General features: G+C 41.3%; 3 protein-coding genes across 4 annotated transcripts; 2 read left to right on the top strand and 1 right to left on the bottom strand.

The window, feature by feature from the left end:
* The first annotated feature begins 64,529 nt into the window (after positions 1-64,529).
* FAM180A (family with sequence similarity 180 member A) lies at positions 64,530-89,777 on the top strand. The gene is made up of 3 exons (XM_077177992.1): positions 64,530-64,699; positions 88,406-88,506; positions 88,807-89,777. Exons 1-3 carry the CDS (start codon positions 64,624-64,626, stop codon positions 89,146-89,148), a joined length of 519 nt encoding a protein of 172 aa, XP_077034107.1. The 5' UTR covers positions 64,530-64,623; the 3' UTR covers positions 89,149-89,777.
* A 3,467-nt stretch (positions 89,778-93,244) lies between these two features.
* On the top strand, positions 93,245-120,393 carry SLC13A4 (solute carrier family 13 member 4). 2 transcript variants are annotated; one of them, XM_077178319.1, is made up of 16 exons: positions 93,245-94,070; positions 99,924-100,052; positions 103,003-103,139; positions 103,340-103,521; positions 104,235-104,289; positions 105,751-105,790; positions 106,500-106,577; positions 108,219-108,397; positions 109,547-109,666; positions 112,462-112,563; positions 113,655-113,756; positions 114,807-114,934; positions 116,002-116,132; positions 116,478-116,639; positions 118,108-118,245; positions 118,909-120,393. In XM_077178319.1, the coding sequence occupies exons 1-16, from the start codon at positions 93,906-93,908 to the stop codon at positions 119,044-119,046; spliced, it is 1,986 nt and encodes a 661-aa protein (XP_077034434.1). In that variant the 5' UTR covers positions 93,245-93,905; the 3' UTR covers positions 119,047-120,393. The 2 variants fall into 2 exon arrangements, with proteins under 2 accessions (XP_077034434.1, XP_054487336.2); XM_054631361.2 differs by having other exon boundaries at positions 93,246-94,070; positions 114,807-114,904.
* Positions 120,394-124,357: 3,964 nt separating this feature from the next.
* STMP1 (short transmembrane mitochondrial protein 1) lies at positions 124,358-130,509 on the bottom strand. Its single transcript, XM_054631306.2, has 3 exons — positions 130,360-130,509; positions 127,303-127,356; positions 124,358-124,819 (listed from the first exon to the last, which is right to left on the bottom strand). The coding sequence occupies exons 1-3, from the start codon at positions 130,372-130,374 to the stop codon at positions 124,739-124,741; spliced, it is 150 nt and encodes a 49-aa protein (XP_054487281.1). The 5' UTR covers positions 130,375-130,509; the 3' UTR covers positions 124,358-124,738.
* Between the last annotated feature and the right edge of the window lie 13,670 nt (positions 130,510-144,179).

The raw sequence follows: 144,179 nt of genomic DNA, 5'->3' as shown, positions 1-144,179 counted from the left end.
TCTGTCCCTCTCTCCAGCCAGGTCACAGGTGAATTCTGTCATCAGCCAGCCCTCACTTCCCTCACACAAGTGCCTGCAGGTAGCTGGTGCCAATTCCTCTTTTCTCCAGTAGTAATGGATTCCCTGGGACACTCTCTGCCCCAGCTGTAATTTTGGCCTTGAACAGAATAACTTGACTGTGCCAGTAGCTGGAAACAACAGCTCTGTGCTCAGGTCTTTCTGCCTCCTCCCTCTGCCTGTTTACAATTCCACCTGCCTTGCCTTGCAGTAATCTGATCATTCCCTCAGCTTCCCAGCCCTGGCTCCCAGGGGCTGCACAATTCTGGAGAGAGAAACAGCCCCAGACTAGGGAGATACTGTAAGAGCCGGAATGAGGGATGTGGGACTCCAGGCAGCTCTCCAAAATGCAGATTATTCCATCCAAGAGGTTACAGCAGTCCAGGGTTGTAGATGACAGAGCTGTGCCTACAGCTGTCAGCTCCAGCTGCAGGCAGGCCTGGAGACCCTTTGGTTTTGGTTACAGTGCATTATATACTTTGCTGAGCAACTTAATACAGTAGAACCAATCTATACAATAACTATTATCTATAGCCTATCATAACTACTGTAATTACCATATTCATGCCACTATTCTCCAATCACTAAAAGTTAGTACATAACAGTTTAAGCCAGAAGTTGTTTTTCAGTTTTCTTGCAGTGGAAAATTCTGAGATTTTTTTTCTACTTGCAACTTTGCTGCCTTGTTTGCCTGTGCTATCTTTCTGCTTGGTAAAAACATCTTCTTGTTTGGGGTGGGTTTATCCTTTGCTATAAGTCATAAAACCCCTTCTAATTAACACACCCTTTGCCTCCTTGGTTAGCCAGTGAGACTGGCTCAGCAATTCTTTTCTTCTATATCAAAACTCGCTTCCATCTCTATTCCTTCTTCAGATTCTGCATTTAAAAATCTTTCTGCTAAGCACACATATCTGTGAGACTTTCTTGTCAAACTTTCATCCTTCCTAACAAGATACAGCACAGGGCTTTGGACAGTGCTATTGAGTGATTCATCAGCAGTGGCATCCCTGTGGAAAACAAGTCATCAGCAAAATGAGAGGTGTGTGACCTTCCCCTCTGAACTCCGGGGCAGCTCTGACTGCTAATGGCTTCCTGTGGGGCTCCTTGTCCTCCCTCTGTGCTCTGAAGAACAAGAAGAAATCTGCTCCCACAGGAAAACCCTTCCAGCAGGGTGCCCAGGGGTGTTTGCCCAGCCCCACCGAGTGCCTGTGCAGCTCCTGCAGCCGCTCAGAGCTAAGGAAGGTTTCCACCAAAGGGCTCCACCCTGCAGAGCTGCTGTGTGCACTGGGCTCGTGGTGCTGTGCAGTGTCCCTGCCTGCTCTTGCTGTGGCCACAGGCTCTGTGCTGCTGCAGCTCTGGGGACCACAGCACCCCTGGCTGTGAACCACGGCTCCGAGCCAGCCTCCGACCCGCAGCTCTCCAGGTTTCCATTTCAGTCACAAAAGAAAAAGAGGATTTTGTTAAAACTTTGCTCCTGCAAAGGGTGTGGGGGAGAGAGCTTGGTCCTGTTTTTTCTAGAAGTGCATTTCTGCAGGATGCTGCTGCTGGTAAAGTCCCAGCACTGTTCTCTTACCCATGCATCTCCTCTCCTATAAATCCCTTACTTTTGTGTCAGTTCCCCAGTGCAGTGCAGCATAAACCATGTGTGACACGGATGTCCAGTGACCTTTCTGGAACATCTGTGTGAAAAATGCATGTATTTTATGATTGGCTTTTGGCAAATATTAAAATGAATATTATATGTGTTATGTTAGAAAGTTATGCTGTATTAATTCTCTTAAGTACTGTGTTAAATATAGCTTTAGGTTATAAAAAATGTTAAAATAGAAACTATGCTATGTAGGATACATTTTTTAAAGAAAGGACTCGCAGCAAAATAGCAGCCACAGGACACCTAAATCTTTCAGAGAAAAAGAATTTATTGCCCTCTTATCAGAAGAAATGAACTTCTTCCCATCTCGAAGGCACTGTCAGGATTCAGAGGAAGAAGTTGAGGATGACCAGACAGAATCCTGTGTTTGAATGGAATTTATGCATCATGTATGAGGTGTATGAATATGCAACAGGCTGTTGTTTTTAAGGGTTAATCCTTTGTTAACGGGTGTCCTTTTTCGGGCTCGTGCTGCCCAGAAAAAGGTACCTGGGTATCTGTAACTCTTTGTTTTTATTGTCTCATATTGTCCTAATGCAAATTGTCCAAATTATTATTAGTCTACTTGTATTACTATTTTTATAACCATTTTATTACTATTAAACTTTTAAAATTTTTTAAAAACCAAGTGATTGGCATTTTTCACAATCTGAGTCCTGTGCTTTAAAGAATACATTGGCTTTCCATTCCATACTGCTCCATATTAAAAGTTGATTCCCCAAACCTTACCTCAACTAGATTTTTACTCTTATATATTTGCCCTGCTTGAATGATCCAAAACAGCCTTGTTAGCTAGAAGAAAGAACTTTTTTCCCCTTCAATTTTCAAAGAGAGAGTTGTGTGGGCCTGCAAGTCTTCAAAGCCTATGGTCTGTGGTCCAAGAGCTAAAAACAGTCATAAACTTCACCACCAGATGGATGAAAACTTAAGGCTCATCTTGCTCTTCTTTCTCCTTCAGCAGTAATAAAAAAAGAGCTGCTTTTAAAAGAGCTAATCAGTTGGAATTTTTCTCTGCCTGTAACTGGGAAGAAGCTAAGAAACCATGGCAAGATCCCAGATTTAGCCTAGCTACAGGATTCACAGTCCTGAGAAGCGTTCACATAACCCAGTGAGGTATCACTCAAATATGTAAATAAGTTTCCCATGGGGAGCTCTCAGACTCTGCCTCCGAGGAAGAGTTTTGCTTAAATAAGCACAGAACAGCTTTGCTGTCGCAGCTTTGTGGAGCCTGTCCCTCCAGGCTCTAGTCCCAAAAGCTGTGCAAGTCCTGGCCCGGCTCACTGAAGAGCAAGCAAATGTGTTCAGCTACCAGGCACTGCCTTCTCCAGCCCCACCAGTGCTCCCCTCCCAGCTCTGCTGCTGCCCTTTGCTAATAATAGAGCACTTGTATTTTTTTCAGGGAAGGAACATAGTACATGTGGGTTGTGCACAGTGAGGGTGACTCTTAAATGCATTTTTTTGTGAGATTAAATTATAATGATTCAGCTTTTGCCTTGTGCAGTCATGCTATGACAATTGTGGATCCTTTTCTTACCAAAAATACAATGTGAGCTGTCCCTTAAACTGATGGCAAGTCCTGCTTCTCTGGAGCAGCCTCCTTCCTGACACAGAACACTGGAATTGCTTTGCCCTTATTTTTGACAACTCTTCCATTTATCCCCATGTCATTGAACCAGGGATTTGGAAATCTTCCGTGCCAGCATGGCCAGCATAATTTAAAGGATAGAACACAAAATTTCCGATAAATTATTCTCAGAATAAATTATTTTCAGAATATTTTAGAAGAAGATATAGTTCAAGAGCTCCAGAGAAAATAGTCACGAAATGGAATGAAAAGGAGGAGGAGGAGGTGTAGGCATAAGAACAGCAGCAAAGGCACAACTAGGAGAGAGGGAACAGAAACTGGATGAAATCAGGATATAAAAGCTTGTAAATCTCTTTATTTTAAGGTACAAAAAATACCAAGTCCTAAAATATGATCTTTTCCTGGCAATGACCACACTGCTAAGAAATGTGCCTTTTGGAGCAAAAAGGGTGGGTGTGCTCAGGGGCATTTTTCCAGCCTTGTGCTTGAGACCTTTTTTCTTCTGTGCCTGTTTCAAGCAAGTGCTATTGCAAGCCACACATGGGCACACAAACAAAATTCACTAAAGAAAATAGAAGTAGGCTTTACTTGAGACAGCAAAAACAGAGCAAGCTTTGCATGCAGATGGCCTTCTCTGGAATCTCACTGGCTTTCAACACGTCAGCATGGCTGTGGATCTCTGAGTTACTGTGACAAGAGCTGAGAATGGATGGCTGCCTGCTTTACTGCAGTTTTTGAAACCAGTTTTCAGAGATTGGGACTATTTCGGAAGGCCAGGTTTTAGAATCCACTTTCAGAAGGTGCTTGACATTAGCAAGTGACTTTTGCTACTCTGGTATTTCCTTCAAAGATGACAGAGGTTAAAGGAAAATCAGTCACAAAAGGAGAACTGAGGTTGGTTTCTTGTCACATTCTGCTTGTCTAGGGAAGTGTTTTTCAGAGGTTTGTCAGACCCAGCTTCATGAATTCCAGCAGTGAGAAAGGGCTGTGATCAAGGGAATAAACACACTCCTGAGCACAGTACATTTACACTGGCTTGGCATGTGGCCTCCTGCATTGGTTGGGAAGAAGTGGGAGCAGCACGTAATAAAACAGGCAAATTGATTTTGATTGTGTTTTTACTAACTATTTACTTTATAACTTTTCATTTTCCTTCAGATGTTTTGCTCCCCTTGTTGGCTTTCCAGTGTCCTGGGTTTACTTTCTGCTCTCAGTCGCTCGGCTCCCTGCCCCAGTGGAAATCATTCAGCCAGCATGGCAAATTTTGTGTGGCTGCTGTCAGAGGAGAATTTAAATGACTGCTGCTAGTGTTAATCATTGTATTCCTGAATCAGTTTTGTAAGGCAGTGTCTGGAGAAATGAGAAGAATCATATTTGTCTGACAAACTGCCATAACTCCACTGACACCCAAAATGAGCAGTTACTTGGCTTAGCACTGACTGGGGCCTCTCATTTCATTCAAGAATGCATTTCCCTCTGAAATTCATGGCTGCTTTATACTAAGAATAACTATTCTTTCTGTCTCATTTGGGTGACATCCACTGAACCCAGTAATAGATGAGGGACCAAAACTCTAAAAGATGTGTCCCTTCAACATTGTTAAGAAGCAAAAAGTTGATGTGTCCATCAGCAGTTATTCTCTTTCTCTTGTTCTATTCAGTCTTGATACAAGAATTTCCCCAGACCTCATTTTTTTGCACAATTTAATTGTGTTGTAACTTGTTATAGTAGAAAAGTATAGAACAATATTTTCAGAAAAGCAAGATCTCTAGGGAGAGACAACATTTTTTACTAGCCTTGCTGATATATTTGGAAAAATCAGGTATGCTGCCAGGTTCTGAGACTCTGCAGGTGACTGTGCTTTGAAAATGTTTTATATCTGCTCTGATGAATGATCTTAGCTCTGCTCCAAGCTTCACTTTCTCTGGCCACCAAAGCTACAACAATGCCAATGTCAAAAACCACGCAGGGGATCATTCCTTCACCCCAGCCTTCCATAGGCCATTCAAAAAAGTTATTATTGTATGTCCCTTAAGAGCTTGGGAGTGAAGAAGAAATGTGTTTTATATCAATGGGCAACAATTTCTTTCCAGCTCTTGTCTGGTGTTGGCCTTTGATCACTCCTGCCTCACATCAGTTGCGATTATCTCAGAGCTGAAGCCAGGCTGAATCCTCCCACTCACTTCTGGATATTCTCCCTGCTCCCCACACAACCTACCATCAGACCAACAGCTTCTGCTCTGTTTAGAAACACTTTTCATAACTGTCAGCTTCTGGTACCAGCTTTTATAGACATGCAAAATAGTTTTCCTTCCCCCAGCACCCATATGCTGAACTGCCAGATTACGAAGATGCCCTTTTTAAAGTTCGAATTTGTGAAGTCTCATTAAATTGAGAATTAAAGTGAGATTTCAAACAGTTGCCTCTCTTAAGCAGTGCTGCATGACTAGGAAAACTGTTTTGTTTGACAAGACTTTTTAAAGCTGGGTTTACCCTAGGTGGTGTCTGGTTGTGAATCTCAGACGTAACATTTACTTTTTAGTTACATTTAGTTCAATTCCCAAATGGTCTTTCAGAGGAATCTTTCAGCCAAACTTCTGCACCTTGGATCATATGCCTGACATACTGAAGGAAAAAAGAAATCAGGAGAGAAAACAGAAGCTGGAGAGAGGCAGCATTTCATCCAAAGTCAAAGGGGAGGTGGGAGCCAGAGCAGAGCTGCACCATCTCAGCTCTAGGATGTGCACCAGGTGCTGCTCCTGGGCTCCTGAGCTGCCTCCCTCTCTTCCTCATGTTTTGTAGCAGCAATTTGTCATGGCTTCACAGCTGCCTGCCTGGGCTCCTGCAGGCTGAGGATATTTGAAAAGCAGAATACAGGATCATGTGTTTTTCTCACTATAAACTAGATGAATAAAATTTGTGCTTAGGTTTGTATTTAGTCAGTTTGTATTTATTCATGACCATTTTCCCAGGATGAGGTAATATCTTAAATGCAAATGTTTATATTAATGCACTCCCAGAGTTCACTTTGGCCAGGAAGGTGAAGCATGTTTAACCAATCTGTTAGCTGCCTATGGCTATTTTCCTCAGGGTTACCACAGTGGATTGTAATGCTCATTTAAATTCCAGCATCTTCCCATCTAGGACAGGCTGGTGTCCTGGCTTTGCTGGCCTCCTGTTCACACAAAAATCAAGCAGTGCATATAGGCCTGGCTATATTTGCACTTAACCTGGATACAGATCTGCTGCTGGAAGAGAGGTGTGGCACAGCTTGAAATGGTTTGGACCAGTTCTGTGCCAGGCTGTACCAGAAAGGATGCACACAAAGCTTCTAGGTGTTTTGATCAGTATGGTCATAGGGATTCCAGAGCAAAAAAAAAAGGGAAAAAAAAAATCCCACACAAGCACAAACATACCAAAGCCCATATTGGTATTGTGGGCCAAACTTGATTGTCTTTAAAATGTGCTGATAGCAGCTGATGAGCTAGTACACCTGCTAAATGTTTCATTTTTATTTAGAGCACAGGTAGTCAGAAGTCTCGGTGTTGGATATGTTCCCATTTCTTGTGCTTCTTTAGCCTTGTGCATGGACACCCTGAGTTTCACTATGTCTATCATAGTGCAAGATGCCTTAGTCTCAGAAAAATGAACAGAGACTCTTTATGTCTTGGGATTTCCTCAATTTAAACATTCAAGTTCATGCAGTTTTTTGCTCCATTTGTATGTCCTGACAAAGAGCAGGTAATGTCTGTGAATGACATTTTCTTTTGCTGACCTTGTCTTCATCCCAAATTGAGGATGTTTTTGACTGATTGGCCCCCAGGTTTCCAAATTTGGATTTGATACGTCAGGGCAGAGGCATAAAGGTTGTCTCCAGGTAGAGTCATCTCAGGCTGTAAGATTTCAAAACTTAAAATAGTTTCTCTGAGTGCTCCTTGGATGCCATTTTGTGGTAGCTTTAGAAAAGTATGACTCAGAGCCTGTAATTAATCCCTAAAGCATTTCATTCTTTGACGAGTTTTGCAACACATGGGACTTCACAATAATGGTGAAATCATTTCCAAAATGTCTGTATGAGTTCAGCTATAACATTTCTGCTGGGAATATAGCAACATGTTTATTTCTGTGCTCAGAAAGAGGAACATGCAATAAAGATGGATGTATTCCACCTTCAAATAAGGAACAAATTGTGAGAGTCAAAAATACCTGTGCATATATATAAAATTTATAATAGCCTTCTGTAGTTAAATTTCCTCATGATTTGTTAAACAGGGAGAAGTGCTGGGAGAACTTAATGATGACTTAATGTGAGAAGGCTATTGAATTTCTGGGACATTGTTCACAGAATTATCTACACTGTTTGAAGGTAACTATCCATATTGCATTCCAAGACTGATTCATTGAGTGTAATTATTTCAGTGCAGGATTAGAATAAAGATTAATTTAGGTAATTTGCTGTCCAGGGCCAGGAGCAGATGCTTAGAAATGAGCACCAGCTTATGATTTCATAATACAGCTTAAGCCAAGATAAAAGCTCGCTGCTGCCAAGAGGGAAAGGTCCTGCCCCTCTTTTCAGCTTCTGCACCCCCAGCTCCTGGCTTCACAAACCCCAGATGGCCTGTGCATTGCTGGTGCTCCTCCAGACACACAGTAAGCCAATTTACTGCAGTGGCAGAAAGGTCACTTAAATAATAACCAAAAGAAATGCTTTTGTCTGTGGTGAGTCGGGCTGGCTCGCCTCCTGCTCCGCCAGGTCGCAGCGCCAGACGGAGGGGTCAGGCACTGGGGATCAGTGGGTGTGGGAGGAAAGAGCAGGCAAGGCTGGACAGCAATGAAGGAAAGAACTAAGAAGGAGGGACTAGGAGAGGAAAGCTTCCAAGTTGTGTCAGCAATGAGACGTTTATTTGGCTAAACCTTCTATTTTTGCCTATTTGACACCTACTGGAAAATCCAGCTGGCCTTCCCAGAGCAGCATGTACAGAGTGTGGAATAGCCCTGTCCTGAATGAAAGTATCTCATTTACAATCTATGGAAAAGTCTCTGTGGGGATTGTGGGGGGTTGTTTCAGTTTTTGCACATCTGCATTACTTTACAGTCATTGTGTGACTGTGTTCACAGGGGTCTGAGGATGAGGGAAGAGATGAGGATCGAGGATCTGACTCCATGTTTTGGCAGGCTGATGTATTATTTTATGATATATATTATATTAGAACTATACTAAAAGAATAGAAGAAAAAGTTTCATCAGAAGGCCAGCTAAGAATAGAAAAGAAGGAATGATAACAAAGGCTTGAGACTCAGAGCCAGCTGGGCTGTGATTGGCCATTAATTAGAAACAACCACATGAGACCAATCCCAGATCCACCTGTTGCATTCCACAGCAGCAGATAACCATTGTTTACATTTTGTTCCTGAGGCCTCTCAGCTTCTCAGGAGAAAAATCCTAAGGAAAGGATTTTTCATAAAAGATGTCTGTGACATCGTTGTTCTTGAGTTTTATTGTCCATTGCATTGCTTGGTCAGTCAGCATCGTGTAATCCTTCTGCAGCAGTTCACAGTAGCCAGAGCTGGAGGCCACATATCCAGAAATTCTTGTCTCATCTGAAAACTCCTTAACTCCATTTTAGCCCATTTAATGTAATTTATTGATATGTTAAAGAATAAATATCCCAGCACTGAACCTGGGAGCATCATGATAGCTGCCTTTCCACTGTGTTTAGTTCAGTGTTCTCTTTCCTAATTCTTAAACCATTATCAGTCCTTGAGGGAATCCTTCCTCCAGAACTGAGAGGGTTGAAGAGCTTTCACTAAGGAGCACTGTTGGCACCTTTTTTGGAAGATGGCAAACTCAGCACTTGAGCACAGATTGTGTCCATGTGATGGGTGACATGGATGTCTTCCCTGGACAAAATGAATGGGGATACATAGATCACATAGATAATATTTACTATTTGTTCTCTTCTTTGGGGGATTTTTTTCTGTGATTTCCAGCAGTGACAGGGAGCCCTTGTTTAAGGTTGGTGCCACACTGCCACCTTTCATTCCTCCAGCACTTTGTCAGTGCTGAACTATAGATCACATCTCATGGCAGCTCCACAGCTGAAGTGCTTTAAGCTCCTGAAAAAATATCATCTGGTCTGGGCAGTTTTTCACTGGTTCAGTTTCTCAATTTGCTCCAAGTCATCCAATATTGATTTATCAAGCTGAGGCAGTTCTTCCTGGTGAAGAATGTCTCCATTGTAGGAAATTCATGGATACTTTTAGGGCCATTAGATGCTTCTGAAAATCTCTGAGGTTCTTTTGTAGCTTAGCAATATGTCCTGTCACAAACATTAAATACATAGTCACTCTGGGGTTTTGTTTCCTCTGTCCCACCCCTGATAGGCATGAATCAGGGCACTGTGTCTTTCTATTTTTTTTTTTTTTTCACCTTTTCTATAATAAGTTGAGGCTTTATTTTATCCTCTAATGTTCTGAGTCTTGATAGACACTTTGGTTGTGTTTTCAATTGTTGTTTTTCGTAGAATCATCCTAGAATCACAGAATGGGGTAGGTTGGAAGGCATCTTAAAAGATCATCTACTGCCAGCCTCTCACCATGAGGGTGGTTTTTTTTCCCCTGAACTGCAAAATCTAACACAATATAGACAGAAGTGTTTTTTGTTTTTTTTTTAAATTAAGATTTTTCCTTTATGGAATGGTGATGAGACAGTTCATGATATGACCATTAGATTACCTACTTAGTATTTATTTTTTTAAGTTCTTCTGAAATTTGGACCCTAAATGCTTATGTAGATTTACAACAAGGCTACATGACATGAAAAGTGATGAACATACACCAACTTCTGTTGCCTTTCAGCCTTTTCACTGTAACTCAAAGCCCTTTTCTTGTACTTTAACAGACAGGTGCTCTTTTGTTTCAGCCCTTTCTGAAAGCAGAACAGGAACTATTTCATTACTCCCTCTAGCCTAGGTCAGGGTGCTGTGAGTGGTCAGCTATCCAGATATTCAGCATGCCGAGGAAGGGAGGGCATATTCCCTGGACACCCAAGTTCAGGGCAAGGAGACTTGTCCCCTTTGGCTTTTGTAGCCACATTTCTCTTCACAGAGAAAAGCAAGGCCCAACCTCCCAAGGCTGTTTCTGAGATTCACATTCTCTGAACCTCAGAGAAAGCAAAAACAATTCTTATCTCATTTACTGCTCCTGTGTTTTGGAACAAGTGGAATGCATTGAGGAAGATTATTTACCTGAAGGAATTTGCTTGATTGGATTCTGGTGTGAGTGTTTTGATTCATTGGCCAGTTGGATCCACGTGTATGAGTCAGGACTGTCAGCTGGCAGTCACGAGATTCTGAGTGCAGTGAGTGCTTTTGCAGATTCAGTTGTAATATAATATAGAATAATATAGTATAATAAAGTAATTAATTAGTTTTCTGATAATATGGAGTCCTCCTCATCTTTCTCCCCTCGTTGGGGGTCGCTTGCTTTCCCTATGGGCTTTGAGCTGCTGTTCCTGAGGCTGGCAGGCACCTTTCTTCTTAGATTGATGGTGGGTACCCAGAGTCATGGGCAGCCTCTCAGCATCACTTATTTTGTTTTGATAAAGCTAAAAGCCTTCACTTTTTTTTTTTTTTCCTGGAACTTCTTTGAGCTTTGGCCCATACTGACTTATAGAAACTGCTTACTCACTTGTTTCTTTCTGAGATTTCTTCCAGTCAGGAGCATAATGAACAGCAGCCAATGTCATTGTGACAGTGTTGCAAATATCTCCGAGTATTGCCAAACTGCCACACCACAGATTAGGATTTCATTGTGGGAACCAGAATTCAATGAGAATAGCACTCCAACCATAGGAATGATTGGTCATTGGAATGATTTATTTGTTGATTGGAGTAGATACCCTGTAAACCAGAAATATTAAAATCAAGGGCACAGAGATTTTTGTAAGGATGTGCTTGTTTCAGCCTCAGCAAAAACTGTTACAGAAGAGAGAGATGATAGGAATCAGATTATGACAGTTTTCTCTTTTTTTTTCGCCTAAAATGATATAAATTGTATCTCTCAGACTAGAAGTGTTTTTCTGAATTATTTACCAGTTTACGTTTTTATCATCTTTCTTCACATCTTCACTAGAATAGTAATACAATAAACAAGCAAAAGTTTTTGGCTTTTATTTCTGAAGGGCAGAAATAATCCACACTTCAAGTCACAGTCAGAATCCCCCCCCTTTTTCATCTCCTTTTGATCACCACTGAGGACAGACATATTCCTCTGCCTCTCACTAGGCACGTGCTGAGCTCAGAAATTCCACATCTCATGGCTGTCTCTAGAGGGAATTGTCATATGCCAAAGCCCACAGTGGAAAGGAGTGGATTTTTACTGTGTTGGATATTTTTAATATCTAGCAGGAGTAGTAGAAAGGGTAGCAAAGCAAACAAAATTAGTATGAACCTCAAGGTGGAAATAACTCATCTTTGCTGTTAGTTTCTTCCTCTTCAAGTCTGTTTCAGCTGAAGCCAAAGATGCTCAAATTCAAATGCTCAGACAATTTTGCAAATGAATTTATGGCTCATTCTGTGATGCACTGAAGGAAATGCTAGTTTCAGTTCAGTTCCTAGGAAAAAGTACACAGTGCCTTACATTGCCTGCTGCCACAATTGCTTGTCACCCTTACCTCTGATCTCTCCCAACCCACTCAATTCTTGGTGTTCTGTGGAAAGCTTTGCTTTCATACTGAAAAGTGATCTTTAGAAGTGTTTACTTAAATGAACAAGATGCTGCTTTTGTACTTGTTCTGTGTTTCTCATACCATTAAAAAAGTCCTTTTCTGTTAATTCTCGTCTTCCAGAGATCAGTTCTTTGCCTTCCAGAGTAAGGCAGTACACAGGTAGCAAACACCACCTTGGTGTATTGGCTTGATTGTAGCTCAAGCAAAGTTCTCACCAGGCTTCTGTAAAGAATTGTGGTTTTCACTGGTTGCCATCACTTGATTGCTCTAATCAAGATTATATCCCTCAAACTACTGTTTCAACCAAGTGGTCCTGCTCAGAATACGAGATTCAATCACCATGTTCAGTGTAATAGAACAAGTTGACTCCCTTACCCTTTTAGCCCAGGACACTGATCTCAGGATGTATCAGCTTAAAGTTCCAGTGGCAATGAATGGTTTTTTTTGACATGAATAAAAAAATGAGGAAGTGTATGCATGCACATTTTCAGCAGGTGGTTTCCAACAGCCTCAGTCTCTAACCAGCTGTTTTCTCTGTTCCCTTCTCGTGGCTTCTGCAGCAAACATGCTGCATTATTATTCAGAAGATTAGGATTTTGGGGAGGGAAAATGGAGAGTCCCCAAACCATTCTTTTCCTGCAGCCTGCATGGCTGGCTGGGAAGCACAAGATGTGCCTTCTCAACAGCTTCGTGGAAAGGGGTAGAGCCAGCCAATTTATTTTCCTCTGACAGCTGAAAACCTCCCATTTCTCTACTCTCCTGACTTCCTTGTCTCTACTTCTCATTGCAGGGGTCACTGCAAACTCGTTCCAACTGGCTGCAAACAGCTGTACTGTTAATTACTTTAATGGCCACAGAAGATCCCAACAGGTAACATTTTTGCTTGATTTCCCATCTCTTCTTTATGTTCCTCCTAATCTCTGCAGTGGGAATCAGCAACTTTCCCAGTGCAAGAGGTGGAGGCTTAAAATAATAATGTATTTAATTGCAAAGGAATGTTTGAAGGGAAACCAAGTGCTCAACATGTTCTCAGACATGCTTTGGTACTTCTTTTGGAATTACAGCCTGTAGGAAGGCATTGCTTCATCTACTGCCTCTGCAAAGCACCACAGTCACAGGTGGGATCACTCTGCCCCCTAGAATTGTCTGGTTTGTGTTCATTACTGTCTTCTGTCACCTTTTATAAAACCACATTTTATAGGGTTTTACAGTTATAAAGCCAAATATTATAGGTTTTTTTATAGGGAGAAAATAATGAATTATAGAAGATATATATGATATCAAAGCAGATATAAACCAAGATTATTACTCTAAGGCATTCATTCATCTGAATGGTTCTCATAAAGTACAGTAATGTCAGAGATTGCACTAAACACACCTTCATTGCATGGTTAACCCAAACATCACCTTAATTTTCTCCCCATTTCTACTATTTAGGTGAAAAATCTTGTACTATTGAACAAATGCATCCTCCCCAGTAAGGGTGACAACCCTTTGGACTAAGGTGGAAGATATCCAGAAAACAGGAAGCAACAAGGACTTAATTCTCCAGTATTGTTCCTATGAATCCCCTACATTTATCATTAAATAACTGAGACCATTAACTTACAGTGGCAGCCTAATTCTTCTGGTACTTTTTAAAGAAAATATCTTTCCAAACAAGGAGAAAAAAGGACCACTGAGGAACCTTCAGGTATCTCCACCCTCTGCTGAAATAGAGTTAAAATTTTCCAGAAGTGATAAAAGGGAAATTAAAATATGTTTCCAGCCAATGAGTGGGATTTCTTAACAAGACTTTGATTACATTGAGAAAGATGGTGGTAAAGCTTCTGGCAAAATGCATTGGTAATAATTGCAGCTGAAAGTAGAGCAAAACACAGGAATAAATTGTCTGGTTGTTGTGGTGTGCCTGTTGCTGATAGATTTTAATAATACATTAGAGCTAAATAAGCATCTCTCATTTTTGGGGCAGTCCAGTAGATCTTGCCTTAGGGCAGATGAATAAACTGGTTATTAGACTGAGGTCCCTCACAGCCCTAATTTTCTGTGATTCACCACCCCAAGGAAAAAACCTGCTCTTGTCACCCAGGCTATGAATGACCAAGGTCCTGGGTGCTGTCCTGGCTGTCTGGAGCCTTCTTATGTGCCCAGATAAGGAATGGGACAGAAGGGAGGTGAATATTCCTGCTGCCCTGCTGCTTGTACTGGCTGACACTGTTTTACCCTTTTTTATCCTGACAAAACCTTTGCAATCCTGCCCACAGCAGTGCCTGAGCCTGGGCTGTGGTGTGGAGTATTTTCCACAGGCAGAGGAGCTGGGACAACAGAATTCTGTGGGACACCTGTAGAAGCAATGTCACGATGTTTGTTCTGTGGAAGGCAGCCACAAACTTGGGAGAATACATCTGCAGGTGTTGCATTCTGCTGCAATGCTCATTCCTCTGGCTGGCAACACTGAAGTGTTCAGAGATTTAAATTGTTTTGAATTCACTTTCAAGGAGTTGCCAGAAAGTCCAAGAAAATCTGTTCCTTTCCTGTTTAAAGAACTCCATAGGCTGTGGAATGTAAAACCACTGGAGAGGAAAACAAAATCCTTTAAGCAAGTTACATTTTCATAGGATGTTATTTTTCTTCTATTTTAAATTTAATGATTTTTTTCATTCCTTATACATGCTGGATAGGCCTACTAAAAGATTCTTAAGCACATGACATGTTTTACCTACATAATTTCTGAGATGAAAAATGAATAAATGCTGTTAGCAGCTGGAAAATAACACCTCACTTCAGGTTCATTTACATTATCCCAATAAATTGCTTGGCATGTGCTTTAGAGCTTGTACTGGAAGTCAAACTAGGTATAAGTGTAGCAGTAATGGAGAATTATGTTGTACTGTTACCTAAAATTTGCATGACAAGGAGTCTACAGCTGGATGGGTTCAAACTAGAAACTTCTTCATGAGATTCTTTTAAATGGAGCTTATTGGGAAAGAAAATTCATCTTAAAAGTGGTGGCTCTCTTTAGTCTTTAAAATAAAATTGTAGGATCCAAGATGATTCACCACATAAATAAACTAGATTAGCAAATATTGATTGATTCCTTACATTTACGTAGGGCTATTCATCTGGGGAGAACAGCATCCTGTGCTGATTTACAATCTATTCTCCTTGCATATGTACCAAACTTCTAAAATAAGTAGCAGATCAAATGCTTTTTACCACTGCAGAAAAGGATTAGAAAAGGAAAGAACTGCCAGGAAAAAAAAAAAATCATAGGTACATGGAATTATCAATGGAAATGTTTCCTTAGGGCTAACTGAGACCAGACCATGTAGGTTTTGGAGAGGTGAAGGTTACTAAAAATGACCTCTGACCTGACCAGCTCCCAGGTAAATAAAACTTGTCTATTTCTATACCTCTATTCAGAACTGGGCAGGCTTTGTCACAGTGGGGTAAATCATGAGTGTGAGGAATTTGTGGAAGTATCTCCTAGCAGCAAATTCCAGGAGTGATCACCTAAGGGCTGTGAAAACCACAGGTTCAGCTTCCAGTCCCACTGGGTCTATTTTAAAGAACATGAAGACTCCAGAGACAAAACATTTCTCAGCATTGGTTCTGGGTTTGCTGTAAAAGAATGCTATCTGTCAGAGAAAGGACATTCAGGTATGGTGGCTGATGTTTATTTCCTGCTGCTGTGGGTGAACCAACCACAACCACAACCTTCTGTGCCAGCTTCTTTTTCTGCCTTACAGAAACGGTCTCTGAAAACAGACATTTCTAGACTAGAAAAACAAGGAAATGGTTGATGTTTGAAGTCTCTCTCTGCTCTGCTTCCCTTTCACTTTGCCATGCTGATAACTGCACACATTGGAGAGACCATATGATCTGCCAAAGAAAGCAGGGAATTATCTTGATAGCAGTGCTGAGATAGCATCTCTAGGGACAAGTAGAGGAGTATAATCAACAAAAAATCATGATGGAGTGGATAGTCTTTCTCTCTTATATGTAATTTTACTAGCTGCTTTAGCAAGCACTGAACTTAAATATGAAATATCTCCTTGAAACCAATGTGGAATCCCCAAATGAGACCTTTGGCAGCAGAGCTTACCAGAGGGTGCATGTGAGATTCCACAGTACAGCACAGGAGCTGGCAGCCTCTGGCCCTCAGAGGGGAATAACTTAAAATCAGTGCCTGAGTCATGGAGACAGATACAAACACTCTTGTTAGCTCTCTGAGAGATCAGCATTCCCACCAGGCCACCACCCTGCCAAGTCTTGTACACATTCTCAGCTCAAAGCAGATAAATAAGGGGAAATTTGGGAAAAATGGACTCGAAGAATTACAGAATTTCAGTTCAGGAAACATAGTCTTACACTATTAATTTGCTGATTACTTTCAAAGGTACTGCTCCAAAGGCTGGGTTTAGCTTTAAATATGCTGTGTCTATTTCAAAGCAGGAATTCCAAGGTAACGTAATTGCAATCTTGTGAAGGGTTGCACATCCTTTCACAGACAGCTGGGTGTAGAGAGCCATTCAGGACAAGAATTGCTTCTTCTTTCTCTGATGTTCTCTGTAAGGAAGTCTTTGACCTCTCAGAGTGAAGCCCAAAGTTCCTGCCAAGGTAGAGAGCAGAGAGAAGGAATGGGGGAAGACTGATGGGAGCATTCTTCTGTGAATCTGTCTCATAGTTTCTGCAATCTGCATGTACCTTTGACTTTGTGAGCTTCCAAATGTAGAGATTTCTACAATGCAGTAAGAAGCTCTTCTTTTTTTGTGTCACCAAGAGAAAGAGATTCCTTAAAGGCCTTATGGTAGTACTGATGCAGCTTTCCTGTTCACAGCTGTTGCTTCATGACAGATGGAATCTGGCATTGGGACATGGCCAGTGGTGAATAGTGACTCATTCTACCTGGTTACCTGAGTTATGTGTCTGTGAACAACTGAGTTATTAAACACACAGGGGAGACAAACTGATGTAAAGTGCAGCAGTACAGTCCCAGGCAGGGGAAAAAAGTAAAGAAATTGCTCAAACAAAAAGAATTATTTCTCCAGAGTTTTGGCTCCCAGAACCTTTTGTCTGAGTCTGGTTTCCAAACTTCCCAGAGGCTGTTTTGTTATTCCTGCTCAGGTCACATCACTTGTGCCCAGAGCTGGTCAAACAGGCTTTGGCTGTCAGTAGCCAGATGCTCCCACCTCTGCTCTGTCTGCAGGTTCCCAGGAGCACAGGGAAACGCTCCAGGCTAAAATCATGGCAACAGCAGTCCTAGTACATACCTTCCAGATGATTTATGGGAACCAGCACTTCATGAACAGGAGCAGCACTCAAAATCTTCCCTTCCTTCACCACTGCTGCTCCTGCCCTAGGACACATGACTGCTTTTTCCTGTCCAAGGGAAGGGAATCACATCAGCAGCTCCTCTAAGATGAGAGATCTGGGTGTCTGTACCAGAGCTGTAGACTTGCTTGCAAGAAGTGACTGTCTCAGGGCACTGAAATACCTTATTTCCCATTTAACATTTTATTCATAGAATTCACTCTCACATGTACGGCTTGTGAGATATTGCAGCCCTTCTAAGTCAGGTTAAGAATTCCTTAAGGAATACTTTGGAGCTTATCTTCTGGGATTTGTTCTCAGCACTTTACAATTGCTGTAAGTAAAACTGTACAAATAACTAACAAATTACACATGGAACTTTAACTAAGATGTTGTCTTGCCCTTTTCAATCTTCTCTTTTTTCTTTTGTTTTTCACATTTCTAGAACCTACAGACAGAAAATGAGATCTCTTTCAAGAAAAGCAGAATGCTGCCTCTCTTTTCCAATTTCTCTGTTCTTCAGGGGCAATGAGCTGGCCCTGCAATCAGTCAATACCTAACAAAAGTAAGGTACAATAACATGACAGTAACAGTCTCTCATGCTGTGCAATTTGCTAATAAATCCCTTGAGTATCAGGCAGGTTATCTTAGGCTGGCTTCCATGCCCACTCCTCCTGTGTATCATATTTGCCCTAAAAATATTGTGCCAAAATTTACTCTTATACAACTGACCATCAGAAATGAGCTTGACTTTTGCAGGCTTAATATTGCTGATATTTGCCCCTCCTCCTCTTGTATAACCTTTATTTCTTTAAGGGATCTAGTGAACTTTTCACACTCCTCAAAAAATGTGTGGCTATTTCCTGAATAATATAACCAGGGCTTACCTCCCTGCTGATGGCAAAAATCAATTTAAATAAAAAGAAGCCTGGACTTCTAGCTATAGTTAAAGAAAGCTTTCCCTGCACCACTTTCATATGCTATTCATGGAAGGTAGGAGAGAAGTGGCAGTCAAAATCCACAGCATCCTTCAGAATCCTTGGCTGCAGTTAAACTTCAGGAAAAGTTTCTCTGAACCAATAATCTTCCAGTCTCATCAATGTTCATTTGTCTTTGCTGAACTCTCTGTAAAGAAAGGTGAATTTTCCAGACTTACCTCAGCCTGAGCCATGTAGAAGTTACTGTCTCTTTGAAATATGTTCTGACAGACATGAATTCTAATCAGGCACAGATGATTTTTCATTCACTGAAGACTTGAACCAAAAAGCAAGAGGTGACAAAGCTCAATCCTGCTAATCTTCTTTCCTCACTTTGCTAAACTTAATCAGCAATTGCTGGCACTGACCTTTCTTTCCTTGACATCAAGAAAAGGATGCTCCTACTGAATTAATCACTTGCAGCCTGATGAGGAGGCCTGCACTTCTAGTCAAGTGTGGGATGCAGATAAGGACATGCATTCCCTCTAATGATCAAACACAGGTGACCCCATTGACACCATTTGTGGGGTGGACAAAACCCAGCAATGGAAATTCTGCTGAAGCAGAAATAAAGTGATTGTTACACCTGTGCAGATCTTTGCCTTCACTTCAGAGAAAGGGAAAACTTTGCAGATGGAAACAGAATGAAATTACATTCTGAAAATTATGGGACTTCATTTTTTCAGGCACTTTTTCAATATAATATAATTCATATATAATCTTATAATAGGAATTAGTCTTACTTTCAGAAAAAGATATTTAGAACAGCATATAAAACCTGGAATTCTGACATCCTCCTTTATTCATAAGAGATTCATTCTGAAGTAAGCATGATGATATCTCATTACTCCTGCCCTGTATGTCTGGCAGCTGCCTAAAAGACCACAAGACTTTGTGATTAGAGAAGTGACAAGGGCAGAAAAGAGTTGAAACATCTCTGAAATGCATTTGCAATCAAAAGGGAACAAAGTATCCCTTGAAATATGGAAATGAAGACACTGGAATAGTATCTTTTTGAGGTGGTAACCCGGAGAAATAATATTTTTTGCATGAAGATGTACATGAGTCCTGCACAGATGCTCTCTCCATATTCACCCTCCACAAAAGATATAAAACCAAGCTGAATCAGATTTAACTATATTCTGAGTGTTAGTGGGTTTGTTTTTCTCCTTTAGATGTGTCTCCAGTTCTGTAAACAAAATGTTGACATTCTCAGTTCATAGTGACAGAAGAGCTAAATAAAGACTTGTTGCAGGAAAAAAAAAAAACAAACAAACTGAGAAGATAGCAAGCCAAGGCACATTATCATTAATATTAATATTAGTATTATTAGCATTATTCTAGTAATTAGAAAGTATTGCCTATTAAATTCCCTCTTCTTTTTTTTTGGTAGGTATTATTGCCATGATCCAGGAAAAGTCTTTTTGCAAAGTTCTTCTTGTAAGCATTTCACCTGGGGAGACAAGGCTGCCACTAACTGCAGGAGTGATGCTTATGGATGCATCATGGTTCTGCCAGGTCCAGACATCTTCTGTGGGATCTCATTTAAGTTGTTTACAGCACAGACATTTATGTCTGGAATCTTTATCTAACCACCCTGAAAGGTCGAGGGGAGAGGAAAAGACACTGAATAATTCACTTAAACTCAAGGGGACACTTAAGGAGACCAAGACTATCGGCTCACTAAAAATGTCAAATTCTGTCCAGCAAGCATGAAAAGAGTCCAGGGGAAATACCTGGCAGGCATTTAGACTTAAGCAAAATTAATCTCACCCTTCACTTCAGCAGGTGTTGCATAAATTAAGAGATCACAGACACAGGAGTAACCAGATCACATCCCCCATATGCCTCCAAATATGCTTGTGTGACAAAACAGTGAAAATACCATTCCATCATTCCAGTAGCTCTCTACATTTACACCAAAAAGCCTCCATCTGCTGAAGCAGCCATAAAACAGCTGCAGAGGGGAGGTCAGCATGGCTGGGTGTTTGCTGGCTGCTTTATTCTCTGTTTGTGGCAACAAACCAAATGGAGCACAGAGACCCAACAGGCTTTTTTGGCTTGCAGTCAAGCTGTGAAATGGTCCCATCAGCTGGGCTGTAGCCAACACTGCTTCTCATGTCAGGTATCCAGGGAAGAAATCAGTCAAGCCAGCAATTTCCATCTTACCTATTCCTACCCTCTCAGACTAAGCCAGGTATTTTATATGCATCACTCTCCTTAGCCACCTTTCCTGCCCTGCCTGTGTTTTTCCCCCCATATATACATATATATATACACACATATATATACATATATATATGTTCTTTGTCAAACATAGCAATCTGAGTGTTATTACCATAGATATTGTATCAAGAACTATATAAAAAAGTTATTTCCTTTCCTTTACCCTCTCCTTGAAATTATTGTCCAGCTGCTTCAATAGACAAAAAAATATCCTTCCTTGCACACATGATTATTATTATTGAAAAGATTAAAACAGTCTGGCTATCCTAAAGAAAGAAAAATAGCAACCCACACACAGAGGAGCAACTTCTGCACATAAGCATCCAACCCAAATTCCAGGACATGGCCCCTACTTGGTAAGAAATGTCTTAGGACGCTGCTTCTTTTCCTCTGCCCAAGCAGCCCTGCAGGTGGTGAATAAAAAGGAAGGAAAAGTAAAAATATGTTATTAAAAACCAGCCAAACAAACAGTAGGGAAAGCTGTCTGCCTGCAACCTGCTTGTAGCCCAGGAAAATCAATCCGTCTCTAAACTGATTTCCAAAACAAGAGAAGAGACTGGGAAGGGCCAATATTTCAGTGTCTGATCCATTCTTCACTTCAGCTGTGCCTGTGCTATTGCACATAAGAATTTATTATGATTTGCACTGAGGAGTGCTAATTTATTAACTCAAAAAAATGTGTTGGACAGCTTCATTACACAGACAACAGATTCATTTCACTGGTGCTTACTTTTTGTGAGGCAAGTTTTAAGAGAACCCTATTGCTTCCTGTACTTTTGATGAAAATACATTTAGGCTGTTTTCTCCTAACTTGGGTCTCATTTGATAGATTCTATGTCCTGATTTTGCTGCCCATAAAATTGTACTTGGGGAAGAGCTGTTACAAACATTGCCTCGTAACAATCCCTCGATTGTTCCGTGCTTGGTGCTTTCCTGATTGAGGCTTCAGTGTTCTATTACCATACAAATTATGTTAGAATGAGAATAGGAAATGGGAAAAAGTGTTTCTCATTGATTATGAAGTCGAAGCTGTTTTAGGAGCAATGTGGGATAGTTTACCTTGTGACTCATGCAGCTATACAATTCAACACCACCTATCTTATCCATAACGCTGTAATCGAGTCACCCTGTTTTCCTTCAGGCTGCTGCATCTTTGTGAGCATCCACATTGCAGTGGAAACACTCATTTGCTAAAATAACCCTAGGTGTGTCATCCAGAGCTATGTCCTTGGCAGTCTCATGTTACTGTTGAAAGCTTTGAGTCCCTTCTGGCCGGCTTTGATTTCGGTCTGAGTGTCCCTCACCTCCCAGGGAGGCTTTTGGCAAACTGCACACAGAGGGCTCTTGGACCTTTGCTGGCCCAAGTGGAAGCCACACAAGCCCCTCTTGCTGGGAATTCTGTGGCTGTCCCTTTTCCTCTTCTTCACTTCTTAAAAGCAGCAAGATAGTGTAGAGATGGAAATTTTCTTCTGACCTCATTTGGATATCAAGGCCAGCCCTGGTATCCTCAGGGAACAGACAAGTATGTGGGCTGAGCATGCTGCTTGACACAATTTGTCTTAACAAAAAACACTTGGCTTGTAAAAGTAAACACTTGCTAGGAACTGTGCCAGCTATAATTCCATCACTCCACTGGTCCTATTAAACACTTTTATTTTTAAAAAAAATTGTCTCCCATTGCTGCACACAGCTTTGTTTTTATAACTCATGCTACTGTCCCAGTGTGGTCCCAAACCCTGCAGTATTAGGAGACCCAAATCTCACTATCTTGGGACGGGCCAGGACAAGTTGGACTAGGCTGGAAGGGAAGTCACAAGGCCACTTGGTTGAGTTTGTAGTTTCCTTTGACTTGGAGCTTTGAGGGCTTCTATTTTCAGCATGTTGGTAACTTGACACCTTTTTCTGTATTTAGAATGGTTTTGGGAAATGAAGATGAGACACAAAGCTGGAGTTGGAGGCTTGGTTCCTCTGACTAACCATCAGATTTGTTTATTCACTTGTGATTGCAGAGTCTCCTATTGTGGGTGAGGAGGTATATGTCAAAAAGGATGTGATTTAAATTTTATATCCCAGGGTAAATAGCAATTACTTCAGAGACAATAAGCTCACAAAGCTGTGTTTTCATCACTCTGCAAGTGTAATTATGCCAGACTGATATGAGAAATGGGCACAAGAATTGGATCATTCAGAATTTAAAGTGATTGTTTCTCAACAAAATGGTGGGAAAAAAATGCTGATTATGATAAAAGATGTTCAATATTCATGCCTCCAGAGTGGGGGAAAATATTTTCCAAGGAGCTGTTTCTGGGGCAATGATAATTTTTTTCCGTCAATAATGCTTTGAATAATACTTCTATACAGTTCTTTGTGTTAAAGTTGTCTAAACATCTTACCTTATATTTCCATATGAAAATTTGTTAACTTTTAAAATACAGCTTACACACTAAATCTCCTGGGTCTAAGGAGAACCACAACAATAATACAATGATTTATTTCTCAGCTCGGGTACCAGCCCACACATTCAGTTCTAAATGAAATGTTCTTCCATCATTTTTTTAAATATAAAATGTTCATATTTGAGCACCCAGAAAACTCCATTAGGTAAGACTACACTGTGTAAAGGAAGTCAAAAGAGCCAATATACCAGAGGACTCTGTGCTTTAAAAACTTCACTGCTCCTACTGTAGTCCTACCTTATGCAACCAAATACCAGTTACATGAAAAATTGTGATAACGTTGCAAAAGCTGCCAGAGCTCTGAGATGAGCTTTTGTACCAGTAACAATGAACAACACTGACAATGAGCAACACTTTTTTCCTGTTAGAGAAAAAAGAGCAACTCAGCACAGCTAACTTTGGAAAGAACAAGCTGCCACTGTGCTCATCTTGGAGCAATTTAAAGGTGCCTATGAGTTCACTCTGCCCTGGTCTAGGACAAGCACGCAGGAAAGAAGTTTGTGATCCTTGTTTCTTAGGGTCTCTCTGATTTTGTTCCAGACAGAGGGGAGACATGGTCTGAAAGGCCACCAATAACAGAGGAATGACCTGTGGAGGGATGGTGAAGTTCAGTTAGGGAGAGATGTCAGCAGATCAGCAACTGGGTCACCACTAAATTGATGTAGTCTTACCTTCTGCCTGCAGGAGCTGAGAGCAGGGCAGGATGCATCTGGAGATGATAAGTCACCAGCATGCCTAACACCTGGAGTGGTTGCCTGTCACCTGGAAATTTTTCTGTTTAAATCTATGGCCTTGGAGCGAAAACTTTCAATTTACTCCCAAGACTCTCCCTGTGGATTTCCCTTCATCAATGTCCACAGGAAAGGTTTTCCCTTTTCCCTGCCTTTCTGCTGTCCCACTGCTCTGACATGTTGGATTTTGTTGGACCCTGAGTCCTACTACAAACTTGAGGTGATAACTAAAAAAAAATCAATATAAGAAGCATTACAATAACAGAGCTTTGAACTCCTTTTTAAACCCTTTTGACATGCAGAGGCCTCCCATTGTATATCTAACTCACAGGTTAAATTCTGCAGAAATCCAGAGGCTTCATCCCTGGAGAACCAGCCAGGGCATTCCAGCACAGACTAGCACAGAGCCTTGCTGCATGCACACAGCTGGCTGGATTTTTCTGCAGACTCTGGGTTTCTCTGCTGCAGAGCAGGATGGACAAATTGCTGGAGTGAAATGTGTGACTGAGATATGAATTAGCATCTCCTGACTATTGGTCTGCAAGGAGCAGTTATTGTGGCTAACAATAAAATATCACTTTAGTCTTCACCCTTTGTCTTCAAAGGGCCTTGCACTTTGTACTAGAGGGCGTTTACTTAACCAGGCTTGGAAATGGCAATTGTAATAAGGCAGGGCTCTTACACCTCCCAAAAGTAAGAAAGAGAGAAAGAAAAGGTTGTGGGTTTGTATCCTTCCCTTCTCATTTAAGCCCATTTTGTGAAAATACCATAATGCCTTGGATATGCTGGGCTGCATCTCCTAATTGTCCTCAATTCTAGTGCCTTTAAGTGACTGTGCCTTGGTCTGTGGCTCATCTGTTGTACCTTTGTTAGGAGCCTTACTGGAATCTGTGGCACAATTTATACCTACATCAGCCTATTCACAATTGCCTCTGTGTTTCGCAGTGCTGCTAGTTTCATCTTTTGTTGTATCGATACAGTAATGATTGCTGCAGTTCAAAGTCCTGCAGTTTGACTCTTTCTTTTCTTTTCTGTCAGTTAGTCTATTTTTTAGGTAGGACAGTACAGAGATTAAAATCAAATTATTTTAAAAGCTCAGTGACAGAGCCAGGCTGCATCCTATCTCCTTTTGGAAGCAGAAGCACAAAGGTTATACAATTAAATTCTCCAGAAACACATAGAAAAAGTTTTCCTTTTCTTTTTAGTCCTTTTGTGTGATTTCTTCTCTCTTTCCAACAGATTAATAGCCCAAATTGACACCCACAAAATCTCAGCTCCATGACATGGGAAGCTCTTCATCTACACCAAGACCTCAGTGAAGCTATTCATTCTCACCTGTGGCTTTGCAGAGACATCACTCTCAGAGTCAGAAACCCTTGTCTCTGTGAGTAGCACCAGGTTGGGTGACTCACATTTGATCTTGGCACTGTTACTTTGCTGCAGGCTCTTAGCCCAGCTTGCTCCTCTGCTGGTCCTTCCTTGGCAGCTCCCAGATTTGGCTCCACCAGCACAGAGCTGTGCCTTACTGTCAGGCCAAGATGGGCAGCTCTGGGCAACCATCTCACAGCACTCTTCAACAATTTCACGATGAAAAATCATTTCAAACCGTGACAGACTTTTTTTGGTTTTCCAAAAGTAGACTATCTAGCATGTTTTGCTGTAGGAGTGGTTCTAGTCTCAGCAGAGCACTCTCCTGTTCTCAGTGCCTGGATTTGCAAAAAGCTTTCTGGGAAGCAGGTCAGAAACTGCCAAAATAATCCATGCTTTTCAAAATCATACAGCAAGTTGTATATGCTAGAGAGGAATCAGGTCACTGCCTGGTGGCAGATGGGCTCCCAAATTCCTGAACCCACAGTGACTGCTGCTTTTTATGGTGCTCCCAGGCACTGTTCTTGCCTCCTGCTCTCTTCCCCTTGCTTTTCCTGCCCTGGAGGCTGCGGCTGCCTCCAAAAGAGCAAATGTGTGCAGGAACAACAGGCTTGTTTCATGGAAACTGTGTCCATGCCGAAAATAAGACTCCTCTTAATGCTTTTGGCAGATCAAGACCAAAATAGTGATCATCTTCAAGATTGTTATTGCCCTTGTATAATCCATATGATTGCTAATTAAATCAAAGATACGTTGCAATTGGAATAGAGATTAAGATCTCTGATTTGGCACAAGGAAAAATGGGAGCTGAACGAGCATATCATAGGCAATGAGGAGTCAGGAACTTCCCTTGGGACTAAGAGCTCAGTTCTAAGAATATCCTTGAAAATCCTGACTTTCAGTTCCAGGTTATACACCTCCAAGAAGTGCAAGTGCTGCCTGTCAACACTACAGAGCCAGGAGAAATCCTGTTTTCCCTCCTATCCTATTACTCAGCACAGGGTTAGTCATAACTGCCCAAAATAAATGTAACTTTATAACATGAGGCCTTCACTATGCCTTGCTATCCATCTCTCTGGATTATTTAATTATTTCCTTTTCTACCTTACTTGTCCTTTTTTCAGTCTATTGGTTTTAAAGGAGTGTCTAGGGCTACACATTCATGTAAATTAAAAGAAAATAAATCACTTCAGGCTCTTCTATTATGTTTTCAAGTGAATCAGGAAATGCACAATTATCAAATTTAAAACAATTATCGGAAGCAAAAATCCTTACCAAGACAAGAAAACCCCACCCAAACTCAAACACTGCATGTTATCTCTTGCTAACATCACCATTAATAATCTTGAACCCTACTGGCAGAGGAAAGTAAATGATAAAAACCCTCATCAAAGGACCAGAAGACAAAAAATAAAATCCTGGAGGTTAAACCTTGACTTTTTGAGAAGGATGTCAAAGGCAAACTGCAGTAGCTGGTCTCTTTGCTCTACTGAGGGCACAATGCCTGACTTTAACTCCATTTCAAAACACACACAAAAAAAATACTGTTATTTCTCTGGAATTTAAATGACATTTCCTTTACTATAGGAAATACAAGAATGTATTTCTTTTTATATGCAGTTTTGTATGCTCACAATTACCATGAAAGAGAAATATGGGTTTTTTTTGTCATTGTTAGTAATGAAACTTAAAGGTGTTCATTGGATACAGAAGTGACATGAGGTTCAGAAATGAGAAATTTGCAGGCAGGGCATTGATAGATTTTCATATTCCACCTTACAGCAGCAGAAAGAAATAAATTGCTGCATTGTCCTGGATATTTCTGATATTAAAAAGCAGAAAGAGCAATCATTTCAAAGCCTGGAGCAACTTTGCCTCTTTCAGCACATGAGATATTCTCCCTTTCATAAGATTTTCACCATGGTTTCTGTAATATTGCTAAAGTTTCCCCACTGGGACAGTACAAGCCTGGATTGGCATTTGGGCTGAGGTCTAGATTATTACATTAGGGATGTTTCAATGCAAAGGATTTGCTGCTACACCGACCCCTTTTTTATTTTCCTTCTTTTTGACTGACTTGGTTCTAGAAAGTTAACTTGAATTAAAACTCGACCAAACAAAAACAAACAGCTGGAATATATTCTGAAATATGTAAATTTAATTTAGTTCCACTACAATCCTGGTTGGAGCAGCTCTGAGAGTGAGCATCTGATGGGAACATGTCCTAGGGTGATGTTATGATGCTTGTATCCCCATTCATGTGTTCTGTTAATGTTGGATATTATGTTCTGTACCTTTAACACTGGCTCTGAAGAGAGAAAGTTTTGTTTTGGTTTTCTTATCAGCCTGGAGGGACACAGACACTGCAGCTTTTGCTTTTTCTGCTTTTGCTCTTTGCTTTGCTCTCTCTCGCTCTCGCTTGCTTTGCTTCTGCTTGCTTCTGCTCATTAGCTAGTTCAGCTAAACTGTCCAATTTCTTCCTGGACTGTTTCTCCTTTCCTTTTTCTGATCATTTCGAACCTGCTCCGGGAACACCACGAGTCTGCACCTTGTGGCCTGCAGCAGCTGCCCCAGTGCCGGAGGGACTGAGAACAGAGTGACCACCCCCAAGAGAGACTTTCTGAATTTGTCATCTTTTTCAGAGCGGTGTCATCTGGTATTGTTCATTCTGTGTGCTGTGCCTGTTAAATAAACAGGTTCTTTCCATTTCTCTCCGAGGAATCCTTCCCGAACCAGTTGGGGGGAGGGGCTGTGTGGGTTTGCTTACTGGAGGGGCCCTCCTTTGGAAATTCTCTTCCAAATTTGCCCTAAACCAGGACAAGAAGCTATATGTTAATGCATATTCCTCAGTCTATAGAGAAATTGGAAATGTGTACTCTTTAAAGGTAAAATCCACAGAGAGAAGCATTACCATTTACATTACTGAGGTGCCCTTTAGTTGAGATCCAAATTTATCTTCCAGCATTACCATCTTTAGGCAATCTATTCTCTCTGCAGGTTGGAAAGTGCTGTTCTGTATGCCCAATACAATGTTGTTTAGTTATTAATATTCACAACAATGTCAAAAAGGGATGGCACTGTTATTATTATACACAGTTTTAGTCTTCTTCCTGTCAAAGTTGGGAGTCACACTGGAAAAATTGAGATGGCACCTGGATGTGGTTTGTTTTACTCAGTATCCAAAGGCCAAATAGTAAACTTTGTGTGATATCAACTTTAGGCAGCTCAACTGAGAACAACTGGATTTTGCAAAAGGTTATTTATTGTGTTTGCAGGGACTCCCATGACAGGGAGGAAATGATGCATTTGACTCCATGTTCTCAAAAGGCTAATTTATTACTTTATGATACTATATTATATTAAAGAATAATATACTATACTAAAGCATACAGAAAGGATACTTACTGAATGCTAAATAGATAATAATGAAAAGTCATGACTATTTCCAGAGTCCCGACACAGCTTGGCCCTGATTGGCCAAAGAGTGAAAACACTCCCACCAGAATCCAATGAAACAATCTCCTGTGGGTAAACAATCTCCAAACACATTCCAGAGGAGCAAAACACAGGAGAAGCAAATGAGATAAGAATTGTTTCTCTTTTCTCTGAGGCTTCTCAGCTTCTGAGGAGAAAACTCCTGGGCAAAGGGATTTTTTCAGAGAATGTCAATGCCACAGTTATTGAAGCTTCATATCAACACATCTTCCTTCTGGATAAACATAATATTAATAATAACTAGTAACTATCAGTGACACAACACAGTGCTCTAAACGTGGGTCAATATTTCAGTGCTGCAGAGACTTTGGGTTTGCCTCTGAGGTGGAATCAGAGCCCTTCCCAGGGTTTCTGTGCTGTCACATGGCCACCCATCCACTCCATCCATTCATCTTCTGCTACAGCCCTGCCCAAGTGTGCCTACACATAATTTGTCAGAGTGACTGGTGCCTGCTCTTGAAAAATCAGATAAAATGAGGTTATCCAGTGAGGTCTTCCCAGTTGTAAAATGAAGTCATTAATTTAGTCACCACATTAGATGATGTTTTTTACTCCCTGAATTCAAGTTTCTTACCATTTTCTGTCTCAAATGTATTTAATTTAGTATGCTGCATGCTCTACCAAGTTGACAATGCCAATGCATCATTCATGCTCCACGAGCTTCACTTGGGACTGCTTTGTTTCCCCAGCTTGGCAAAGTCTAGTTGTTTCCCTAAGTGCCTTTCTATTTGCTTCATTAAGTGACTTTCAGATCTCAGCATGGACCTAATTCTCCACCCTGCAAACTGGCCTGAGGTCAAGGAGCTGATCACTCTTCCTTGTGTTTAAGCACTTTGTCTCTAAAGTTCTAGCTACAAAGAGATTTCCTCGTTCTGTTATTAAAAGAAGCAAGGAGATCTGGAGGTTGGCTCCCACCAGCTGCAGGGAAATTACCAGGTCACACATCTAAGTGATGGCTGCAAGAATTTTCATCCCTTTCATCCAACTACACTGTTGGATGAAACCCTGTAATTCTGTGCTTGGGATCCCTGAGTTGATATTGTATGAAGTTCCTTATTTGGCATTTGGATACTGAGTAAAACGAAACAAAACAGAATCTCCTTATCCTTCCCCACCCTGAAAAGAATAACCTTGCTCAGGAGGAATCTCGCTTGTGCTTGAGACACAAGAGACAAAATCTTGCAGTCACATTCACTCTTCTATCTCTCCATGACTTGAATACATTTAAATCCCAAGTGATGAGAATGAAGAAAAGCAGGAAGGAAAGATTGTTTAAGGTGACTGAAAAATTATCAACCTCCAATGACATCTCTTAAAGTCTGTCTTAGAAATGGCATCTTATCTCTCTACAGCCACTGTTCTTCTGCAGAGCTTGCTGGGAAAGATCATGTAGTAGCAGAAAGGTAACTAAAGCCTTGGAACAGAAGATTGGAATGAAGAGAGATGGGAAATTACTCAATTTTAGTTATCCAAATACTTCAGACTAAAATACTAACAACAAAAGTCTATAAACCCCTGAGAACATACAAGTAGTGAGATAGAAGTTGACAAATTAGCAAGAGCAAGGGTTAGAGTGTTCTGTGGAGCAATCAAGGACAAAACTTCTCTGTTCCATTGACTCCTGCCTGACTGGCAGACTTGGGAAGGTGAGGAAGGGATGTTGCATCACTCTTAGGCTGCTCAATCATTATCATTCACCTCAAATAAGTACTTAGGGGGCTATAAAGTGGTGGCATTATAAGTGCCAGACACTATGAAAATCTGAACTGCCCCCATCATCCTATGATGTGGCATTGTGCAAAATCACTTGGTTCTTTGGATGCTGTCTTCCAGATGTGTCATTCAGAAGCAAAGTCCTTGAGCAGCAAAGCCTTTTTACATTCCTTCCCTTGGTTTGGCTCAAAAGGTCCTTTTCTGTATCACTCACACACTGGTTCTCTTTGCCTATGGACAGGCTAAGTGTGAATCACAATCTCCATCCCAGAGGAACTGTACTGGTATTTTACCATTTTTTTAAAATAATGTGTTGGAAAGCTGACATATTTTGTTTTAACATTTTTGACTGAAATGAACAATGTTGATGTTCCCAAATTAGAATGTTTGTCTTGCTAAACTCAGTTGGAGTTTCAGTTGAAGTCAATTCAAAACAAGCATATCTCTGCCAGTGCTGCTGCAGGCTCCTGGCTTGCCACTTGCTTTGGGATGAAGCTGCAGTGACCTAGGGGAAGTTCAGGGTGGGATAAAGGAGTCTGGCCTGTAATGGAGCATGAGAAATAAAGTCATGTGAATTCTGACATAATAGGATTTGAAGGGTTCAAGTAGAACATATTTCTGAAGAGATGATTATGCCCTGCAGTCATTCTGTCTGGGAGAAGGGATGTACTGGCATGGAAGAGGCACAGGAACAGGACATTCCTACCCAGAGAGGAGCAATTCTGAGTCTCTAACACTGAAACTTGTTGCAGCAGGTCAGCATGTGTTTTATTCCAAAAACAATCCACAGCAAACTTTAAGGAAGAGGAGACAAGTTCATGGTGTGCAAGAAAAAAAGAAAAGCACCAATTCTGAGCCTACTTTTCAGTGCCTGTTAGTAGGTCTGAGGGGAAAAAAACAAGAGGAGAGCAGCTGATCAGCTGTCTGCTTCTCCCAGGTCCTTCTCCTCCAGAGCTCCGCACAAATTGACTCCACATACTCAGGCACTGGGTAGGGTATGGAAAAATGAACTCCCTCTTTCTCTCTCTCTCCTTCTCCCTAAAATGATTCCTTCTCACTTGATGTAATTGACTCTTTTTCCAGGGAAAATTGACTCTTTTTTCCAGGGGAAAAGGGGAATAAACTGTTAATGTGAGTAGAGGGGTAGGGGGATGTAACAGCTCACTCTCGAATACTGCTGCAACTGTGGGGTTCTCTATTTTTTGTGACAGGGCTACTCAGTGTGTGTGACTTTGATATCAACTTCTCCAAAACAGTGTTGAAGACCTAGTAGTCTATGAAATATTCTATTTTTCTCCCATTCCAAATGGTAAAACAGTATCTGAGATTTCTTGTAGACGTTTTCATGCCACTAACACAGTGCTGTGGGAAGCCCACCTTGTCATGGCATGGACACAGGTCCTCTTAGGACTTGGAGAAGAACGAATGAGAGGAGAACAAGAAGCTGAGGAAGAAAGCAAAATCTCCAAGACAACTAATCAGGATAAATCAACTAATTCTGAGCAAAATAAAGCACCTGACTTGTGCAGAGTATGTCAGTTCCTTGAATTACTGTCAGAGCAGAAAGCATTCCATGCCTTAGCATGCACTGTTCATAAGAAAACTGTGCCATCTTGTGGGAAAATGTAGAAAATATCGAACCATACCTTCAATACATTCTGCAAAATGAAAGGCAGGTGCTTCCATGATCAGATATTTGAGGGAATATTCAGTAAAGGGAAGTCCCCAGCCTGAGCACTGAGGGACCAAAACCTTCAAAAGACAAGTTTACCTTCCTGACCTTAACACTTATGTGGGCTTTGTAGTTCTGAGACTGAGAAGACAAACTCAGCCAGGTGATTTATTACTGAAAAGTGCCAGTCTGGCAGGTTTCTCCCAGCCAGCTGTGAACTTCCACAGTGGGCTAATTCTTACCCAAAATAAAGCAGCGTAGGCCAGCTAACACATACCATCCTATTCTGGAACCTTTTTAAGAAAAGACTATGCATATCAGAAGAGATATGTTGATCAGAAGAGACATAAATGAAAATTAAGGGAAAAGAAGACTATTGGAACTGGAAGAAGAAAACTTGTATCATCAGAGCATCAGTCTCTGTGATTCTTGGCAAAGAGCAAGCCCAAAAAACTTTGTGTCCACGAGAATCCTGTTGAATTAGCAGTAAAAAATAAAACCTAGATAATAGCAACAAATGTCTTCAAATGTCTTGGTCAGAGTTCAAACGCTCTACAGCAAAGCCTTGGATTATTTATATAGCTTGGAACAGTGGTGCTTTTCAAACAGACATTTGGACATGAATATTACTGGGCTGCTGTTGCTCAGGAATCCTGCTGCAAGAGGCACCATGAGGCAGGAAAGATGAGAGAAAAGGGACTTTAATCTCTGGGGCCAGTACAGAGTGGCAGAGAAAAAACAGTGGGGAAAGCAGCCCAGTGTCCTAGAAAAGAACAGGTAGTACCAGTCTGTGGCAGAGGAGGGCTGTGCTGTATCCTTCCTTCTCCAGTGCCTGGAGTGCTTTCCCACTGTTCCAGCCTGGCCCTGGTGTTGTGGAGGGAGCCCAGAGCCACCTCTGGCCCCTCTACTCACAGTGCCTCAGTAATTGCAGCACACTGCTGCTAAAGGGTGAGGTTAAGGAGCTCTGGACAGCCCAAGCTGCTCAAGCTTCACAGCTGGGCTTACCCTTTGACAGGAAAAAGCATCAGATGTGTCTGATTAGCTGCACTACTTTCCCACAGCCACTTAAATAAGGCAAAGTATGGAAGGAAATTCTTGAATGCAAAAGAAGAAAACAAACAAGAACACAGGTCAGGACAAGATGCATTGCCACAAAATCATATTTGGGACACATATGCTTTAAATATAAAAAACAACTGACAGATGCTAAACAGTGGAAGGAAAAAGGATATTAAAAAAAATAAAAATAAGAGACTGTCGGAAGTCTTAATAAGCAACAAAAAAGGAAGTCTGAAAACTTATGTTTTTTGCTACTTGGAAAGCTTCCCTTTTTTATTAACAGTCCCTTGAGATATAAGGGAGGGTTCAATGGCAGGGAGAAAATTTTTAGTCTGGTTTGTTATTTTTACATCAAGAATAAGGACAGCACAAACTAAGAAGGTCAAGCATCAAAACAAAAAGAAAGTTCATGTGATATGTCCAAAATGTTGACAGAACCTACTTGAAGTGAGAGTAGGTCCATGGAGTAGGGCAAGAATCAAGGCACTGAAGTTTCAGCTAAGATGGAGATTCAGGGCATTCTGTTCCCAGAAGTCAATACAGAGAGAGGGGCTCCAGAGAGCAAAGGAAAGGATTTCTCTGCAGTGTTTGAGGATTGAATCAGGACTTTGCTGTGGCCACATTGACACTGGGGATGTTTGGTTCAGGACCCCAGACTTACATGTGCTGGTTTGGGCTGGGATAAGAGTTAATGTTCTTCACTGGTATGGGGCCATGCTTTGGATTTGTGCTGGAAACGGTGTTGATAACTCAGGGATGTTTTGGTAATTGCTGAGCAGAATTTACACAGAGCCAAGACCTTGCCACTCTCATCACACCACCAGCAACTGGGCGGGGGCTGTGCAAAGAATTGGGAGGAGATACAGCTGGGACAGCTGATCCCAATTGGCCAAAAGGATGCCTCAGACCAAATGTTGCCATGCTGAGCACATAAACTAGGGGAAGCAGAAGGAAGAGGAGGGACATTAATTTCTACTCTTCCAGTGTTCTCTCCCAGCCCACCCAGGGGGAATGAGCAATTGTGTGGTTAAACCTTGGCATTATGTCTAGTCCAAAGTAAAACAAAGTATTTGCAGGCACCCCAAGGAAGGCAGCAATGATGCATCTGCCTCTATGGTCTCAGAAGGCTAATTTATTACTTTATTATACTATATTATCCTAAAGAACACTATACTATACTATACTATACTAAAGAATACAGAAAGGATACTTATTATACTATATTATACTAAAGAACACTATACTATACTATACTAAAGAATACAGAAAGGATATTTATTGAATGCTAAAAAGCTAATAATGAAAACTCGTGACTCTTTCCAGAGTCCCGACACAGCTTGGCCCCGATTGGCCAATGAGTGAAAACAACTCACACCAGAATCCAATGAAACAATCACCTGTGGGTAAACAATCTCCAAACACATTCCAGACAAGCACAACACAGGAGAAGCAAATGAGATAAGAATTGTTTTCCTTTTCTCTGAGGCTTCTCAGCTTCCCAATGGCAAAGGGATTTCTTCGGAGAATGTGAATGCCACAGCACCTGGCGTATTTGTGCCCTCAGCAATGCATTCTTCACCCTATTGATGTGTCCTGGCTGTTCCAAACTGTTGCTCATGTGTTTGCTGAGGCAGCACTCCCTGAAGTGATCTTGGGCAGAGTGCTGAGCAGCCACAATAATGCTGTCCCCAGGCTGACTCGGGCAGAGAGAGCTCTGAAGGTTTGGGGGTTTTGGCAGAGCATCTCCTTTGCCTGGGGTTGCCAGGAAGGGCAGAGAATGACAAACATCAGTCACACCATCCTCTCAACCAAAGCTGCCTTGTGGCACACAGGATTACCCAGTGGCATGCAGGCGAAGCAGAGCCGGCCCTGGCAACAAGGCTCGTGGCCATGAAGGTGCTGGTGTTGCTGGTGCAGGAGGATGTCAGCCTGTACCAGCAGCAAGTCCTTTGCAGCAAAGTGCAGCAAGGGTTTGTTAGAGCAGACAGAACAGAAAATGAGCCACAAAGTTGGGATCTGGCCCTGATACTGAGACAAAAGAGAGCAAGACAGAGAATTAGCAAGGAGTCAGCTTCAGCACCATGCTGCAATGGGCTTTTTGCATGGGAAGATGGGTTATGTAAACCTATCCTGAACACATCATGCATTGGTGAGCTTCACTTAGGAAGGCTCAGGCTTTTAGCTCTATTAATTGGGGCTTCCTCTGATGACAGCATCAACTCTGCTGAAGGAAATGGGAATGTATTTGAATAAAGACCTAATCAGGCCAGTAGCAACTGCATATTCCCACTGCTGAATGGCCTCTTTGTCAATTCAGCACAGATGTTTGATTGTATCCTGCTTGCTTGGCTTCCTTTTCATGCACAGCCTAACTAGTGTGATTAAAAAAAATTGCAATAACATTCCTCCATATTCGCTTTAAATTCCCCCCTGTTGGTTTTGACCTTTCTGAAAATATAACTACAAGTGAGTTTTGACTAAGAAACATTTTTAATTTGTATAGTCACTGACTAAAACAGGACCTTGAGATTACTCTCTGAGCTTGGGGAGCCCATGACAAGTGCTGGGGAACAGACAGAAAGGTCTTTGGAGGAAAGAGAATATTTACAGGTTCAGAGCTCCCAGTTCATCATAAGCTGTCATGGGCCACCAGTTGATATTCACTGGCTTTATCCTGTACCTCTCATTCTTTGTTTCTCCTGGCAATAGACATTCTACTGGCCCCTTTCCCAGTCCAAGCTATTCAACTTAAGACAGTGCCAAACCACCAAATTTGATCCAATTTTAATCTCCCAAAGCTTGGGATAGGGTTTTACTCTCTTGTTATAAGATTTCTTCTCATAACAAAATTGCTCCTTTCAAATATTCAGAGTATACAAATTGTTGCTGTCAAATCCACATATTACATTATTTCAATTGTTTTCCTTTAGTTTTTCAGTCTAGTCCATGAAGAAATGACATATAAGTCCACTGATACTTGCCTCTTCTGACTTTCAGCTGGATTTATTGCTTCATTTCCTTGAAGCAACCTCCCAGCCACAGGAGTTTTAACAGGCTCATTTCTAAGGCAGACCATCACTTCTCCCTGCCCCAGCTCTCTAGGAAAACTGCCCCCTACTCTTCCTAGACAAGTTCTGCTTGAATACCAGGTTGTTTAAAAAACCCAACCAAACAAAAGAAAACAAACAAACAAAAAAACCAGCTGCAGCAATTTTATATGGGATGGGCTGTTTTCCCCCTTGCACAGCCATGCACTGAGGTGGAGGAGGGAGGGCACAGCCTCACAGCCCATGGTCACATCATGGGGGAGCCAATGAAGGTCCCAAAAAGTGGGTAAAGGTTTGGGACTGATCGCCTTATCCAGTAGCCACCAGCAGATGAAGGAAAGAAGTTATCATATGGTTTAAAACCAGTTCATTGAGGTTTTAAGTCCAAACTCCAACTACCCTGACTGGCAATTTTTCATAATTTATACTATCTTCCAGAAAGGAAAAGTAGGTGACCTTGTTTCAGCTCATAGTAGTTTCCACCAGCCCCAGCACATTGTGTAAGAGAGTTTCTCCCTTTTCTGCACTGGTGTTGGCATCTGCTTTGTGAGGCTGAATCCAGTTGGTGCTAGGTTGTGTTATGGATGAATCGCACAGGCACTTTTCAGTCTGTGTCCTTTAAACCACATCGTTTTTGAGAAGCAGACCACAGAATTTTTCTTGGCTGGAGTTTCCCAGACTGTCTTGAGAATTTGTTCTTGCCAGATATTGTTATCCTGATCAGTGAAACTTTTCACTGCACTCATTTCCCTCTGCAAAGCAAGCAAGCTCAGGCCGGTGTATTTCCGAAGACTGAATGCGATGTAGGATTTGTGCTGAAAAATCTGTGCTGGATTTGTGTGTCATAGATGAACACCTCCATGATTCCACAGATGCACATTTAAACCTTTGTGCTATGTGGTGCTGTTCTGTGCTGTTCCTCAGACACCTGCAAGCACCACAGATTATACTATTTCCTTTATGTTCTCCCATCAAGAGATACACTCCATATCAATTTTCTTGTCTTTTGATTACACTTTTTTTAAAATTTGGATCCATCTTTTTTCCACATGGTCATTTTTTAGCCAAATTCATCTACAGATGAGTAGAGGAAAGAAAAAAGGCTGCACAGCAGTGCTGCAGTTGTTTCCCTACAAGGCCCTAGGATGATTCCAGTGATAGCAGAGCACTGTCCCTCTTTGTCTCAGCACTCAGTGAAAACAGATGCCCCCGAGTTTCACTTTTCTCTTTCCACGGCCTTTGCTCCCCTCACAAGCCATGAAAAAAAATATTTTGTTTGCACAGAGATGACATTGTATCTCCTGATCCTAAAGCAAGTCTCCTGAACTTACAAATGTTCCTTAATGTTTTCACATGTGCAGTCCCCCAGTTTCAGCTGCAGTGCCAATGCACTGGTGCTCAGTCCACAGGATCAAAGCCTGAGACAGTCACGAGTTGTGTGACAAATGACAAAGTGTTAAAACTGTTTACACTACATCAGGATGAACTTTTAAGTTATTTAGATATGTAAACATGCAGGGAAAGACCAAAAAAATTTTTTGAAAGGCCTTCTCTTGTTTAGGAACAAAACCACAAGATTTTAAAGGTCCCAGACTGCAAAAGGACATAGAAATTGAGGTAAGTACCAATCTTATGGCCTGATAATCTGCTGCTGGTCTGAAGAAACTCCAGCAGAGTTTCCCAACACAGAGTTGTTAAGGTACATCCTGCACAGTAGGATTAATCAGTTTTTTGATGTAGATGTGATTTTCCTTGGACTCACTGAACTATGCCAGGACTAGAGAAAAGTAGCAAACATTATTCATCCATTGAGTTAAAGGGGGCAAAGTGAATCAACTGAGGAAAAAAAAAAAAAGGATTTCTTGGGTGAATACTTTGTGTTACTTTATAAAAGAATAACTATCTCATCAAATTTGCTTTAGGACCTGTGTGAAAATATATGCCTTCACTTAGAAGAGACAAGTCTCCAGTTCCTAACTCCAGGATTGGGTCTCTTTAGCAGATTAAAATCATGATTCCCATCCTTTAGTATTTGGCTGAGTGAGCCAGAACAAGGTTTTCTGCCTGCCTGAGAGGAAGGGCACATGCCACCACTCTGCCTGTGTCACTGCACTGCCTGGGACATGATGGGATTTTGCACCCAGTCCCACAGTAAATGCAATAAACCTGACTCCAAGTGTTGCTCCTTGACATGCATTCAGTAAATCATCAAGAAGTCCTCACCTTGAGGGCTTATTTATGACACATTAGCAAATATATTTTTATTTGGTTTACAATTAATTATTTATTGGTTTTTCATTCAGTTCCTGAGGGGCTGAAATTTTTTATTTAGCATGGCTTAGTGTCACTGAGCAACTGCTATTGTTGAAAACCTTATTAAAAGTATTTTCATATCTTTCTGCCTTTATTTATAACAACACTACTTGGAGCAGTTAATAAGCCAATACCTACCTACTGCTAAGGGCAGATTTTTATTGCTGCTTTTTGAACTGTGGCCATGTTAGTAATTCATATTTAGTATCCATTCTCTGGTGTCCTGATCTCAGCAGGTAGGGAGAGTGAGAAACACCCACCTCAGAGAACTCAGATCTTTCACATTATTTGCAGACCAACACAGACTTGGCAACGAGCAGCTGTAGCAGCAAGGGGAAGCTGGGGTGATTTTGGGTAAGAAAGGAGCAATGGTTTGTTATCAGTGAGCATTCACAGGGCAAGCTGTGAATGCTGAGAAATGTGTGTGGGTTGGGGATTTTTTGCTTCTTTGTTTTCAAGAGGAAGCAGATGTAAAGTTCAAATATTAATTTCCAGCCTAATCCGTGCCTGGCAGGGAGGAGGTTTCAGGCTCCTTGCCTGCTGTATTGCCCTGCCCAGTGAGACCTTTCTGTGGCTGCTGTTCCTGGGAGAAGGGGCAAAGTCACCCTCTGTGCTTCCCTGGTAGGGTGGAGCTGCTGTCCTGCAGCTGGCACCGAGTGTGACACCTCCAGAACAAGGAACTCTTGGGACAGCAATCCTTGGAGCTGGCACATGAAATCCTGTTAACACTGCTTCTTGAGGAGCAGAGTGAGCTCAGATCTTACCTGCTGGTGCTGCAGTTTAGAGCAGCACTCTTGTGCTGCAAGTGGGAAGGATGCTTTGTGATCATGTGAAGTCCCAGGGGCAGGAAAGGAAAATGTGACAAAGAATAATCCTCTGCTAAGGAGCTTGCAATTTAAATACAAGCCCATTGTTTCAGGATTGAAAGGGATTAGTGCCATGCAACCTGCACACTGGGCAGGCTAACTCTGGCCTGCCTTGTCACCTTTCCCAGCCATCACCTCACTTAAAGGACCCTGAGTGGAGGGGAGGCACCACAGCTGTTTTCTTGGTCTCTGACACATCTGTGCATTGCAGTCCTTGTGCTATCAGGACAAATAACTTGTACCTCAGGCTATCTCAGCAGGCCCAGCACAGGCTGAACAGTGTATTTCTGAGATTTTCAGTAGGCAAATTACTCCCCAGTCTCTATCCTTAGCTGATTCTCCAGGCCTTGCAATTTGCTGCTTTTTGGAGAGCACAGCTCCTTCAGTTGTGATTCCTCCTGAGTCACAACAAATCACTGCATAAACTGTGCCCTCCACACCCTCTCAACAAGATTCTCCTGCTTCAGGGCTTCTTTGAGGGCTGAGCTCAAGACTGGCAGAGCAGATGTCTAGCTGGAGTTTGGTACCTGAAAATAGATTCATCCTGCAATTATCCACACACATTGACACAGCCAAGTTGCTTCCTTTAAAAGGGAATTTTTCCATAGCACCACATTTTTCTAGTTTATTCCTTTCTCATCCCTCATTAAGGCACATTCTCACTTCTCTCTTTCAGTTTTTTATAACTTTATCAACCAGAACTGATTCACAGTATTAAAAATTGTCGCACTTGGGTTATTCCATGTTTATCATGGTAAAAGTAGATATATTTCCTTGAATAACTAAAACACATCACTCTGTTGACTACCACTATTATCCTGGTTAGAGGGTGGCTATGCTTAAGGAAGAGTTTCTGTCACTCATGGTATCCCAGAAGCTATTCTTATATAAAACATCAAGTACCATTTCCATATGAAGCTCAGAAGTATTCTTTCCTGGATGTGAAAAGAAGAATATTTTTCTCTTCCAGCATTTTTTATCCAGACACTGGGCTTTTAGGGTTAGTTTACTCTGTGACAGGTGGAGCCAGTGTTCTGTAGTTACCTTGCCATGGAATTACTTAGTTTGAGTTGGGATGATCACCCAGGAACATGCAGCAAGTGAAATAACAGTGCTTCAATTAAGAGAGTGCCTAGGTTCACTGCTTTATGAGGTTTGTAACTTAATTACCAACATGTAGATCAGCAGGGCTTCAATGTTCTAGGTGAACCTGCTTTAACAAGAGGGCTGGACTAGATGATCTCTAGATGTCTCTTCAACCCCAACCATTAATGATTCTGATACAGCAGTATAGCAATTCATGTAACAATTAATTCAGTGAATTTTTTCTATACATACAGATACATTTATATTTACATACAAAATAAATTCCTAAATACTTCAGCTCTTTCATGCAAAGAATGGAGATGTTATATTTGGTTTCATGTAAAAGATTCATGTTCAACTTCCCAGTATAAAAGTCCAAAGGTAACTGGAGAGTAGCACTGTGAGTATGTTTGGATAATTACTTGAAATCAAGGACCTGTAAAGAACACGTTTATTTCCAGCTTTACACCACCTTCATTTTCAGTGCTGTTTGGAGAGGACAAGTACCACAATAAACATTCTGATAGCCACTCCAAGAGGTGCCCAATAGTATTATTGCAATGGGTCTTAAAAACACATAGCAGATATTAATATCTTCTTTCATTTCATTGCTGCGTTTACTGAAGCAAGAGTTTTATGAGAATTTGGTATTGTTGTCACTGACCTTTCCTGCTGAAAACATTTACCACCATATTCACCATCAGTCTTTCTTTCAACAGCATCTGTTTAAGGAAAAATGAATATTTTATTTATTCTCTTTATAGCTCAATCTTTTTTTCCCCCCCCATTATTATTTTGGCTTAATAAAAGGCTTTTTAAGATGATCAGGAACCATGCCTGTGAAATGCACCATCTGGGAGCAGAAACAGACCCAGAATGCAGATGAGTCTTAAAAGAGAAGTATTTTACAAAACAAAGCACCCAAAAAGAAAAAAAGGAATATTTTTTTTTTCATTCTACCCCATCAAATATGGTTTCCACTAAATGACAGAGAACAGGGAGAACTAGAGAAGACACTGCACTAGTGAAAGACAAATAGCTTTTTATACTGTGTAATTTATGCTTGGGGTTACAATGCAGGAAATACTTAAGCCTGCTGTGATTCAAGGCTCATATGAAAGCAAGCAAGTCCTCTGATTTAAAAAGAAATAAACCACTTCAATCTCAGGTTATCAATTGTGGCAGTGATGGGAATCTTCTCTCCTTGTTTCTGCATTCGTGATGTTTCTTTTACACATCTTTCTATAAAGAGATGTTCAGCTATCAACATGAGAGTTACAATAATCTTGGAATACAGAAGAATTACAGGGAAAAAATGGCCTCACACGAAACAGGCTATTACATCCCAGATTTCCATCCAATTCTTCAGCATCTGACACCCCTAAAGAAGGTCCACACTTAATGCATTATCATAACCTAGTTCTATTACAGTCTGAGAGCTCTGAAAATGCTCTTCACCCCAAGTTCAGCAATTATTGATACTGCTATAAAAGCAATAACCCTGACATGAAACAGCCAAGGCCATTTAGTGCTATAAAACAGCACATCTGCTGAGTGGCTGGGAAGGACAGTGCAGACTTGCTGTCATGGAATAGCTCCACTCAGTGCAGTTAGCCTAGGAATGACTGTAATCAAAAGCAACTGATTTACCCTGTTGAAAATGATTAAAAACTTTCATTCTTGCTGTTGGTCCTATGAATGCTGTCATGCACTGTCATGAGAAGAGTGCCTATAAATAGCTCATGGCATTTCCTGTGTTAGGGCTATTTCCAGAATCCATGCTTCCCATATTTCAGAAGGATCCTTCTCAGAAACATAGATGGGATTCATCAGCTATCTGAGGTGTATAGTGATAAAAGGCCATTTCCCATGCAGGGAATATTTATCTAGGAAATGTCTTTGTTCTTCTTTGTGCTCATGCAATTCCTCTGTCATACCACAGTGTATATGTACAATCAAAAACTTTACCCACTACATCAACAACTAAAAAGTTTAAAAAAAAAATATGGACATGTAACCTGACAGTTTAGACACTCTAAGCTGGGTCTGTTCACACCATTCTACGAGGTCACAGAAACATAGAAAAATCCAATCCAGAAGGGGAATCACCTAGTCTATTCTCTTCCTCAAACCAGGGATACTTTCAAAGTTAAGTCCAAGGAATGCAGGAAGCATTAAACATCTCAGGTATAACTACTGGAGCTGGAACCAAGAAACACCTGCTCCTGCAGGTGTCACAAAAAGGAAACCCAAAAAGCATCTTGGGAGGAAAGTGAAGTTACCTGATGGCTTGAAAGGAGCCACTCAGCCACTGGGTGTGCCATTTATTCAAACCAGGATTCTCCCCTGGGATGCCAGTCAGTGTTCCATGTGGGCCTCTGGATCCTGGCACAAACTCCCCTGCTGCTAAACCAAAGAGTCCCTAGATGTCAAAATTTCTCTTCACCCATTCTCTGGCCCATAAGGGATGCTCCCTACACTGGGAGCTGTGTCAGACTGCCAGTACTCACCCAGAAGAAAGAATGGAAAGAGATACATGAGGCTGGATCTTCAGCCCAGCATGGCAAAAGATTTTCTCACCAATATAATGTCCCTTTTTCCTAGCTCAGAAGTGAACCATACCCAGATGGGTTTACTGCTCCTTACAAAGGTTTTTGGAGCTTTGAAGGCAGTAATAACACAGCTTCACCACGATTCTTATATAGATATGAAGCATCTTGAGGCATAAAGAGCTAAATTACCAGTCTTACTTTGCCAGAAATACATGATCAAGTATCTGTCTGCTTCAATGGTGTTTGTAATTTCAAAGCTGTAAGTAAAAAGAAAGTGCAGGCTCTTTGTGTGTATACTGCTCAATTACAAAATGAGTTAATGAACCTGAGAGTCTTAAAACATAAGACATTTACAAATGAACATAGAAAGCAGAAAGGCACCAAGTGCAATTCTTGCTGCCATTTCTCTGCTGAACCATTTCTAAGCTTAACTTGCCTGTCTTTGAGTCAGCAATCAAAGCAAACATTAAAACACCCAAGAGTTAAATTTGCTAATAAATCAACACAAACTCAGCCCCTTGCTTGCCTAGACAGGCTTGTCTTTAAGACAAACCCCTAACAGTTTCTTCCTGGAACAGTCCTAGAAGTCTTCATTTAGACTTTTTTTACTAGAAACCCTTGGCAACCCTGTGTTAAAGATAATGGGCAAAAAGTGAGAATGCTGGGGTTTTTTTTTGTTTGTTTTTTTAAAAAGGGTGCAATATTTTATCATTTTGTTCTTTCCTGTGTGGCTTCAGATTGAACTACTGATGTCCTGATAATGAGACACTGTTTTATGAGATACATTAATCTCAGCTGCACCTTCTGAAAGTGCAGCCACTGTGGTTAAAGACTGCTTTATGTTTTTATGTCTGCTTTGCACAGACATAAAAACAATGCTGGTGTAAGGCATTATACAAATGCAGTGGCAGAGCCAAAGGCACAGAGTATGAATTCCAGTGAACTCAGCAGGTTTTGTGGTACTGAGAACATTCTTTCTCCATACTGCTGTGAAGGGTAACTTACCTGTGCCCATTTGCTCACAGAACTGTGCTCTGAGTTTTGGAGATCTCTTTACCTTTTCATTTCTAACACCCATAGGGCGATGAAGGTTCCATTTCTGCTGAGATATTCCTCATTTTCAGAAAGGTTGAAAGCATTTTCATGGTGCCACATATTTGCCATGTATGAGTTTAGGCATGTGTGGTGGTGTTCACAGGGGTCCCGGAAAGAGGGAAGAGACGAGGATCTTAACTCCATGTTTCAGAAGGCTGATTTATTATTTTATTATATATAATATTAAAACTGTACTAAAAGAATAGAAGAAAGGATTTCATCAGAAGGCTAGCAAGGAATAGAAAAAAAAAATAGAATGAATAGCAAAAGCTATAAAAAGTGACTAACCAAGACAGTCCAAGACAGCTGGACTGTGATTGGCCATTAATTAGAAACAACCACGAGACCAATCACAGATCCACCTGTTGCATTCCACAGCAGCAGATAACCATTGTTTACATTTTGTTCCTGAGGCCTCACAGCTTCTCAGGAGAAAAAATCCTAACAAAGGGATTTTTTAGAAAATATCATGGCTACAGGTATGATCAGAGATTTTGAGGTAGCTGATATGCTCCTGTTATCTTCAGAATCATAGAACAAGGAATGGTTTGATTTGGAAGGGACTTTAAATATCATCCAATGCCCTCCATGGGAATGGACACCTGCCACTAGACCAGGTTTCTCAAAGCCCCATCCATTCTGGCTTTCAGCACTTCCAGGGATGGGGCATCCACAGCTTCTCTGGGCAGCCTGTGCCAGTGTCTCTCACCACTCTCACAATGACAAAATGCTTTAATGCTGTTCCATTTTGTCAGGAACTTCAGGTTACCTAGAGGATGTGTAGAGCAACTGTAACAATGAGGAAAATGAATTTTGGAACACATGTAGAAAAGACTTGTCAAATTCACCATAAATTTGCATCATTTACCAAGATGGGACAGCTTCCCAAATGTGTAAGTCGACCACATCATTAGATGCTCACTGGAGCAAACAGAACTGATTGGACCCAAATTTCTGACTGATGCTTTGCCAGAGATCACCTTGTAGGACTTTCACACTTCCTTTTGATGTTTGATAGGATGGTTAAATTCCAAGCATGATGATGGCCTGACCTAAAAATGCCTTCTCCTGCCACCCAGTAGATTGTCAGGATGTGTGGAGAGGTGCCAGGAGCAGTGGGGAACACAGCAGGGATGTTGAGTGGCTGTTCCAGCAATGCTCACACACTGGGATTTTGTACACCTAATACATGGTTGCATGGCAGTGTGGAGGGCATCCTAAAATATGGAATATTCCAGCAATAAGTGTGTGTGATCCAGCTGCAAAGCACCATGAGCCAGTTGGAAATGCAGTATTAGCCCATTCAGAATGGAAGCACTTTAGTATTATATAAAGTTCAGACTTTGTAATTACTTTTTTTAGCTATTTTTTGATTATTATTATTTCCTTTTATTTCAGAACAGATTCAGGCTTCAAAAGCTGTAACAAATTGCATCTATATCCAAATCTACATTTTTCTTTCTGTATTCATCCAGCCACAAGGAATGTAATTTCTTGTTTCCTTTAAATGTTTATAAAATAAATCATACAGATCTGCAAATTCAGCAGAACAGACTTTTTGTGGTTAAAGTATCCAGCATATGGATCATGTTTCATGATAGAGAAAATACTTGCTATTAAGTAATTTCATATTTTAATTATGGTATATGTAAGAAATACTTTTTAAAAAGTTTTATTGTATTTTGGAAAAGTATGTTTATGGTGATGATCAAAATAATAATTTAAATAGCATTTATAGCATTTCTTTTTTTTTTTTTTCTTATGGATTCAAACTCAAGCCTTTAATCTTACCTAAACTTTGAAACAGGAGAAACACAACTTGTGCTTCTTATTTCAAGTTAGAAAAATCTTCGTCCAAAAACTGAAGAAAAGTTTAAGGAAGTCTGAAAGTCTGGAGCTACCAGAAATGGGAAATGCAGCTTTCACATTAGATGAGAACCTCTGAATTTGAAGTCCAGTTTATTTCTTGAATTTCATCAGGATTGGGGCCCAGTCCCATGCCCTGTGTCCTTCCTTCACCCTCTCAAGGCAGCAGCCACCCATTGTAGTGAGCTCACAACAGACCTAATCCCAGCACAGTGCCTGCTCACTTGAGCCACAGTATTTTCTTCCCACAATTTGAGATTTGCTTTCACACTGCACATTGTCTTGTTTCTCAACCTTTTCCAATGGTTCTGCAAATACTGATCTGTACTTCAGAGATATTTTCTTTCTTTTGACTAAATGTGGCTCTCACATAGTTACAGATACTGTTAGAAGAGTTTTTACCCTGTAGGCAGAATTTCAGTCTTGCAATCAGTCATATATTGAAATTTCGTTTTCGGGAAAAAAGGAATTTCATGCAATTGTGGGACAAGAAATCTTAAATACAAAAACAGCTCTAGGCCCAGGCAAGTGGTCATAAAAGCTGTGAAGAATATGACATGAATTTTCTCCAATTAAAACCAAATGCAACAAGCATGCAGCAAACAACAACATACCTTCCTAGCTAGCACAGACACCAAATATGGTGTCATTTTCTTACCACAAGCAGCTTTAAAAAAAAAAAAATTAAAAATCTATGTTATGCTTCCTTGTAAAGAACAAACAGTTCATTTAAATGGGATTCATAACTTTCGTGCCAAGTTTGAGAACCTGGAAAATTAATCTCTGTGTGGGTGGAAGAAGTGTGCTTTTTTCCTCGACTAAACACAACTTTCCTCATTTTAAAAAAGGGCCCTCCAAAGCACAGTGGAACTTCTTCCTGCATTCTCCCCAGTGACCTGCCGTGGTGACAGCAGGAGCACATCCCATGTTCCTTTCCAGGTGTCAGTGAGGCTGCAGAGCACCTGTGCACAGAGACGTGAGAGAAAACTGCCCACTTTGAAAATTTAAATAGGTTTATTAAACCTTAACAAAAATACAACAAAAGGACTACATAAGGAAAAATTAACAGTGCTGGGAAATGCTCTCATAGATACCACATGGCCAGTTCATCTTCAAGATGGATGCTCAGTCTTTTATACCCCTGGGAGTTTCATCAGCCAGCCCTGGCCCCTCCCAGAGTCTGTCAGTCAGCTCCTCTTTGCCATTGATCAGTGGAGATGCTTGCTTGTAACTGGATTGGAGGTCAGGTGTTGCCATACTGCCCCCCTAAGCACCCCCAAGCTTTTCCATTCCCCACTGCCCCATGCCAGGGACACCTGTGCAGCCTCTTTGTACCTGTCCTAGACAGCCCAGGCTGTCTGATGGCAACAATACAGGGGGAAAGGGAACTGTGGGGAGAACAGAGGACATCTAAACTGCAATAACATAACTGTACAGCACTAAAGCTTTTCTTAATATTCACACAATAGCGATCTTTTAATTGTGAGAGCCAATCATCTCATCATCCATCTATAACAGAGAGCTTCTGTTCCTCTGCCCAGCCTGCTCCTGCCACTACAGGAGGCTTCCACCTCTCCTCCCACCCTTGGATATCCCGGTGGCACCAGCTGGGACATGGAGAGCTGGGACACAGCAGGCACTGAGCAGCTTGCTTTAGCCCCAGGGTGTGCAATTCCAGGTTAGCCTGCTCCAGGTGTCAGCATGCCCCAGCACTGCCCTTGGTCCCAGCCCCAGGTCTTTTACAGAGCTTTCCCACCTGAATTCAGAAAAATTGTTCTGCCTTTTGTGGGGCTGGGAGTGGCACAGGAGCTGTTGGGAAAGGACCTGAGGACCTGGAGATGTCCATCTGCACTCATACAGGTTGGTCTGTCCCCTCAGAGCAAGGAGAGAGGATGCCAGCTGAATCCCAAGCAGATCCCAGGGAGCAACATCCACGTGTGGAAATCTGCTAATCCAGGTCAGAGGCTGCTCCCCACAGGATCTTGCTTTAACTGTGCAGAGAAGATTCAGGCTGACACAGCGACCAGCTATATAAAACTAATTTTTCCTTTCCCCGCCACAGTGGTGACAACTAATTTTAAAAGTATGTGCTCTTTATGAGCCTGACTAATAGCCCTTGGGGCGTCATTCTAATTACTTCAATGGCCTTGGGTGGGGTCTGGAACATTTTTGTTACCTTTTGTGCCAGCTGGGTCAGCTGCTTCTGCTCTGGTGGTGTCCACATGGGAGAGAGGGAGACAACATGGGGAAGGTTTTGGCACACACGTCTTCTCTGCTCTCCTTGAATTCGGTAATTCCTCTCAGACTAATTGACATGCCACAGGGAGCCACAGAGAGATGGCATTTGTTATAATTAGGAGTAAACTAAGAAGAGCATTTGGGCAAAGAGTAAACCACCACAAGTAAACTGCAAAGCCACAATGTTGGCATGCAGGGCTTGGCTCCCAGCCATTCCTTCAGCCCCAGGGCCGGATGCCAGGAGGAAGGAAGATACTGCTACAGGAGACTGTGGGACATGGGGGGCAGGCAGAGTAAGGACAGCTGCTGGGGAGAATGTGAATCCCTCCTAATTTGCAGCTATGGGTTACAGTGGGAGACACAGTCTCTGCTCCACCATTGAATGTTGGGGAAAATGCTAATCAGTTGTTTTTAAAATTTTAAAAGTTTAATAGTAATAAAATGGTTATAAAAGTAGTAATATAATTAGAGTAATAATAATTTGGACAGTTTGGATTAGGACAATGTGAGACAATAGAAACAAAGAGTTACAGATGGTCCAGGTACCTTTTTCTGGGCAAAATAAGCCTGAAAAAGGACACACGTTAACAGAGGATTAACCCTTAAAAATAACAGCCTGTTGCATGTTCATACACCTCATACATGATGCATAAATTCCAATCAAACAAAGGATTCTGTCTGGTCATCATCAGCTTCTTCCTCATAATTCTAACAGTGTCTTCAAGCCTGAGCAAGGCGGGAAGAAGTTTGTTTCTTCTGATAAGAGAGCAATAAATTCCTTTTCTCTGAAAGATTTAGGTGTCCTGTGGCTGCTATCTCGCTGTGAGTCCTTTCTTTTAAAAAAGTACCTTGCAAAGCATAGTTTTTATTTTAACATTTTGTTATAACCTAAAACTATATTTAACACACTACTTAAGAAAATTAATACAGCATAACTTTCTAACACAATACATATAATATTCATTTTAATATTTGCCAAAAGCCAATCATAAAATATGCATTTTTCACTATGTCCTGTCTCCTTTCTGCCTGGCAAACACCAAACATAAAGTTCTGCCCCATCCAGCTATCCATGAAGACCTAACAGCTCTGTTGCAAATAATATTTTGGGATTAAAATAGGGCTCCTGAAATAAGTTTGGGCCCCTTGCCCAAGAGGGTGTTTCAGGACCAAGCCCTAGTTTATTAGGAAAAATTAGAATAACGTCAGCAGTATTATCTCCCTGGGACACATGCTTGAAACCAGTTATCTGCTCAGTGTCTTTCTGCTCTCCAGCTAAAGACAGCAGGCCATGCACATCCCCAGAGGGAGGGGGTGGAGGGAATAAAAGAGGTTATTGTCACAGAGGCAGTAACCTGTAAAATCTGCAAAGCTGCCTTCATTTTTTCCCTTTGCTGTCCAATGTTTCAACAACTTAGCTCAGCTGTGGTTTTCTATTAGGCTTACTGTCAAAATAAAAATAAAAAAGACAGTGGCTGAAAGAGAGAGAGAGGGAAAAGAGAAGGGATCAGCCATCTTTTTATAATTTCATAAAGGATTATGTTAATTTTTTTTCCTGCTTCCGTAATTTATTAACATTTACATTTAATCTGTCTTTGTTACTTCCCAGAATCTGTTTCTACCTAATCTGTCTCCTTCCCTTATTCTCCTATTTTAACTCAAATGTGACATAACCATTAGATCCAGCTCTTAAGAGTACAGGGTTAATTTTCCTCTCATTTCTGCTGTCAACAGCCAGCATCATGTGAGGACACAGAGGGACCTGTTGGAAGTGAAATGTACAGCATTTTGAAACTCTCCGTTCATCTGGACACTTTGTTTGAATTTAATGATCAAGAAATTTCACAGGTCACAGAAGGAGGTTATCTGATACTTAATAGTGACATAAATCTACATTTAGAGGTCACTGGGATGTAGGAGTGGTCCCAAGAGGACTGTTAATCTGAGCAACTTTTCCTACTCTGTTTTCAAGCCTTCTCTGGTTCCTTAACAACCTGCTAGCACACACTGTGCACAGAGCTGGTTTTGTCGCTGCACTCGAGCCTACCTGTGTTCAGATAAAATTTGCCACGTGTGTTTTCTGTACCCAACCAGCCTGGCACCCCTTTGCTAAGACAAGGCACAAGGTCTGACCTGGAGGAGCAGCGCCAGGCCAGCAGTTCCCAGTTGCACCATCCTGACCAGCAAATTGGCCAAGAGGGGCCCCAGGGCTGTAATGAGGCCCCAGGAGTGAATGAAGCCCTGCTGGCCAGGGAATATACCCCAACATAAAGCACAGGCTTCTCCTGGTGTCCAGGAGGAGGAGGGGTGCAGAAGGCACCTTGGTGAATGAGATTTTGTGGAAAGAGCAAGCTGGAAATGCCCATTGTCCTGAGGCTATAAAGCTCCACAGTCATGTTGTGGCTAAATCCTCAGAGCGTTGTGCTAAAATGGATTTTCTGTACTTTTTTCCTCATCTCCAGTCATGCTCTGCAGTTCAACTCAGACCTTTGTGTGGTGGTGTTTGCAGGGGTCCCAGGACGAGGGAAGAGATGAGAATCTTGACTCCATGTTTCAGAAGGCTGATTTATTATTTTATGATATATATTATATTAAAAGGTAATGATATATTAAAACTATACTAAAAGAGTAGAAGAAAGGATTTCATCAGAAGGCTAGCAAGGAATAGAAAGGAATGATAACAAAACCTTGTGACTGACCAGACAATCTGAGACAGCTGGACTGTGATTGGCCATTAATTAGAAACAACCACATGAGACCAATCACAGATCCACCTGTTGCATTCCACAGCAGCAGATAATCATTGTTTACATTTTGTTCCTGAGGCCTCTCAGCTTCTCAGGAGAAAAACCCTGGCAAAGAGATTTTTCAGAAAATATCATGGTTACACCTTTGCTTCCATGCTACAATTGCACATGCATTAGACAGGAGGCTACCTCTTCCACCCTTCTCCTCTGCTGTTTTCCTTTTTCTGTTTTCCTTTTCTCTTTTTACTGCCTGCCCTGCAGCATTGCCCCCATGGGATTATTCCTTATCTCCCATTAGTGTAGATTCATTCCATATCATGATATCCATATCATTCACTCCCATTCCATATCTCCCTCATCTGCATGCTCTTGACCACTGTGAGAGCTCTTCAGTGTCAGCTGCCTCAGACAATCTCACCATGCCAGGGGTGCTGCAGGGCTGCTCCCCCATGGAGTGGGGAGGTTTTACAAACAGGGGGACGTGTCTGGTGTGGTTCTGCCCAGCTCCCATCACACCTCCCTCTGATTCTGTTGATGCTTTGGTGTTTCCAGCACTCTCAGCAGTGATACTGATGCACCCCCCACACCCCCCCCCCTTGATGCTGAGCTCTTTAAGATCTTTGATTATTAGAGATTTGAATTCTGCTTGAGGAAACCTCATCTCTGAAACTTGGGTAAAAGAGAAGATATCTCAGTCATGTGAACACAGATGTATGAAAGGGACACAGGCATCTTGTTTTGCACTTTCATAGACATTTTCATGTTCCTACAAAAAGGATTGTCATAAAACCTGTGTCTATAGATAAAAACCTACCACTGCTTTTTCTGGACACAATATGGCCCCAAGGGAAGACAAACTTCTTCATTTCTTCAACTGTTTGCATAATCCTTTTGAGCTTTGTAAGATCAATTAAAAGTACTAAATCCAAGCCATTACTGATTTGAATTTTGGTGCCCAAACCGCACTTAATGAGGTATATTAAACCTAGTTCAGCTTATCATATATCTCTTAAAGGGGCATAATTAATGCTGAGTGGAAACCAGGGGTTCTGCCCTGCAAAAGATTTTCCATTGTCAAAAAATGTTGAGACAAATCCAACACCTTTCAGAGAAAGAGAGGTTTGACTTCACTCCTTTTGTTAAAGAGGTTTCACTTTGTATAAGTAAATACTCATTAAGAAGACAAGTGAGGAAGGTGCTTATTAGGTTTATAAAAGGCTGATGGGATGTGAAGGAGACAAGTTGGAATCCCTGTCTCCATTAATACTGATTTCCTTGAAGGCAATGGAGTCCTTACAGTGGAGGAGCCTGAAGGATTCTCTCCACACGTGGGCAAATGACAGGTAAGGTTCCTTTCTCAAACGTGGGAGTTACAAGGATTTGAATCCAAATTTTCCGTGTTTTGTAGCAATACACTAAAATATTTCCTTCATTCACTGAGGACTGAATGCTCTCTTAAATTGGCCCAACAATTCCCTCTGAGTTTTAGAAACATTTCCTGCCAGAAACGGTACACATATTTTCCCCGACTCAGAAAATTTTGGTTTCATTTAGTTGATGTTTTCCAAGCAAGAACATATTAACCAGACAGTTCCCTGCCACCTCTTTTAACTGAACTTCATTGATTTTACTGTTTAGAAAAGGGAGATAGGGCTTTCTGTCTCTTCTGAAACAGGAAGGAAGTGGCGGAAGGAAGGAAGTGGCGGAAGGAAGGAAGTGGCGGAAGGAAGGAAGGAAGTGGCGGAAGGAAGGAAGTGGCGGAAGGAAGGAAGGAAGTGGCGGAAGGAAGTGGCGGAAGGAAGGAAGGAAGTGGCGGAAGGAAGGAAGGAAGGAAGTGGCGGAAGGAAGGAAGTGGCGGAAGGAAGGAAGGAAGTGGCGGAAGGAAGGAAGTGGCGGAAGGAAGTGGCGGAAGGAAGGAAGGAAGGAAGGAAGGAAGGAAGGAAGGAAGGAAGGAAGGAAGGAAGGAAGGAAGGAAGGAAGGAAGGAAGGAAGGAAGGAAGGAAGGAAGGAAGGAAGGAAGTAGGTGGCGGAAGGAAGGAAGTGGCGGAAGGAAGTGGCGGAAGGAAGGAAGTGGCGGAAGGAAGGAAGGAAGGAAGGAAGGAAGGAAGGAAGGAAGGAAGGAAGGAAGGAAGGAAGGAAGGAAGGAAGGAAGGAAGGAAGGAAGGAAGGAAGGAAGGAAGGAAGGAAGTGGCGGAAGGAAGGAAGTGGCGGAAGGAAGGAAGTGGCGGAAGGAAGTGGCGGAAGGAAGGAAGTGGCGGAAGGAAGGAAGGAAGGAAGTGGCGGAAGGAAGGAAGGAAGTGGCGGAAGGAAGGAAGGAAGGAAGGAAGGAAGGAAGGAAGGAAGGAAGGAAGGAAGGAAGGAAGGAAGGCAGGCCAGGGTCACTCTGGCCTCCATGACACTTTTTGCTATTGTGTGTGACAGAAAGATTTGGGAACAAAAGTAATGGTTCAAGTCCCACTGAAGTCAAGTAACTCAGCTGTAGGGAATTGTTCAGCTCACAGATAGGATGGAAGTCTCAGTGCTGAGTGGATCCTCAGTTCACTGGAGGCTTGGTGCAAGTCAGGCTAAATAGAGTGTTCCCCTGGTGTCTTGGCACTTGACACAGCCCAGGGTGCAAAGGAGCAGCTGATACAACCTCTGAAGAGTGACACCCATCAGAGAGGGAAGGTTGCAGTAGATTCTGCACTGCTGGGATTCACAGGCATGAAAGATACCTTGTCCCCTGGCTGAGGAAGCTGCTGCTAGCAGTGTCCTGCTGTATGATCACAGACAGACATGTGTACATGCCTCCATCTATAGCTCTTCAAGGAAAACAGAAGAGGTGAGAATTTCCTGCTTTTTCCATTACATTTGCCCTCAAGCTTTTGTGCCAAGCTGAAGAAGAAAGTGAGAGCACCTCAGAGAGGCACCAGTTCACACCCTTCTCAGCAGCAAGAGAGGTATTCGGTTGTGTTGTCAACCCTGCACTGTGACATGATCAAGAAATCCTTGCAGATAATAGGAATGCTGTGCTATAATATTGGATGGTTTGTGGGTGCTAGCACAGCAGGGGCAGCTTATTCTGGGGATCAGAGAAATGAAGCAGGCAGCAGCAGCAGCTCAATTTCCCCCCCTCCTGAGGCAACAGTCTGACACAATTGGCAGCTCATTTCTCCTGCCCTGGGATGTGAGCTGCCTCTGAATGCCTCCCTTGTGCTAGGGCTGGTACTGACCTAAACGTGGGCCTGGTGCCAATGATTACAACTCCCATTAGCTGGAATATACATTAACTGCAGAGGTTTCAGACCTCTCCAGCAAGGGAATTGCCTGCTGTATGCATCCATTATTTTTCTGGAAGAGAAAGAACTCTGTTTCGTGCCTGTTATTCACTCCCACAATCTGTTTGTTTTGGTTTATTCTGGGATTTTTTTAGGAAGCTGGCACTGTTAGAAACGGTTTTATAAAGGCCCTGAGGCAGTTTTGTCACCACAGTGTAGTATTTTATGCTGTCATGCAACGTGGCACTGGGTGGCTGCAGCTGCTGGGGATGGGGAGGTGCACCAGGACAGGCAGAGGCAGCTCCAGGAGCCTGGGGGGATGGCTGGAATGTTGCATCCACCTCTGCCCCACCACCTGTGTGCACACAGGCTGAGAGGATGCCCTGTGAGCCCCAGCAGAGAGCCAGGCATCACTGCTGGGAAGAGTCTCTTGAAAGTTGTAGTGATTTGAAGCAGTTATGGGAGCTCTTTTAAAGCCAGGGCATTACCTGTGCTTTCCACCCACCTTTGCTTCTTTATCCTTGATCAAATCTTGCATCCTGGACAGATTTTAGCTATAAGCCTGAGTTGTTAAATCAATGAGTTCAGTCCTCTCTTGAAGCCCAAGGTACAGTCTAGGGCTTTAAGATGCTATTCACTTTACAGTTGTTTATCAAGAAAAATCGTGGTTCACAAGTCTGAAAACAATGTGTTTTGAACAAAAATCCAGCACTTCATGCATTCAGGTTATTGATTTTTACTTGAGTCTGTGCAGCCTAGGAGATTTAATTGGTTCTGACCTCCATTTCCTCTCCAACCTGCATGTTATTTTCTGTGCTGCCAGTAAAGCTGTGTCTCAGCTCTTATCACTATGATATAGTTGCTGTCTCACTAAATGCAGCCAAAGAAAGTCCTGGAGAGGTGAGTAGATCTGCAGTCTCTCTTATGTGTCCTCTCTACATGTGAAACAGGTGTCTTGATTTTTAATCTGAAGAATCTGGTCATTTTGTTTCATCTCCTAAGGCTTCTCAACAAATCTGTGTGCTAAATATTGCTGTTGGTTATGTCAGTTGGGAATGCTTCATGGTGGGACCTGTTTGAATAAAATAAAGTGAAAATTCCTCTCTGCCTTCCTTCATCTTGGTGGCTCATTGCAGTCATAGGCACAGAATGGGGGATTGGTCAGACACCTAAAGCACGCCAGGGCATCAGCAGAGGTGAGGGCTTTGTGTGCTCAGTGTGGCACAGACAGGCTGTGGCTGGAGGATTTTAGAGTCTAAAGAGATAAACAGACAAGGAACAAGGGCAGTGTTGTCCTTCCTTTACTGCTCACAGGTAAACAAGGCAGAAAAAATGTCAGTGTTTTACTCAAAGTTTGCCTTTTACCTGAAGCAAATGTTTGCCTGCATCACACAAAGAAGGATCCCTGGATTACTCTTGAAGACCTTTGCCACAAAGTTGTTCTCCTATTTGAAAACTTGGCTGCTTCAGGAAATGATGAATTGGTTCCCTGGAGGCGTGACAGCCAAGTGTACTGGTAGCAAAGAAAAGTAACTCTTGCCTCTCTAAAGATCTGCACATTCTCAGTGGATCTGAGGTGTCACACACACATCAGACCTCCCATTTTTTTGAGGATGCTTTGACTTCCTGCATCCCATGTAACTGCAAACTGGTTTAAGGGTCTTATTTGGGAGACTGTGAGCTGTAAATATTCGTTCAACAGAGAAAATGCAATTGGTTTGTGATTTCTCAGTGTAAAAAGGCTTGGTGTGGTAGGGAATGCTCATTTTCCAGAGGAAGTGTTTGGTGTCTGGAGGGTTAGGCATTGCTTTGCAGACCACCTGGTGCATCTCTCCTTGCTTTGTTCACATGGCTGCCTAGGAAGAAGGGAAGAGCTGAACCACCCTTCTGCTTCAGCCTGAAGGGAATAGTTTGAGTTGCCCTCTCATCTCTCCTGTATTTAGTCCCCCATCCTTCCCTGAAGAGCCCCAATGTCACATTCACATTCTCTGAAAAGTCCCTTTGCCCAGGATTTTTCTCCTGGGAAGCTGAGAAGCCTCAGAGAAAAAGGAAAACAATAATTATCTCATTTGCTTCTCCTCTGTTTTGCTTGTCTGGAATGTGTTTGGAGATTGTTTGCCCACAGGTGATTGTTTCATTGGATTCTGCAGTGAGTTCCTTTCACTCATTGGCCAATCAGGGCCAAGCTGTGTCAGGACTCTGGAAAGAGTCACCAGTTTTCATTATTAGCTTTTTAGCCTTCTGTAAGTATCCTTTCTCTATTCTTTAGTTACTTTAATAGATAGTTTAGTATGGTATTCTTTAATATAACATAGTATCATGAAATAATAGATTAGCCTTCTGAGAACATGGAGTAAGATCCATCATTCCTTCCTTTGTCTGGGGGCAACACAAATACAATACCCCACCAGTGTTCCCCTGGGGTAAACAAGTGGCAATATCAGTGTGTTAGAAGGCAGAAGCAGCAGATGAAAATTTTCAGATCATGCACCAAACTTTCACATTGCACTTCCCTTTTGACTCTGTTCAGCTCCTTTGTCTGTTTGCTGATGTCATAACCTCACCTGCATCTGGCACCCACTCCTCACCCTTCCCCTCTTCTGTCATCCTCTTTGCATGATCCAATCTCATCTCACTCCAGTTTGAGCCTTCATGCAATGCTACTTCATTGCACCCCACCTCTAATACTATCACCACATAATCCATCCTTTTTGTGTCTCTAATCTCTCAATTTTATAATTATTAGCCAGAGTCTTTGTCTCTCTCCTTACCCCAGAACAAATTTATCCACAATTTTGATAAGCTGCTGAATCATAGACTCTGAACTAAAATATAAAATGTCTAGAATGCTCTGGTCTGGCTATTCTTGATAATGAGTGGGAAAGAGCTTGTGTTCAGCATTTGGTGTTTTACTCTGCTCCTGAGATAGCACCAGTTATTCCTGAGTTTGCATTGTAAAGCTCTGTTTTTATTTTGCCTTGGATTTAACATTTCATAACATTTACTGAGGAGACTTTTTTCCCCTGCAGTTCTGAGGATTTAATCATGAAACTCCCCCTGTGAACGTTCACTGCTGTCATTACTGGCTTTGCAGGCTGAAAAGCAGGAAATGCTCTGCATAGCTGACCTTCCTTTATGATATTAGCAGTGATTTGTGGCAGATATTTCTTGTCTGCTGCATTTCAGACCCCGTTTTACAGTAGCACTGCTAACAGCACTTTCTGCTGCTGAACTCTAAGTCATGGCCCTGGAGTTTCCATTGGCTTCGTGCCATTGGAGCTTACACTGGCAGCCAACAGGTTGCAGCAAAGCAGAACTGTTGGGATCTGTGGAAAGTTAAACAACCCAAAAGGCTCATTCTGCTTTAGCCAGCAAGGTCTGCATGCTTATAGGCTGATATTAATCCTCAGAGAGGTGTAGCTGTAGTGATTTACACCAGCAGTGCCCAAGCAGCCATGGGGAAAGTTAACAGTCTGCACTTTATAAGGTGCAGCAAGAGAAGGAAATCAGCCTCCCATCAGTGATTTCTGTGCTGGATCCTGCTGATTGCTGACTCCTTCTCCTCTCTCCTTGCTCCTGCCACTGCAGATTGCTGCCAGCAGCAGCGCCCTGACTGATGCTTGAGGCACTGAATACAAAAAGCATCTGCATCATGAGGTGGCATCATTAATTTCTACGTAGTCTAACACACATTTGACCAGAGCTGCTTTACTGAAATATCATTTTTTATGAAGTTTTGGTTTAGGGAAGACTCTGGCTCACTGTTGCTGGGGTGAAACTGTGAGCATCACTCCGAGCTGTATTCACAGCTCCAGTTTCAGTATCTGGGCTATCTGTACAGTGCCTGGGGAGAAAGCCTGATTTCTGAGAATGTTTCACATAATCCAGGCTGAAACACAGAGACTCTCTAAGCTAGTCAAGAGGAAATACCAAGAAGAAAGGGGAGTATTAAATTTTGTGTCTCTTTGGAGCTTAAAGCTAGTGGGAGTTATTTGTCTCTGCTCAAGTTTTCATTGCAAAAATGAGTCCTCTACCTAATTTTTGTCTAAAGCAGGAGAGCTTTTCTTAGATACTTAACATATTCAAGTAAGAACCAAGAACCTGGATTCCAATATATCTTCTACTTGAGGCAACTTAAACTTCCATCTTTTATATGAGCTTGGTGAGTAATGCAGTACTGATGGAATGTATCCTGCTTCCAAATAAAAAAGGTGGCTAGGCAGTAAAACCTGCATCTTACTTGTGAGTGCTGTGATCATGGCAAAAAAGCACCACCCTCATTTTCCTTCATTCTGACACAATAAATATTTCATTACCTCCCACAGATAGTAAGAGATTTAGCAGCAGAGCTGAAAAGCTCCAGCCCAGAAGATCCTGTAATTTGGGTCTTAGGGGAGTTTCTTGTGGTGTACATCCACATCTCCTCAGGCAGAGAATGGGCTGAGCCAGGACACCTTATAAAGCAGACAACTTCTCAAACACACAAGTCACAGAGCAAAATATGTTCCCCATCTGCTTCCTGAATATGTGGAAAAAACTGAAATGTGCAACATGGGACTTGAGAGGGGCCTTTGTAATCATATGGTTTTGTGAGTAGTAAGACAAGCCTCAACATTTTGTTTGAAATAAGAACTAGGAAGTAAGAAGCTCTGTTTTTTAAGGTAGATACAGGGATACAAGCATTTAAGAAGCCTCACAGGGGAAGTTCAGGCACACAAGGAATTCGGATATCTGCAAAGCTGCATGTGCAGAATTTAAATTTCAGTTACTTAAATGTAAATCTGTGAAGTATCAGCTCAGCATCTAAGTGCTCCTGTGAATGGGAGCTCAGGCAGCTAGGTGAAGGCAACAAGGGAGCTCTGGGCCACAAGTGTCGGAGCTCAGTGCATCCCTCCGGGTGTCCAGAGGTGCCAAGGACCCTGCTGAGGGCCTCAGAGACCCTGGCACGCAGCCCAGAACACCTGGGGATTTGATTATGACCCCTGGAGCAAGTTACCAGCTTTGTGTGAGGACCTGAAAGTCACACAGGTTTGAATAGTATAATAATGAAATTATCACGGGGTGAAAATGTAGATTTTAGGATTTTTGGTATGGGGGTTATGGGGACAAGATGGAGGAACTTGGGTGTGTCTAACCTTTCTCCTTCTTCTTGTTCTCCATTTTCTGCAGTGATGTTGGCACTTTGGGATTGGTTTAGAGTAGAAGTGCACTGTCTAACATAGGTGATAGGTGTTGGGAATTAAGTGTAAATATGTTATATGTAGTTTGTGGTATAAAAGGACAACACCGCCTCGGGGGCAGTCAGAGTGCTTGTGGCTGCCCTGCTGAGCAGATTTCGGCTGGGCAGGAAGAAAATTTTATAGATAAGAGTTAATAAACAACCTCAAGACCGAAAAGTGAAGAGTCCAGACTCGTTCTTCAGCGGTGCGGGCCGAAACAGAGACATCCTGCACATCTCGGGGCAACAATTATCAACTGCAACCCGAGAACAAGGACAACTGAAAGGTGCCCTAAATTTCCTTCCAGCTTCCAGCTCGTGGCACTGTGTGGTCATACAAGGTCCATCCTGGCTGTGGCTTCTCTGAGGCTTGGTGGGATTCTGACATCCAAATTGTTGCTGCAGGAAGCTGCAAGCTCAGCTGAGGGGCCAGCAATAGTGATTATGGACTGTGGGGCTCAAATGCCAGTAGTCTGTTTTAAAAATATCTTTTCTTTTCCTAGGAGCTTGTGCACAGCTATTTTTCCCCCTCTCTTTGTTCTTCTTGTTAAGAGGGTATTTCTTTTCCTCTTGCAGAAGCCACTTTCTCTTTTTGGTAGATGGCAGTGGTGCTGTGTGAGCTCCTGCAGTGTCAGAGCAGCCCTTTATAATTTGGGCATAGGAATGGATCTGCTCTCAGTGTCTGCCTCCAGCTCCACCATCAGTTCCTTCAGTGTGTGAGTCACTCTGGGTGCCTGTCTCCATTTCTCCATCCCTGTGGTGGGCAGGACAGCAGTGTCTGTGTCAGGCACGTTGTTCCACGCTGCTGGAGGCTGGCAGGCAGATCTGCAGTGCCCGTGGCACAGGGCAGGGCTCTGGCTGCAGAGCAGACATTCTTGCTCAGAGGAACTTTCCATATGCACTCTGTTTTCCTATTGAAACAGGGTACATCTTAAAAAAAGAATCTGTCTGTTTGACAGAAGATTTGCAAGGGACACCCACAGTGACTGGGGAGTCAGGGCAGACTGAAATCTTGCCTTGGGTTTGGGAGAAGCTCATCAGAGCCAGAGCTGGTATCATCAGCTGGTATTCTCCAGTGAAACAGAGATTATTTTCTTTGGGAGACCCACAGGCTCCTGATCACCCATTGCCTTGCTTCCCCTTCCAGTCACTTTTTAGATTATGTTATTTCACACCATGAGCCACTAAAAAGAAAAAAAGGGATGCCCCACTTGATACACTGGTCACTCCAGAGCATCCCCTGGGAAATTCAGGATTTCTGTGTGTCCAGCTGGCTGAATTTGTTCCTCCAGCATGACAGCATCTGTGATGGGAAGAAAGCTTTGGAGTACCACTACAAGCCCTGCTCTCCCCCTTCCTGTGCTGCAGAGTGCCAGCTGACAGCTTCCCTGTTGGGTCCTCATGCACTCCTTTCCACCCTGCCCTATTTCCAGGTTTTTCAGAAGGACTGTGTGGGAACAGCAGTGACAGACACTCACTGACAGCATCAGGATGCAGGACTCAAATGGAATATTTGCTATTTAGTATCTAGTCATTGCAGTTACATAAATGTCCATTTTCACCTCAAAAAGCCTGTCAGAGGCAGCAGTCACACCTTGCCTGGGCCTGAGGGGTCTCACAGGTACTGGGAGCACCAGAGGACTTGCAGCTCCAGCACCTAAATTTGTGAGACTGGGTAAAACACAAATATTCACCTTGACATAACTGTGACACTTAAGTCTAGCACTACACTGATTTAAGACCTGAATATTGTCCAGCCAGCAGCCCTGACCCTCCTGGCTGCACCAGCATGGCACCCTCTCCTTCTGGGTGCATCTTCAGGATGAATTCTTCACTCTAAAGCTCCCCTGTTTATACTTCCAAAGCAACGTAGCCATGGTTAGAATTTATAAATAGCAAGGATTTCTACCCTACTTCAGCATTCATTATAGTTGCAGTGATTCAAACCTCCAGCATAGACAGGAACTGCCTTGAGCTGAAATTGAGCAAGTATCTAATAAAATATAGTCATGAGATGAATAGGAGTTATACAGTTGAAGTGCCTTGAGGATGCTTGAAAGATTTATTTCCTGGCTTCCTCTGGAGGGCTTTTTAGTAGGGAGGCTTGGACTCTGTGTGTGTATATATATCCATAGAGGAGAGAAAAATATTTTAAAGTTTTAAGGAGGGGAGGAAGGGACATTTACACTTCTTGAGGAGGTGCTGCAGAGAAAGCATTCTTTATTTTCTGTGGACCTGCTGTATTTACAGCTGCTGAATTTCCTGTAGGAAAACAGATGTGAGAGCATCATTCACAGTCTTACAGGGAAATTTGCCACACTGCTGGGGTACATGCAGGGAGACACTCAAAGCTGTAGTGCCTGGAGACTGCACTGCTCTCTGGGATGTGGGTAGAGATTGTTTGAGCTCAGATGAGGAAGAGGCTGCTGGAGAGGATTCTGTAGCCAGACTCAGATTAAGGAGAAATAAATAACAATTTAAAAAATATATTATGTAACTTCAGAGAACATCTCCAGGGCCTGGAAAAGGAGAGCTCAGTAATCATTTCATACTCTCATGTCCCTTTGATCCGTATGCCTGTCTTACCACACACCTCTTCTGTCCCAGCTGCAACTCCTCCATTGCTCCCAGGATCCTTGCTCCAGGGGCTGGAAGTAGGGGGGAAAGCAGGCAAGGAAATTCCTGGGACTCTTCTCTTCAGCCTTTCTAGGCTGCATACATAAAGCAGTGACAATTTAAAAACAGAGGAAGTGTCCCATTGCTGCCAGCCAGAAGAGAGAGCCATTCCAAAGGGCTCTCTCTAGAACATGGCTCTGATTCTGGTTTAGGGGGGATACAGCCTGTCTGACCTCCTTAATCCTCTCTCATCAGCTGTTTTTGCCTTAAATGTAAGAAATTACATGATACAGCACCTCAGAAGTTTCCATCCACACTCCAAATAACGCTGTAAAGATGTTCCTTTGTCACCCCACAGGATTTTAGGTTCTCTCATAATTTTCTTCCTTTTCTCAAGCCTGCAGTGTGCCTCCCAAGTAATGCTTTTCCCTTGGTTATCTGACTTTAAAACACCTTGCTCCCAGACCCAGTTGACATTAAGATCATCTTGTGACCATGTTCACAGGGGTCTGAGGATGAGGGAAGAGACGAGAATGTTGACTCCATGTTTCAGAAGGCTTGGTTTATTATTTTATCATATATATTATATTAAAACTATACTAAAAGAATAGAAGAAAGGATTTCATCAGAAGGCTAGCTAAGAATAGCAAAAGAAAGAATGATAAAAGCTTCTGTCTCGGACAGAGAGTCCGATACAGCTGGACTGTGATTGGCCATTAATTAGAAACAACCAACATGAGACCAATCACAGATCCACCTGTTGCATTCTACAGCAGCAGATAATCAATGTTTACATTTTGTTCCTGAGGCCTCTCAGCTTCTCAGGAGAAAAAATCCTAAGGAAAGGATTTTTCAGAAAAGATGTCTGTGACATCATCATTCTTGATACACATCACCTCAGAATTGGGCAAGGTTGTGACTGAATCTACCTCCTTTGAGAACAACTCATCCTATCCTAAGTGACCTGAACAAAGTACAAATAATCCTCTCTCTTTCTGTCTCCCCCTCTCTAGGGAAGACAGAGCTCAGTTTCCTCCAGCTCTGTAATTTCTGGACAGACACAGGAGTGAGCCCACACCTAAATTTAACCCTGCATTCAGACCCACCCTTCATATGCTATGGTAACAGGATTGTATATAGAGAGCTGCTGAGCCATCCTCCACTTGAATTGCACCTTTTGTCATCTCCCTGGCATGTAAAATACTGTCTTGCATTCATGTGCTGTTCATGTGGGAGTAACCTGGGGCAGTCTGAGCATAGGAAAATCTGTGCATGTAGGAAAAGAAGTGGAATTGCCTTGAGCAAGACAACCTCATTTGACCCTCCTCCTTCCTTTACAGTTGGTGTTTCAGCTGGGACAGGGAGGAATGAGGGGACTGAGGCTAAGGCCAGATGTTGGCATCAGGCACACAGGAGTTGAACAGGTTTTCTCCATGCCTTCCTGCCAGTGCACATTAATCCTGAGCCACAGTGCCCTCTGTCATTCCAGCTCTTGATCCTTTTCCTTAATCCTTCTATTTATACCTTCTGAGCTGCAGTCTCCTTTCTTATGTGCCAGTTTTACACCAGTATAAATTCATGGATGTCTGTGGATTTGTTACTGGCTTACTCTCACCCATAAAAAAAGAGAATTAGACTCATCACTTCTAGGTACCAAATGAAGTACCCCCTGCCCCTTGGTTTTGTAAATACTCCTTGTATTCCTATTTTTTATCAGTTTGTTCCAACATACCAGCCTGCTGTTATTTTGGTGCTGTATTCCCAAAATGCAGCCCATGATTCTGAAGCTGTGTCAGGGACAGTAGATACCTGCAGCTTCCTCCATGCTGAGTCAGCCTGGGATAGGCTCTCCCAGGGCTGTGTTCCTTGGCCCCAGCATCAGCCAGGAGATGTCTATCACTAGCCTTTTATTTTTCTCAGCTTCAGCCTTTATTTTTCTCAGCTGAATGTGGAGACATTCAGCCTGGCTAATGTAGCCTGTCCTTAGGGTTGTTCACTGTTCCTCAAAGTTCCATTGAGGAGAGCCAGTTAAAGATTTGGACCTTCCTGTCATCCATAGTGGCCAAATGGAGGAAAATGCCAGGAGCTGTCTTGCCTAGAACTGAAATCTAAAGGCAGCATGGTATGTTCTTAATAAAGGAGTGATTATATGAATCACAGTAGCAAAATGTTCTTGCAGAGCACATGCCCCACTCCCTGACTGCAGTGTCTGAGGGCAGCTGTCCATCATTCCAGGGGAGGGATTGGCCTTGCACAGGGGTTAGTTAGTGTGTAGCCCCCTGTGTTACAGAGGAGCAGCTACAATTCCAGAGTCTCTTTTAATGAAGTTTCTTGTGGCAGTTTATTGGACGAAAATAAATTCCAACTGGCCCATATAACAAATGAAACTCAATGACAAAAATGTAATGATATTTATTCACCCAGCTGCCAGCAAACTCACATGCACTATGAGTCATTCCAGATGTGGATAAAAACAAAGTCTGTCTGTGAAAGTAAGTTTCCTGATCCCGAGGAGACTTGGTTTGGGAGAGGAGCTGTGCGCTGACTTCAGCTCTACTCAGAAGAACAGGCAGGTTCTTCTGCAAAGGGGGAGGGGGAGAGGAAAAGCCATCATTTATTCCTGAAAAGAAAGGAGCTGGGAAAATAAAAAAAAGCTACTGTACAGCTAGACATACGCGTTTTAAAGAGAAGGATGCTTTGGAAGACTCTGGTGCTGCTGCTGTTCTATTGCAGTGCTTATGCCACTGTGACCCACAGATGGAGCAGAGGTAAGATTTCAACCTGAAAAACTATTTAAGAGAAAAATTATTTGAGTTGTAGATTTGGTCTCAAATTATGTTGCATTATACATGTGTGTAGATATATATATATACAATTATAATTTTTTCCCTCCAACTCTGGAATCTTTTTCTCCGTTAAACAGGTCAGCTAAAAATATATATAGATAAATAAAAAATACACATGAATAAGTGCAGAAAGGTAAAATGATATATGTACTTTATTATAAAAAAATTATAGAAAATAGCCCAAGAACCAGAATCACATTCTTGCACTTTTTCCCTTCTTCTTTCTAATTTTTCTCCTGCGTTAACAAAAAAAAAAATGTAGCTCATGAAACCTTAAAGTGAAAGCCTGTGCAGTCCCAGGTGGCATAATCTGCTCTGGCAGGAAGATACCTGAGAATAGTAAAGCCAAGAATGCCTGGATTGTACAAGATGCCTGGGAATGCTGCTACCCTACCCTGGCAGGGGAGCACAGGTGACACAGAGGAAGTGACCTGGTGTCTTATCAGGCTTCGGCTGCCAATGTGACAATACACAGCCGTGACATATTTGTAATTCTTTTAAAGTGTGACAGCAGCATATGGAATGTTTGGGGACTGTTGGATGGCACAGGAGATGCTTGCTTCAAAGCTAGTGATGATGTCCTTTCCCTTTTTTGGTTTTATTCTCTCCTCTGGTATTTGGCACTGGGTCAGGAGCTGCTGGAAGTGGAGAAAGGAAACACCTCCCAAAAGATTTCTTTGGTTCTGATACTGAGATTCACAGGCATTTAAAGGAACCAGAGTCTGCTAAAAAAAAATAGAGCATTTAAATGCCTCCCTCCCTACTCCAGTCTCCTCATCATAGCTGGTACCAGTCCAGTCTGACATTTGGGTTTGGTTTTGATTTTGTAGGAGAGGGAATGGTTGAGGGAATTAATGAAGAGCTACAAAATCCAGCTCAGGCTGATTAATTTTTCCTTACAATGCTTAATTATTCCTTTCAAAAATCCCTGTTAGTGGGAGCTCACTGGCAGGGCTTTGACCTGGGGCTCACCATGGCAGGTTTTTTCCACAACTTTTTCATCAGACTCTTGGCTGATATTGCATGAGTCATTGTACCTGCATGTACCTTACTTTCCTCTTCTGGTATAAGACTGGAAATAGCACCAATATTTGTCATAAGATCCTGTAAGTCTGTAGGTAAGAATTTTTTGTTACAGGGGTCACACAAAAATGTGAGAAAATCAGAACTAGATCTGCATATATTAATAAAAAAAACTCTACAGCCCCACCCTTTGGAAGAATGATGTCACATTGCCTAAGAAATGGAAAAAAATTAAGAAAAAGGAGTTCAGTTTCATGTAATAATCACTATTCAATTTAAGGATGTTCTTCACTTTTGCTAACACACTTATTCTAATTAAACAGCATCACAACCCTAAAAGGAATTCATGCAACTATTAAAGTTCAATTTTAATCACCATGAATATTTAAAGAAAAACATCAGAACTCTATTGTGCCTTTTGGGAAAGCAGATTTTTTTCAAGCTGTAAGCTCTAGCGCTTATTTTTGGAGGCTTCAGAGGGAAGAGAAGATTCATTCCCTGTTGTGATAAGGAGTTCAGTTGTCACAAATAGTGTGTGCAGGCTTTTTCTGAGGAGGAAACCAGATTTCCACATCTACTGGGACTATTCTGCTCTAAAGATGTTTTAGAGGCATGACTCCTTCAGCAATAATTGAACCTCCACTGCTTCAGTGAACCTCCCCTCCCTTGAACCGTGTGTCAACCCAACCAATTCTGCAGTACCTTGAGAGGGTCCAAGCACTGTCTTAATTTTTTAATTGCTTAGAAACCTAGGATAAAATTTGAGTACTGAGCAATGACACATTCTGCCGCACACTCAGAGCTCCTCCCTCCCTCTACAAATGACAACTGAGTCTTGTTTGGGTTAAACTTCAGTCATTTAAGTCTTATCCAAGTCCTGATTTGAGTTTTGCAGTGAAAACCCAAAGGCAGATCAGCATCTGGTGTGAGGGAAATGAAAGACAGATCTGTGTGTCATCTCCATGTTGACTTGTCATCCAGATTGTTTACAAACAGTAGGGCAAAGGTCTTGCTTTAATTGCCAGCAGTTGTTGTCTGCAGTAGAAATGAGCAGTCAATATTGTATACAACAATGTCTGGCTTTGACCATTTTTCCATGGGAAGCACTGGGGCAGCCTGGGATCCCTTGTAACCAATCATTCAAGCTTTGGCTCAAGAAGGACTCAGGCATGAGAAAAGAAGAACACACTTGTGCTGACTGGGAACTCCCAACTCCCTTTTCCCTTTGCTTGGAAGCATCAATGAGTGGGGGGGAAAAAAAGAAAAAAAAGAAAAACATTTCTGGCAGGAAAACAGAGGGCTTTATTAATTCCTTTTTCTTTTTAAAGTGCCTCACCCTTTTGCATCAAAAATCTCACACACACTTCTCAGCCTGCCTTGACTGAGCTGTGGACACAGGTCCAGAAGTCACAGGCAAAGCTTACTCCCTAGCATGGGTGTTTTTAAAATAACAAAGAAAAGATCCTGAATGATGATGAAATAATTTTCTTGTCATCACCTCAAGTTTCCTTGAGCCTTTTGTAGGTTTAGCTGCATGGAAGTATCCTCTCAGATTTTGTGTATCTCCTATCTAGGGAAAAAAAAAGCAAAGAAAAAAGGTAACTAAAAGTCTCTACTGACTAAGTATTATTCCCTATGCAATGGCAGAGGTGAGGTTATATAAATTCTTCAAGTTCCAAATAAGAATTCCACATCTTAAGAGATGTTTCTTCTGAAGAAACCGAGGAACAAATCCTGGGTTTTAACAACAAAAATAAGCAAAAAAACCCCTTCCATGCAGCCATGACAACCAGTGTCACTGCTTGCTGGTTGCTTCCATCAAACTTTGAGAAGTACCAATCCACTGGAGAGCAGAAGCCAGCCTTATGAGCCTTACAAGAGTTGTCTGTTCCCTGAGGAGAAACCCTAAGGCAATCCTTACTAGCACATCTCAGCTGGCAGGAGTTTATTTGCTGTAAAGGCTGCCTGACTCTAATAAATGGGACACACAAACAGTAGCATTCTTGCTGTGTGTTTACTCTGGATGCAGATTTCCTATGGTTGTGGCTTTTGGCCAGTGCAGGAGCAGCTGCAAGGGTGAGTTCACCCCTCAGTGGAGGCTGGAAAAGGAAATGTTAAAAAACACAAAATAAGAAGGTAGAATGCTTTTCACCCATCAGTGTCAAACGGATATATCAGCACCACAGAGGTTTCATGCTTTTGGGGAGTTCTTGTGGTGTTCCTTCTAGGCCTCAAAAGCATCACTACAGTCCCATCAGATCTATCTGGTCCATGTCCATTATTTTCACCAGTGGCTGGTGAAAGTGAAATGGCTGTTTGAGAGCACCAGGGGAACAGTCTGCTCTCCTTAAAGCTTTTCTGCAGAAGGAATTGCTTGAAAGAGCAGAAGGTCCATCCTCTTTAATTTCCCCACAACATTGCAGACTCTCAGTATTTGCTCTGGTGTGGGGGGAGCTCAGTTTGTGGGTGAAGGTGATGGAGCAGCTGCTGCTTGAGCAGCTTTAGCCTGGTACTTCTGCTTGTGGGCTTAGCCTGAGCAGGCTGGCAGCTCTCCAGGGCCAGGAGAGGGGAGACTGTGTAGAAGAGAAAGAGAGACTGGCTCTTGCTTATTGTATTTGCATTACCCCCAGACGAAGGAAGGAATGATGAATCTGACTCATGTTCTCAGAAGGCTAATTTATTATTTTATGATACTGTATTATATTAAAGAATGCTATATTAAACTATACTAAAGAATACAGAAAGGATACAATGCTAAAAAGATAATAATGAAAACTTGTGACTCTTTTCAGAGTCCTGACACAGCTTGGCCTCAGTTGGCCAAAGAGTGAAAACAACTCACACCAGAATCCAATGAAACAATCACCTGTGGGTAAACAATCTCCAAACACATTCCACATGTGAGCACTACACAGGAGAAGCAAATGAGATAATTATTGTTTTCCTTTTTCTCTGAGGCTTCTCAGCTTCCCAGGAGAAAAATCCTGGGCAAAGGGATTTTTCAGACAATGTGAATGCCACAGTTGCTAGAAAGACAGCCAGTACTTTTGTAGGGGAGCATTGTTTAATATGTTCTAATGTCTGTGGTCATTTGGCTGCTGGTGATCTCTGCTGTGTGTGCAAAGACCGAGTGCCTCAGAAGTTAGAGCATGCCCTTTATCCCCACTCCTTTTCATCCTATTTCCCCCTCTTCCCTGCTGCATCTCACATTGCATCCCTACAGCCAGGCACTTCCTGCTTGAGCAACTTCTGGGATTCCACCACTGACAGTAACTCTTGGTTGACTTTTTTGGCTTGGAGAGCATGAGCAAAGGGAATGGGGCCTGAACACAGCCTGTAATTGCAACAAAACTGGTCAAACACATACACATTTAGGTACCAAGGGGTCCTTCAGTAAACCAGGTTATGCCCTGTGTTATTTGATATGTGACAAGGTTTCCAGAGATCTGGCCCAAGCTTAAAAAAAAGTTACATCAGCTGGTCCAGGTACCAGAAATTTTGAAATTTTAATGTCTATCCAACTTCTTTTCATTTCTATAAATTTCTATTAATTTCTGTAAAGACTTTGTTATTCAATTCTTTAAATGTGCAGTGCAAATGAAAGAGACAAAAACGCTAAGGGACAGCACCAACCCTGTCTAAGCCTGGCTGTGAAAAGAACATTACTTCTTATGAGGAAAATGCAATATTTCCCTTTCCTCTGGCTCTCATGTGATCACTTGGAAAACTGCCTCAATTGCCCCCGCTTCCCTGCTTGTTGGGTCCATTCCAACAACCTCACTGGAGCTGCAAAAGGTGATTGATCTCCTGCAGGGGTTTTTCCCACCTACCCTGAGTCTGTTCCATGAGTCTGACCAGTTCCTTGGAATGCATGTTTGTGGTCTGGAGTCCCCTGATGCAAATTATTTCTGCACCAAATATTGCAACTCTGTCTGTGAGGAGATGTAGGCATGTCCTAAAGAAGGTCTGGGGAGGGGTTTTACTAGTTTTTTAGGTTTTTTACTAGTTATTAGTAAAGCTGCTTGGTGTTGCAAAGGTAGCTTGAATATCAGTCTCTGAATGGATTTTAACCATGGAAGGATAAATATCCAGTAAGGCAGGGCTGTGACTGTAATCAAAATCCATTCTAGCATGTCCTGATTCCCCAAATGCTCCTTTAGGGTCAGACTTAATTAATTTAACCTGCATGGAGGATGATCCCTGAATCAGAATTCACAGTGGATACCTGAGCCTGAAAGACTTGCAAAGGATGCTTGAAAAAATTAAATAAATCAAAGTTTCCAATCTCTTCTAGGGCAAAGATGCTAAACTCTGATGAGATCAGAGGGAAAATAGATTATGGAAGTTTTCACATTTTTGTTTAGATCACAGATGGATTTTGTACTCTTTAGAAGCACTCATGCTGTTAAGAAGGAAGGATCTAAGCAGGGATTCTGAGACTTTATTCACCACAGGAAGCAACCAAAAAATGGCTAAAGCTTACTGCTCACACAGTAAAACTTAAAAAGAGACAAGAACTAGACAATTTTGAGGAAACCTGAGTAAACAAGAGGAAGACACAAGAAATAAAGCTGTTTTCTTTTTGATATGTCCTTGACCAAATGAGATCAATTTGCTGAAAGTGGCACCTGTAGAATCCTTCAGGTGATCCCAGTTCCATCCCAGGACTGAGGACTGCCAAATCATTTAGACATTTGCTGCCACTTTGGTCATCTTTCTCAGAATTCCTGCATGCTGTAGTGTCACATCTATATGCCCCATTTCCAGGGGCGGAGCTGTCCTGGGATCTGGATCAGTTTGCACAAAGAGCTCCTGCCCCAGCAAAGCTCATCTGGGAAGCACCTCCTGCCCTTTAAGCCACTCCTTCCACTTTCAGCTGGAAATATCTCCCTTCACCTCACCCCTAACAACCACCTCAGTGCTCTTAGTGCCAGTGGACCAGCCAGTGTTCTCTTCCAGAGTGAGGCAGCTCTGTGATGAATGAAACATTAAACTTGTGCAAAGAGTGTAAAACACTGTGAGTGCCCTCTGGTTACCTTAACTGCTGGCCCCAGACACCTCAGTGGTACCTGGCTGTTATAGTAACTTCTTTGAGCTTAATTAGTTTTTGGAGGCCTATAACACACCTAAGATAGCTTAGCTACTTTTGGAGGCATAAAAATCAGCAGGATGGCATCTGTTGCAGTGTTGGAAACAAAAAGGTTTAATAAAAGGCAAAATAACAAACAGAAAAACTGAGTTAGGTGTAAGAGGTTTCTGTTTTTGGTAAAACACTTTACAAAAGCAATTAGTTTCTTTGTTCTCTTCTTTTTCTATTAAATGGCCTAGGTGAGACTTTTTGGCTTTAGTCTAATTAGCTATCCTTAAGTTTGAGGTGAAGTCTTCTGAGTCTTATAAAGTGTCTTTTCACTTAATCGAGGAAAGAAACTTTTAGCCTGCTTTCCTTTTAAGGGGACAAAGAATAGTTTTGTCACTCCGTCAACAAAAAACACACTCCTACACCTGGCATTATACAAACACACAGAATAAAAAAGAATCTGTCCTTCTCCAGAGAACTCTCAGTGTAATTAAGGAGAGGAAATATTAGCATCCTTTTTTGTTGTGAGGCACAGAGTCATTAAATGCCTTGCCCCAGGATGGCTGTGTGTGTATTTAGTCCTGTGTATTGTTAATAGCTGTGGTTATTTTATTTTTTAATTCTATTTCTGAAGCATAAAGTGCTTTTTCTTGTTTTCCTGGGGTAGATCATGCCAAATGCAGCAGGAGTGTAATGACTTCTCAGGCAGAAAGGAATCCTGTCAGAAGCACTGAATGGTACAATCTAATTGAAAGGGAAGCCAGTAGGCCTTAATGAACATCATCAGGCTGCAGAGGCTCTGATTATTCAGCTGGTGACAGGCAAGATGCAAAGAACTAAGTGGGGCAGCAATTAACTCTGCAGGATGATGATGATGATGCCTGTGCCTGGGTTCAAGGCAGGGCAGGACCCACAGGGCAAGCCCAGGAGGAGGAACTGGTGATTGCCCACAGGGACAGGGCTCTGTGAATGTCCCTGCAGCCCAGGGCTCTGCTGGGGGAGCTGAGTCCATGCAGGATGCAGAGAAGCCAGCTGGGTACCTGGACCTGGCTGCAGCTAAACAGGGAGCTGTGGGAGTGTCCTGGCTTGAAGGGCACAAACCTGGCCCTTGTGTTAACTTTAAAAGCACTTCAGTGTGCAAACCAGAGTGACAAAAGTCAACTGTAGCTTTTCTGCTCTCTGGAGTGAGGCCACAATTCATTATCTGAAATTTTGTTTCCTTGCTTTTTAAAAATCTTCCAGCCCAAAGCAGGTGTTTGTTACTTAAAGGGTTGTTCAGCAAAATGGCACTGACATGGGTGAAGGTAATGCAGGGTCAGCTGTACAGAGAGCAGATGCTGGGAAGCAGAAGGGGAAATGTATCAAAGCATTATTGTATTTGTGGGGTGCCACGATGAAGGAAGGAATGATGAATCTGACTCCATGTTCTCAGAAGGCTAATTTATTATTTTATGGTACTATATTATAGTAAAGAATACTATACTAAACTATACTAAAGAATACAGAAAGGATACTTACTGAATGCTAAAAAGATAATAATGAAAACTTGTGACTTTCTCCAGAGTCCCGACACAGCTTGGCCCTGATTGGCTATTGACTCAAAACAATTCACACCAGAATCCAATGAAACAATCACCTGTGGGTAAACAATCTCCAAATACATTCCACATGAGCAAAACAGAGGAGAAGCAAATAAGATAAGAATTGTTTTCCTTTTTCTCTGAGGCTTCTCAGCTTCCCAGGAGAAAAATCCTGGGTGAAGGGACTTTTCAGAGAATGTGAATGCCACAGAGCATCATTAAAAGAAAAAAAAAAAAAGGCAGCTTGGGAATAAGCTGCAAATGACACTTGTTATTTAACACAAACCAAAGAGCACTGTTATCTCTGGGGTTTTCCCTCTGACTGGAAGGGAAGAAAGTCAATGAAAGGATCCTGTATGTCTCTGTGGTGCCTCTCTCTCATTACACCCTAATCCTGTTTAATTTGAGAGTTGCAATGGCAGCTTTATGATATACATCCCCTACAGCATGCTTGCTCATCCAGGTACATTAAACCAGCCCAAATCTGCAGCACAGGCTGTGGTATTCTCATGACCAGTCCTCAGCCAGTAACCCCCTTCACCCTCCCTGAGGTGCTCCAGGCTGCAGCAATGACCTGTCTGCCCTTCTCTCCTGTCCCAGGGCTTATTACAGCACAGCTCAGTGTCAGGCTGGAGGCTGAGAGTGGGAGGAGGAGAGAAGCAGAGTTAAAAAAGCTCCACTACTCCCAGTTTCCACAAACATTCCTTTCCTCTGGTGAAAGCATATGTGAGGCCTTTCCTGGCCCAGTTTGCTGGTTAGGTTTGGCAGCCCCCCAGTTCCCCTGAGAGCAGCTTGCATACCACTGGTCCTCTGGAAATTCCTCCCTGGCCACAGGGAAACAGGTCAGCAGCCAGGAGCCAGGCTCCAAACCACTGAGTCTCCCTCTGCTCAGGAGGAGCCAGGTGGGTAGCTGAAAAAAAGATGCTGAGAAAGGGAAAAATAAGTTGTTGAGTGCTCAGAGGTTATTTGGGAGGAAATGGGCCAGTGGAAGGACAATGCTTCAGTCTCATGTTGGTGACCCAAACTCACAGGGGCTTCTGTGACACCTGCCTGGCCCTTCACCCCCTGGCAGGGCACAGGGGAGGCAAAACACTTCAGACAGGTTCTGCCTAATTGTAAAGAGAGCAAGGACTGGATGTGGATGTCTGCTGCATGCCGGAACACTGGGATTTAATCATCTCCATCCATTTGACAGGTGGTGGTGGTGTGCCACAAAAATGACCTTGATGCTTCTGATCTCTTCTCTGTCTTGGGAAGAGCAGAGGCTTTCCAATCTGGCAGGGATTGTTTGAGCCACAAAGAGGGAAACAGAGACAAAGGCAAAGGACAGATATGCTGAGGAAGAAAAGGGTGGAGGTAAAAATGAAAATGGTGTAAAGGAGAGGAAAAATGAAGATAAAGGAAAGGTGCAAAGAGAGAGAAAGTTTAAATATGGGTGGAAAATATTAAAGTGGATCACATCAAGATTGGAGTAGCATTGTCTCCTTTGTCAGCATGGCATGCATCCTCACTTGAACCCACACTTCAGCAGATGCCCATCTGTCACAGCTGGTCTCCATCTTACCCATCTGCCTCTCAGGCTCTTGGAATGGCTGCTTTCCTTTGGAGCTCTGCCTTTTTCTGGTGTAAGCAGGACTCAAGTTTACTTCTAGTGCCCACCAGGCTCTCATCCCTCTCATCCTACCAGGATACTGAGAGCTTCCAGTCTGGGCAACTGACCTCTAGTCCCAGTATAAAAATTAAAGTTACTGCTACTGAATCATCAGTGTGTAGGATTTCTTCACTTTTTTTAACCCCTCCCTTTGATCTTCTACACAATGTAGGCAAAAAGACTCTTGCCACTGCCCAAGAAACAGTTTTATTCTGTGGAATAAAACTGGTTTTATTCCACAGAAGCTTCAGGAATCTTGCAGTTTTACAGCATTTCCCATTAACATCAGTCATAGGAAACAGCACCACAACTGCTCAAGTCCTTGTAGCTCCCTATTAGTCCCTGGAGGGATGGATCAAGCTCTGAAAGCCCTCAGTTTCCTCCCTGGTTTTTATAATGCTCACAGCATTGACATTACTTTTTTGTTTATGCTTGGCTCTGAAGAAACACAAAGTGTTTATTGAATTTATTTATTAAGCACAGATTTTATGTCTCAGAGAAGTGTTCATGTTTAAAGCCCTCTTTTAAAATAAAAGACATTTAAAACATGCTTCATTTTTTATTTATGTAATTATTCACGGCTTGGCACTGAACAAACTCCAGTTCCAGTTAAACACTATTTGTGGACCTCCTAATATAGAACAGCATGTGTTGAGTGAAGCCATCTATTTTTCATAGTTGCAGCAACTTCTGTTTTCCTAGATTACCATGCCAATTTGGCAGAAAGTTTTGGAAGGTTATAGTCTAATGATAAAAATGTATACACTACTTGTTCTGCTGCTTTCTACTGCCAGGTTTTTAATAAACAGAACTCAAAGGGGCTGCCCTACCTTGACCTGTACTTAGCAAACATAAAGCTCAGTTGGGTCCTCACAAAGAAATGAGGATAGAAAAATATCCAAAGATTTTTCCACACTGGGCTATCCCATAGAAGGAATCAGAAGCAATCAGCAAAAATCAGATCTACCAGCCCCAGTTAGACACAAGTGGCAAGGGACAGCGTGTGCCTGCCCTGTTGGGCTCTCCAGCAGGAGAGGACGATGATGATGATGAGGATGTGGCCCTGTTGACACACAGAATATCTGGGAAAAGCCAGGGTGAAATGAATGGGCATCACAGCATCTGATCTCTCCCTAATACCATCCTGCTGTTCTGAGGGAAGACAGCAGCCACTTGGCTGAGGCCTGGGCACTGCTGCATTGTAGGGATGGAGGGAATCCTGCAGGAAGGCAGAGAGAAGGATGGAGATGTTTAGCAGAGGGACTGAGAGAGTTGGGGCAGTGACACAGGCTGGGCAGTAGTGTTGCCATGGTGCTGCATTTTCCATGTTCACAGCAGGGAAGTGCTGTGGGCTTCAGCTGATCAAGTCTGGTTTTGAAGAATGTGCCTGGTAAATACCTAAGAGTTAGGGATACCATAACAAATTGTATTTCCCTAGAAAGATGCTCCTTTCCTAGCCAGAAGCTGTATTTTGGGAGCAGGCTGCTGGACACTTGCTGGGAATTTCTGGATGCCCTTCAAGCCCTGAATGACTAACTGCATGTGCCATAGCCCATCAATCCATCACCACCCAGTTCTGTCAGCCCCACTCCCTGTGTGTGCTGCTCACAGCCACTGTGCTCCAGCCAAAGGGAATGCCAGAGCTGAAAAACATCTGCACTTAGATCCTCCAAAGGAACATAGAGGGACTCTGAAGTAAAATATTACCATCAAGGTAAAGAGCTCAGTTTCTACGTGCACAAATTCAGCAGTGTAACCAACTTGTCATAAGTCTTAAATAGTCCCTTTCTATTTTCATGGTCAAAGATGGAAATGTGTGTCATGCTGTCTTGGTTTGGAAAGACAGGAGTCTGCTAAGGAAGGCAGGAGTCTCCCCTGAAATGGAGAATGTAAACCCTCCCCACCCCTCCAAATTGCTATGAATTTTAAATTAAGGGCGCTCTCAGCCAAAAAATATGGGAGCAGGGAATAGCAGTTCTTTAATAAGGAAGAAAAATAAAAGGATAAAATAAACAATGCAGTACACTAGAATAACACTGACAGAGTCAGAACACAACCTGCCAGCCTGTTGGTCAGGATGCTGGTAGCAGTCCAATTGGAAATGTGGCTGCAGCCCTCCTGGAGTGTCAGGGGTGGTTGGAACAGGGTGTCCTGTAGAGAAGGATGTATTTTTTCTCTGAAGATCCAGTGGAAGAAGAGGCAGCTGCTGTTCCTCTGGGGAATCCATGGAGAAAGCCATGCTGGTGTCTCAAAACCTCTGGATTATATCTGGGTAGCAATGCTTGGCTCCTCCCTCTGGGTGGAGCATCTCACGATGGGATGTTCTAGTTCTTATCAGCCATGCAGTGACATTCAATAGTCTGTTATCAACAGATGTCTCCCCAGAGGGAGGAGTGGTTGTGGTCACTCAGAGAGAGAGATAAGGCAAACTGCCCACTTGACAAAAGATAATCTGCCATACAGATGGTAATGGATACATCTTGCATTGCAATCTGGAACACCTGCCCAGCTGGATTTTCACACCCTCTTGTGATGTTCCCTCAGGAGCTTTTCCCTCCTGGTTGAATTCATACTACCAGAGGATATATATGATATATTCTCTGCTGGACCTGAGGCTGGAGCTCATCTGCCTGCTGAGGTGGAAAAGAGTGCCAGTCCTTCCCACTGCAGTTCCAGCTGGGAGCAAACTGTGCCTTACTGAGCCCGGTGCATTTCCCTCTGGGTGCTTTTGCTGACAAATTAACACATGTATTATTCAGGCAAAGTTATAAATCACCTTCTGAGCATTCCTTTCCCAACAAACCAGTGTGCTCAAGGCAGCCTGTCTCTGTAACCCACCACAGTGGTTAACAGCTACTAATCCAAGGAGCTGAGCCATGACAAGCTAGTTTTCATTCTCCTTCATCCTTCCTTAATCCTTGGCACTCAGAGGTCAAAGCAGAACTTAAAGATTAATGGGGCATTTGGATTTATAAATAAGGAGACAAGTAGTCCCTGCCTTATTTTGTTGCCATACTAAATGTCAGTCTACCCCTACAAAAGACCTCTGTGTTCCAGCATCTCAGACAATGATTACCCTAAAGGAAATTATGATTACAAAAGGAAACCATATGAAGATGATGATGTAAGATGGGTATCAATCACATTTTCATAACCAGGGGGTGTCATGCAGATATATCACATGCTGAAGTCCAGCTTTGGCAAGGAGTGATTCTGTAGGCCAAAGCAACAGACAGCAGATGGACCAGAAGATTTTTCTCTAGCAGGATGTAACCCACACACCAGCAAAACTTTGCTAAGCAAGCTCATTTCATTATGCAAGCTTAAGAGTCTCTAAGCTAGCAAGGAGAAAGCCCAAATGTAGAAAACAACAGGATGAGATTTACAATGAGTATCACAGCATCTTAATTAAAGTGCTTCTCCACAGTAACAATGCCTTCACACACAGTCCTCACACACAGAGGAGTTAAACCAAGGAACTGACTCCCAGCTGGTTCCAGTCAGCAGCATGCTAAAGAGTTTCGTGGAAATCAGGCCTTCCTCCCTTTCTCTAAATTTATTCATCCTAAATTCAGAAGATGAGGTCATTTTTTCCTTAAACATTTGCTTACATTATTTTCCCATAAGCCAAAATCTATTTTACAAGTTCAGCTCAGGTGGCTCCAGAAGAGGGTGTACATTGAGGAAGAAGAGCACTGAATCAAATACATCAAATACAAATACAAAATGGCAGGGAGCCACTGGGAGATGGCACCTGTAGGGGCAGGGACTGCAACAGTGAAAGAGGAAGATTTTGAATTTCCATCAACTTCAGGCACAGCTGTCAGCATTTTGTGCCTTTGAGGTCTCTCTCATCAGGAAACAGGATATTTGGGTTATTCTGTTGGCTGTAAGATTTCTGTAACCCTGACTCTACCGTTCTTGTCTCTGTGATCCCAGGCTTGTCTCACATAGCACAGGGTTCTCTGTGGCCTGGCTGCCAGCAGAGCAGCATCACAGGGCTGGTGGTGCCAGCTCAGGTCATCTGAGGATCTCACCCAGTCTCCAGCAGCCTTTAACAATTTGCAACATTCCAAGTTTTAGCAAGGCTTTCTGTATTTAATGGCGAATCCAGTTGTACATCAGTCTCAGCTTTATTTCAGCAGATCTTGAAACCTGAAAGATCTCGAAATAGAAAGGTTTTAGGAGAGTCTGGAGTAACAATGAAGCTTGCAAAAATGTCAGCTTTGTAAAATGGAAATCCCATATGTGTGTTTGTGAAATGGGGGATGCAGCTATAAACCCAACCCATTTTTCATTCATCCTTTACAGTTCTGTGCTGTGTTTATGGCAATATCACAAAGACTGTCTTGGCCCAACATCACATCTGCACACACTGAAATCCACTGATCAGGTTTAATGGAGGATTATATGTGAGCTTCACTAATATGTCAATATTATTTCCACAGAGATGCAGACATTAACATAATGGGGCCCAGACATGCAGTCACAGTGTGTGTACTTGACAGAATAGATGTCTTCCCATGCTGATCCTCACTCACCTCTCCAGGAGAAACATGTGTTTGCCCAGACTCTCAGCAGGGATACAGCCCAGCTTTCCATCATTCATGCTCTGCTTATGTAACAAAGCAGCTGTAGCAGTCCAGTTCAGAGACAAACCTAAATCTATCTTCAGGTCTTGAGTCCCTTTCTCAGACTTCTTACCTTTATTGACACTACTAGAAATCATACAATGATTTGAAAGGGCATTGCCTCCAAAAAATAACACATTTTTTTTTAAAAAGGACCTAGTACCCCTATTCATTTTGTTTTTTGGGCAAGGCTGATTTATCCTCTTTCTCATCCAGCACATATTCATGTCATTAAGAAAAACCCAGCAGGTGCACTGACATTTGGAGCTCAATGAACAGCTGGAAAGGCAGCTGGGGTTTCCCTGCTTTTGAAGAGCAAGTGAAATCCCAGAGCTGAGGAAGCAGAAAACTGGTATTTATGTATTCACTTCCTAACAATTTATTTCAATTTGGATGGGGATCTGAAGAAAAAGGGAAGATATTTCTGGTTGTTTTCAATTGGAGTGAGAAGATATGGTAAATCTAATGTTTATTTCTCCTCAGTTCTGAGCTGTGATATTAATACTTAGTGAGGATGAGGAGTACCCTGTTGTTTCATGTGTGTGAGCAGTTCATACATGAATAAAATAATAATAGTAGCAATCAGATAAGAGACTGCTCCTAGACCCACTGTCAGACACTTGAATTTATTTGCCAGTTGAAACCATTCACAGATGGCTTAAGTGAATAATTCCAGGGTCCCTGGCATTTCTGAGCTGTCATGTGATCATGAAAAAAAAAATTCCATACTACTCCTTGCTAGGTCTGTCGTCCAAACTGGACCTTTGATTCTTTTCTCTTCATCCAGTCTGGGAAAAAAAATTTACCTATTCTTTCTGACAGTTGAATTTCCTCTGTTAAAAGCTCTGTGGGGTGTAAGCACAGAAGGGGAAGAAGTGTTTGGCAGCTGACGGTCCTGCAGCCAACCCTCTCCTCCAGCAGGTTGAGGTGGCCATCAACAACAAAAAAAAAGGATCTTATCCATCTGGTGGTTAGATCAAGGGTGTGCAGGCATGAGGAAGGGCTTCTGCTTTTCCTCCCAGGGCTGATTTCTATCCTTAGGTCATCTGAGGACTTGAATCATCACCAGCTACACCAAGAACAGAGCACAAGTGCGCTGGGAGTTTCTCACGCGTAGAAACGCTGCTGGCGTAGCAGATGTGTTGTGAAGTGAGACAGCTGAAAACTACCACTGTTTTTTTTTTTATTTGCTTTTTCCTTCATTCACAACCAGGCAGATTCCTGGCTTAGGTGCCTGTGTGGCCACACAAAGCAGTGTCAGCACCAAGGGAAGGAGCTGCCCCTTGCAGCCACAGCTCCATTAGGTCAGGCTCAGCAAAACCCTCGCCAAGCTGTCACCTCTGCCTGCCAAGACACAAAGGAAACCCAGCCATTCTTAACTACTGAGTGAATACCTTTTCTGCATGCCCAGTGACTCAGCTCTGAGGAAATGCATACCTGGGAGGTGGTGCAAGGCTTGAGCCCACCCCTTTGGGGTCTGCGATGTTGATATAAAAAGGGCAGAGAACTGGTGAGAGTGATTTGGTGTTGTGAGAAACAACTGCTCACTTTGAAAATTTAAATAGGTTTATTAAACCTTAACAAAAATACAACAAAAGGACTACATAAGGAAAAAGCTGCAGTTCTGGGAACTGCCCTCATGGATACCACATGGCCAGTTTGTCTTCAAGATGGATGCTCAGTCTTTTATACCCCTGGGGGTTGCATCAGCCAGCCCTGGCCCCTCCCAGAGTCTGTCAGTCAGCTCCTCTTTGCCATTGATCAGTGGAGATGCTTGCTTGTAACTGGATTGGAGGTCAGGTGTTGCCATGCTGCCCCCCTAAGCACCCCCAAGCTTTTCCATTCCCCACTGCCCCATGCCAGGGACACCTGTGCAGCCTCTTTGTACCTGTCCTAGACAGCCCAGGCTGTCTGATGGCAACAATACAGGGGGAAAGGGAACTGTGGGGAGAACAGAGGACATCTAAACTGCAATAACATAACAGTACATCACTAAAGCTTTTCTTAATATTCACACAATAGTGATCTTTTAATTGTGAGAGCCAATCATCTCATCATCCATCTATAGCAGTGTTGAAGGGCTTTCCTTCCAGAGCAGCAATGGCACCATGCAGGAAGCTCTTGGAGCTGCTGCAGTTCTGTCTTTTCCCATGAAGCAGAACTCTGGTTTCCTTTGTTCTCTCTCCATTGCTCAACAGCAGAGGCAGCTGCTTCATTCTGCTCCTGGGGTGTTTCCCCACAGCTCAGCACCAAGCACAAACACCCTGCTGCATTTCTTGTATTTCTTCCTTCCTTCCCTCACTCACTCCCTTCTCTGCTGCCTCCTGGAAGAAATGGCAGTAGATTGGAGCATTGTTGTATCCCTTTGCCTGTTCATTTGTTGGAAACTAGGAAATGTGAAATAGGAAACTGTTTCAAATGGGTTTAATTAAGACTGCTTGGTGTCTTTCCTTTGGATCAGAAGCATTGTGAGCAACACAGGGAAGGAGAGGTGGCTCTGCAATGAAGACAGGAATATAAAGCACTGGTCCATTTCCCGACTCTGCCTGAAATTAACTGTGTTACCACAATTATTTATTGCCTATGAGTTAAACCTGTGGAGCAGGGTTGATATTTCTTTCCTTTATTGCTGCCCTTCACTTACACAGTTTTTGCCATTGTCTATTCCCAGTTTGTGCTAATATAGCAGCAAACTGAAGGGTAAGAAAACAATATATTTCACTTCTTCTTTCCTTCAGTTTCTCTGGGTGCATTTTTTCTCTTCACGCCTTCTGCAGCGACTTCACTCCAGCATATTAAAGGCCTCTCCTGGCTGACTGGAATGTTTTCTTATGAGCATAAATAATTCCAGGTGGGCACCCCTCCTTATCACACCAAGGGAAGAATAAATAACGCAGCATACTTTGTTTCAGCCTGGGAACAGGTGAAAATGCTGCATAATGGAAATTCCATATGAGGGAATAAATTCTCAGACCATTTTAGTTGGTTGGTGCTCGTGATATCTTTGAAACCATTTCACTTAAGTCATGAATGTAAATATCCTCCACCTCTCACAAACACAGGCTCAGGCAAACCATTTTCTTCTCTAGCAATACCCATTTCTGCAAGCATAATGGTTTTTTGGTCTTTCTAATACACCTTTGCATTTCTTACTTGTGCCAAGTATATAGGCAGGCTATTACCACTCTAGTTTTTTTAATGGGAATTCTGTTGCACATTAATCTAATCTCACACATCTCGGGTCATTTATGAAGGGCAGAAGTTTTAGGTAGGAATAGGTTCTGTTTTCTGCAACTGAGACACCCTTTCAGATTGTGATTGTTTCTTTAAAAGGAGGTAAATTAGTAAAATCTAACTAAGTTTGGAAAAAACTGATAATTTGTTGCACTAGGGAATTAAATTCAATATGGTTTTAATTTTAGGTGTTTTAAAGTTGGTTTTTTCCCCCTAAGAACAGTATTGCCCATTGCCAACTTTCGTGGGGAGATCTACTTCCTACATCCTTGTTAACAAAATTTTTCAAGCCAAAGCTTTTCCTTTACCATATTTTTTTTCTTAATAACTAAATATGATGCTAATGTCTATTCTCACTTTAAATCAACACTTATGAGTTAAGTTTAGCCTTCAGAGCTAAGATAGCAAGGATATAAATTTAGAGCAAAAAGAGGCATATTCTCTTGGTAGCTGCTTTTAAACATGTGCTAATTCATGTTGTTTTGTAATTAGAATGTTTTCTCCATCTCACTGCTGTGCTCTCCTAAGGGGCATTGGGATTTAATCCCCCAATGATGGAGATTTAAATGTATCAAATTTGGATAAAAGTCCTTGCATTGCACTTGTTGTCACAGAAGCTACTTATGTCAATAACTGCAAATCCGCACACAAGTTTCAGATGCTAAACTGTAGCACTGCAGCATTTTTTTTTCCTTGTCTTTCTAGGATTTTGTATGTGTTTCCCCCTATTTTATTATCCTTATTCTTCCTCCAAATCCCTACTCTGTCAATTTCTCTGGCACTGGGACAGTGTTCAATGATTTCCAGTATAGCAGTTTTGATACAGAAAAGGAAAAAGTGAGGGAGTGTAGCCAAAGCTCATGTTCTGCCCTGGCAACAGCTGCAGGCCTGGGACAGGGCAAACACTTTGCAGATGGTGAAAATGCATCCTTCTGGGGATGAGCCAAGCACAGGACAAGGAATAAAATGCATAAAACACATTAATCCTTTAATAATCCTGCCCTTTTTGTGATCTACATTACCACTTTCACTGCCTGACACACCTGTCACAGGTTAACATCCCCTTACCCTGCTGTAAGTGAAGCTTTTGGTACCACTGCAGAATGGTAAAGGTACCATTTTCAAGGTATTTTCAAGGGTATTTCCCTGTTAGCCTGAGGCAGCAAATAGGGAATAGGGAATTGTTACTCCAGCAATGACGAAACTCGCAATGGACCCACCAAAGTGTCATTAGGCAGAAATAAAATTCTTCATGTATAAAAAATACTTCTGGTCTGTGTGCAAGCCTTCAGAAGTGAGGTTATCAAAGAGAAACATGAAACAAAAGCTTTTTTCAAGTGTATGCAAACTTGGACACTCGTGTCCTCTTCTCTTCTGTACAGCCTGGGCAAGGAGAGTTCAAACCTTTGCTTCCCACGCACAGTTACGGAATCCTCCAGAAAGATGATTCCAGAAAGATCCAGGGCCAGGTTGGGAGGGACCACAGTGGGGCACCTGGTGCCACCTCTCTGCTCAAGCAGGGTCATCCCAGAGCGCATGGCATGGGATTGTGTTCTGAAAATTTTAAATGTCTCCAGTGCAGGAGATTCCACAACCCCTCTGGACAATCTGCTCCAGTGTGCAGTCACCCACACAGTAAAGAATCCTCTTGTGAGTGTTTCAGGCATTTGGCCTAAAAGCCAAAACAGCTTCTGGGAACTACCCAGCAGTCTCTGCAACAAAATAGATTCAGTCAGCCTGCACCACTCATCATTTTTTGCATGGCATTAATTATAATGGCTGATGTATCTGCCTATACAATCACTTTATGGGCAGTGCTGAGGTTTTGTTTTTGTTTTCTTTGACAAAAACATGAATCCATTTTGAAGAATCAAATCCTTCTTGTTCCTCTGCTCTTCCTGTCCTTCATGAAAGGTGTCCTTCTGAAGCAATGAGATAACTCTTTCCCATGCCTCTGATGGCAATCAAAGCCATTCCTTCTGAGTCATAACCCCAATTAAACTGCTCATGCCATAGAGCCCTGGGGAGCTGTACTTGCTTTGGAGCAATGGTCTGCACCGGTCCCAAATTGTGCTTCACACCTTATCATAGGGGAAGGAAAGGGCATTGGTGATGCACAAATAGCTGAGAACTCCTGCAGCTATGCTCTGTGCTTATTGAGCAAACACAGCACAGGAAGCAACTGGGAAATAATGAACAGATGCATGAACTGGAAAGCAAAACTAAACATCTGTACCCTCACCAATCAAACTGCAGGGAAAACCTGGGAGAGGATCACAAATATTTACCACACAGCTAATGAAGTGCAGAAGATTCTGGCAGAATCTCTTAAGAGAGATGAAAACATCTTTAAAATGAGGCTATTGTCAGCCTCAAATGTGATGTTTTGTTTAAGCCATAAAGATGCTTTAGCTAAGTGGTTAGAAGCAAACATGGGTTGGCAAACATGGCTTTTTTTCTTTTAAGAGCCTGGGTAGTTTTGAAGGAGAGTGGAATTGAGTCAACAGAGTAGTAGGAGGCTGGATGGGCTCCTGCAGCAAGAAGAAAATGGAGATTTCTGTGCCAGTTTTGAAGGGCACTTTTAACCAGCCTCAGCAGGAGAGATGTGGGCTGCTTGCAGTCTCCAGGCAGAGGCAGTGATGCACTCCAGGCCATGCAGAGCCAGCCAGAGGGGCCTGGAGGGGGTGGATGTGCTCAGATATGCTGCTCTCTCCGATCCAGCCCTGAGCCCTGAGCAGGCAGCAAGGCAGAACTCCCAAGGCCCCTCTGCAGAAGGGATTTGGAAGAGGATGAGCAGTTATATATAGATATATAATAGAAAATGTTTTCAGTAAGGACAATGAAAAGCTTATTTTTCCTAACTTGTCTCTGTAAATCGTAAGTTTTTTGTTACGTGACTGACCAGCCCTTAGGACAGAAGCACCCATATCTACATTGGAGATGTCTTAACACATTTGTAAAAGAAATAAAAACAATAAATCAATTGGAGACTCTCCACTGACTTCAGAGATCACTAGGCTAGGCTTTCTCTGTCAATACTAATTGGGGATTGCTGCTTAGATGTTCATGGCTACTGCCACTGAAATGAATTGGCTGCAATATGAACATAAAATCATGCAACAACATAAACTCTGCATCTCCAGTTGCTGGAGAGCTTTATAGAGAAGTCCCTTGAGAAGGAAATTAGTAAAGGGTTATAAACTCTTCTTCTGTTCTTTGATGTCCCCAGACAACTCATGTCAGAGATGGAAGTAAATGCAGGAAGTAGAAGTCGGCAAAAAAGCTTCAAGTGGAATTTGCAATCATTAAATGCAGAAACTGACTGAAAATCTTTCTGTATCTCAGCTTTTGTACTTAGCTGACACATGTGTTAAGTCAGTACAATGCAAATCAGAGTGCTTGCTCCCAAGTGTTCATACAGACTTGGAAGAACTCAGGAATTCATGGAGAGGACTGTGGAGGGAGTGATGGTGGAAGGATTTGAGTGCTGAGCAGGAAGGAAGAGAAAGGGAAGGACTGAATAAAATGCAGCTCAGGAAAATCAGATAACCATGACAAATACAAACGAGCACTGAAAGACTTTCTGAGTAGAGTCTCTAAGAACTGTAACAAACTTTAATATGTTTTGGGAATGAGATAATGAGACGAGGGAGTCAGTGCTACAGAGGCTGCCATGCTTCTGATGTGCATAAAAATCCCTTCTCACCACAGAGCAGCCCAAGCCCTTGTCCCTTTGAATCTCCTAACAAACCCTTCTTCTCTCTGAGGTGTTAGTTGTGACTCAGCAAGTACTGAGTCAATAGCATGGCATTTATTTTTGTGTGAGTCCTTTGCTGAGGCTTTTCTGGGTGAGTGGTGATGGGCTCAAGCTGGTAGCCCCCAGCTCAGCTCCGTGGTGGGAATCTCTGCTTGGATTGAAGCTTAAAAGCAATCAGTGTGATGACAAGAAGCATGACAGCACTGAAGCAAGATGCCACAGACACTTTTCCCATGGCTCAGGGGGTATTTGAGATGAAAACCATCTGCAGGTGTGGAGGTACTCCATGCTCTGAGGCTGTTTTCACCAAAAGGGCATCTAAAAGCTAAAAGGGATAAAAATGAATAGTCATCATTATGGACTGGATTTCTGCCAGCTGCTAAGTAATTAGAGTTTTAATTGCCCAGTAATAAAAGTTTTTAATTACTCAGCAATTAGTGCTTGAAGTTTCAAGTGCTTCACATGCACTCAGTTGCATCCTTGAACTGTCAAGAGTAAAAAATGGAGCAGCTCCAGCTTTGCCTCAGCAAAGCTCTGAGCAAGAGAGGGAAACACCAGGGATGGAGCAGCTATGCCTGAAACCCATCCTAACTACTCTATCTAACTACAGTATGTTTATCGCAATTAAAAAAAAATATTTCACCTTTTCCCTAGCTAATTTAAGGCCAAAATACCCTTTGTATCATCAAGTATGAATTGCTTCATACCTAGCATTATCGTGATTAATTTTCCATATGCAGGATAATAAAGGTCCTGAGGCTTTGGTTTCTCTCTTCTTGCTTTACTAGAATTTAAATATCATTAACAAGCCAAACTACAGCAAAGTCAGCAGCTGCCAATGGTGCAGGAAGCAGGGCTGCATTTAGGGTACAGAGTCTGGAAGAAACTGCATAGATATGATCTGCTTGGGTAACCTCAAAGAGGCAAATTGTCTGATGAACCATGTAGTCAGAGAGTTGGGACAGCTTTTCCATAAAATAATTACAGTTGCTCCAGCTTTCTTTTCTTTTCTTTTCTTTTCTTTTCTTTTCTTTTCTTTTCTTTTCTTTTCTTTTCTTTTCTTTTCTTTTCTTTTCTTTTCTTTTCTTTTCTTTTCTTTTCTTTTCTTTTTTCTTTTCTTTTTTCTTTTCCTCTTCTCTTCTCTTCTCTTCTCTTCTCTTCTCTTCTCTTCTCTTCTCTTCTCTTCTCTTCTCTTCTCTTCTCTTCTCTTCTCTTCTCTTCTCTTCTCTATGCCCAGAAGAGAGAGCTTTAAATGATGTTCAGGTTTTTTTACAGGCAGTGTGCAAAATCCATCACAAGAACTTTGGCAAAACCAGGCAAAATTGATTTAGTAAAAATGTTTAATGGAAAAAAATTCTGGTAGAGGAAGGGCGGGTTGAAACCTTCCAAAAATTCAAAGTAAGCCTTATGTTCTATTACATGTTACTCATAACTCTAAAAAAATCTTAATTTTGACAGAGGAATCATAATGCCTATCAAAATTTGGGGGATTTGTTTCCTTTTTTTCTTAGACTGGTTTCCAAATTTATCTGTTGTCAGAGTTAAAGTTGAGAAGTGAAGTTTATGGGAAACATACCAATAGTCACGTAAGCACAAGTTAAAAAAAAACCCCTTCCTATGCCTGAATATTAGAAAAAATACCAACAAATTCAAATTATGATTACCCAATCAAAATCATATAATATACAAATAAAATAATATACAAATCAAAATAATATACAAATAATAATATACAAATAAAACATTAAAGAGAGTTTTTTTCCCTTCTGCTCTGAAAGTAATTTAGACTCTTTAACAGCACATGGATGGTTTGTAACCTGGTTAATAACTCAAAGCATTTAGGTCTTCTCTAAAGCAGCATCAGATGTTTTCTGTACCCTGGGCTGTCCAGGTCACTAATTCCACACATGCTGTATGTCACTGGGGTGCTGAGTTCAGGGACTGTACATCTGTTTGCTGTCTCATTTCCCTGTGACAGCACAGTGCACTTCACATTGGTGAACAGATACCTGATGGTAGCAGGCTCTGGTTTTTCCAGTTATTACACTGCAAAGTATTAAAGCCACACTAAGCTGGGATTCACCTCACTGGATGTAGCTGCCTTGTCTAAGCTGGTAAGAGGCTCAGTGAAGTGCCACAGACATCTGGGTGAGTCACTCCTTCCAAGTGTGAATGCCCAGGACAGATGAGCTAGCTACTCTCTGGTGGATCTGTCTCAAATAAATAAGGAGAGATCAACTTTTAGGCAACTGAAACCAGGAGAAATGTAGACTCAGAAGCATGATAGTAGAAGAATGGACCAAATAAAGTTGTTTTTGTCCAGCATCAGTACTGGTTTCCCCCTTCAGATCCAGGAAAAGGGCCTGTATTTCAGACAATGTTAATGCTGCAATTATCATTATTCCTGTCACCTCTGATGGTGCAACTCAGAGTCCCAGGTTTGGATAACAAAGCACCCTGTGTTAGGCATCCTCTGGATCCAGCTGAACTCCATCCTTGGTCAATCAAGGCCAAAGCAATCCCTGCCAGACATTTCATTTACAGTCAAAGGCCGTTCCGTACAGTAAGATTTTGCAAGACACATTTTTTTTACTGGATTCTACTGTTGAAAATGCTGCTTCTTGTCAGTGTTTGGCACCTTATGAAACCTCTCTTTTCCCATTGCTGTTTTCCAGCTGTGCTTTTCCCAGCTTCTCAGAGATTCAAGAGGTCCTCAGCTGCCTTCCTGAACCCAGTGTTACAGAACTCGCTGGAGGATGTGGTCCTGCTCTATGAGGTTCAGTATATGGTTCCTTAAACCTTAACCAAGACTGGGGGTACTGCCCATACTTGGGTTATCCATTATCTGTCTTTGTGTCACTTTTATTCATCCAGCAGTAAACCCCTGGCTGTGTGATAGCTCACCAGAAAGGTGGGAGCACACAGCAACTTTCTGGTCTTCCCCACCTCCATACAGTGCAACTGTCTCCATTTAACAAAAATTAAAGACCCAAGGACATGTTGTTAATTCACATGTACTCTGTCTAGAGTCTCTTGGAGAAAATAAATAGCTTTCTGTGTTCTGATTTTGTACCAGTTTCTTTTAGCTGAGCTTGACATTGACAAAGGGCAGAGGATCTCCATCAAGGATGAGGAGCTGGCTTCCCTGAGGAAGGCTGCTGACTTTGACACCATCTGCAACGAGATTATCCCCAAGAGCATCCCAGAGATCCGCAGGCTGAGCAGCAGGCTGTCTTCCTACCCGAGGGTCCTCAAGAAGGAGGACTTTGAGAGGACAGTGCTCACCATGGTCTACACGGCCTACAGAGCTGCCCAGTCCCAGGGACACCAGAAGGACACTTGGGCTGAATCCTTTGTCAACCTCTACAAAGCCCTGAAGAACGATTTGATGCTGTCATACAACAAACAGCCCTCATAGTGGAAGGGGAGCAGCAGCTCAGCCACCCGCCCTGGCTGGTGAAGGACACCTTGTAGCACGCCCACCACTTTATTCTGTAAAGAGTTTCATAGCCTGCTTCGTGAAAAATTGTTTGTTTTCTGGCTCCCTCTTGTGGAGTCCTCTTTCTAGTTCCATGCTAAATGGTGAAAAATGTCTTCAGTCCTGAGAATTCGATTTTTGTGCTGGCTTGGAGGCGCCTTCTGTGACAGGAAAAGAAGGCAGTTTGGTGCACACCCAGACAGACCAGGCAAACCCTTGGTTCATCCTTTGGGTTCCCTATAAGCAATACATAAATATACTGTGCTTGTGCTCACATGCTGGTGTGTAAGTGCTGGAGGGTGCTGCTCTCCTAGCTGGGGAAACAAGTTCATGTTTTGGCTGGTCAGTAAGAGAATATGACACAGAGATGAAGGCCTGCTGCAAAAGGAAGAGGTTTCATAACTGTCAGCCTTCAGAAATTATGCCCCATATTTTCCATTCCAAATGTTCTCATAAATAATCACCCTCTGATTCACTTTATTTGGCTGGGCCAGTGTTAAATTGCAATAACATTTTCAGAAGACAAAGGGCATTGTGAAGACCAGCAGCAAACAATGCCTGTGAACTTATTCCCTGCTTCCTGGAGCTGTCCTCCCAAACAGTCTGCAATGATTCTTTCATTATTTGCACATGACTTTGCTTCTGCTGCTTGTTTTTTTGGTTTTGGTTTTTTTTTGTTGTTTTTGTTTTTGTTTTTGTTTTTGTTTTGAAAGGAACATGTATTTGTCCTCAGTGGAATCCCAGGCAAGACAAAAGCCCTATTTAATTTAATAAGGACACATTTTTCCTGGTTAAAATCACTTGAACATAAGTCATCTAAACCTGTGCTCCAGAATCCCACTGAGGCAAGGGAAGAAGGTGCATTAAAACATACCTGGTGCTGAATTTGGCACTGTGGCTCTTTTTTTTTTACAGTAAATTGTATATTCATTTCAGTATCCTTGTGTTTGTGTGTGTGTGTGTCTGTGTTCATGCATGTTGTGTGCACATGAGTGCTGAGTGCGTAGAAGAATCCCAAATTGTTCAGTCAGTGAACAATTGCCTCTGACCACTTGGCAGAAAAGGCTATTTACCAATTCAGTGGTGCAAATTATGAGTTTGGGACCAGCAAAGGAAAAACTGTAGAAATAGTGCAACCAAATACAATGAACTCCCAAAAAAGTCATGAAAGGCAAATAGACAGAATAAGGAGATCTATTTTGTCAGAAGGATGACTAGCTATCAAAAATCCAAACTCTTCTAAATCAAACCCCCTAATGTTTGTGCACAGGAGATACAAACTCTGTTTTCCTATTGATATTAGAGGTGCTTCTGCTTCCAGACCATGGGAAAATAGCTGAACATTTATTTCATCCTTTCATATCATCATTCTTTATTTTTCTAGTGCATAATATATTAAGGATGCAGGTCCAAATCACAAATCCCCAAGACTAAAACAGACCTAAGGATTCCAGCCCAAGTTCTGAATCATGTTTAACCGCTTTTGCATCACTTGAGCAAAAGGAATTAATTCTCCTGTGTCTCTTGAAGGGGTGCTTCAAGGATTGGAGCTGAAAAAATCCACCCAGAAGCACAGCAAAGAGCACAGTGCAAGCAGTCAGAGCACTGGCTTTGGCAAACAAACCCAGTTTGTGGGTTTGGGGAAGCACAGCAGCCTTGGGGCAGTCTGGCCATGGCATTAGCAGCTGCACAAAGGGCTTAAAAAAGACAGACTCAGTCTTGTTTCCCCCAGGAGTTTCTGGGTTTGTGTGTACAAGTGTGCATGTTCATTTAGACACACAAATGTGTAAGTGCCTTTTATACCTGGAGAATTTTGTTGGCCATCTTCAAAGCCTGTCTGGCAGATGGCAAAGGAAACTGCAAGCCTCAGGCAGAAAGCTGTGGGCCACAAATATCTGTGTCTCCTCTGCTGGCATACACAGAGCTGAGCACCCCCAGAGCAGCCTTGCTTTGCTGCCCACGTGCCCTTTGAGCCCTCAGCTTTAACTCTGATGATCTGCTTGTGATTTCTTCCCCCCTCCCTCCATGCTTTGGAAACACATGAAGGGGAAATGCCACAGAGTGCAACACTGCCTTTCCAGCTCTGCTTCTTGGCTCCCTGAAACACCACTTGCTGGAAGGGCCTGCAACCAGGGCAATTCATAAATGCCTCATTGCCAGCTACTCCAAGTCTGCAAAAATCACAAGAAAGAGAACTAGAGCAAATATTAATTGCTGTCAGATAACTAGAGCAAACATTAATTGCTATCTCACCAATCAGAAAGATACCTCCCAGCCATGCTCTTCACCCCACAATAGGACTGCCCAGCAGAGTTTACTAGTCATAAAATATCCCATAAAAAAGAATTACAGATAATTTTTGGTATATTATAATTCCCTATGGCATACATACCTTACCACACTTACAAATTGGTAACTGAAACATTTATGTCCCCAACAGAAAATAAAGGTTCTATGAGTTTGTTTCCCTCCTTCTCTCACTGTGTGTAATGTTAGAAAAAGATTTATTCCTTGGGAAAGTGCTTGGACTGCCCAGGTTAATTTAACAGAGACTCTCAATGTAATAATAAAAACATTCTACATAAAAGTCCTTGCCTTTGCATTGTATTGATTTCAGGAGTAGATTTACTATTTTGCAACTTCAGCCCTGAATAATTGCTTCTCTCAGACTGTGAAACTCTGCATGGGAGCAACAGTACCAGAGAGGAGAGGGAAGGGCTGTTCCCTCTGAAGGAGATAACAAACAGAAATGAGAGTGCCTCCTTTTTCCAGGGCTCAGGGGGAAAGGAGCACTCTGCCTTCAGGGAATTTCCCTGGGCTGAGGGCACTTCCCTGCCTCAGTATTGCTTAAGATGCAGGTGTAGGTTGTCTTCTCCCTATCTCAGTTTTTGTCTTCTCACTTCGGACTGAATCTTCTTTATGGGCAGTTCTTATCTCACAGGTTAGAAAATCATTGCCCCTGAATGACACATTTTATCCACCTTTTGACCATATGGATCATAAAAATATGAAATAAGATTATATTTTTTCTGTTTAAAATAAAACAAATTTTCATTTTATGAACATTTTAGACCTTTTTTTTTTATTATTTACTTAGTTTCTCTGAAACTATTGAAAAAAGAGATCCTGAGCTCTATTGGCCAACCCAAAATCTTCACATTAACTATAGCCTTTCTTCCAGATCTAGTTGTTAAATTTACCTGAAAGGTCTCAAGGTTCTGTTGCTTGATGGAAGCTCTGAGGTATGGAAATCCAAGATGCAATTATTAATTTCAGGAAGCATTCACCCTGCACATCAAACCCCTCTGCAAGGCTGCATTTGCCAGGTTTCCAGTGAAAAACTGAGCTCCCCAGACTGGACTGTGGTGCCTCTGAGATCTGAGTCCTGGAAACCTGTCAGATGCAGCCTTGCAGAGGAGTTTGATGTGCAGGGTGAATTCTTCCTGAAATTAATAATTGCATCTTGGATTTCTGGCCGAGGACAGGCAAGAAAGCTTGGGGGGCGTGGAAAATCCTGGATGTGTTCTTCCCATGAGATACAGGGCAAATACACATTTGTCTGTCTACAGATGGTGCATGTAACCAGCCAGTGGGTTCAGTCCTAAATCTCCAGTGCTTTCTGCCCCACAAAAAAAAAAGCATTAATAACAGAAGAGTTGGAGAAATGCTTTTTCCCCTGGAAGACAAGAGTAGAAAGTCTAAAAATTCTCAATTTGATTTGGAGCCCTGTGGTTACTCAAGGCACAAGAGTCAGTAGAGATCAGCCCATGCCTTCTGAATTAGTGACATTCAAGGGTTGTGATGGAAGAAACACAAAGATATTGTTCAGAAAACAACAATTATTTATTTATCATCAGTACAGGGACCTTGCAACAATAACAAACTGTTCAGCAGCCTAAAAAAGGTCTTTTTATATATTTGTGGGAATGTCAGAAGGCTGTTGATTTTCTCAAATGTTCTGACTGGGTTTGGGACAATGGGTGGAGCAACTTCTACCTTCTGCAGTCCTCATTGGTGAATTAGAGTTGCCTGTAGCTTTTTAACAAATTTTTGTCTTGAGATCAAGTATAATCCATGTTGGAATTACTGCCCTGTGAATTCCAAGCTCAGGGCAAAAGTAGGGTAAAGGTAGATACAAAACAGAAGCAAAGAAATAAAATCTGAAGGACCTGCAAATGGAGGGGGGGTTTGGTCTTTTCTTTAAAGAAGAAGTACCTGAAAATTTACTTCTATGCATTGGAAGATAAATTGTTTGGTTTAGTAATCTTCCAGCAGAAAAGAAACTGTGTTTGAGACTTTCAGACTATCAAACAAGAGGAAAAGCAGCAGCTCAAAACATATCTTGCCTGGTTTATGAAAACAGAAATAACACCACTAGATGATGGAAGAAAAAAACTTCATAAGACATGGGAATGAGGATACAACACATCTACAACTGTGAGTCTGAATGAAAAAGAAACTTTGTCAAAAGATCACTATGCTCCAACTTGCAAACCTCTGCATGTTATGGTGTGATAATAATTCAGATGTTCTGGCGAGCCCTACTTAACTGAATGTATTTTTAATCAAAAAACCTTTTCAAAACAACAGATTGAAGAATAAAGAAAGAAAGATATTTTAGGTGGCTGTGGGAATAGGAGATGAGGTTGTGAGAGTTTTCTGGGGGAAATCCAGGCACAGGTGAAGGAAAACGTGGCATGAAAATTGGAATATCTGAGGAACCAGAGAAGAATCTGAAGGAGAAGAAAGCCACCAGAAGGAGAATGGCAGTGATGAAGGAGATCCTCCGATCCAGAAATCTCCTGCTCGTTGTTCTCATTCCACTTCTGCTGCTTCCTCTGCCACTCATATACCCCAGCAGTGTAAGTACATTTTCATTTCCTTTTTAACAAAGCCTCTGAGTGCAGCAGATAGCCCTGCTGATTCAGTTTGCAGCGTGCAAAAGGAAAGACAAAGATGTCAAGAAGCACAGATCTTAGAAAAATCAAAGTCTCATCTTTGAAGGACTGTGAGGGTCACTGAGAAATCATCACTAAGAGCTAGAGCTGCCTTGAGTTGTGTCACAAGCAGAGCTGAAGGGCCAGGTGAAGCTAGAAAAGCACTGCTTTGAGGCAGAAATGTTGGATCTCTTTCTACAATAATATTGTGGGGAAGGGGGAACAGAACAAACACATCCATGACATTTTCTTTGATGAGAGGTCTTGAAAAGGAATGTTTATCTTAAAGCAAATCGAAAAGGAAAGCAAAAGTTTTAGCAACACGAAGGGAAATCTTTCGTTTTTTAATGAGAAGTGTGTATGGAGGGACTTTCAATTTAATGTGGGTTTCTAAAGACACCCCTCAGGTGTGGCAGGAGCTGGCACTGGGTGACAATGCATGGCACTGAGTGCTCCAGAGCAGGTGTGGGTTCCTCTGCTGGAACACTGCAGCTCTGACATGGGCACACTCAGCAATGCAAAGGAGGAATATCCTGTGCTTAACACACAGACCAGGGAAAGGAGTGAGTGCAGCTGGGCTCCTGACCCTGCTTTGGAGAGACTGAATGCCTTGGCCACATGGCAAAGTCCTCTTTTTGCACATCTCTACAGTTTTAACCCATAAAATAGCAATGTTTTTTTCTGTTTCCCTGTTCTTCTCAGTTCTTCTAAGCCTTCCAATGTTTACATTCTTGTAACAAACTTTCTCATGCAGTTTTATGTAAATAATTACTGTTTTACATTCTCTTCTGGAGGAGGAGAAATTTGATGGACTATTGGTTTGTCCAGTATCATTGGAGAGGTAACACTGTCATCCTCCAATCCACTGTCACTTTTGACAATCTATAAATGTTAGAGTCAGAAATTAAACTTCCCTTTTTTTACCTTGGAGGTTCCAGTGTCCATATTGCTTTATTTCGTGTGCCATAGCAACATTTTTCTGTCTTAGAGAGGTGGTGATGTTTAACTTATCAAAATCTGCAATGTATTAAAAATCTGCAGCTTGTCCTTCCCCACAGACCTAGACATAAATCTGTCCAAAAAGTGCAGCAATATCCAATTCCACCCTCTACCCTGTTAAAGATTCATTCTTCCTTAAAGTATCAGGGGATTTATGAATGCTGGTATTTACCCAATAGAAATGCAAAGGATTAGAAATTGCATAGCTGATTTCAAAAACAAAACAGTAACATTTTGTTTGGAAAATAAACCAGAATTCATACAAAGGAAATATTCCTGCACCACTGAACTGTGTGTTGCACTTTGAGTTTTCCTGCTTTGAACTTCAATGTATCTTGGCTGTTCTCTTACAGTGCTTTTTCCTCTCTTTTATCTCCAGAGAGGGAATGAATAACAGACAATTGTGCTCTTCAGGGAGCAGAAAGGCTCACCCTTTCACAGAGGCTTGTTCTGCAGAGGGGTTTAATCTCCCCTGATACCACTGGAAGGGTTACATGAAAAGAGATGCTCCCTGGCATGCTCAGCCAGGGGATTGTGAAGCACCTTATGGCAGCTGAAGCAGGAGTTCAGTGACAGGATTGCTGCAGGAATTGCTATTGTACAGTACAGGCTGCTCTGCATTGTTACTCTGCACCTCGTGGTGCTGCTTTACTGCAAAGTGATGGAAAAATCCATCCCGTGGAGATTTACATCCACTTTGTATATATGTGAGTGACCACAGAGGGTAAAGCACAGCTGACAATCTGACCAAGAGCTGGACAAATGTTTATAGTGCTATTAAGAAAACATCTACACCATTTAAACTCAGCCAACAGTACACACTATCCAAGTGCTTTTGTGTAGATTTTATTTTGTTACAACCCACTGACTATGATTACTTTTTAAATATGAAGATTAAATTTGATGCCTGCCCACATGCTTGTATTTTTACAATTATATTAGGCTTTTTGTCTTTTTTATAGGGATTGAAATTGCCAGGTCATTTATATTTGCATTTCTGCAGGGAATCAGCTTGCAGTTTCTTTGATGATACCAGCACATCTCTGGAAAAGTCAAAGGAGCATTACATGTGTAGTGGCAAAAGAGATTAAAGAGAGCACAAGGAGTAAGAATTGTTGGTTGATGCTGCTAATGGGAATAAACTCCACAGCTTCTTTTAGATTATTTTGTGAAAAGAAATTTGCTTGAATTCTTTTTCCCCCTTCCAAAGTTATGACTGAGCTTGTACCACAGGTTTGGACATACATAAATGCCTTTCAGGTCAAAAAAAGTGTGTGTGCTTTACAAACTGAGGGTCTTTTCCCTTCTGTCCTTATTTCCTTCATTGTTTACAGTGACATGTGAGCATTTTCGCTTCTTTTTTGTAATCTTTATCCCCCCCTTTTTTTTTTTTTTGGCAATGAAGCCACCAGAGATACCACAAGGAATGCCACATGATTTCAGTCAGCTGGGGACAGGCTTTCTGTGCCCACTGCTGCTGTGGCTACACTGCACCCAGTCAAGGACATTCCTGAAAGTCACCTGCTGGCAGAGCTGTGAGAATGTAGTATCAGGGGATGTTGGCATCTTGATATGCCAAACCAGCAGAATGGACCCTAAAGCACAGAACCTGCTCTGAAGAGCCACAGCTGACTCATTTTCATTCACCTTTGGTTTTATTTACGCAGGCTGAAGGATGGAATTTCAGCATGATCCCATAAAATCACAGATGTTATTCCAGAGGCTGGATTACCTCTTTGCAGAGCTTAACCACATGTCTGCATGCAAGATATGCAACGGGCAAATAGTTGGGCAAATTTCCTACATAAAATTTATTCTTCCTTTTAACCATTCTGAGATCCTTGGATATTTTAGTTACAGAAGTTTTATGCATGACCCTTAAGTGTGGAGTTTTTGGCCATGGCTTCCTTTCAGCTCTTCTTTTAACCCAAGGGATTGACTGAAGAGAGATAATTAGATGATAGTCCCTCCAAGCACCACATGTTTTCCTATTCCCTGCTTCAAGCTCTGAGGTGGATTTAACAGAATTTTTCAGCCGTAAAACAAGTGAGGAGGGTGAAACAGTTAAAATTACACTGCCACTGCTTCAGTGTAATACTTAGTAGTTCTGGTAACCATTAATTAAATATATAAACTCAGTTCAATTAAATAGAAGAGATTAATATGGTTTCTCTTGGAAACCAACAGAGAAAATAAATAAAGTTGCCAGACAAGCCGATTAAGTTTTTAGTGGAGATTAGCAAGCTTGGCTTTCCCAGTACTTGCTTACAGTTTTGTACCATTTAAAAATGCAATTTATTTGGGTTTTTTCTTTTGTAAAATGATTACAGCCTAGTGTATAGGAAACACAAAGACTTAGTGCCCATCCCAGTAAGGTTTTGGTAGAGATGCAAATTCCCTCTTTCCTATTCCATTTTCACTACCAGCGCACTTTTTTTTGCCACACACAGAGGAGTAATACAAAATGACATAATTGTTCAAAGAAATTAGAGAGAAGCACATTTTTAGAGTGAGAAAATGGTTTGGATACCCCTTGGATCTTACATCTGGACTGCTCTAAAATAAAAAATCATTGATTCTTCTTAAATTAGAAGTTTTTCCCCTCAGACAACTACTGAATCTGACACAGAGCCCATGCAAACATTAGCAGAAGCTAATGAGTTAAAAATTAAAAATGTGTCGGAGTCACTAGGTCAAAAAAAACTCACTGTGCTCTGCTCTCTGTGGAATATTAACCTTGAGGTATAATGTAGTTAAATGTGATTGAGCAGCAAGTTGGCTTATCCAGAGCTAAATTCCTCCAGCAGCCTTTCAGATACTCTTTATAACCTCTCAAGGAATTGGAGTTTATCTGCTCAAAGGAAGTTAGGTTAATAGAACCACAGTGTCATAAAATCATTAATGTTGGCAAAGACTTCTAAGATCATCAAGTCCAACTGCTCACCCAGCACCACCCTGTTCACCATTAAACCATATCCCCAAGGGCCACATCCACATGTCCTCTGAAAGCTTCCAGGGATGGTGGATCCACCACCTCCTGGGCAATCTATTCCAACCCCTGACCACCCTACCACTGAAGACATTTTCCCCAATATCCAATATAAACCCACCCTAGCTTTGTTGAATTACAATTGTTTAATGTTACACTTTTCTGAAGCAGGAGTCAGAGCAAGATCTGGCTGCTAATTTAAATCCAAACTTCTGAGTAACTTTGGCTACAATTCTTGCACAAGTAAAGGAAATAGTACATATCAATCTATCTTAACTTCCTCTCTGGGCTGTATTCTGCCTGTTATTACCATAAGCTGTACTTCAAAAAAAAAAAAAAAAAAAGATGAACATCTGATTGTGGCTCTTTTTTAGAGGTAATGTATAAATGACATCTATAAAGAGGAATTTAAACACAAACTTTTGATTAATTCCATTGAACCCACATACCTGTAAAATTTCACTAAGCTTTTCCACCTTGTTCACAAAACTGATTGAAAACAATGAAATGTAAAACATGCTCTTTGATTTGCACAAGGATCTGTGAGAATTGCTTGTGAGGCCTCTTGAAAGCTGCTTTATTTAGAAGTCATCCAGCCAGGATGGATGTACAATATATAAAATTATATTTTAAGAGACTCAAATAGCATTTGTGAACGGTGAATTTTCTCAACAATAGCCATTTGTGAGCTGTGACTCCATATGGCTTGAGAGGTTCACATGGAGCATCTGGTGCAAAATGAAGAACAGATAAACTTATAGCTGAAGTAAATCAGTGCAGACCCATTAACTGCCATAGAACAGCAGGTTATGGCAAGTACAGGACTTGGCTTCAAATTTAAGAATGGAAAAGAAAAGGAAAAACCTTTTCTTGAGGATCGTTTCTGTAATTATTACCAGCAGACATCCCCAGATCTCTAAGTACAGAAACTACGGCTAAGAATAAGAAACTGAGCTTAAGGAGAGCTCCAATGAGAGCCATAAATAAAGACATTTCTAAAGAAATGGACCAGAAGACTTCCATTCACTAGCTGTGTTTTCCTCTAAGAATATTCAGGAGACAGCACTTTTCTCTATCATATCCCAGCTCCCCATGATGCTCACCATGATACTCTCATGCCTTTTTCAACCAGAACCTTGGACAGCAGCAAATTTGTTTGATTAGCTCCATTCACCTATTGCCTCCAACCCTGCAGGCCTGTGGTCTTCCAAAGGTCTGTAGAAATTACCTGAGCAAATAAAATCAGCTGACAAATGTGCTTGCACATTGCTTAAAAAAACAATGAAAAACCCCCAACCCAAGTTTCCAGAGCATTTCCCAAAATAACTACAAGGCAGTTTTATGGCAAATATGAATGCTCTCATCTGGTCCTGAAAGCTAACAGTTTCTGTCCTTGTCTGGAGAGAAAAATATGCTGAGATAACAGGTCAACAGGTCTAATCTGAGGAGCCATGATTGAGTGCTTCGTAAATATTGGATTATAGAAGTCAAACAAATATGCAAATGCACTTGAAGCCATTATTTTGCTGATAAATAGGCTTATCCCAAAGGTTTGCTTTAGATTATATGTGAAGACTTTCATTAGCCTCATCTTCTGACTCTCTCCTTTCAGAAGGCAGCCAAGATTTCACACCCAAACAGCTGCACCTTTGGAGGTCCCAATGCAGTCCTTTTTATTTTTTTTTAAACCAGGGTACCCACAGTCTGAAGAATCCTAAGGGTGAGTTCCCAGGGCTCCCCAGAGCATGTGGTGGGGCAGTAACACTCATCCTCTGTGCTTGTCCCTGCAGGAAGCCTCGTGTGCCTACGTGCTCATGGTGACAGCTGTGTACTGGGTCTCTGAAGCAGTGCCCCTTGGGGCAGCAGCCTTGGTTCCTGCCTTCCTCTACCCTCTCTTTGGGGTCATGAAGTCCAGTGAGGTCAGACCATTGTGTGTTTTTTATCATTTCATGTTCTTGCTCTCAGCTAATTATGTGTAGGAGGCTGATCTTAGTTCAGCAGCAAGACTTAGAGGCATGGCAGGCAGGAGTGTACATCCTGTAAGGTGCAACTGGGTCCCACCAGCCCTTTCTTCATCTGAACATAGATATAGGATACAACAGCCAGGAGAGGTGTCCATCCTTTCAGCTCCTGCATCACCAACAATTACCAGCACCTATTGCACCACAGGATCCCCCTTCTGCCTGTCACAGACGCATTTTATGAAAAATCCTTTCCTTAGGATTTTCCCTCCTGAGAAGCTGAGAGGCCTCAGGAACAAAATGTAAACAATGGTTATCTGCTGCTATGGAATGCAACAGGTGGATCTGGGATTGGTCTCATGTGGTTGTTTCTAATTAATGGCCAATCACAGTCCAGCTGGCTTGGACTCTCTGTCCCAGCCACAAGCCTTTGTTATCATTCTTGCTTTTCTATTCTTAGCTAGCCTTCTGATGAAATCCTTTCTTCTATTCTTTTAGTATAGTTCTAATATAATATATATGATAAAATAATAAATCAAGCCTTCTGAAACATGGAGTCACATCCTCATCTCGTCCCTCATCCTCAGACCCCTGCAAACACCATCACATCTGCCCTCCTCAAATCCATGTGAACAGCAGCCACAGGATTCACTAAGTTTCCTTCCAATTTTATTTATTGTGGATGTGATGTGAGGCAAGAGGCTACATGTGCTAAAACAAGTTCCCATTTACTGAAAAAGACTGGATAATTTTGTTATCCAGATGAATGTCTAGCCTTTTTTCAAAGCCGTAACCTACTGTAGCCATAAGTTTTTAGGCAAAAGAGTAGCTGTGCAGAAAAGTTTCTATGATCAGTCCTGAATTTGCTTACTTGAGGTTTTTTTCAATGTTAATTTCTTTCATTATATGCCAAGAATTTCTTTTATTTTCTCTGCAACTTTTTTTCCCCTGCCTTTTTCTATCTCTTTTTGGGGAGTGAGGGGACAGCACATTTGATTTAAGGCAGAGTAATACAGATAAGAATGCAGAGGAATATGTAGCAAACATAAAATTGTTGGATTTCTCTCACAATCTAGCACTGGGAATATCCATAAATGGATAGAAACAAGCATGAGCTGAGAGTTTAATGACTGCTTATTCCCCCAAGTATTGTAATAAAATGAGATGCATTTTCATACCAACACAATTCAGTATTTTCACAATCTTTTTTTCCTAACATAAAGGTAAAGTAGTTGGGCATTTTCATTAAAAATTTGGCAGCACATTGGAAAAGGAAATTTAATGTCAGCCTGAGAGAAATTCAATGCAATAGCAAATAAAGTGACAGTAAGACTACTGCAAAGAATGTATTATTTGCTTTAGGAGCTGAAATAAATCCCTGCATGCAAAAATAAAAAACTCTGAAGCATTATTTCCAATCTGTTGTCCTGGATTGACTCTTGCCTAGAAAATTACTGCTATTTAAGCTACAAATTACTCACAGGGGCTTAAGAACATGAACCAGTGTGTCATATATGTGTATGCTGGTATTAATGAGACTATTAGCATTCACTTATTTCTCCAAAGTTGCTATGAAAGGAATAAAGGAGAAAAAACCCCAGATTCTTCATGCTGCTGGGTTGATGAATTTCCTTCATTCACCTCATTATTTTTTTGAAAAGGTAGCAGGAAAATAAAGAAAGTTAATGAGAAAGAAACCAGTGGAAGAAAGCCAAAAAGGTGATATTTAAAAGTTCTGGCACACAATTATGATGGCCAAGTCTAGTTAGTCACCATAGGGATTTATTAAATAAATGTCATTAAAAATATAACTTGTTGCAAATTTCACAAAATAACATTATTGTCATTCTTGCATTTTATGGAGGAGCATCAGTGAGGGCATATGAGGGCAATGGATTTTAATTGCTTTAAAATGCTGGCACCTACATTTCATTAGAGAACTAGTTTTAAACTGAAGAAATGACATTTTTTGAAAAATATTCCAGCAACAGCCTAGGAAGGATTGCATCAAAATGAAATGAAAAATTTTGCTAGACCCCAAGCATCTCTTTGTGACTCTTATTTTCTCCCATTTTATTTTTGTTTTGACAGAATTATGTGTGTATGTTTGAGTAAGAATTTTATGGTTTGCTTAATTTTTCATTTTTGCAGTTGCTTCACAGAATATCTTCTCATCTTTTAGCAAGACCCACATCCACAATTCCAGCTTTGGATATTTTAAATATTTTTGAATATTTTCCTGAGGCGGTGATGGGTTTTGCTCATTGTCTTTAAATTTAAAGTTCTTATTCTTGAAACTTTTCCCTCTTTTCCTGATAAAATGGAAATGGGTTTCCAATGTGACAAGTTTTGACACAGGATTTGTGTATCACTGCAGCAATATACCAACCCTTTTATATTGCATTCAAAGAGCAAGTCCCAAAGGACTTCTCCTATTCTGATGCAGTAAGTTCTAGGGATGCCACATTTTTCCCAAAAGCTGAACAAGACAGAATAAAGATAGGCAAGATAAACAACACCTCCAGAAGGAAAAAAACAGATGAAGCACATGAATCAGCTGCCTTCAGTGACTTTTGTCTGTGCTTGTTTCCATCTGAGCCTAGCTGAGTATGACTGACTCACTGCAGGCACTGAACATCCTGCTTGCAAATATAACATTTCTCTTGATGTCTTCAAAACTCAGAAGCCTATAAACAACAGGAGATAGAGCCTTATTTGTAAACACAACAAGAAAGAGATTAAAGGGAATATTTTGATTTATGAATTCTTCATTTTCTCCAGTTCCCTGTCATTCTTACTTGAGGGAGCAAAAATGCACTATGCTATATTTCTTCTCATTCTGCATGCTTTCTGTTTAGGGTATTTACTGCTTTTTTAACTGTCTGCTTCCCCCTGGCCCTTAATGCAGGTGGCTGCTGAATATTTCAAGAACACAACTCTGCTCCTCATGGGTGTGATTTGTGTGGCAGCTTCTGTAGAAAAGTGGAATCTCCACAAGCGAATTGCCCTGCGCATGGTGATGATGGCTGGAGCCAAGCCAGGCATGTGAGTGAACCTTTGGCTTTGGGGATAGTCTGAGGCTGAGAGCAGCAGCTTGAAACCACTCTGATCTTCCCATCCATGGGCAAAAGCTCCTTGGTTTGGGGCATTTTTATACCCATCTTTCAGAGTTTGACAGCTTTCAAATCTTCCCCTGTTTTTTCTGCCGCCTCCGACCCCTCGTGTTTCCCTGCCCTGCACTCCAGGTTGCTCCTTTGCTTTATGTGCTGCACCACGGTGCTCTCCATGTGGCTCTCCAACACCTCCAGCACAGCCATGGTGATGCCAATCGTGGAGGCAGTGCTCCAGGAGCTGGTGAATGCCGAGGAGGAGTGCGAGGTCATCGCGGCTGCAGGCAGCACCATTGCTGAAGAAAACAAGCCAATAGGTATTTGTCAGTATTGGCATTCACTCTTTTCTCATTTGTTTGTCAGTGACCTCACTTGCTGATACATATTACTGAAATTCTGTTGAGGTCGGATCTCTCTGACTTATACTGCCAAAAACACTGATATGTACTCTTTGTACTCTGATATTCCTTTTTTTACTCTGATATTCCTTTCAAAAAATGAAAGGAAATTTTATTTGTGATGGAAGAATAGGAGTTGGGAAACTATTTTTACTGAATCAGGGCATCTGCTGTAGCTGTGTGTCATAAACTCTTGGCCAAAGGATTTTACAGGGTTGGAAGGAAACCTTTGGGAATAAAGTCCAGGAAATTTAGAAGAGGTTCAGAAGTTTTCTCTTGACAATCCCATAATAAAAAATTGATAAGAGCTCTAAGGTTCATTTTGTTCATTCCTTCCCAGAAGAAGAAGGCTTAGGAAGAAAAGAATCTCTCTTTTCTCTCTTTCTTTTACCATTTCCAGGCTGAAAATTATTTTGTCTAACCTTGTCTATTACACGCAGGTATCATAGTCTTTTAATTGCCAGATGCACATGAACAGTACAATACAAAATAATAAAATGCCACAACAAGAGAGCACCTGAGAGTGTTTGGACAAAGTTCTGTTTGCAGCAGCTCCTCCAGGTGCAGTGGTGTGAGCCAGGGGCTCAGCTCAGGTCTTCCCCCAAGGGCTGCTCTCTGTTCCTCTGTTGCAGGTCTCGGTGAAAAGCACGGGCAGCCTTCACTGGAGCTTATCTTCATCAATGAGGAGTAAGAATGAACCCTGTACACCAGGACTGGACATTTGAGCCCTACACAGGTTGCAATGAGATGAACCCAGGAGCACAGCCAGGAAGGGCAAGCAGAACCTTACAAGTGAATGTGTCACATGTGACTGACCAGGAAGGCATTAATGCAATGCTCTGGATCTCACTAAAATTTGCAGTATTCATTTATTTTTTTCAACACTATGGATATTTTAGGGAGAAGGAAAATATTTCTAGGAGTTTGAAAGCTTTTGTTCTGTTCCCCTGAAGGAACAGTGATGAAGAAGATCCAAGAACAGCACAGGCTGCCCACAGTACAAATCCAGAGGGACATCACTTACAGAGCATTCCTGAAGAAAGTCTGAACTGCCTGCATTCAAGAGAGATGAGAGTGGAGGGCAGGGGAACACGGTGGGAGGGAGAACCCACAAAAAAACACCCCTCCTCCCCTGCAAAATTTGTAGAAGATTTCTTTAAATATAGATGAATTTCTTCAGAGATTTGAAACACCAGTAGTTTCTATTTGGGGAAGAATCTAGTAAGGGGAAAGGGTACATCAAGTAAAGGAATAATTTCTTTGTCAAACTATCTAATTAAGTTCAAGATATACAAGACAGTATACAAAGCTAATGTTCTAAAAATTTATTATAGGCCAATTCTGAGGAGCATCTTATAAAGTGTGAGAACAAAATTGCACAGTCTCTTTTTGAGCTCCTTCTATATTTGCAACTGCTCAAAATAAAAGAGAAACAAGTTTCTTATACTTTAAATTTTAATTTGCTTTAAAACAAATATTATAATTCAAACAGTATAGATTGATGACTTTAAGTTAACTTGCAAGATCTAAGTAGTTTTCTCATTAGTTTAGAGACTATTTGAGTTCTCCAGTATTCCCTCTGTTATCTCTTTTTACCCCAGCCATATTTTCTATGCAATACAGAATCAAATCTTCAGATTGGCATTGTGCCATTAATCCCTTTAACCCCTGTTGAAGAGTATATGTGGGATATTTCAAACAGAACTATTATTAAAATAGGATTACTTGAAAAAGAGCTTTGAATTTGGCAGGAAAAGGAGCACATCATCTGGAAATAAGTTCAGTGGATTGTTTGCATGATCCACATGCCACACAGGGCAGGTTTTAGGGAAGGCTTTAATGTGGTACAGGTGGGCACTCAGAAACAGCATTGGAAAAGTTTTTACTCCTAGAATGGAGTAAATACTACCAAGAAACGAATTTTTTCTTGCATGGAGGTGGAACTGCACTGTTACACAGCTAGAGATTGAGCTATGAAACATAATAATGACTTACTTTTTGGCCAAGAGCCCCCATAAGAGGTTCTACTAAGTGGTATTCAGCATTTCAGTAGGCACTAGTTCTCCCCTCCTACCCATGATGTGTGCCTCTTGCAGAAGCTGGATGAACAGGCATTTTTAAAGCACATTTTCCTTTCTTTGTTTTTAGTGCTACTACTACTGACTTCAGCTCCTTGATGCACTCAAAGGTATTGTCATAGCTGGTATCTTCTGTGCTACCCTGTCTTCTAGTGCAGGAACCAGCAGAGCAAAATGCACACAGCTCTGCGAAAAAAAAGCTGGTCCCTTTGTTTCAGATGTGTGATGGTTGTTGGCAGAAATTAGGTATTGCAGAATGTCCTGCTTTGTATTTAACCTGTCGGTTTGCTTGCACAAATCAATTGGGGAACATTAGCTCCAAAACAGCAACAACAGAAGTACAAAACAGTAGAAGCCTGTTGTACTCCTTGCTGGAGTTCCTGAGATCCAGTCAGAGAACTAACAATTCCATATGGTTTCTAGCAAATCCAGATATGATCTTTTGTTGTGCCGGTATTTCCAGCTTCTGAAGCTGAGAATTCTCAAGTTGCTGCAGCAGCTTGTACACATCACAAAGTCACAGGCTCAAGGGACCTGTTAGAGTCTCAGACATGCTAGAGGAAGACCTAATCTCATTCTAATTTGACTTTAAAATCACTTTAAAAAAAAAAACAAAGCAGGGGGTTTAAACATTTTTTTTCCTCCAATGTAAAATTAACAGTTGGTTTTAGTGGGTTGGATTTTCTTGTAGTTTTGGACCCTTTTTCCTTTTTTTGTCCCCAAAGCTTGCCTCACAATACCTTTACAAAGCATCACAAATTCACAAGTGCCCCATGGAACACAAGAAAGGCTAATCCAAAGGCATTTTCCTCCTTGCAGAGTATGAATGGTGTGCACATGATAGCCAACCCTATTGGAACAATGAATTCTACCAGCAATGGGCAGCACCTGCCTCAGGTAAGGACATGTTAGACCTGGGGGTGAGGCAAAAGACAGATGTGAACATCACCTGCTCCCTACTGTTTCATATTTGTTCCTTGAGAGGAATCATTCTCCGTCACCTCAGCACAGCCACAGCGTGGCCCTTTGCCAGCTCTTGCTCCCATTTAGATGCACCCAGCACGGGTATGTTCAGAAGACCCTTCCCCAATGGCTGGGACAATTAATTTAGCTTTACATCCAGTAATGCGATCACGAGTTTCTTTTATTATTTGACTGTAACAGCCACTTTGTTTCTGCAAATCCTCCTTGGAAAATAGCCCGACTCAAAAATAACAACCCCTGGCACACAAAACCCTATGCAGAATGTAAAAAAGCAGACAATTAATCTGTTCAACCACTTCATTAGGTACTCTTAGTATCCACTTCCTTTTTGTCTTCCAAAATATCCAGCCTCAAAATCCTCCATTAAATCAATTCATTCCAGTATTTCTACTTCTCTTGAGGGGATCTAAGAAGAGATTGCTGTTTGGATGACAATTTTGTAGTGTCCTAATGGCATAAGTTTATGGGCACGAAAGAATAGGCTAAAATCAACACAACTTTGCATTCACAGTTCAAAAATAAATCAAAATAAAAATTAGTAAATGTAACAAACCTTTCTGAACCACTTGCTATCTTTTTCCTCATTCTACCTTTTTTCCCAGTATAAGGACTTGATCTACCAACATAGACATTTTCCTGTCACTGATATGAAAGCTTCTTTTGGAGCAAAATTTTCTGGCATCTTTTCTTTCCATATTCCCATCGCTCAGCCTTTTCCATTCTATTTTAAGATCCCCAGCACTCCATCCGTAATTAGAGGCCCTGAGCTAGTTTAAGTGTGAAAAGTTCACCAAGCCTTTGTGTGGTGGCTGCTCCTAAGCCTCAAGGATTATGGATTCCTTCTGCTCAGTGCTGGAATCCTGTCCCTGCAGCCCTCAAAGGATTTTGATATCCCACTGATATTCCAGTCAGACCTGGAGCTGGCCCAAACCTTAGCCAGAAGCCTGATTACTGCTTGTCCTACATTTTTGTCACAAACCAGGCCATTTTAGGCTCTGGGACAAGTTTCCAGGACTGATCCCAGTTAATCCCTGTGAAGAAAAACCTGGCCTCTCTTACACAAACCTGTTGCTTCTCTGGGCCCCCTATTAGAGCAAATCAAAGGTGAGTCCAATGAAGGGGAGAGAGAATGATGCATCTGACTCCATGGATATCAGAAGGCTAATTAATTACTTTATTATACTATACTATATACATTTCATCTAAACTGAATCTGCCAAGCACTCAACTCTGCACACAAGTGCTCACACTGCACTGAACCTCGTGACTGTCACCCGACAGTCCCGACACACAAGGAAACAAAACAACCTCACTTTGGATAAACAATCTCCATGTTCCATTCTACTTTGGCACAACACAGGCACAGCAAGTGATAAGAATTGTGTTTTCCCTTTCTCTGAGGTTCAGAGAATGTGAATCTCAGAAATCCTTGGGAAGAATTGTGCTTGCTTTTCTGTGAAGAGAAATGTGGCAACACCGTATCACTCTGGCATTAGAGCAAGCTGGGCTGCTGTCCTGATCACCTGCTTTGCTTGTGACTGTGTCCCCCCACAGGCTCAGATCCTGGTGCTGCCCCCTGAGCCCTCGGAGCTGAGCAGCAGGTACCAGACCAGGCACGACCACATGGTGTGCAAATGCCTCTCGCTGAGCATCTCCTACGCAGCCACCATCGGCGGGCTGACCACCATCATAGGCACCTCCACCAGCCTCATCTTCCTCGAGCACTTCAACAAGTAAGTGGCACTGGGGTTTGGTGAGAATCATCATCATCCTTGTGGGTCATTTCCTACCTCAAGGAACCCCAGGAAGAACACTCTCCCTGAAGGAAAATATGCTTCTTCCTCTAATGTTACTACCAATGGTTAGTGTTTGAAGGTTGCTACATACCCATGTCTTTCTCTCACATAAAGTAAAAACTCCTCAGTGTGGTAACATTGAAGTTTCTCCAGAAATTTCTTTTGATTTGACATAGTGGTTATCATGAAAGGCAGCAGGCACTCTAGAAAAGTAAACACTAAAGCTATGAAGATAGAGCAAACACAAAGAAATACTCACAAAAGAAGAAATGACATAAAAACAGCTGCTCAACATGTAGTGCAAAAAAACCCAAATAACCAACTTAGATATGTGGTCTTATGCATTTGCTTCAGAGAAGATGAGAAGCAGCTCTCTGATCACCTCAGTATTTCCTTTATCATAGGCCCAGGGCTCTCAAAGACATGAATGTTTCAATGTCAGAAACATGAATGTTTTTCTGTCAGGAGACTGGTGGCACTTCTCATGCACAGAAACACATCCAAGCTCAGATCTGCTTCTGCTACCACTACTGCCTTGATATCTCTCATTTCTCTCTCTTAAATGGTGGTAGCACGGAAGAATAAGTTCAGAAGTCATGCTTAATCCAGGGATTTGGATTTTACAGAATTTTCCAAGATCTTGCTTTTATGACAGTAACATCAATTGCACACATCCAACATCTTTGTCACAGTACAGCAGAATATAGTCAATATTTGTGTGGCCTGTGAGAAAACATAGAAAGAGGTTCTGGGTGAAATCATTCTGAAGACTGCCAACTCTAAAAGAAGCTTTATAAACCACAGGCAGGGATGGAGTTTCACTTCAGGTATCTCCACGTGTTTTTGAAGCTGGCCAGACAATCCAGACCATCTGGTGTTAAAGGTTTGGAGAGTTGCACTGTTTGTCTGTTGGTTTCACTCTGCATAGGTAATGCAGCTGTTTGCAAATTCAAACTGATGGAATTTTTCTCTCACCCCATGGGTTGAGATAAATATGCCCGTAGGTGTGTTTGCATCTATGTCTGTTGGAGGTCCCTGTCCCTGTACTGTTCTAACTTCTCATGCATCCTCTTTTTTAATTTACAGCCAGTACCCAAAAGCTGAAGTGGTGAATTTTGGAACCTGGTTTCTGTTCAGTTTCCCCATCTCCCTCATCATGTTGGTGCTGACTTGGTTCTGGCTGCACTGGCTGTTCTTGGGCTGCAAGTGAGTGAAAGTTGTTCAAGATACACAGATTACGAAAGCAGGGCATCTGCAGCTCCTCTCAAACGTGTCTCATAAAGAAGTTTTGACTGGCAAATGACAGAATTTAAGGCACAATTTCCTTCTTCTTGCCAGAACAATGACCAGAGGAAATCTCACTGCTTAGCTGCCCTTCATGGACAGCAATGCAGAGTGTTGCTGCTTGAGATTGAAGTGCCCAGGTAGTGCTGATAGAAATCCATATTAAGCATTCAACTGGTTTGGGTTTTTTTTTCACTCTAATGAAAATGAGGATTCCTTCTTGGACCAAATGTCTTGTTTAAAGTCCTTTTGGAAAAGCACAGTTTAAAAGATTAATAGAAAAAAACCTGCAAGTGAACAAGGTACTTTTCAGATCTGCCTCCAGTTCAAGGAAATTAACATAAAACCAATTAAAATTAAAGGTAAATAGACTTCATATATATTTCTCTTTAAAGTAGAAGGGACTCACAGCCTAAGAGACAAATACATTTAATACCAGTCCCTAGGCCCCAAAATAAGAAAAAGTTTCAGTCTTCTAGGTCATTTGTACCACATATTGTCTTTACAAAGTTAATGAAAACTGCCAAATGTGTGCATTTAGAATGGATTTGTTAATCTGCATTGAATTGTGATGCAGACACATTTGCTCTGAATTAAATTTGCCTTAATTTGATTTAGTTCACTCTTAAAAGTAAACTGAATTGACATCACTATTTCACCCAGGACAATGAATAAATTGATAATGAGTTCTGCTTGCTGCTGACCTTCACTAGATTTGAAGTAATTTAGAGGTGAATGGCTCCATGCCCCTCTCAGTCAGTCTCTGAGTCTTATAGCTCCAAATTAAAAGGCTAATATAAATTCCCTCTGCCGCTTTTTCCTTTTAATCTTGAGGAGAAACAGGTCCTAACATGACCCTCAATTAATTTGGTTTGAAAACAAAAATTGAAATTCCACATTGCATCCAAGACTTCATGCTGATTAATGTTGTTCTAAATAATACCAGAGACTGAAGCATTATTGACTTCTTGAGAAGTAGTTGATTCCAAGGCTCCTTAATCTCTGACTTTATTCACTGCACTTCATTAAAGAATATATTATGTTGGGAGCTGGGCTTCAGTTCTTTGCCTTCACGTCCTCCTGAGCCTGGAAACACTTGGAACCTGTTGAAACAGCTGCCTAATTCTTTAGCATAAATGTTTAATGAATTCCCGTAATGTTATTTTCCTAGGAAGCCCTGTGCTGTCAATCTGTTATTGCCTGGCTTAGCTGGAACAGCATTCCAGACTTTAAGGCCCTAGACCAGGTCAAGGGTGAAAGAGAATGGACTCATCAAGGGATCATTGCCAGCAAAGAAGAGCTAAGGGTGGAGGTTACCACAGAACTGTCCTTTATAAACCATAGAGCTCTTCTTTTCCAGCCTGGAAAGCTCTTCCAGCCTCATCTCTCCCTGTTGGTAGATTTTACTAAATTCTAACAGCAAGATTTGCAAGGAAATTTAAAATATCTATAGATGAAGAGCAATGCTAAGTGAGCTAAAAAATTGTGTTGCATATTTGCCCATGTGAAATGCAACCCCTGGTTAAGTCCTTCTGTTGACCACACAGGGCCTGTCTGGATCTTGAGCAATGCAAAGAAATTTGAGAATCTGGCCTTAAGCAGATACATTGAGGGAGATTGCAGTCCATGGTTTGGCCAGGGTTACAGCTTGGGTGTCTAGTGAGGTACCCAATGAGATATTAAAATAGCAGGAACCATAAAAGCACCTATTATCACCTGAAAGAACCATAAAAGTTGTGCTGCAAAGTCACTGCTGCTGCATCTTTTAGACTGGCTTAGATCCTGTTACACCTCTGTGTGACAGAGGGTACAGCTGGAGTGAAAAAGGAGGGATCTGTGGCTCAAAGCACAGCTAGGTAACACTTCTGGAAAGAAGAAAAGGAGAGGGTTAAAGTGAGCTTGAAAGCATCTTAATTTCAATTAAGAATGTCCATGCTTTCTTACAGAATGAAGGAAAACTGAATAAACTAAGGGATTCACTTAACATCCATACAAGTGTACAGGAGGCTCAATATATCCAGCTAGGAAATATTGTGTTTTTGTGTCCCTGGCAGAAGTACAGGCGTTTTTCACCTGGGCAAAACACCAGGGTGACTCCCCTGGCCTCTGTGGTGCTTTTCTGGCTGTGCCTGATGTATAAACAAATGTTACTATGACAGTGTAAGCAGAAGCAGACAGGTCGTGGCAGCTAATGGGATCACAAGCACAGCTTTCCCTCATTATGAATCCTGAATATTCAAGGCAAACATGGTCTCAAAAGCCAGAGCAGACCCCAGATACGTTGGATAACCCAGGAAAGCATAGTTAGCCCATGAAAAATTTCTATTGATAGCTGACCTCTGTCACAATCTCTCCATGTGATGATAGACACTAGCTGTAGCTCTGGGAGGTTTCTGGCAGCTCTTTGAGGAAGCCTACGCAGAGGGAGCCCAGCCATGGCTCAAGATGGCTCAGTGATACCAATCAGTACTAGTCAGAGCACCCTGGGAACCTTCCAACTATGTCTAGAGTTGAATCTTAAAAGCACTTGAAATCAGATTAATCAAATAGCATGCACAGTAATTTCCTTTTCCGTTGCCATCAGGCCTTGGCTCAGTCACATCTTCTCCCAATGGCTCCTGATACCAGAATTTTCAGTCTACCCCATTGCTGGAGGTTTTTTTTCATTTCCTCCCCCACTCTTTATGCTCTTGCCTAATTTTATCATGCTATCTCAGTTTTAAAGAGACTTGTTCTGTGAGCAAGAAGAAGAAGACCAAACAGGAAGAAATGTCAGAGAGAAGAATTCAAGAGGAATACAAGAAACTGGGAAATGTTAGGTAAACCAGACCTGCCTTCCTTGGGAATTTGTCTCTCATTGTCTCCTATTGCTCTCCATGATACCATGTGCTTTTGTAGCTTATTCTAAAATTCTCAGCTCTTTTTCCTCCCCTCCAGTATAGAAATAGAACAAAATGCAAAAACAAACTAAAATCAAAGACTTTGTTATAAGCATGAGTGCTAACATGCAACTCATTTATTTTTGAGGAAAAAGGGAAAAGAAAGGAAAGATTCAAGTTTATTCCAGGGTTCAAAGGTCATCTAGGTTTGTTTTTGAACCCTAAAGGACCCCTTCTCCTAATTCAGGCACACACTTATTTTAGTGGATATAAGTTCAAAAAAGGCTTTTTCCCATGCCATGGGTTGTCCAGCCTTCCCAGTTGCACATAATATTTATGCACAATGGCAAGAAATGTCTCTTGAAAAGATTATTTGGCAACATTTTCATTTTCAAAAGGGCTGATATGGCACAGAATTCCTTCTTCACAAAGCATTTTTGTGCTGTTTAACTGAAATATTGACAGATCAACTGCCTGAATACAATAAACTCTGAAACTAAACTGTTGTTCAGGCTGAGCCAAATATGAAATCACTCTTAATTTAAATCTATGCTAAATTAAAAATCCTCAAGCCACCTCAAGTATCCTCAAGTCACCTTGTGTTCACCATCTGTGCTAATTTACATTGTCATTTGCTCTTAGGCTTTCTATCCTTCTAAAAAATGCAGGAGAATATGTTTACAGTGGAATGCTAATATGAACTTCACCTTGTTAACACATTTAATCAGATAATAATGCAAATACAAAACAAGCATTTAGAAATATTTTCCTTCACATCTTGCCCATAAATGATAGCATTACAAATACAGATGGATATTTTTAGCCTATTTCTTACAGGGTTTAGATGGTTCCCAGCTGGGAGCCAAATCCAGAATTCTTTCATTCAAACTAATCTCCCTTGCTATTTTTCATATGTTTTTTATTCTTTTTTGAAGCCAATTTCTACTTTCTTACTTCTTCTGGGACTTGCTCTTGAGTTTTCAGACAGACCTTGGAATTACTTCGTTACTTTCTCTGGTTTTTATTTCTAGCTACCCCGAGATGGTGACTGGATTCTTCTTCATCCTGATGACCTTGCTCTGGTTCACTCGTGAGCCTGGCTTTGTGCCAGGATGGTCATCTTTTTTTGAGAAGTGAGTAAAAATCCCCATAACTACTACACAGGAATACAACTTGGCTTCTTATTACTTTCTATAATAATTTTTTCCCCCTAAGACATCATCAGACACATTTAATGAAGCAGTGAAAAATGGAGTCTTTATTCAAAAATTAGGATTTTTTTTTTCTTAAATTATATTTTTTCATATAGTGAAAAATTCCATTCTTCCTCAGTATTCAAAGCGAGTTAAGCAGAGAAAGTAAATTAAACCATTTCCAATGTAAAAGGAGGGTCAGATTTTGAGGTCAAAACATTTTAGTGCATTCATAAAGAAGTTTTCATTAGAATATACTACAACTATAATTGAAATTAAAATTTTTGACAAAAAGTGTTTTATCAAGAAAATGTCCATTCAATTAAATATTGCTGACAATGGTGACTAAAGCAAATAATTTTTCTTTTATTTTAAATAATATTGAAACAAATTATATTAAAGCTTACTATAGCACTTTGCACATCAAAGAATAAGTTATTTGAGTGTAAGTTTACTTTATATTGCTACTGTATAAAATTAATTTTTCATTACAATTTTGAGAGAAAAACAATTTCTAATACTGTGATTTTCTGATGATCACTGGAGTTTGGTACTCCTCAGAATACTTTTACAGAAAGCCTTTTAAACATTTAATTTAAAATCAATCTACAATTCATTTCTAAAGCATCACCTGGGTTTGGCTTTTCCCCAGAATGTGTTTACTGTTTCTTACACTACAGTAAACACACTATTTTTTTGTACCTCCAAGTTAATAGATTTGTAAACCAAAAGGGATTATTTGTTTTTCAACCAGAATATTGAAAATTGTTGAGCTGTGATTGAAGTTGCTTACCAGAGTCAGTTTAATAAATGGGAAGAAATCCAATTTGTACCCTTAATATGCAGGCATATTTTTCTAGTAGGCTGTTAGTATGACTTCAGATGTGGGAATACAACTCCACCTGCAGAAATGTGCTTGGAGCTATGTACCTGGTTTGGAAATGTTTCTGTTAATGTGTTTTTATGAAAACGTTGCTATTTTTTTCCTAGGAAAGGTTACCGGACTGATGCCACTGTCTCTGTATTTCTTGGGTTTCTCCTTTTCCTGATTCCAGCAAAAAAGCCACGTTTTGGAAAAAGGAGAAAAGGTGAGGGGAATGCACTAAGAAAGAGAACTGGTACATTTTTCAATGTCTAATATTTTTTGTTATTTTTGTCTGTAAAAAGATCCAAGAAGATACTTTTATTTTGGTAAGTCAAGGATACCAGCCCTTCCTACATCAGACCCCCTTTTCCTTTGCTGTAATTCATATTGTCTCATCTAGAGGATAACAAACAAGTCTTCAATCTGAGACTGCCTCCTCTTCTGTGCTAGCAGAGTTATTAGACCTCAGGACTGAGGACTGAGCTTTGGGAAAGGTTTAGATGGAGTTACATATTAAAAAACCATAATGCAAAATCAGCTCAAGATAAACCCTAGTAAAAAAATTAATCATCACTTATACAGTGGAAATCACTGTCATGTCTTAAGATAAACATAAAAGAGGTCATAGAGTGCCAGACAATGTTTCAATTTTGTGCAATGCTTCTCTCACAGTCTTCTTGATAATGAGATTATTTCACATTTCTGTTTGGGTAGCACTCAGTGATTTGATCAGTTTGCTGCACCACTCTTTCAGCAGTGCTGTATGACAGTAGAATTGTCTGCACAGTCTTATGTAAAGATTGTAAATTTATAGAAACATATATTTTTATGCTGTCATATATTGTACAGGTTTAGGAAAATATGACACACTCTAACTCCTTTTTTAAGAAAATACTCAGGCACTAAAAAAAACATTAATGTCCTCAGATAAAATCTAGGGCACTTTATCAAGCATCATGGCCTACTTCATAGCCCTTCTTTGATAATATAACCCCATTGTAACCCCATCTCTGTGCTCTACAGATATATATGCACATGCATATCACAACACAGCACACAGTCCCTCAAAAAGCTGTGACATGAGAACACAAGGGTTAACAATTAGTTACATTAACAGAGCAGCCAAGGGAAAGTCAGGATGTTTGGAATTAATATGCTGCATTTTGTGAGGCCAGACTATCCAGAGAAATAGGCTATGTACTGCTTCTTTGCCTCTCTCTCAGGTAGTCCCGTGCATCTTCAATCATTACTATTGTGAAAAATGTGAGGATCTTTGCTAAAAGGGCAGTAAATACTGGTCCCACACTTTATTTGATATAGGAGATGGTGAAAAGTCAACAGAAATTAACCCATTGGAGCCCATCATTACCTGGAAGGACTTTCAGAAGACCATGCCCTGGGAGATTGTAGTGTTGGTTGGTGGAGGTTATGCCTTAGCAGCTGGATGCAAGGTACTGGTGTAGATTTTTTTTAATCCTCCTTCCTAAACATATTATCAACCTGCTCTTTTATTCCTTTGCATGTTCCTCAGTTTGGATTTATGATGTGGATACTTTAAAGCTTGTACATGATGCAGTAGGCAGCACTCCCTGTACTCAATATATGCCTTTCTTGCTATTCATTAAACACTGCAGTGAAATCTAGTTTACTGAGCAAAAGGAAATGCAGAAAGCATTGATCTGAACTTTGTTTATTTGCTGGTGGGATTCTCTGATGCAAACTGCCACAGAAAGGAGAATCTGTTTGACAAACATACCAAATATTTAGTAATTCTTGTGCTTCTGTCCTTTCCCCAGACCTCTGGCCTCTCTACATGGATTGGACGTCAGATGCTCTCCCTGAGCAGCCTTCCCTCCTGGGCTGTAACTCTGCTGGCTTGCATTTTGGTGTCCATGGTAACAGAATTTGTTAGTAATCCAGCAACCATAACCATCTTCCTGCCTATTTTATGCAGCATGGTGAGTTAAAACAGTGACATTTTTAGTCTGTTGTTTCCTCACAGGCTTGTGGGAATTTTTCAGGATGTCAGGGTCTTGGCACTCTGTCCACATGCAACCCAGCCTCAGTTCCCAAGCTACTGTTCTGTAGTCTTGAAACTAGGAACAAAAACATAATTGGGCAGCCAAAAGCATATTTTAGCATCATGGAATTTATAATACTTCTCAGACAGAGTGCACTGAGGAATTCATATGCCAGGTACAAGAAAAGGTGATTATGGAATTAACAAGATAGGTGAATTTCACATGAAGCTTGAGATGGTTTTGTCAATGTTATTTTAAATGTGTTGTTCAATACTTAGTAGTCACCTGCTCCCTACTTGTGAGAAAAGACTGTAGTGCTGAATTTTATTTCAGATTTAGAAGTGTTCAAGGGGTTGATCTGGTAAAACATACTGTCTTCTACCGTGGAAAGCAGAGATGTTTGCAAGGGGCAGAAAAAAATCAGGATGCTATTGACAAAGGTAGAAGAAAGAGAGAGTAAATTAATTTTACATTGGAATAGCAGTTACAGAAATACAGAAAACTTTCTTTTTTAAAAATGTAATAGAAACTTTTCTGTCCAGGAATGGAGGTTGTTAATTGTCTTTCCCTATTATAATATTTTATGAGATTGTCCCAAAGCATATTATGTGAACAGTTCTGAGTTAATATTAAGATGTGGCCACATTACAAGATGTGATTGTGTTTTTGTGGCTTAGGAGTTCAGATTTGCTTCTGCTCCATGCAGAAAGAGATTCTCCTGAAAAATATTTAGAGCAGTAATCTACTTGTAGTGTGAACTACCATCTTAAGGCAGACTCTCTTTTCAGATTGCAAAAGTAACCTGGAGACACTTCCCTCCCCAAGATGATTGTAGCCTTGTTTATCCTTTCCTTTCCCTCTCATATAAAACTGGGCCAAAGCAATGCAAATAAAAATTGAACATTTCATCACCACTGAAAACTGCATTCTTTAGCCCACTGTAAAAAATATTCCATCATCTCTGCCTTCTCACCATGCAAATTTGGATCGTGAACACCTGGTTCTCCTAACCAGTATTCAAGAGGATATCACATAATGGTCTCAGCATATTCAGCAACTGGAAGAAGCAAGTTCTTTGTGTTAACCTCTTGTGACTTCTCGTGGATAAAGACTGAAGCAGCAGTCAGTGTTAAACAGAATGACACAGAAAACAAGTGGGAGAAAGAGCAAACGTGTCCTAATAGTAGCAAACTCCACCCTCCCTCAGTGTGAAATGTCTCAAGAGAGATCCCTGGAGCATGACTAGCTCAAAATTATGGCATTGCTCTAAAAAAACCCAGCCAACCAAAAAATACTTTCACGCTCAAGTTTAGAAATTAGGCAGGTGTGATTGTCATCTGTGACTTTATTGTTGGCTGTGACTTTATTGATCAGGTGAAACACCTCTCTCCCTCTGTTCTTCCAGTCAGAAACCCTGCTTATCAACCCTTTATACACCCTGATTCCTGTCACCATGTGCATCTCATTTGCGGTGATGCTGCCTGTGGGTAACCCTCCAAATGCCATTGTCTTCAGTTATGGGCACTGCCAGATCAAAGATATGGTGAGTCTTGGCACTGGCTGTATCCTCCCATGCTTCATGCAACTCCAACACCTAATCTCTCATCAAGCACCTAATAATAAAAACCCAAAAAACCAAAAAAAAAAAAAAAAAACCAAACAAAAAAACCCCTATATTGCTGCTAATATTAAGTAGTGATGTCTGCACTGCTCTTACACAATAGAGCTGTCAGGTTAAGAACACAGATCTGTAGGATGCACACATTTCTTATTTGTATTTTTTTTTATGAATGTAATTGTCTAAAGAGCTTTAGGAGTATGCAGTCCTTTTTGCACTGACCTACTCAGACAAGCACAAGAGAGCATAAGAAATTAGATTTATCACATAGCTCCACAGCAAGTCGTGTATCACTCTGTTATGTGTGGTTTAACTCCCCATTCTGATTATCTGATTGAGAAGTCCAAGTGACAAACTCAGCAGTTCACAATGAACTGCATCAGTCTCTAACCTGAATATTCATTCCTCAATACTCCAACATAGACCTATGCTCTCATTTATGCTTTTTTTTTTAGAAATCACTACACATAAATTATCACACTATATATGATATGAGTCAGTATAAATTCTACAAACTGCTTTTTTTTTTTTTTTTCCCTATGTTAACTGTTTTCCATAAAGTAGCTCTGATGCATTTTGCTTTTGCAGGTGAAAGCTGGCCTGGGTGTAAATCTGATTGGCCTGGCTGTTGTCATGGTGGCCATCAACACGTGGGGAATTAGGCTCTTCCAGCTGAACACCTTTCCAGAATGGGCAGCAGTCAGCAACATCACAAGCCAAACATAATCTTCAATGAACAAAAAGAGCAAAAGTGCAAGACCAAAGCAAGTTAGGACAAAATATTGAACCTACGTTTCACATATGAAAGAAAGAAGGAAGCTTGAACCATGATCCATTGCAAAACTATGAAGAAAATCCACTGGGAGGTCTTCTGCAACAGCTTTTCAGTTCTGCAAATCAGTGTGAGTTAAAAGGAGAGATTAGCTTTGCTCTATTGTTGCTTTCTCTGGGATACCATAACTCAAAAAAAATCCACTCCTCCAAGTTATTTCCCTATAGCTTTTTCATGCCTTAGAGCAGTTATGTAGGACTTGTATGCAGGACTCCAGTGGCAGAAGACAAGTACACAAACACTGCTGTACTCAGCAGCAGCAGATTCAGGCCTACTGTTGACTCCTACACTGAATGTAGGGTGAGCCTTTTCCCCAAATCCAGAGGAGTTTTATAAGTCTACTTCTTTTAAGGCAAATTATTCTTGGGTTTTTTGAGATGACTCATCAATGTTTTGCAAAAACCATTTTTCCACCTAACTCATATGACCTGGACAGAAATCCAGCTACCAACTACCAGCTACAGTGCTTCAAAGGGATAATAGAAAGCTCCAGAGAGGAAGGAGAAATCCAAGGAGAATATGGGGTTTTTTTTCCACACAGCACTAGTATAAATTTCTAATATTGCAGTACTTGCAGTGTCAGCTTTGGAAGGAAGAGTTTCAGGAACAGAAAGTTTTGTTCAAGACCTTCTTCATCATTACCGCAGTGGGAGCTCTTTCAGCAGGGGAAACTGTGACCAGCAAAACCATGTCAGGTCAACAGCCCCTATCACTCTCCTGGCTCTTTGGCTGCTGTTTAATTATGCACTTATGATTCCCCTGACTGAGAAAGTCCCATTCCTGATGGCACTTAGTGCTGCTCCATGAGTAAGAAGGGAGAGGGCTGAAGTGGAGTGGTGCTGGTGTATCTCCCCATCCCCTGCATTCACTTGAATCTCACGCCCCCTGCTCTCTAGCAGCCCAGAGAGCAGGAACTTCAAAGGTAGGAAATTGTGGCATAAAGTAAATAACTACCAAGCCAAAAGGCCAATCTCTTTATCACTTATCAATAAAGTGAATGCCCTGCTTTCCTCACTGGATCTCTGTGACACTCATTAAGTCTTCTCATGTATTATGTCCAGTTTTTAATAATTTCTTCAATGTCAATACATTTAAGCTGTATATTAGAATGATTGAATCTCATGTAATCACACATACACTTTAATGAATTTTTATGCTTTCCACTTTTAATCTAGGCTCTCTAGATGTGAATGTATTCTGCAAAAATAAAATGTCAATAAAATAAATTATTCACTACTGCACATTCTGGTACTCCATGAGCATACAAATAGGATATACTTCACCCATAACCCACCAAAACCTTAGAGAAGCAGTGTTGAGACAGCAGGAGGTTTTGGTTTACTGCTTCTGTCAAAACGGAGGGATCCTACAGACTGTTTATCTTGAAAATAAACAGGTACAATAAAAGGTCTTAGGCTGGCAGAAGTGAGAAAGAAATATGGGAAAAAAACCAAAAAGCATGTCTTAACCCTGGTTCCAAAAGCAGGAAGCTGCATCCTTTAGCAAAACAGTTGCTATTCCTGGTAGTTCCTGTAAATTTCTTTTTGAATAGCAGTGTTTCTGTGCATCAGTCACTTAAAGCATCCCCAATGCATAAAACAAGAAATTGGCCTCACTTTTTCAACACTTCTCTCACCTCACCTGTTCCTGTGCTCCCCTTACCTTGAGCCTGCTGCTCTGCTGCACTCCAGCACACAAAGCTCAGGGCAGCCTCTGCCATGCAGAGCCCCCTCATCCTTTCTGCTCCCCTCCCTGCTCAGGGTGTTTCCCTGCTCCCCAGCAGGAGGCTGCTCTGAACACAGATCCTAAAATGGTGCTCAAGGCAGAGGCACTCCTGACAGGAGCACCATCCTGAAGCCCCAGGAGCAGGAGAGGAAGGGGCTGCAATGTCTGCTCATCAACATGGGAAACTTCCTCTAGGACAAGCGCTACAGTGGGTGGGCATGTCTGCAATACCAACAGTTTTGTCCCTACACACAGCAAGCAGAACATCTCTATGTTCACAGTGCATAAAGTTACTTTTGATCATTCTTCCCCTGCCAAGAAACTTTCTGGCTTGATTTCTTCCCAGGGCTTTAGCTGCTCTGCACCTTTCACTTGCACTCATCTTCTAATCCTTTGCACTTCATGCTTCATCCACCAGCATCTTCCAATTGCTTTGCTGCTCAGCAACATGAGCAGCAAAATCACTCTCTGCCTTCCTAATGCTGACTCCTCAGCTCTGCTCAGCTCCCACCACACCTTGCTAGCCCAGAGATTTCCCAGGGGGTATGAACATGGGATATTCTCATTTGTGAGAGACCAGCAACTGGCATTCCAGCCAGCCTTAGGGAGACCTGGGATTACTCACAAATCAAACAGGGTGCCCAGTAATGCTCTTCAGTAAGAACAGCAAGAGCAGGAGGTATGTGAAATGGCTCTTGCACATCTCAAACAATATTTCTTCAGAAATACTTCCAGGAGGCATAGCTTGTGTCTCATGAAATTGGTACAGAGGCATTTGGAGTGAACTCAGGCAAGGACTTTCCCCAACAGAGTGTTTCTCCTGTTTTGGTGCTCTTGGCACACTTCCACATTCACAGCTGCTGGCACTTGTCACTGCCATGTCCCACCAGACAGTGCATGAGGCAGTGAGCTGTGGTTTTGGGATGTAAAACCAATGAACATTCATGTTAGTGAAGTTCTGTGAGGTGCATCCACCAACTTTATTTGGGTTCTGGCACCAATAAGCTAATAAGTAGCTTTGCTGTCTGTTTTTTTTTTGTTTATTTTGGTTATTTACCCTTGACTGTTTAATGGCAGAAGAGTCTTAGGGCAGCATTTTCCAATACTCTGAACCCACAGTAAATGTTTTAGAAGTCTGTCAGTAGCTCATACATTCCTTTCCTCCCATTTTGCCTTGAACCTTCAGCTCCAGAATATGTCTCAAAAGAATCAATACATGAACAAAACTGTTTCCAGGAAAGGAAGGAAGCCTGCATATTTTAGCTGGCAATTTTAGCTATCCACATAGGCATTTGAAATGGACATTCCCAGAGTCCATGTTAAATGGGAAACTTGCTCCTAGGTAACTTCATGGAGCATCCATCTTTTGTGCTCTGCTATGACACCAGTGCACCCAAAGCATTCTGAGCCACCAGATGCAAGACCTGCTTAAAGCACTCATTATCTGTGCTCACCCTCTGAAAGGTAAGGTGAAATTTTAGTATCACCTAGGACAACCTCAGGCTAGGTCAAATGTGTTATACAGAATTTGCAAAGTCCACATCAGCTGTGTTATGTTATGCAGATTTACAGCTTACTATGTGGGAGGAAAAAACCCAGCTTGAGCTAAAATGGAAAGTGTTGCTAATAGTGTGAAACACCTCAAAAATCCTGTCTTTAATATTAATGAGCAGATATTGTTTCCACAGCCTTACAGCTGCAGCTTTTCACTTACTAATATGATAGGAAAAAAAAAAAAGAATTCTAACATCTGCTTGGAATGCTTAGCTGAAGAGTCAGCTCCAAAAACACTTTTAGAGTAACTGGCCTGTTTAGCAAAAACTACAGAGATTTTGAACATTATCTCACTTCTCATCCTGATGTAAAGAAAGGGAAGAATATAAAATATGTTTGAGCAAAGAAATAATCCAATTTTAAACACTAATATAATTTTACATGACAAGCAAAGAAAAATGAATGTGTTAGAGACAGTATTTTTCAATGCTCAAGAATAGGAAAGGGAGGGGAGGGAGAGGAAGTTGGGGGAAACTTAAGTTCATCAAGTTCATGAAAACATCAAAACAGCCGTGCAGCACTATCACTCTAGGGAAACACTTTTGGGCATGGAAGAAAATCCTTTCAGTCAGGTCTGAAGTCTGAAGGTAATGGAAATCTCTCTGGGTATCTTCCATACATGCTGCTACCACAGGGCTTCTGATAGCTGGGTTCAGGTGGTACAACCATTTCTCCCTGTCAGAGTTTCTTGGAGTGTTTCCTGTGGAGAATATTGGTTGTATCACTACTAAGATTGTCTGACTTGAGTTGTCTTTAAACTTCTCAAATAATCCTCTAAAAAAGACTGAAAGCTTTTATGTCAGCTACACATTTCAGAGCAGAGGTGAAAAGAAGGATTTAAAATTACAGGTGAAATATTCCTTATATATATTTATATTATAAATATATATATAGAATATATATGGAACTTCTTCTATATATATTCTTGAAGAAGAAGAAGGAGAATCTTTGTCTCAGGGATACTTTCCTCTGTTTCAGGAATGCATTGTGGAAGAACTCTGTCACCACCAAACTCTGGTGAATGATGCAAGTGTTTGGTGTATGGTACTCTGTAAATGTGTCTTTACTGATCCAGTGAGAACCCCTGAACTTGGGAGCCCACTCAGATACATCAAAAATTAAAGGCTTTGGGGTAGAGAGTGAAAATTACAATGGGTACATAGAGTTCTGTACTTTAAAGCTTTGACACTATGTTTATATCAAACAGCACATTTCCCTGACAAAGCAAGACAATTAGTGCCCAGAGCCTGGGTTCTTTTCCTTTTGAGTGCCCCTAGACCTGTCTAATGGACTGAACACCCATTAGAGATCAAAGCACATCTTCTGATTTAGTCTCTTCTGAGAGGAAAACAGACCATGTGCTCCATGTGGGTGTCCTATGATGCAAATGAAAACATAGTGAAAGGACAAACCACTTTGAAGGCACAATCCTGATCCTAATTAAAACATTAATGGAGAAGCACTCTAGGTATGCTTTAATCTAGAGCCTGAACAAATGGAGGTCATTCTCTGTGCTTGTCTGTAGCACTTCATCACCAAGCATTCTCAATAAGAGCATGAACGCCTTCCTGGCACTCTTCTGTGTTCTTCATGTCCTGCAAAAAACTGTCAAGGGCACTCTGTCATTGAAACCATGTTACAGAGTTGATAGACCTCTTCCATTTTAAGGGAAAAAAAAAAAAAGATAGATTCTTGAATTAATAAAATTGACATCTCTTCAAATCGTTGCAACTTTTTTTTTCAGAATTTATAACAGGATTTTTGCAGAATTATGGTTTCAAGCAGAAGACAAGAGTTTTACAATGGATATGTGTTTTCTTACACACCAGGGGTTTTAAAGGCTGCTTTTTTTGCTTTGCTTGTGTGTGTGGCTTAAGGACAGTGAATAACCACTGCTCACAACAAATGACAAGAAACTCTGAAAGCTACTTCTTGATGCATTTAATTTCTTTTGTGCTGTTCTAAGAGCTAAGATATTATCAAGTGTGAGGTTACAATTGTAACAGGACCAAAAGCACTCCAGTTGGATCAGGTAAAAACAGGTTACAAAATATTAGGAAAAGAAATACTGAAAAATACAAATGATATCATCCAGTCACGCATCAGTTGCAAATCCAAATTCTGAAACCCTTGAAAACCAGTCCCAGGAAAAGTTCACAGCCACCCTTTCAAAAGGATATTCCAGTTCTAGGAGACTAAGAGTGGAGCAACCTCCCATGCCAACCCTCTACTTGACCTTTGCTGCCTGAAAGGTAAAAATTGCATCCTTGCTGCACACACAGAGTTGACCTGGGGAACATTTCTCTTTCAGGACTTGTCATTAGGAGGTTTCTTCTTGGCTTCCACATCCTTCTTAAAATCTTCCAGCTTCTTTGCAATGTTAGGAATCTTTAAAGACAAAACAAAACAATCAATCCCCACACTACAAAAAATCTATGGCTATGTGAGTTTCATCAGGAAAGACAATAACATACACAAAGCAAGAAATTCCATAAAGTTTAAACTGGTTTTTAAAAGATATTTCCAGTATCTGTTACCTTGCACAGAGATTAAATCTAAGCAGTATCAGGCAAACAGCAGATGAGAGCACCTCACATGAGGCTTCAGGAAATACTTAGATTATTAAAGCTATAAGTCAGTTGTGATGGGAACAGGAGGAAGGAAAAGGATCACCTAACAGGAAATTTAGCATGACCAGTCTGGCTTCCTGACTGAAAGAAGACAAACTCCCAAGAATAAGCAGATTTAAACACTGATGCACAGGCTTTCAAAGGGGAAATTAGATTGCACTATACTGATCATGTCCCAAGAGAAAAGAGACCTTCAAGAGCACCAAATATGTTCTCAAGAAATTTATTAAGAAATATTTCTCCTGGTTCATCTTGTGGGAAACCAAATTCCTCACTGGGGAATTCTACTGCATTGCAAATTGGCACCCTTTTGCAGTTTCACACTTGAATGAAAATTCAATTTACTGCTTGTGAGCTCCAAATCTTCAGCTTTCTCTTACAAATAAAATAATTTTGATAAAATAATCCAACAGTAAATTTTGATCACTTGAAAGGGAAAAAAAGCTGAAGCTCTTAACAGCAAAGAAAAAATTATGACTAGCTAAAACTGGGGAGTGATAATGTACAATTTTACAAAGTAATGTATGATTAAAACAAAATTAAAGCAAATTTTCCACTCTTAGCTGTGAAAAAAAAAAATCCTGGGTTTTCACTTCATATGCAACCTGACCACAGAGCAGAAGTTAATCCAAACAGAATGCTGTTCTCTTATTGAATAGTCTGAGGCTCACAGAACTGGTAACAAGCTCCTCTCACCTTCCTTTTCAGAATGAAGCTCTGTCTGAGAAAATGAAATTAAGAGCCCAGCCTGTAACTTGCCTGACATTTAAACTAAACCAAGAGAACTCCACCACTGTCAGCAGAACCCTCCATGTACTTATTACTAAGCACACTGTGTGTACAGCTGCAGAATTAGGACCTCATTATGACAAGCTTATATTAAATGTCACCTCAAACCAATCATCCTTAACACCAGCAGTAAAATTTCCATGTTCATGCTGCAAATCAGTGTTGCATTTCCAGGGAACTTCTTCCAGCAAATCAAAAGCCTGAGTCCCCCTCTTGTGGCAAAACTTTATCAGTGCTGCCAGAATAGCACCATTCAATGTTTGTGATACATATTGATACATCCAAATATATTGTTATGACTACATTTTTGTAACACTGTAAAACCTGTATTGGACAGAAGCAGCCTTTCATTAGTCCTTTAACTGGACTGACTGACAGGAAAAATCACCAAAGTTTGTGCATAAACAAAGAACAAAATGTAAGATTTTTTTCTTAAGCAAGATGATTACAATACTGAAGATGAGAGGAAAGCAAAACATAAAAAAATTTGGTTTTTTTTTTATTAGGGCTAATACAGATTGCCTAAGAATTTAAAAATTTTTATATGTTAAATGTTATTAACTCCTCTAGCCAGTAAATAAAGTGGCACTGCTCTTACAAGGGATTCTGCTGACTAGGCAGAAAGTAAAAGCATTTTTTGAAGGCTCAGCTTGAAATCTTTTTCCTCTGCCCTCTCACATTGAAAACTGTTAACTGAGAACTGAAAGAACAAAGTTCTCTTTCTTTTCTCACTGTGAGAAAAGGAGGAAATAAAAATTGCAGGTCAATACACTTCTTGAAGTAGGAGAAAATATCACATTTACAAGAAAAGCTGGCAAAACTTATTTTCATTATAGGTCCAGAAGAAAAACATTTCACAGGCTTTGAGGATTTCTATTAACAGTTATACTAAGAGGAGAACACTGTAAGAAGACAGGCTGAGACAGGAAACCAGTATTTAGTGCTGGTAAAATCCATGAGCAATTGATAAACCTTTTCTGTGTCTCCTGTCTTTGCCTGTGGAAGGCTGGGCTCTAGGACTGAACAGAAGTTTAGGCTTTAAGCACTGCACTACCACAGATGATGTTTTGGTTACACTTTTTTTTTTTTTTGCAATTAAGTTTGGAAGAGTCCTACAAGATCACAGAGTCCAACCTTTGAACAATCAGCACTTTGTTAACTAGACCAGAACATTAAGTGCCATGTCCAGTCATTCCTTTAACACCTCCAGGGATGGTGACTCCCTGGATGACTTCCCTGTGCAGCCTATTCCAATGGCTGACCACTCTTTCAGTGAGGTAATTCTTTCTGAAGAACTCTCAGTTCTCCTGTAACTCACGTGAGCATGATCTGCATTCTGTTCACATAATATGAACCATCAAAATAAAGACTGATTAAATTCTAATTGAGGGAAAACAGTCATTTATTTTCAGTTCAGGACAGGTGTACCTCTGAGAACAGCCAGATACTCACATCATAGTTCTGAGCCAGATACATCCCAACCACGTTGCCAAGAGTAAAACCAAGCTAAAAAGAAAAAAAGGGAGAAGAGTTAACATCCTTGCATCAAAAGCTTATTGGCTAAAATAAAGAAAAAGGGGTATTTCAAGTTCTTTCATGAGTTTTCACTCCACTCCTACGTAATTTCTCATCTTTCATCCAGAGAGGTGCAATTTTCCCCATCTTCCTCACCAGAAACACCCTGCCATCATTTCCAAAATAGCACACAGTTTTGTTATTCAATCCACATCCCCAAGACTATTTGGATCAAGCTGTGTTCATCCTTGTAAGGTTCTCAGCACATCCACAAAGGCAGTAACTCCTAAAAAAATAGGGGAGACAGCAGCAGGGACCTACACATCACAGAACTCTTGGTCCATGATGGGAAAGCCTAAAGCAATACCCCCAGTGCTCCGTGTTGGAAAGGGACATACATGTCTTAGGAAAAAAACCCCAAAACTTCACAACATGAACTTAAACTGATGTAAACCTGCTTCTTCTCTTCTGCAGCAACAGCTGGGCATCTTCCAGACAAACCCTTCTGACCCCAAGAGATTAGTTCTCAGCCAAATCCACTCTGATCTAGGGGCTCCTCCAAGGCAGTACAGTTGGCTGGAAGCTGGGCACAACCTGTTCTGACAACTGTGCAAACTTATAGCTGATGAAGGGAGTCCATAAAAATGCACCCTGGAAGCAGAGCAAGAGTAAAACACAAGCACAGTTTCTGGCCCAGACCCTGTCTGCCAGCTGAGGAAAATCCTCAAGCATAAGAACAATTCTAGAGTGAAAAAAATTCCTCTCTACAAAGGCAGGTGATGAGACTTTCATTCAGCAACTGCTAAATATCTTACATTTTATTTTTGTTGTTACACTTCAAAAAAAGCCTGCCCTATACCATGAAATCTCATTTAACTATTTTGAAAGGGGGCACTACTAATATTGTGCTTTCATCCATTGTTAGTAGACAAATCACTCTTTGTAAGAGCTGAGAACAGTTCTATTTTAAAAAATTGTTATTGCTCAGGGTCACTGCTGTCAAAATAAGACTATTTTAAGAAAAATAAAACCACAGTCCACAAAACAACTTTGCCAGCATTTACTGACCAGACATCTTTTCCAGGCCCAAAGCAGCACTGCTCATCTTTTCTGTGATCCACATTCCAAAAGCAGCACTGGTGAAAATCTATCTATAGAAAACTAAAATTGGCTGAGAGCTATCACATGACTGCAAATTACTTCAGTATTTTCTTAAACCCATTTTTGGTCTTATTACTTATATTTATTATATCCTTCTATTCCTATAATTATTTTTTTAAACTTAGCTTTAACAATTTAAGAAGAATTAGTCCTGTGTGTACTGTCCTGCTTATCATATGCTCTTGTAGTTTCAATTATCAGCTAAGTAGGTACTGTGGGAGATACTGACAATAATGCACTGATGAAAACCAGACCTGTGGTTCCTCTTAATTCAGAGTATCACTCTAGAAGAGGAGAATTTCCTGTATCTGTAGCAGTCTGGGAAGTCACCTGGAAGCACAAACCAGATCCTTGTTTATTAGCAGTGTTCTAGGCTTTTAACCCAGAACCTCTTCAATATATGTCATATTCTGTTGAGAGACAACCCTTACTCAGTAGAGATAGTACTGAGATTAGTACTCCCTTAAAGTGTACTCCTTTATTGGAAAGTCCAGCACTGCATCCACCCAGTTAGATTTATTTTTAGACCTGACAATTCCAACAGTGGGGAAAAAAAAAAATCACTACTTAAAACTTCAATTATATGGAAAGCAAAACACATAGCCAATGAAGATGTGCATATTCACTAAAAACAACAGGACTGATAAGGGTTCAGGGTCTTCCAGTTTCCACCCAGCATTTCGAGGTGCTTTGTAAACAAATGGCTTATTTAAAGCTTAACTCTGGACTGCAAAAACACAAGGTTTGTGAGATTATTCCTTTATCTCTCTGCTACAGCCCTAACCAGGGAGAGCAAGAGTCAAACATCCAAACTACACCCAAGCAGGGAAGAAACCCAGAATTAGTATATCTTTTGTCTAATGGTCATGCACTAATGAGAAGTTGTAATTATAAAGTATTTTCATCTAGAAAAAAACCAAACCAAAAAAAAACCAAAAAAGCAACAAAAAAATCCCCATTAGCAGAAAGCAGTAGAGCTGATAAACACAGAAACTTTGAGAGAGGCTAACCATATTTAGCCTTACTGAAGGTTTCCATTGGGGTGCAGAGGGGATTATAAACAGCTATAGAAATGACTGAGGCTTTCATACTTGTTATTATGAAGCTGGGATGAGAAATAGGCCTCATTTATTTATTTATTATATAAAAACAGGCAAGACTATCCCAATTTACAACAGGCCATCATTTCTTGCTCTGTATCACTTGCTATGAAACTCACTGGCCTGCTGCATTATCTCACCCCAAAGCAAGATGCAGTCTAATATTCAGTCTAATAATTCTGCTGTTCTTCGGGGCAGTAATGAAACGCGATCCCTCGCTTTAATTTCCATATATAAAAACCCACATCTCCAGCGGTACACTTTTAAGGGTGTACAAAACGGCATAGGCTGCTCTCACTATGAAGGAGGCATTTATGCTTACACAAAGAAATTTGAGCAGCAAGGAGAGCATCACCGTGAGCAAGCAGAATCTCCAAGGCAAATTAAGAGCACGGCTTGGAGGAAAAACAAGCGGTGCAACTCCATTTTCAGAGCAGCTTTACGGCACCGTTCTGCGAGAACAAGGGGGACGGGTGGGAAGGAGAAGGAGAAGGGAAGCCGCCCAAGGATGGGGCGCTGCCGGGGAGCCAACACCGGGCGCAGCCGCCCCGGTGACAGGGGCCGCGGGGTGGCCGGACACGGGGCCGTGCTGTGGCCGGACACGGAGCCCCTCGGTGGCCACACAAGGGGCCGTGCTGTGGCCGGACACCGCGCCCTTTCCCCTCAGCCGGGCAGCGGCCCCGCCGTGCCATGACGGCAGCGCGGCGCCGCGCCTCAGAGCCCAGAGCCTTACCAAGAACTGCAGCATGGTGCCCGCTGCCCGCGCTGCCGCCCCGCCCGACAGCCGGGGAAGTGAGGCGGGCGGCGGCTGCTCCCCTTCCGGGCCCGCCCTCGCCGCTATGGACTGGGGAAGGCTCCGGCCCGGCCTCCGGCCCGGCCCCGCCGCGCCCCGGCCTGAGGGGGAGCCGCGAACGCGCCATTCCCGGCCCCTCCTGAGGGGCTGCGGGGGGGTGCCGAGCGGTGCCTGTTTGGTTTTAGTTTGGTTTTGGTTTTTTTTTTTTTTTTGTTTAGGTTGCATGAGTAGTTGTTCTTTGTCAATCACTTTGGGTTCATTAATTCATTGGGATTTGGGCAGTAAATCTCAGTTAGGAAGAATTCTCTAGCTGCGAGTCAGTAAGAGATCGCAGGCTTTATCGCAATTTATTTCAAAACTCTTCCCCCCCCCCCCCCCCCCCACCTCAGCAAATTTTCAGACAAAAAAACCCTCAGAAAAATAAAAAAAACCAAACACCCAAAGAAAAAACCTAACAAAAAACCCTCAAAAAACCACACACACAAGAAAACAAACAAACAAACAAAACCCCCCAAAAGACAAAATCCCAAACAAAAATAACCCACCCCAAACAAAACAAAAACAAAACTAAGCAATCCCCCCCCCAATGAGATACGTATATGTTTGAGCTCTTGGGAAACTCTACCCTGAAAGCAAGTTAACTCATATTGCATCTCAGTTTCAGAAAGCCCCAATGCTCCATCTAACAGAAAATTTGTAGCATCTTCCTTTCTAAGGAAGGGACCTTGGTGAAGTAAAGTATCTCCTACCCACTTCAGGAAAAAAAAGCACAGAAAGATACTAAGTAACACCTCTTTTTTTTTTTTTGTTCTGCAAAGGACCTGGACTTGAGACCACTTTCTCCTGAATTTCAGGGTGTCCCAAAGCTGTTGTGTTCTTCACTCCCTGAGAGAGAGCTGACAGCTGGAAGTGACACAAAGACTTGAATGGACGTGGCACAAGAGCCAGGGCTGGGCTTCCTTGTCCTCTGGAATGACTGACTCTTCCAGGGGTCTCTCAAATGAGCTTTGTTCTGGAAAGAAGAACAAATGAGCTGCTAAAAACTATTTTCCTAATACTGAAGCCTTCTCCATGTGGAGGATCAGAGCACTGAGACAATATTAGACTCTAGCCTGAGCACATGTCAGAAACCAGATGGGGCAAACAAGGCTTTTAGTAGTTATAATGCCTCCACAGTATCATCACAGGGAAATAAGGCTCATTAAATATGTTGTTATTATACTTAGGCTATAATGAATACAACATGTGTTTGATAGTCTTGGCTCAACATTACTCTACAGGGTTATTTTCCTACATGCCATAAATTTCCTCTGTGACATTTAGAGGACTGCCAATTTTTTTTTCCTTTAAAGTAAAACTATTCCATTTGCATCAGCCAATGCTGAATCATTTTGGGTCAGAGAGTGTAGAGGGTGGTGCTGTGGATGGCATACGTTAATGGAAGGAAGAGCTCACTCTGATAGTTATAAATGCAACAATTATGCTTTTATAAATGGGGCTGTGGGAGAGAGAAGCTAAACCAAAAAACCCCAAAAAAACAACCTAAATCTACTTTTTTTACTGCTAGGGTAGACTTTCTCAATGTTATCTACTATACTCTGGTATCCTGCAAGTACAATCAAGCCCATGAGGCATGCAGAAAACTTGTTTCTCAGGAAGTACTGGCTACTCAGCATTATTCTCAATATTCTCTAAATCATATTGAAGATGCATTCATGTTGATCTAATATTGTTTTTTATGGAGCATGTGCAGTGCATATGTACTCCACTCTATGGAAAGTGAGAGTACCTTTTTTAAAGGATAACATTTAATTTAGCCTGCTTTTACAATAAATTTGCTGGGTTATGAACATATTAGGACAATGATGTTTTAGATGTTAGGCCCAGTAGAAAAAGAAGGGTGTTCTGTCATGATATTGTGAGAATTGCTAACAAAGAAGAGTTTAAATTTTGATATCCCCATGAGTCTACGTGCCTGGACAAAATTTGCCCCAGTGAGAGAAGTGGCTGACATTGCTGCAGGGCCACTGTCTATAATACTAATATTTATAATTAAAAGTTATGGAGATCAGAGGATATCTTTAATGACTGGAATGTCAGACACATCTATAAGAAGGGCCCAAAAGAAGGCTCAGGAAACTAAAGAATCATTAGTGTGGCTTCAACCCCTGGGACAGGGATGGATCAACTCCTCCTAGAAACTATTACAAACCAAGTGAAGCAGGTGATTTTTCTGTACAGGCCCAGTAATTATGTGATTGTCAGATCTGGAAGCAGAACCAATAAAATATTTGATGTGAAAACTTATGATAATTGTGTTGCAAACATCTGAGAGTTTATTTGAATATAGCAGTAGTATTGATTTAGCCATCATGAGATGCAAGCAAAGCAAGGCTGGTAGGGAGGAATAGTGTTTTGGCATTCTAATTGGTATCCTAAGGAGTAATTATAAGTTTGATATAGAAGATCCTTCTCAGAGATGAAAATTATTTAAGTCACAGGATATAAAAACTAAACTTAAAAAGTATTCTCTTTTTACTTTCACAATAAATAATATACAACTTTGAATGTAAACCCTCAGAATATGTATGTTTAACTGTCTTTTTAATACCACTCTTCATTTCCCATGTGCAGATGGAAAGGGAAATCATACTGCCTTGAGGTAGAAATGTTGTAAAATAAACACCAGATGGAGCCAGAAAACCTTCTACTAAAATTTCTGTTAAAATTTTATTGTGTTTAATCTATACATTTTGGTTTTAGTTCTGCCCATTTTCTTTGCTTTATTTTAGTAAAATATCTTCTATAGTCTGTGATGTGGTTTCAAGGTTTCTGAGAAGCTGTAATTATCCAGGACTCTTTTGTCTTGCCATGGAGACATGCACTATTATAGTACACAATAGATACACAATGTATTCTGCAGTTGACATGTATTGAACAATATGTAATAAGAAATTAGAACTGCAGGATAGTAAGCTTGCCAAAAACTTAGTAGGACTTATGACCTTTCAAGTGTAATTGCCTACCTCAAAAAAAATAGGTAGCCTTTCATCTCAAATCTTTCCTGGTGGAGGTGCAGTTTATTGTTAATTAAAGTTGTTGAAACCATCTTTTCCAGAATAACTTCCAGTGCCTTCTGTCTCCTCTTAGTGGCTGTATCCCAAAGGCCCTCTGGAGTTCTCAGATCAATAGCCTGATACATTTTTGACAGAAAAACAGAAAGCATCACTGACTCACAGTGTAAGTCAGACTGTTTAAGGCCAAATTTTCAAATGTAGTTGTGACTAGAAGAAGTAGTTAGTTTATAGTGGTTCATATTGACCCTCTCAAAGTCAATTTTTACACAGAGCTCTCTGAGAGCCAAAGCTGATTGTGTACACTGGAGTCTGCCTGGCTTTGTGTGAATGATTTGTCATTCAGAGAGGCAGAGAGAGCAGCTTAGCCCTTTATGCCAGCCCTCAGCCAGCCTGCAGAGCCCTGCAGGAAACGGGGCTGCAGCAGCAGCTGGAACAGGGAGATGTCAGGCACTGCTGGGCTCAGAGTGAACTCCAGAGTGCACTCCAGAGCACTCCCTTCTCCTAAAAGTGCTCCTTAGCAGAAAGAGGGAAACTTTAAAGCATGAGGAAGGTGAGCCCCAGGAGAACCAGAAGAGATAAACCTACAGAATGTCTCTGAGCAGCAGGGCTGAAGGGCAGCATGAATCATAAGTTGGAGTTGAGGGATCTGTCACCCTCCTGGGGTGACACAACAATGCAGGACTCTGGCCCCACTTCAGTGAAGATCGTTTCTGCATTTCCAATAAAATGAGAAAGTGGTCCTTACTCTTGTGGCATGGTCTGATGATGGATGTTCTAATTTAATATATGAATCTAAACATCTATGGCTTGTTCCTCTCTAGAGTTACTCCACAAGACCCTTGGCACAAGGGGAGGGAATCAGAGAGATTGAGGGGTAGCTAGAAAACAGAAAATACAAGCAAAATTTTCTTTATGTGCAAAATAACAATGGGATGCTCCTCCAACAAACTAACCGTGGAAATTTGAAATACTTTAAATTAAAAAAAAGAAAGATAATTCAACCATACTTTCTTTTACTTGTAGATGCATGAAACTGCATTTCCTGACCCATTTAGCCATTCATTCCATCCTAGCATTGCAACTTAATCCTGCATTTCAACAAAGTTGATCTGGAAGCCCTGTCTATGAATTTATCATATATTTTGAAATTATCTCACACAGTGATATATATAAGCCTACAGATGGCTGTAATTTATCTGCTTAATATCTGACCACACACCTTGGAACCTCTGGTTTTACCCATGTAAATGGCTCTGCTTTATTCTTTTTTCTCCATTCCTTCAGTATATTTATATATATAGGCAACTTATATTTGACTTGGACTCAGCTTTCTACTGTTTTATCATGAGGGCAGTCAGATGATGGTGCAGGTCAGAGAGGCTGTGCCATATGCATCTTTCAGGTTTTCTTTTTTTCTTTTAATGGAGAAAAGAGATTTTTCAGTCTTTGCATACAGGAATAAAGAAATAATCATCTCCCCTGCCAGGAGAAATGGAGACCTGTTCAATATAAGTTATAGTGTATAATTAAAAAGAACCTCAAATCCAAAAGACTGATGATTTTATTTATAGGCAGGGTAGTGGAGTATCTTGAACGCAAATGAGTCATGATTTTAAGTTTTTACCCTGGAGCTACAACATCTAGAAATGTTCTTTAAACATCTCCTCCCCCAGCCAATTGAGATGTTCCCATGAATACATGTCCCAGGGACTAGAAATTCAAAAATTGGAGGCTGAGTCAAGCAAGAAATTATTGAGTAATGATACCTTTCAGCTCTAGCTACTGTGCTGTGGCCTGACAAGGACAATACATGAGAAGTAGATGATGTATGAGGAATATATAATTCTCCAGTGACTCACGGAGAGGCATAATTGCATGAGCACATAATAGATATGAAACGAATTCCACTCTGTGCCAGACCCACGGAAGGCAAGGGTGCCAGTCATGCAGATCTAGCTGGCATTTCAAGCTCTAGCTGTGCAGGCAGCTGTGGGAGCTCTTGGTTCAGCTCCTCACATTCTGGTTTAGAGACAATCATCACAATCACATCAGGTGTGAGACACTGGGGAAATAGTCCCATCACTCATAGGATGATAGCAATCACCAGCACACCAGTTTTCTGAAATTGTTTCTCCGAACAGCACTAGAGCTTTTTAAGAACTCAAATCCTATCAAAAGTGCAGAAAAATGAGCAAAGAAAACCTATTTATAGCTAAGCTTTCTTGCTGCTCTTAAGGCCCTGAGTGCACACACAGGCTCTCCAGCCTTGGCTACCACCCCTGGGTTGTGAGACAAGGCTGGGAGAATCCTCCCTGGGGCCCTCTGTGCCTTGAAGGCTGAGCTTGGTGCCTGCTGCTAAGGTGCTGCTGGCTACTAAAGCAATCAAACATCACAGTGGTATTAGCTGATGGCTGAAGGTACACAAGCTTTCTTTCACGTGTTCAAGAGTCACCCAGAACTTCTGGAGTTAAGTTTATGACGTTGCACACAAATAGAACACATGCAAAGGAAACATCATACAGGAATTTCAGAGTGATGATCAGTAGATGGTGCTCTTTTGCCGAGCAAGAATGTAAGGAATATTTTCAAATTACAAAAAAATTATCAACATCTTTCAATTTTTTTATTCCAGAATTAGGTAATATTTATTAAAAGTTGTTTCAAACACTTTTTTCCTTCCAAAAGTCACTCCAGATTTTCACTAGATAAGAGAGAGAGAGGCACTGGTTTAACTGACCCACTTCATTAAACTTGGTGGAATAATCCAATTGTGGTGTTGCACTTTAAAAACCAACCCTTCAAACAGAATAAGATTGTCTGTCCAAACTTTAATTAGCTCTCCTCTTTCTACCATGAGATTGTTTGTTCTGCTTTTTATGAAAACAAAACAAAAAAACCCCAACCTGTCACCCCTAAAATCCCAAGCCCCTTGAACTACCTAGTGTTCTTTTCTTAGACATCAATTCTTCAGCTAATTAAAATAATCTGAATTAATATAGAGATCAACTAAAGAGTGACCTGTTCTCCTTACAGTAGTAATGTCAAAAAGAAAATCTTTTTTTTTAAATGCCCAGGACTCTTGTTTTGAAGCAAATTCCAGGTATACAGTGAGAAGTTCAGGTAACAAGTCACAGATGTCATGCCTTTGCAGGACTGTGGCTCTAAATATTCAATTAATCTCTGACACAAGAAAATCTACACTGGTTGCTTTCTGCTGAGCCCTGTCCACATTTCTTTTTAGTCTTCAGTGCAAACAATAACCTGCACGCATCACAGAATTGAGGAACCCCACTTACTTGATTACAGTTATTTGGTATTCACTCACTTTCTGTTTTCCTTTGTTGACTGTCATACTCACTGGCAAGTAATCAGAGTTCAAATGCTCCCAGTTACCAAGTTACCAAGAAATTTTGTGCTGCCACTTCCCAAGTTTCCAGCACTGTACAAGACAAGCCATTTAAGTAAATCTGGGGAGCACAACTTCTGTGAATGCTCTTTTCAGCCCTGCACCTGACTGCTGTGCCTGTGAGGGCTTCTATTGAGAAATTACAGCTCCAGAGCATCTCAAGCCTTCTCCTTGAGGGTCAAGGAGGGCCACTCAGTTTGCCCTCTTTTGCAGGCTTTGGGGTTTGGGCTAAATAATTTAAAGACCCCAACAAGGATTTAGAGTTTCAAATGCTACTAAAACCCATGCTTCATGTGACAGCTGGCTTTAGATAAATGAATATTTAAAGATTTAATAAAAGCAAAAGAAAAAGTCTGGAACTCATACTAAGTGCATTATTTTTCCTGCAATGACTTTTTGAACTGATTGAATGATTCTTCTGTTTAGGCCAATGTGGTGTTACAGGGAGCATTCAAATCACTGTGATTTCATACAGATAAAGTCAAGGATATTATAAGATGTGAGATTTTAGCTTAAGAAAAATATGTATTGATTTTTTTAAGCAGATTGATGAATGTAAGATCAAATCTGTGCTTTGTACTTGTCTGTAATATGCAATTCAGAACACGAAATTTCCTTCTGTTTCAGTAACTGAGTGCTCCTTCTTTCATAGGCTCATTTAGATGCAGACAATGAGATCCTTTACTTCAATAGCACAATTCTTTTAGATGGATGATAGATATGTCTCTGTTGTACTTGGGAACATTGAGGCTGCAAAGGTGTAAATTCCATGGATGAGGAAATGTGATAGACTTAGAGGCCTAACTCCAAATTATGGAAAGCATGGGGCATTTAAGGCCTAATTTACAAAAGGACTAACTTAATGTCTTGCCTTCTGAAAGGGTACTGAAGTAGAAAACTGAGATGATCCAGCTGATCCCAACTTCTTTCTGGTAGTGTGTCAAGAAACAGCAAGGCAAGCTCACGCTTTCCATGAACAGACCTTGTTAATTGCACTGTCAAATTTATATGCTATTAAAATAAAACACTGTGTTCATGTGTGTCATGTACATTTTGTATAATATCACATACTTATATTAGAGTGGTTTAAAAGTCTAAATTAAATGAAATAACACAATCTGATGATTACAAAGGGAAACAAAAATCACTCTCAAGGAAGCATTTTCAAAGTATATAATTTTTTTGTTCAAGTTAAAGCATCCATTTATGTTGACATTTAATTTCTGAATGAAAGAGTTTTGAATAAGCTTAGAGATGAATTGCTATGTGTACTTGATTCTCTGATCTTATGGGAGGCTGCACAAGGGTGTCCTAAGAGCTTTGTGAAGTGCTATTGTGTTGTACAATGTGTACTGCTTCTTGCAAGTTCTTGTCATAACATTCCTGACCTCTATTAACTACTATAACCACAACTAGCATATACGTTCTCATTCTGATAATATATTCTCATAATGAATGTATTATTCTCATCTAACATGGGAGAAAAACATAGAGAGACACAAGTGCTCCACTTTAATTTCAAACATTTCATATTGCTCGTGGTCTTCAACAATGTGTACAGCCAGATGCTCTTGATCTTCTCCTGCAGGCAGTTCTGACCTGTCAGTGCTCAGTATCTGCTAAGGGGTAGTGGGTATTTCAGTTTTGCTAATTTCACAGGTTTTTTTCAGTAAATCACAATATGATCTGCTGTTTTCTAGTTCAGAACTCCCTCACAATTGTGTTTACAAATGCTTTTTGGATATTTTTTATTCCATGGAAGTAGAAGTTGTTCTTTGGATAAAAAGATCTCTACTTCTCAAGAAGTATTTTAATATACTGATGGTAGGTGCAAGTTCTTTTCACATTAGTTCATGTCTTGCCACTTAGGTCAAAGTAAGGTGGTTCTGGCAACACCCATTTTGGAGTGACTATTAAAAAACAATGTGATAGGTAATGAGCATGAGGTTACAGACTTGAATAACAGGTATCAAATGCATGCTCCTGTTGCCTTAGTAACCATTCCTTCCCCACTGAGAATTTATTTTAACCCTCTATGCAATGTAAATTTAACCCAGCATATTTCCCAGTCATAGTAAAGGGAAACATTTCCTAGATCCTGAATGAAATTGCTGGAAGAAACAGAGGCTAATTTGTAACTTTACAGCAAATCTTTTGCTCAGTTCCCTGTTCACCTGTTACATAACCTAAGTGCAGGACAGTTTCCTGCACCCTTTTTGTTTAATATGCACATAAGAATTAAAAGCTTCATAAGAATTCACTGTACATCTGAGAATGACTTTATGTGGAAGTGCAAAGGTAAACAAATATAGTTTTTTAGTTACTGATTCTGTTTAGCAAAGTGTTTAGCAAAGCCAGGAAGATAATATTCTTTTCCCCTTTTTGTCCCTTATTTCGCAAGTACCCAGGCAATTATCCTTGAAGCTCATTCCAGGAGCTGCCTCTAATTATTGTAGTTACATCTACTAAGGCATGAAAAGAATTATGTCAAAGCTTAAGGTAAAAAACCCAAAGAACTGAAGTGTTAAGCTATAGCTGGAGCTGGTTCTGTACTCGGGGAATTTTGCACAGTGTGCTGTCATATCTTAAAGAGATAAAAGGAGAAAGGGAATCAAACTGTTCTTCCTTCATGTCTTCTTGAACTGGCCCCTAAAAGGCCTGATATCAGATGAGCTCCTGCAGTAAAAATTTGTGCTGGCATTGCTCAGGGACATGAGGAAGTGTGATCCCTGAGCAGCAGCAATGTGCTAGCTGAGAAACCTTGGTAGGAAGCAGTTGTAGAAAGAAAAAACACACTTCAATGTGTAGCAGGGTGCCCTGCATGAAATGCATCTTCTGAGCTGTTTTAACAATCAGGGCCCTTTGCATCAGTATACCCTGGAGTCAATGAAGCCTCACTAGACACTCTCCTTTTGTTTAGATTTTACCAGATGTGTATCTTTTTTTTTAGTTCATTTCAATATTTTGTTTTGCTGTTTCAAAACTTTCATTTTCCTTCTAATACAATTGGAAAAGCACAGCTGTGTCATGCCACATGGCCCTGGTAAGGCTCTTGATGTGCAGCAACACATAAAACAAGATCATTTGGAATGGTCTATTGAGCTGATGGCCTGGACCTCAGGCAGGAATGCTTAAACACAATCTCCAGAGAGGCTTCAGACTTCTTTGTTTGAGGAAGGGTGCCTGCTGAGAAAAACAGTTGTAAGCATGAAATGAAAGCTTAAGAGACTATGTAGGAGCAGAACTGCACAAAGGGAAGAAGCACAACTGAAAAGGTCTTCTCAGTCCTAGTACTCCCTAATTTTTTTTTTGTGTACTATATAAATATCTTGCATGCAGTATATTATTTATGAGGTAATTGCCTCAGGACAAGATTAATGATTTTCAAAGTCCCATCCCACCTCAAATAAAATGGCCCATAGAAAAAGAAGAAAAATAATTGAGTTATGCAAGTTTTGTTGGGAAAAAATAATTGTGGTGCTGTTCATAAATTATCCTTGACTTTAATAGCAGTTAAGCATCTTTTCCCCAGCATCATCTCCATGCCCTCTGCCCAACAGTCCCAGACAGGTTGTCATGACATTTTTACCTCTGTTTTAACCTCCTTTACTCTGTGGTACAGGTTAAAGCCTAAAGCTCAGGAAAGCTTGAGAAGAGCCTTTGCTGCAAATCCCAGACTGCAGACAAGGTAAAATAAGTGGGTTCTTTCCTAGTATTTGAATATGGTTCTTCGAAGAAAAACAATAAACTAGATACAACATTGCAAGGTGCCACTGCAATACTTTCTTTGCAGGTGACAGTAATGCTGTCAAGTAATTTGTTCTTTTTGTGACCCTTTTTTCTTCCAGTAAACCCATGCAACATGACACTTAGGATGCAGGAAAAACCAGAGGAACTCACACATCTCATCCTGAAAATTAAGTTTTGGAAAGGGAAAAAAAAAATTGAGTATTGGAAAGAAGGTCCACTTTATGCATATATTCTCCTCTCACTCTTTTTCTATTCCATATCTTGCAAATAAGAAAAGTTATTGATCATTATTGTGTTGTTAGTAGCAGAATTTGAAAATGTTTTTGTGTCTACAGACTGTGCATAAGTTGGCTGTCAGGTGTTATTCAGATTGTTTTTTGCTTTGAGAGAGGCATACGGAAACATTTCAAAAGGTACCAAATAACCATGCTACAATAAATCTTTTGATGGGCTTGAAGATCCTGAGGCCAGTCAGACAGGTAGCTGTTCAGGGCCTGCTAGGCTGGGAGTGTGAAAAGGAATCAGTGAACAGGCTCTTAGACACACAGAGAGTTTCTCTTCTTTCTTCCTTCCCCTTTCTGAGACTCACGGGAAAAAACATGAAAGTTTGGAATATTGGAAATGTTGTGGAGAAAGCAATGCTAAAGGGTGCAAATGTACCTGACAAAAATGCACTGAAAATTCCCATGATGGATCTCTGAGTTCTTTGTGGTAATGAAACCTTTCTGTGTTCTCTGTTCAAGTGCTATGATCTGATAAGGCTCCTAAATTGTAACACAATGGCATATGAAAGAAAAGATCAGTTCATTGAAAAACAGTGGGCTGAGAAGGAGGTAAAAACCCTGGCACTGACACAAATCAAACTCATGGCTATTATTTTAACCAACTCACACGAGTGAGAAATAGCTGTGATTTTCAGTCCATTAACATGAAATATTTTTCATCAGCAGATCTCAATACAGCCCATGACAAAGCCAGTGTGATTGTCATAATGTTGGAAATGAAGAAATTGAGGTAATTGAGGAAATTGAGAGAAGTAACAGAGTTTGATGCAAGGTCACCCATCTCTCTGACAGTACCACAGTAAATACAATCCAGGAATCTGTAGACTGAATCCAACATTTTCTTGTTGAAAGTGTGTGTGGGGTGATATTTGGCATGTAGATGCTCACACATCTTTGCACAAACTCTTACACTAGCAGATATTCTAGAAATAACAGGAAGTATAATTCTCTACTATCCCATACTAGTAATCACCTGTCAGGAAGGCATTGAGCACATCTTATCTGAGTGCAGAATAATCTTATCTCTAATCACTTTCACCTTTCCAATCCATTAAGAAGCCCATCTCTGTTGTGCTTTCCATCCAATTTTTTTTTTGAGAGACCCAGCTGATCTAACATGTATTGATCTGAGCTTGTGTTCCAAATTACTAATTTGTTTATATGCTCCTAAATGGCTCTAGCAGTGTTTCTGCCAGGATTCTGTCAGAATCTGAAATAGATGCTTTTTTATAAACAAACACGCAACTTATATCATTTTTATAATAATATTTGATTACTGTTCATCATGCTTTTACAAAATACTTCAATGTAGTAAAGGACAGCACCTGCCTTTGGGTACAATGGCTACTTTTATAAATACTGCTATTTATCATTTCAGTGAACCTATTTAAGCAAGCTGAAGTTATCCTTCCTAAAATTGTCCCAAGGGAACAATGGGATCTACTTCTTTTTTTTTTAAAGTTGCTTTTGCATTATCACAGACCCCAAAAATTAAAGTCATATTGGCTATTAAAAAAATAATAACTTAGCAAGTATAGAATGGAAGCCATCAATAAAAACAAACCAGATTTGTCTTATTTTCCCTTTTATATTTGTCATGTACTTAATTTGTTGTGATGCTGTTCTGATCCTCTGTTATTTTAAGAATTAGAACAGATTAGAAATTTGCTTGCAGTGCTTCTACTAGAAATCCCCTTTTTACACACTTTCTTTGGATATTTGTTTATGTTTTTATAAGGAATGGTAGGATAGTTCCATATTACTGTGGATGTTAATGTAGCTTCTCAGAAACTTCTTTTTCCTTGAGATCACCGTTAATCTTTAAGAAATTTTCTAGATGAAATATTATAAAAAGATCATAAAATCATGGAATGGTTTGGGTTGGAAAAGACCCTAAAGGTCATCTAGTTCCAACCCTCCCTTGCCATGGGCATGGACACCTTTCACTATTCCACATTGCTCAGAGCTCCTTCCAACCTGTCCTTAAACACGTCCGGGGATGGGGCATCCACAGCTTCTCTGGGCAACCTGTTCCAGTGCACTGAAATGAAATGCTCAGAGGGTAAATTTGATCCTAATAACTACTGGGGACACAACTAAGTTAGATCACCAATCTGTTTCAATCAGAAACTCTGATTTCTAAAGCCACCATTGGGCTGTCAGATGAAAACTGGGGACTTTCAACCATGTAAGTCTGGATGTTCCTGGTGCTGGAGGTGATATTCATTCTGCAGCAGATGGCTGATTCTGGGTTTGGATATGGATGCAAGCTTGGCAGTAAGGGGCTGAGCCTGCTGGAAGCCACTCAGTTTGCCCTCTTTTGCAGGCTGTTTTCCTTAGGGATCTGCTCAATTCCAAATCAATTCATTGCAGTTTGCCCATCTGTAGTCTCAAGACAAAAAAAAACCCTCTTCATTTCCATTCTGAACCAATAAGCTTCATGCTCACTGTTGGTCTGCAATCCATCTCAAGGACCTTATATTATCATCCACTGTCCAACACAAAAGAGTTTGCATCTAAGTGTTGTGTTTTCAACTCAGAAAACCCAGGAGAAAAGTTGGCTGCAGAGAGAAAGCAGCTTTTTCTCACTCTTCCATGTTTATTACATCTCCATTTTATCTTTCTGTAACTCTCTGTAATGTTCCTCCCTGGCACATGTTTTGGATGCTTCAAAAGCAGAGGGAAGAGATGGACAACTTTTTAACAAATTGAGTTAAATTTTTCTCTTACTACAAGAGCATCAAGCCAGTCAAGGAAGCACTATAGAAGCTGAAAACACCAAGGAATGTTCTTCTCTTTCTTGCATAGAGTAAGAGCTGCACTTCTGAGAACTGAAAAAGAACAAAGTCTCTGTGTAGAGCCTGGGCACAGTGGGAAAGATTCACACATGCCTCTGTCCTACTGCACTGACTTTGTGAAATTAAAGCCCACGGTATAAGTTGATATCTAAGACAAATTGTATTTATGAAATTACATTTCTATAATCGTTTAAATGCTCCTTCTCCCACTGTAGTACTGGAGTTATTGATTATGAGCTAGAAAATGAATTCTGTTGCTTTCCCAGCATAAAGACGAATGTGGAAATGTGGATACATCTGTGAGGCTTCTTCTCTTTTGCTGGTAACTCAGAATGCCCCTAGGAATTTTAACAATCTGAAGGATATCTCAGGCTCAGAAAAACAGAGAACATAAAGGTATCAGCTCCCATGTACACAACATTTGTCAAGCCTTTGGATGTGAGAG

Source organism: Agelaius phoeniceus, chromosome 5, assembly GCF_051311805.1.
Source record: "Agelaius phoeniceus isolate bAgePho1 chromosome 5, bAgePho1.hap1, whole genome shotgun sequence".
NCBI classification, from domain to species: domain Eukaryota; kingdom Metazoa; phylum Chordata; class Aves; order Passeriformes; family Icteridae; genus Agelaius; species Agelaius phoeniceus.
This window is presented reverse-complemented; position numbering and strand designations above follow the sequence as displayed.

Coding starts and splice junctions, on each gene's coding strand:
- SLC13A4 (XM_077178319.1), top strand. CDS start 93,906: ATGAAAATTGGAATATCTGAGGAACCAGAGAAGAATCTGAAGGAGAAG. Junction 94,071..99,923: donor CACTCATATACCCCAGCAGT/GTAAGTACATTT, acceptor TTGTCCCTGCAG/GAAGCCTCGTGTGCCTACGT. Junction 108,398..109,546: donor TTCCTCGAGCACTTCAACAA/GTAAGTGGCACT, acceptor TTTAATTTACAG/CCAGTACCCAAAAGCTGAAG.
- STMP1 (XM_054631306.2), bottom strand. Junction 124,820..127,302: donor ATCTGGCTCAGAACTATGAT/GTGAGTATCTGG, acceptor TTGTCTTTAAAG/ATTCCTAACATTGCAAAGAA.
- FAM180A (XM_077177992.1), top strand. CDS start 64,624: ATGCTTTGGAAGACTCTGGTGCTGCTGCTGTTCTATTGCAGTGCTTAT. Junction 64,700..88,405: donor GACCCACAGATGGAGCAGAG/GTAAGATTTCAA, acceptor GCTGTTTTCCAG/CTGTGCTTTTCCCAGCTTCT. Junction 88,507..88,806: donor ATGTGGTCCTGCTCTATGAG/GTTCAGTATATG, acceptor ATTTTGTACCAG/TTTCTTTTAGCTGAGCTTGA.